The sequence below is a fragment of the Canis aureus genome, chromosome 34, assembly GCF_053574225.1.
Source record: "Canis aureus isolate CA01 chromosome 34, VMU_Caureus_v.1.0, whole genome shotgun sequence".
In the NCBI taxonomy this organism is placed as follows: domain Eukaryota; kingdom Metazoa; phylum Chordata; class Mammalia; order Carnivora; family Canidae; genus Canis; species Canis aureus.
The window spans coordinates 15,468,423-15,575,889 of NC_135644.1; the positions used below are offsets into that span (position 1 = coordinate 15,468,423).

Genomic DNA, 107,467 nt, shown 5'->3' on the forward strand with positions numbered 1-107,467 from the left:
AACATAGATGCAGAAATTGAGGTAAAAGCAATCATACAATGAGAGTATTGACCAAGACAAACATTTTCTGAACAGTTTAATGAAACTGACAAGCCTCTGCTGCGATTAATCAATAAAAAAAAAGAAAAGTGGTGCCTGACTGGTTCAGCTGGAAGAGCATGTGACTCTTGATCTTGGGGTTGTGAGTTCACGCCCCATGTTGAGTGCAAAGATTAGTTATAAAGAAAATCTTAAAAAAAAAAAGAAAAAGAAAGTGACAAAAATTGCCATTATAAGGGAAAAAGTGACTACTATAACTATGGATGCAACAGATATTTTTTAAAAAGGTTATTATGGACACCTTTGTGTTGATAAGTCTGAAAACTTAAAAATATGTATAAATTCCTGAAGAATGTACCTTGCAAAAACGGACTGAAAAAGACATGGAGGTCATTTTTGGTTGGTGCGAGACGGAGTGGCCAATGACCTACAGAGCAACATGTCTAAGTTTTAACGTAACTGCTGTGACACATTCGTCCCTCATGATTCTCCATCTGGGAGGAAGACACACTGCAGTGGTAGGAAACACAAAGCAAATGTGAAAGACTACTATCAGAAATGGACGGGAAAGCAGGCTCAGAGCCTTATCAACAGGACAATTGCTGCATTTCAACAAGGAAAGCCACCTCCTACTCCATTCGCTGCTTCTCCTCCTGTGGGGGCAGTGATCCCACCTGCCCACCAACCCCTGGGTCCTCCTTCCCCTGGTATGATGTCAGCATCCCATGTGGGGGACCTTCCCGTGATGCCAATGATGGGTCCTCCTCCTCCTCCTGGAATGATGCCAGTGGGACCTGCTCCTGAAATGAGGCTGCCTAAGGGAGGCCACATGCCAATGATGCCTGGACCCCCTATGATGAGACCTCCCACCCATACTGTGATAGTGCCCACTTGGCTGAGAATTACTCCACCAGACATATAAGGAGAGAGGGGAGCCTCTTTATTTCCATTTTTTATTACTTGTTCTACTTCACCAGGAGATCATGGTGCTGTGATTCTGGGTGTTTTCTCACAGCATGACAAGGAAGATTTGCTCCCCCTTCCTATCAAAGAGAGAATGGTTTTGGTAGGGGGGTAGTGGGACCAAAAAAAAAGCAATATTCATTTGTATTGTGAAATGTGGAAATAAAATCGTCAACTCTTTTAGTTAAAAAAAAAAAGATAAGTCATGGAAAACAAAATTTGTATGAGCAATATCACATTAATTAAACATTTATTAGCAAGATAGGAATAAAAAGAAATTTCTTTAACCCAATAAAGGGCATCTATGAAAAAGCCTAAAGGAAACATAAAACTAAATGATGACTCGTGAAAGCATTCCCTCTAGTATCAGGATTAAGGCAAGGGTGCCTGCTACCAACATTTCTTTTCTTCATTGTACCGCATATCCTGGCCAGTGCAGTGTATCAGGGAAAAGGGATGGGGGAAGGTATACAGATCAAAAGGGAATAAATAAAGCTGTCATTATCCATAGATGGTATATTTCCCTATTTGGAAAACACTAAAGAACCAAAATTACTTGACTTTTAGCAAGCTTTCTGGTACAAAATCATTACCCCAAAGACAATTACATTTGTATACATCAGCAACAATCAGTTAGAAAATGTAATTTTTAAAAAAGATTTATTTTTTTAGAGAGAAAGGGAGAGAGCATGCATGAGCAGGGGGAGGGGCAGAGAGAGGGGGAGAGAGAGAATCTTAAGCAGACTTGGCGCTGAGTGTGGAGCCCAACATGGGCTCAATCTTATAACCCTGAGGTCATTACCTGAGCTGAAACCAAGAGTTGGACACCCAACCAACTGAGGTGCCCCTAGGAAATGTAATTTTTAAAAGATGCCATTTTGAAGTGAAATAGATCAAGGGGGTTAAGAATACACTTAACATGATCACCACTGAGTAACATATAGAATTGTTGAATCATATATTGTACACCTGAAACTAATACATACCGTATGTTAATTATACTTCAATTTTTAAAAATGCCATTTAACAAAACAACAATATAAAGCACCTAGGAGGGGATCCCTGGGTGGCTCAGTGGTTTAGCGCCTGCCTTTGGCCCAGGGCGCGATCCTGGAGTCCTGGGATCGAGTCCTGCGTCAGGCTCCTGGCATGGAGCCTGCTTCTCCCTCCTCCTGTGTCTCTGCCTCTCTCTCTCTCTCTATGTCTATCATAAATAATAAATAAATATAAAAAAATAAATAAAGCACCTAGGAATAAATCTATCAAAAATTGTGCATGCCCGTTGTAAAGCTTTATTGAAAGACCTTGCAGATGACCTAGTTAAACGGAGATATGTACTATGACTATGGTTACTATATTCAATATTGAAAATATGCTGACGTTCTTCAAATTGATCCACAGATTCAATAAAATTCCGATAGGATTTTTTTGTGGAACTTGATAAATTGATTCTAAAATTATATGGAAATTTATATGGAAGAGTAAAGGGCTAATAATAGCTCTTGCTCTTGAAGAAGAACCAAATACAAAAAAAAAAATCAATTCAAGACAAATAGAGACTTAAATATGAAAGGAATAAAACCGTAAAGCTTAGAAGCCAATATATATATGAAAATATCTTTATGACTTTAGGATAGGGAAGAATTTCTTAAGACACAAAAAAGCAGAAGGTGTAAAGATAAATACTGATGAATTCTACTACATTAAATATAAGGACTTATGTTTTCAAAAAAGACCATTAATCAGATGTAAATTCAAGCTCCAAATTAGGAGAAGATATTTACCAAACATATCATCAAAAACAATTAGGACTTGGAATATATGAAGAACTTCTAAATATTATAAGAAAAAGACAAACAACTCAATTGAAAATTGGACAAAGGGCATGATTTAGGCATTTCATAGATAAGGGAACACAAATGATTCATAAAAACAAGAAAAGATGCCTCATTTTAAATCAGGCTAAGACAAATTAAAACCACAATGAGATACTATTTCATACCCACTAGACTGGCAAAATTATTAAGCCAAGTGATGGTGAGGTTAGGGAACAGTGTGCTGTTGGTTGATGTGCTACTTGGTATGACCACCCTGCTTTACTTAATAAAGTTCAACAATATGACCCAGTGATTTCACTTCTAGATATAAACCTTAGAAAAATAATTTTTACATGTGCACCAGCCAACAAGTATAAGACTGCCCATAGCAACACTGACCCTACAGGCAGGAAAATTCATATATCCACCCCCAATACAATGGATAAACCAATTGAAGTATATTCATGCAGTGAAATCACCATTCACATGAATGAATCCCAGCTGGAACTATCATCAAAGGTAAATCTCGGGATCCCTGGGTGGCGCAGTGGTTTAGTGCCTGTCTTTGGCCCAGGGTGCCATCCTGGAGACCCGGGATCGAATCCCATGTTGGGCTCCCGGTGCATGGAGCCTGCTTCTCCCTCTGCCTGTGTCTCTGCCTCTCTCTCTCTGTGTGTGACTATCATGAATAAATAAATAAAAATAAAATCTTAAAAAAAAAAAAGGTAAATCTCAGGAACATGAGGCTACCACGTATGACTGTGATTGCAGGCTGTGGCAATGGATTCAGTAGGCACTGAGATCTATTCTATGTTCCATGTGCCAAGCTGTGCACACTGGCACAGGGATGCCTGTCCCTGAAGGGAGGGGTGCTTTTTAAATTTTTAAAAACTGCACGAAGACCCTCTATAGGTTAGCTCTGGTCCTACAAAATCATAATGTTGAATAGAAAGATCACAGAAGTACATATATTCTGTATTACTGTATTTCTAGGAAGTGTGAAACCAGGTAAAGGGCAGCCCGGGTGGCTCAGCGGTTTAGCACCGCCTTCAGCCCAGGGCCTGATCCTGGAGACCCCGGATCGAGTCCCACTTCGGGCTCCCTACATGGAGCCTGCTTCTCCCTCTGCCTGTGTCTCTGCCGCTCTCTCTGTGTGTCTCTCATTAATAAATAAAGAAAATGTTTTTTTTTAAAAGAAGAAACTAGGTAAAACTAAACAATAATGACTCATATATATTTCGTAAAACTATATAGAAAAACAAGAGAATGATTAACACAAAATTCAGTAGAGTGATTATTTCTTGGGAAAGGGGAAGTGTCCAGTTAGGAAGGGCTCACGATGGGTTGGGCAGCTCTAAGGTACTGATAATATTCTATTTCTTTGGCTGAGTAGTGGGTACTCAAATACTATGTTGTCGGGATCCCTGGGTGGCGCAGCGGTTTAGCACCTGCCTTTAGCCCAGGGCTCAATCCTGGAGACCCGGGATTGAATCCCATGTCAGGCTCCCGGTGCATGGGGCCTGCTTCTCCCTCTGCCTATGTCTCTGCCTCTCTCTCTCTCTCTCTGTGTGCCTATCATAAATAAATAAAAATTAAAAAAAATACTATGTTGTCATGCTTCATCCTTTATATGCCTGTTTAAAAAAAAACAAACTCCTCCTTATATATTCCACATAATGATTTTAAATCAAAGGGACTCCACTCAAGGCTACTGACTGAAGACAAGGGCTTCCAACATAAGGTTTGGACAGGGTAGATTGCCAAGAGGCCCAGAGCTGAGGGTCTGAGGCCTAAGGGGTCACAGAAGAGACACTGCCTGCCTCATGTGCGATGAGGTGGGAGGACCTCAATGGGATAAGCCAAAGGTGCTTCATGAAAAAGCAAATTAAAGTTACAGTAAGATACCACTATTAGAATGAAAACATATGTTCATTTAAAAACTTGTACCCAAAAGCTCTTAGTAGTATTATTTGTAATAATAAAAAAATGGAAACAATGCCAATGTCCATTAACTGATGAATGGGTAAATAAAATATATCTCCAAATGGAATATTAGTCAGCAATAAAGGCAACAGAGTATCGATAAATGCTATAGCATAGATGAACTTTGAAAACTTGCTCAGTGAAAGAGGGCAGTCACAAAAGACCACATATTGTGTTATTTCATTTCTATGAAGTGTCTAGAAAAGGCAGATTTGTAAACAGAAAGATTAGTGGTTTCCAGGGGCTGGAGGGAGTGTTTGTGTGGGAATGAAGAGTGACTGCTAATGGGTATAAGGTTTCTTTTCAGGACGATGAAAATGTTCTAAAATTGATTGTGGTAATGGATATACAGCTCTGTGAATATACTACGAGCCAGGGAGTTGTACACCTTAAGTGGATGAATTATATGGCCATGTAAATTATATCTCAATTAAAGTATAACCAAAAAAAAAAAAAAAGAAAGCCTAAAAGTCTTTAAAAATTTTTTTAAATACCAACTATCAGTGAGAGTACAGAGCAACTGGAAAATTTGTACATTGTTGGTGAGAATGCAAAATGGTACGGCCACCTTGGAAAACAGTATAGGAGTTTCTTATAAAGTTAAAGACAATACCATATGATCTAGCAATCCTATACATAGGGGTTTACTTGGTTAAATGAAAGCCTATGTTCACATGCAAGTGAAAAAAAGAAAAAAAAAACATTTCCCCAAAATGCAAACAACCCAAATTTCCCTCTGTGGGGAAATGGATAAACACACTGGTACATCCATACAAATGGAACGCTATGCAGTAACAAAAGGAACTAACAACTGACGTAGACAACAGCAAGGATGAATTTCACATGCATTGCAATAAGTGAAACAAACCAGACTCGAAAGGTTGCATAGTATATGATTCCATTTACATGATGGCAAAGGCAAAATTCTAGGGACAGAAAACAAACCAGAAGTTGCCTGGAATTAGGGATTGGGAGAGGTGTTGCATATAAGGGGACACGGGGAAATGTATTGGTGTGATGGACTGTTCTAGATCTTGATTGACTCATGACTGAATGACTTCATCAGAACTCACAGAATACTATACACAGTATACTATAAAGAATGAATTTCATTGTATCTTAGACTTACCTTAATAAAAGAAAAATCCCCATCCCCCTTACCCCCAAATGGTCCCATTAGAAAAAAAAAATCTCATGGACTAGAGGCCCTGATGCTAGATGAGAATTTATCAGCTACCCAAATTGTCCCTTTCTTGCTTAAACCTCTCTGCCCCTCGGGGAAATGGAGTAGCTAGGGAACAGAGATGAGCTGAAAGAGTTAAAAAAGAAAAAAAAGAAAAAAAAAAAAAAAGAAGCTGACCTCGTCCTACTGCCAGCCTATCTCCCCCTACCACCGTAGGACTGCAGCCTCAAACAGTGCCCGAACCAGGGAGGGCAGAGACTCTCTGTTGTATAAAAACTTAGTCTTCCTTATTACACTGAGCTGGACATTTGACTGCTCAAATGAAACTGTTCAGAGAGACCAGAAAAGCTATGGGATTAACCTGAATTCAAACTGGGCATGGAAAGAATCAAACCACAGAGGGGACTGGAAGGGACAGTGGCAGAAAGAATAAAGTGACTTTATGATCATCTCCCTGTGGAACCTGCTCTGTATACTACAACAGCTATGTGTGCAATTAGCACACTTATTACAAAGGACTAATCCCTCCCACGTGCTGAATAGAGAGCTCCTTGTATTCCAAATGAGTGAAATAATATTATTATAACTTAATAGAATGTTTTCAAGACATACGTCCTGAAAAAGTGAATCGGGCCCCCTGTGCAAGCATGAGCAGCAGCAGCAGGGCACGATTCCATGATCTTAGAGGTATTCAGACACCACCGAGGCCAAATGCTGCAAGATCCCCATTAGAAGGAAAATTTGTCTGCCATGCACATCGCTGTAACCCCAGGGCCCAGGACAGTGCCTGCGACAGAGGAAGAAGACAGGTTTTGAATGGCTGCATGAATGGAACTCCACGATGCAAATAGGAAATTATAAACAAGGATGGTTCCCCACCGTCCCCCACCCCCCGGCTTGAATTGCAAATTTTATTTAATTGCAATTATAATGATTTTACAGGTCAGGGGTTTGGGCACCTGTGACAGTGGGGTAAGTCCCAGCTTAAGAAGGGTAGTTCCCATCACCTAAAGGCAGCCGGTAGAAAGGGGAGTCTGTAACCATCCCTGGAAGGCTCTGTGTCTGAAACACAAACTAGAAGAAAAGTTTGTTCAAATTCTCCATGGAGAATATTTATTTATTTATTTGTTTATTTATATTCTTCTTGCATACTCTAAAACGCACAGTGTGAATTTCCTTTCCTCAGAAACAGTTGTGAGCCTGGTCAATTTATCGGAGCTCTTCAGAAGGTCTTCGGAAACGGTGCCTTAGGTTTGAGCTAAGCGAGTCACAGAGATTGGTCATGAACTACTACAAAATTACAGGAGATCTAGTTATTATCCAACAGTTACTAGAAAAGCATTGAGAACACCAGACATACAGCCAGACAGAGAGGGTAATAGAAGAGCAGATGCTATTTAAGTCAGGGATTTCCATATAGATGACTCTATGTACAGTATCAGAATTCTCTTACAGACAGTAAACTGATGCTTCGATCATTATTTTAAGGGTACTCTAATATAAATACAAGTCTCACTAATTTTAATCTTTTTTTCTTTGGCTCACAAATGCACGAAAATACCATAAACAGTTTTCTGAACTTACTGCATTAATATATATAAATAAGATACATTACAAATGGGAAGAAAATACAAGACGCCTCTTTAACATGGTAAATCTCTGAATATAAATAAGGAATTATTTCATTTACCTACAATTTAAACAGTCCTTGAAATCATTACATGAGTTCTTCCCCTACCCCCAAAAGGTCAGACAACAGAAATATACACAATTCTGCACAAATCAGTCTCTAAAAATACAACAACAGTATACCTGTAGCAATGACTCTGCTAGGATTTTCCCTTAACAGGGTACTAATGGAGAGGGTGTGACTCTTGTCAGCTAGTGGTACTTTGTCTCATCTGTCATCACCTCAGGCAGGAGAAACACTGACAACAAGGTCAACTCTCGCCAACAGTATGTTCCTTGGTCCCTGTGACAATGTCTTAAAAAACATCTTTCCTGGGATTGTTGGGCAAGCTGGTTTGCAGCATGTTTGGCCCTCAGAAACTGCTGAAGGTAAAGTTAATTTTCTTGGAGTGGGAGACATGCTGTGATCTATCACCAAGCCACACTCACTATACATACATATACATAGAGAGAGAGAGGTATATATAACTGTACATATATACTGTGTTCCTAATGTGCAACTTTTTAAAAAGAACGTTATTTCCTACTAACTATAACAAGCTTAAGTAAGGTTTAAACAGTATTCTTCAAGATATTATATTTTCCCTCAGTGAGATAGCCTATGTGTTTCAGCAATTTATGGAGGTTGTCCTAGAGTGCCGGAAGGAAAGGGGACTCCCATAAATTTGTGTTCTGTAGAGGCCAATTACAGATCCTGGCCCAGTCTTTCTATCTCCTCAATGAGGAAGTCAATATCAGACTGTGTAGCAGCTGGGTTCGAGATGACCATCCGGAAAAAGTTGGCCTTGTCCCCCTGAGGCTGGTAGCCAACCATCGTTGTGCCAGACTCCATCATCAGGGCTTTGATTTTGGGAGCCACCTTGTGATGGAAAGCATAAAACAAAACTCAAGACCAGTATTAACACCACTCTCTTTTCAACAATGCAACCCATTTCTTAGTTGAAAGAAAGAGCAATTGGCTTCACTCTCTGAATTTATACTGGCATAAAGGCAAATATTTTATACAAGTTTCTTTTGTGGTTAATATCCAATGACTGAGTCTATCTACCCAATCATAAATTCCCTCAGAAACTACTGTGTGACTGAATTTTGAAAGCCAGTCATAGAACAATGATAAAATGAAAAACAAAAACAAAACATTCTTATGGGCTACAACACAAATTAAGTCTTCTGAATAATCCAGAGCCCAGGATACTGCCTGGCACACAGACTATGCTCAGTGAATATTTTGTTAGATGAATGAGATATTATATAAATTAAATACTAATACCAACATCTACAAATAATAAACTGGATATAGAAATCAATGGCTAGAATGAATCAGCATTAGAGTGGACTTGACCTTAGTAAAAGACATTTTAATAGATAAACTTAATTTGGAAGTTCCTAGGAATAGGTATATCATTCAATTGCCCCACATACAGCCCCATCAACTTAAGGCAGGGATGCGTCCTTTAGAGGTTCCCCCTATGTCTGAATCTCAGTAAAGGGATAATCCAGATTCAGAGAGAATATAACAAGATGGCTCCCTACCACCCCAAGTCTTTATTTTGTTATTTCTCCTCCATAAGAAGGACACATTAAAGTATGGATGTTCTGACCAGTCAGAAATTGTAGAGGGTTAGATGAGACAAGGAGAGATTCCATACCCTGTGTAGTTTTTCCCGTCGTTCAGGGCTATCTGGAATGCCCCTGAGGCTTTGTGGAATATACCAGAAACAGACGTTTGTATGCTCAGGCTGCAGAGATTTTCAGAAACAAACCAGAAAATTATGAGAACTTGAAAGAAATCTGTTCCCAAACCCTTATGTACCTTTGGTGGGAGGCTCTCAGATCAAAAATATATATGTGTTTTAAAAAGGGCTTCAAGGGGCGCCTGGGAGGCTTAGATGGCTAACTATCTGCCTTCAGCTCAGGTCATGATCTCATGGTCCTGGGATCGAGTCCCACGTCATCTTCCCTGCTCAGCAGGGAGTCTGCTTCTCCCTCTGCCCCTACCCTGATCATGTTTGCTCTCTAATAAATAAATAAAATCTTTAAAAAGGGGGGAAGGCTTCAAGTTCATCTTGAAGGCAACGTTACTTCTATACTAGGGAGAAAAATGCCTAGTTACCCTGTCATATCTGACAAGAGAGCTGTTTCCTATAGCCAATTTTCTAGATGACCAAAGACCACATTTTTTTAAAAAAGATTTCATTTATCTACTTTAGAGAAAGAAAGAAAGTATGAGCAAGTGGGGATAGGGGCAGGGGGGCAGAGAGGGGAGGGGCAGTGGGGGAGGAAGGGGGACAAGCCCACTGGGCTGAGCACAGAGCCAGATGCAGAGCTCACTCTCACACTCCAAGACTATGACCTGGATCTCAGGACCACAAGACATGACCAGAGCCAAAACCAAGAGACAGCTGCTCAACTGACTGAGCCACCCAGACACCCCATTCAGGGTCTCAAAGTTATCACCTTTAAACACTGAAGTGTTAAAAAACTATTACATTTGGGTAGTTTTTTAAAAAAGAGTGTCATTCATCTTGCCATTTTGTAGTGCCTCTTATATGGACGATGCTCGGCTGAGCACACTAAATATTTTATGAGAGTATTATTTTGATATTGAGTCTTCTCTTGATGACTCGGGATTACTATAATGAACTTTAATATGACATCTAAACCGTAAGACAGTCTCACTGAGATGCCTAGAACTGTTTAGTGTCCTTGCTCTAAAAACTCCTATCCTTTTCGAGTTCTTCTGTATTCTTGCCATAATTTTTCAATTTCCTTCCTAGCTGCTGTTTGCCTCACTCTGCCTGCCTCTAACTGGCTGGAGATATCACATTTGTCTCTAATCTGCTAGAATGTTTAAAATAGTGTAAATGATCCAAGTTTGGTCCCATAGGTGAAAGGCATGACCACCGTATCATTAAGTTGAACTGCTCAGGGCTTTTTCTTCCTCATTTTGTAACTCTCTAGTGTGTTCCTGATAGTTCAGGTTGCCTGATGAATAGACCAAACTGAATGTAGGTGGTGTTATATTATACTGGTTTATGAATAGATTATCTTTTATTGAACCCTGGCTCCTATTCCAACTTTCTTTGTCCAACTGTGAGCTCTATTAGGGCAGAGACAGTGTCAGTTTTGGTCACTACTATATAACCCAGTTTATGGCCTGGAATCTGGCACACGGCAAGCATTCAGTCAATAGTATTAAGACAAGCTTCTTATTGTGTGCAATGTGGATATGAACTCAGGGCTGAAACAACAAAAAAATTTTTTGAGGTGAGGGGAGGAGGAGAGGGGCAGAGGGAGAGGGAGAGGCAGAGAGATCTTAAACAGGCTTCACGCCCACTAGGTGAGCCAGATGCGGGGCTTGAACTCACAGCCCTGAGATCATGACCTGAACTGATATTAAGAGTAGGATGCTTAACCAGCTGAGCCACCCAGGTGCCCCAGGGCAGAAACAATTTTATCTTGCTCTCCTCATCATGAATTTATGTAAAGTAGAACTTCATTTTAGATCCAGTCTTGGGAGACAAAGATACATATATCTTATGAACTTCCTGGAACTGAGAAATAATTTATCATGCAGGTTCAACACAATAATAAGACATACCCAGGAAAAATAAAGGATTCAAATACGCCAAGCAAAGGCCTCTTGTCTGCAAAGGGCTGGTCAAGAGCTGTACCATTTTAGAAAAGACCAAGGGCAAATGTCATCCCAATGCTATCAAAAGAGAAGCTCATAGACACAGAGGGAATTAAATGAAGAGTACATAAAAAAATAAAAATTCAGAAGCAGCTTCTGGCAATGTGGGTAAATATGGCTTCGGGAGCATCCCTCACGAGATTTTCTGGAAATGCTGTGCTTCTAGTCTATGATGACAACTTACCTCACCGTCGAAAACCATCTCAAATTCTTCTCTGTTTTTAATCTTGGCATAGAGGTATTCGGCCAATTCCAAGCATTTGTTGATCTGATTTTCAAATCCCACTGTGCCCTGGTTTAGGAAAAGAAAAGTCATGTGTGTTGGTAATGGGTTGCATTTTCCTGTGATGAGCATTTGAGAAAGCTACGCTGACCCTGTCTACTGGAAATACCTACCAGAGTAACCTTGAAGATGGTTAGAAGAGCTACCTAATTCAATGAGTGCAGTTTCTTCAGGCCTTGCAAACGAGAAGATGAAGTACGTCTATTCTCTTTTGAAGGTGCTCTAGTCTCTGGGCAGTAAGTCTCAATAGGGCTTGTAGCTCCCCTCTACTTACCCACAGCATGGGCCTGAAGCCTATTGTTAGTTTGCTTTAGGATAGTGCTGCTCAAAGTGTGACCTATGGAATGAGGCCAGTCCATAAACTACGACTGGTCCATGATAATTTGAGAACAGGAATTGAGATTAAGCAGTAAAAATCTTTAACAGCATTTGACAGTAATTTTATGTCTACAGACTCTAGTTTAAAAAATTAATGTTTAAGCTTTAATGTTTCTGGTAATTCCTCATCATCTATTGTATTGGTCCATGATAGGTTAAAAAAAAACAACTGGTTCTTCACCATGGAGTTTGTGAAATACTGCTTTAGCACCCACCTTCCCCAGCAGTAAGTCCTAGCCGAGCATGTCCCCATCCTCCCTGGGAGGCTACCTTCCACATAATACAGTATTATCCCTTTCTGGTGTCAAGCAGGCAGGCAGGTGGGGAAGCCACCAGTCTCGGGACATGCCCTAAGATTGCAATAGCTCCAGCTATTGACAAACTGGTTGAGCGTGAGTTTCAAAAGCCAGCACGGCTGATTAATAACAACAGCATGGGGTTGTTGAATGGGTTGGTGTTAACAAGGCGAGCAGATGCGCAAGGCTGGTTTGTAGGTTGTTAATGGGCCAGGGCAGGGTCCAACATAGGCAAAGCATGAGCCTCCCCAAGTAGTCATTGCTGAGTGTGATTTCCTTGGCTAGTCCACTTTCCACTTGAGAAAGAAGCCAGCACCAGGGCCCCACCTCAGCCATCAATTCACTATGAGCCAAACTCCTTGCAGATGGTTCAAGAGGTTATTTTGGGCAAAATGAATTCATGGCTATTTATATGTGTAAAATACCCACGATTGCTTTGTGGTAGAAATCAGGCTATATCTATATTAAGACAAAATGACTTAATGAGGAAAAAAAATAATAATCCATCAAATCCTTCCTACAGAAAAAACATTTGACTAGATATATTGCTGGAAAACCTTGTTGTTTTGGTATTAGTAGATACAATCTTAAATGTGGAAATTATTAAAATTTACAGGAGGTGAATCAAAACAATGGTTGCAATATAAAGCCGTGAAATCAAAATTGCCTTAATTGATTGCATACAAATACTTTTAAAACAATAGTCAAAATCCTCTTCCCTACCCATATTTAGAGGGAAATTTCAATCATCTGCTTTTTTTTTCTAGATACAGAAATGCACCCCAAAAGATTGATAAATATAGACGTGGCATGCCTTAGTCTAGCAGTAGGATTTCTCAGAATAAAGCATGCGATTTTCCAAAATAGCATATAAAGTACAAATAATCTTACATTCTCTATATCTGCACTATATAATTTCAGCATCCCTAAGGATTACAGAGGAAGTCTCTATCTTGGCAAAAGTTTTAGTTGTTATAAGAGAAAGTTACAAGAAAACTTCATGTTAATTCAAATTGAGGAGACTGAATGGAAGGAGGGAGATTTTGACATAAAGGATAAAGTGATCTCATTTGCAAACAAAGAAAATATAGTTAACTCAATTATCTAGATATTGATTGCACACATATTAAACTATCTGTGATATATCTTTGCCTCTCTTTTGCCAGGCAGCCTATGCAGATTGCATTTCTGCTCTATTTCCTGAATTCTCTCCTTCATACCTTTGCTTTCCACATCAGCCAGAACTTGAAAATGTCCACGTGGCGACCACACTGGATTGCCTTGTCCCCAGTGTCATAAGAGACGTCGTACTGCTTGTCTGGCTGGAAAAGGTATCCTGCACACATCTGGTTGCATCCTTGGAGTATACCCTATTGTGAAAATCAAGATGAGTTTGCGTCTGTATTCATAGCAGAGTTGTAAATGACTTTGAAACAGGGCTGGTGGAAGGAGGGACTTGGGATCACATGTGACCTTACTTCTCATGTCTTTAGGGGCCTTCCATTTGTTCTGATGTCTTTCTTGAAAACCACCCCTGGAAAACACCTTTGCCCCTTTCTCTCGGTTACTCTGATTAGAAAATGATTTTTTGTCTCAGGTGCTTACAACAAGGGATCCACTGTCCCTCTAGGGGGCATTTAGAAATGTGTGTGGGAGTGTTGGGTTGTTTCCAAGACCAGGAAGTGCTATGGCATTCAGTGGACAGGGGCTGGGAATATAAAATTCCTGCAGTGGCTGGAGATAGTCTCACACTGTGAAAAATTTTCCTCCCTCCAAGCACTGCCCCACCACCCCACCCAAAGTCTTCTAGTCTTTTCCAGGATCTCCTGTACTGTTAACAGACACTCTATTAGGAAAGTAGTAAAGAGTTTGGGCAGGCTCCGGCTCCTACAAGCTGGAGACAGATTTTTGGAATAGCCTCAGTGCGCAAACATTTTACTGGAGCAACAGTGCTTTTGAGAGCAGGGTCCCATTACTAGATGCTTAAAGAACTAACTCATTTACAGAAGCTTTTTAGCCAACATTCCTTGTTGCTCTAAGTTGACATTTGCAGTTATTCCCAACTGACCTCAGCTCTTCAGACCACAAATTCATGCTAAAGACCTATAGAATGTTCCAGGGAGAGCTCTTTGTATTCACTGAGATGAGAGTTGCTGGCTCACCCAATGGCTTTCACTTTTGCCTGTCCAAACACGAAGGAATGAGCAATGAAATGATGCCCTTATAGTTTTGGTCACAGGCAGGGCCCTGAGACTGAACAGTAGTAGGAAGGGCAGTGGAGGGCGAGAGCCCAGAGGAGGCAGGAGCTGGCTGGAGGCTGAGAGGCAAGGGCAGGAAGGACAGCAATGGTAGTCTCAGTGGGGCTGTCAACCTCGGTGTCTGGCAAGTATAGTAAGAAAGCAAAAACCACCACCCCCAAACCCTATGCTCTTCTCTTCTCGTGCCTCGTAAAGGACATTCAGGCTGCCAGCTCATCTTTGGAGGGAGCACAGACCTTTTCCTTGACAAGAATGGCAGAGCACTGCAACAGCACGCCCATCATCTTGTGAGGGTTCCAGGTGACTGAGTTGGCCCTGAAAGAAGCACATGATATGCTCTGAGGAGAAGGCGCAGGAGTCAGCAAGACGCAACTGTCCTCTTGAGGAAAATGCAACCCGTTGCAACTGGGGCCAGTGTACGTTTTCGATGCCTTGCCCCCCAGATTGGCTAGTCAAGTAGCCAATCTCAGGGTCCTGGGTTGCACACTGCCTCTTCTAAATAATGGCTATTAATAACAGCTAACATTTATGAAGAGTGTTTATGACGTGTCCTGTTGTCCTGAGAGCTTCGCAGGCATGACCTCAGTGGTTAGGAACTCAGGCTTTGGAGCCAGACTGTCCAAGTCTGAATGCTGGCTCTGCCATTTGCTAGTTTGGGCAAGTAACATAATTTCTCTGTGCCTCGGTTTTCCCATCTGTAAAATGGGGAGAATAGCGTCTGCCTCACAGAAGTTGATAAAGGATAAATACAAAATGCTAATAACCATTCTTGGAATATCTAATTCTCACAACAACCCTGCGAGGCAGGGACTATCATTACCTCTATTTTACGTGGAGAAACAGAAGCACGAAAGGGTTAAATACCCAAAGTCAAACAGCTGGGAAGTGCCAGAGCCAAGATTCAAGTCTAAGGAGTCTGACGACAGGGCCAGTGCTCACAACTCTTCGCTAGCCTGCCTCCCTCTAGGAGCCAGACCCTGGCTTCTTTCTACCTTCCTGTTCTCATTTATAAAATGGGCTGGCAATGCTGACCTACCTGCTTAGGAGGTGGTATGAAGAGTGACACCTAAAAGCAAGGATCATTTAGGTAATTCAAGGTTTTGACTACTTAGCAGCATTGTTTAAGTGCCAAATGAACCTGATATTGCCAGTGTAGGCTGCAGTGGTAGCTGAACAAACACGGTTTCCTAGCAACCACAGCAGTCGTTCAGACACAATAAAAGGGTTAAGGAGCAGGCTAGCTAAGCCATCACAGGGACAAGTCGGTACAGTCTATGATGACAGGAACGGGGGTAACTTGCTCCAGTGGTTTCCAGACTCCTCCCAATATGGGCCGGCCCACAGCTGGCCTCTGCACCTTAATACCTGTGAAGGATGTTTTCCCCAGGCACAGCAATTGGCTCTGAACTATACTGCCTCTGTCCTCCCTAGAGCTAAATCCTTGCTGTGAATTTTTAACCTCTTCATTCTGCTGAGGTCCTTTAGGCGGAAAATAATTTAGTGTCTATGTGACTCTAGGGTGTGTACTGTGTTTCGAGGAGAAGTAAGACCTGAAGTACTTTCGCCCCTTTGCACATAGTAGAATAACCTTTGTGAAAGAGCCCTGTGAAGAATTCTTTGAAAAGGTGACTAAATGTTTATCTCAGTAAAAATCATCAGTGTCAAGCCATATTTAAAAGGCAGGGCATTTAATCAATTTTCTCATAGCTATCATTCACTGACTCTTTAAAAACATGTATTTAGGTCTCAAAAAATGTCTTAAATGGTTTTTTGAATGTCCTAGAGGACTGAAGCAAATGACTCTTGGCTGTTACAAATGTAAAATCATAAAGACATGATACGGATTCAATTTCTTCCAGAAGACATATGTGCTTCAAGATGTTTGAAAAAGCTAAACCTTTCAGGTTTTCCTAGACTCAAAAGATGGAAAATGAAAATGGCCTGAAAAATCTAAAGTACAGTTGGATTGGCTCATCTCCATTTCCTATATTATCCGATGATTATGCTTCAGAGAGTCAGCTCCACTCACCTTGACACTGGCCTTTCAAGACCGAGCCAGAAGGAAAGAGGCAGAGTAGAGGCACCTAAGACTCAAGCCAGAGTCCTGGCTGTGAGAGAAGCCACTGGTGCACTTTCCCTGCCCCCCCCACCCCCCCCACCCCCCCGTCCACCTCTTCCCTCCGTCTGCTCTCACCTCTCTCTACTTTGCTTCAGCCACACCGGTCTCTTTGATGGTCCTCCAACTTGCCAAGAACAACCCTACTTCAGGGCCTTTGCACTTGCCCTTTTACCATCTGGAATGCTCTTTTATGTATCCTTGCTTCCTGTCCCCCTTTATCCCAGGATCTGCTAAAATGTCACATCCTCAGGAAGGTCTCTGACTACCCCGTCTCAGATAGCATGCCTTTGTCCTCACTGTTACCCTAATTCTGCTTTGTTTTTCTTTACTATGAGACAGACTAAATATCTGTTTATGGATAAACACTGATGTGTAACTTTAAACAAGTTACCCCCGTTTCTGTCATCATCCTTCTACTGGACAGGAAGCTTCAGGAAGGTAAATCCCTTCGTTGATAATGCTTTTTAGAAACTGCCTTATTTTTCCTACATGTACCAGATACATATTTTTTCATAGAAAAGTGCCACAGGTGGCTGGACTGAAGGCAGGTAACTGAGTATTCACATTCATGGCTGCCTGGCTCGTGATAGGTGCTCAGGAAATATTTGCTGAATGAATGAATGAATCAAGGTGAGTTCATTCTGGATCAATATTTTGGAGCCAGGTTAAAGTCATATTTGGCTTATGACTGCATTCTCTCTAATCAGAAGCTTCTGTTCCTGATATGAAATGTGCCAGGTTAGCAAGTGAACACAAGAAATGATCCTTCTTCTAGCTGGCGGGGTAGGGGCCTGGTTCTTCTGGGTGGAGGTGGGTTTTGATGTCTCGGTGCTCCTCTGGGTAACCTTCTTTGCCTCCTCAGCCACTGTAGGTGACAGCAGAGGGGACTGCCATTTGCAATGGGTGCAAGATCCAAACATGCCAGAGGATTTGACCACCCACCAAGTAAACTCAGTAATTGAGGACAGGAAACAAAGGGGTGGGGGTGAGGGTTTCATGTTGGGAGCTTGTGCAGAAATGGCTCAGGTACTGGGCCAGGAAAAATAAAAAGTAGAACTAGAAAAAACAATCATATTTGGCTTAGAACCACCTGCTAAACTTAAACAGTGAGCAAAGAAAATAAATTAGTTAGATCAACTGAGTGTTCTATCGTGTTCTCAGCAGTAAATTAAATGAGAAAGAAGAGTGGACTGAACCAGTGCCCATTTCTGTGCCCTTGGCTAACTCTCATTTAGCCCCTAGGTCCCCGCCTACCTTCTCTTCTCTACCACCCGGCCTCCCAGCAATCACACCTGTCGTTGTGCTTATCACGTTGTGTTGTAACTGTTTTTCCTATATTGTGAGCTCACTGAAGACTCCTTTGACTGGGAATCATGTTTGGTTCCCCAGTGCCTCGAATACAGTAATTGCTCAATAAATGCCTACTGAACTAAAGTGGACTTAGATTGAAATAAGACGTTGGGAATCAGGGTAGAGAACATCAGTGGACTGGACTGCGCAGCATGTTTGATGGCCTGAATGGAAGGCGGCCCTGAGCTCAGGCCCTTACCTTTCTATGCCGCTGAGTTTGTGGCGGTGCTTCCGGGACATGAGCAGCCCACCGCCCCAGGCAGCCTGTGGGGGCAGAGACAGGAGGGGAGGGGGAGCAGTGACATTTTAGAATCCCCAAACAATCACTCCACACCCCTAGTGAAATGTGAGAGAGAAGGGAAATGGTGAAAAACGTTGAGTTTGTTTGACAAAAGACACCCACACTGATGGTTCAACCAGGGGCAGTTCTAACTATTTATCATCTGTCACTTCTTCTCCAAAAGTTCCTCCAGGTTAACCTCAGAGCGGTGGTGTGACTGATGCAGGTAAATCGGGCCTGAGCCTATGGTACCAAGACCCAAAGGCCCAGAGTACTGCGGAAAGCCAGGGGCACTCAGTGAGCCCCAGCATGGCTCTGGAAGTGACACAAAGGACAGGGTGCGCCATCTGATTCTCCCTGGGGTAGAATTCTAAGGGCTCCTGATAAAACTCAGAAGGCAGCAGCTATGCCAGGCTTGGGGGTCTCTCCACAAGAGTTAGACATTTTTGTGGGTGCCCTGATGCAAGTTGACTGAATAGCTTGGGATGCCACATGACACAAGAGCAGCCTTTGGTGGTCATGTGCTCAACAGTTGGGCAGATTACCCAACTGTCCAGTTATGAGAAGTTATAGCCATAAGATCATGGAGAGGGAAAAAGGAAAAAATACACCCAGTCTCTATGTTCCTGGGAAAATTTGGGACTAAATCTCTTGGTTGATAACACCTTCCTCATAGGACTTTTTTTTTTTTTTTTACATGTACCAGATACATGTTTTTTGCTTTGTTTTGTTTTTGAGAAGTATCATAGATGACTGGATTGAAGGCAGGTAGATGAGTTTCTGGATTCATGGCTACTTTGTCTACATCGTATCTTAGACATTTTTCGCTCTGAAACCAGCTAAATTCCACTTTGCACCTATTTTCTAGACAAAAGCTTCCTGGAAAGGTGGTGGGGACTGTATTATCACAAGAACCACAGAAGATGGTGGTGGGCCAGTGAGCAGCTAGGTGAGTCCTAGAAGATGTACAGGCCCATAGTATGTACTTATCATGAATGGCCAGCTAGAGGCCAGAAGGGCTGAGCTAACGTGATGTGTAGAGAGCACCGGCTGGGGCACTGGGAGAAGCTTGTGGCAAATCATAAAGCAGAGCTGTTGCCACCCCCAAATGGACTGGCCACTCTGAGTTCCAGCACTTACATCGACATGCAGCCATAGGTTATATTTCTCACATATATCTGCAATCTCCTGTATCGGATCAAAAGCCCCATACACAGTCGTGCCAGCAGTTGCATTGACGTAAAGAGGAACATATCCCTGTAAGGGAAGAGAGACAGGCTGATTAGTCTTTCCAACCCTCTCCTTTCCACATGAAGTATAAGAACTGCCGTGGCATTTCTTTCTGACAGAGATCAGCTAAGCTGACGTGATGTCAGACACTGTCTCTGGGAAAATGCTTTGTTGGTCCATTTACTCATTCATTCAACAAACAGATTTTGAGGGACATTTATGTGCCAGGCCCTGTTGTGGAGCTGCAAGGGAATACAGCCGTCAGCACTACAGAAGGAGATTTCTGTCCTGTGGAGTTAACATCTAGTCAGTGTGTGTGTGTGTGTGTGTGTGTGTGTGTGTGTGACAAACAAACAAAATTAAATAAGCAAAATACACAGCATGTTCAATAGTGATAAGTTCCATGGCAAACAGTAAAGCAGGAAAGAGTAATAATAAATGTTTGGGGGCAGCCCAGGTGGCCCAGCGGTTTAGCGCCACCTTCGGCCCAGGGCATGATCCTGGAGACCCGGGATCGAGTCCCACTTCGGGCTCCCAGTGCATGGAGCCTGCTTCTCCCTCTGCCTGTGTCTCTGCCTCTCTCTGTGTGTCTCTCATGAATAAATAAATTAAATCTTTAAAGAAAAATAAATGTTTGGAGTGATGGGCAGGTAGCTCTGAACATCATCCGGGTATTACAAAGCTCTGTTGCTCTAAGTGTACTGGCGTAATCATTATACTGAAGCATTATTTATTTTTTATTTTTTACAAGATTTTATTTATTTATTTGACAGAGAGAGTGAGAGAACACAAGCAGGAGGAGCTGCAGAGGGAGAGGGAGAAGCCGACTCCCCACTGAGCAGGGAAGCAAGGAGCCGGATGCTGGACTGAATCCCAGGACCCTGGATCATAACCTGAGCCAAAGGCAGAAGCTTATGTGACTGAGCCACCCAGGTGTCCCTAGCATTGTTCGTTTATTTAAAACATGGTAGAAGCAGAAACATTCACAAATAATGGACACAGTAAAATTTTGATGTGAACAAGAAATACATAAGTAAGTGGAGTAACAGGGCTAATACAAGCTTAAGGGACTCTAGCAGTCCTGAGTTTTTTCAAGCTCAGCTTCACCCATGCCCCTTGCTCCATCCTAGCGGAATTTCCATCCATCTCCTCTACCGACCAGCAAAAAAGCTATAGCTAGAGAATGAGGTACAAGGATTTAACCAAAACAAGGAGTTGGGAAATGCCTGACAGCTACCTGGCAGCATCTTGTGGATACATCTGTTCTGTGAGATTTTTTTTGTTTAATAGAATTTATTGAGGCTGGATTCACCAAGTACCATGGGCCATCTGCCAGGGCATGGAAGCATTTTGCCAAACAGAAGCCTAAGCTAAAATGGTATTTGTTAAAATGAGATTATACCTAACAAGTAGCAAGTAAAAAGCTCAATTAGGCTGTATCTTCATGATGCTTGGGTAGTGGATTTATTGAAGTACATCAAACTAATCACTTGGCATAATAAAGATAGGACAAGTGGCTTAATTAAGACTGAATTTCTCATTTTTCTAAAAAAAATGACATTGTATAGACAGAGCTTTAAAGTGCAATCATCTCATAAGTTGGAAATAAGCAAATACCTGAGAATATAATTTTAGAAACATAATAAAATTACCTCTTATATTATCAAAGACTTTTATTGGCAGAAAGAAGATATTTGTAAAAATTTGTATTCACTAGAGTTTAGGTGCACCACAGAGTACATACATACCTTTTGCTTGGCTTCAAGAATTTTTGCTTCTAAGTCAGCTGGAATTATCTTCCCCCTGTAATTATTATAAAGGAAGAGAAATTAAAATGAAGAATCAATGAGATTGCACATGAAAAAAACTTCAGCAGCAGCAAAAAGTAATTTAATCGGATATTTTCAACAGACCATTAGCAGCTTGGCACCCTGTACTGAGTCAGTGCTTAAGCACAATAAAACAAATTTAACAGATGAACACATTTAATATATCAAGAACCTAATATTCACTTTCCTCTGCCTACCTTTCGTTGCACTTTATCAAAATCACATTGTCAGTTCCAAAGCCAAGTGCAGCTCCAGCCTTCTTTATGGAATAGTGACTCTGCAACAAACAGAGGATGGAGGTTAGAAATCAGTCCCTTGTAAAACACCATAAACATGCGAGAGCACCCAACTCACGTGTTCTGAGGTGAAGAGGACCAGTTTGGGAACGGCCGCCATGCCCTTTGTCTTAACTTCCGGGAAGAACTTGTAGCGAGCAGCCATGATGCTGTACATGTTGGAGATGGCTCCCCCTATGAGCAAGCAGATACACTGGGAGGTGTGAAGCTCCATCATGATTGTTTCTAATAACAAAGGCTGAGCTGGTGTCTTAAAAGACAAGGGATGCAGAAAGAGGAGGGACCATATCCTGATAGATCTTGCTGGCTTCTCTATTGCCAGGGCTTCCCTCTGGCCCCTTTGCCTTGAGAATACTAGTAGTCACACTCATTAGCAAAGCCATCTAGGCAATCTGGCTAGAGGTGATTCATGTACTCCAACAGCCATGCCACCTGGAGCCTAGACAGAAATATAAGCGGTGGCAATGGCAGTGGCTGCAAAGAGACAGGTGAGTTACAACTTTCCTGCTTTCACTTTCTGCTCCATCTATTTACTGAACAAAGATGAATCTATTCTCTGAATCAGAAAGACAGAAAAAGAGAGAGTAATGGAGCCTACAGAAGGAAACAGTGACATTGCCTGGATACTTTCCTCAAAGAATAGGTCAACTGAGTTATTGATTCATTTAAGGGAGCTCTAAGTTTATTAAAATAAAACCAAACTCGTGTTTACTTAAATAAAGGTCAGAGGTAGAACAGAGGTAACTAAGTAGGTATGTCTGGCCAACACAAACTAATCACTTTTGCATCAACTCCTTAACAATTAAACAGGCAAGTTCATGGTCAACTTGGGGATGCCTGGGTGGCTCAGGGGTTGAGCACATGCCCTTGGCTCAGACTGTTATCCTGGGGTCCTGGGGTAGAGCTCCTCATCAGGCCCCCTGCAGAGAACCTGCTTCTTCCTCTGCCTATATCTCTGCCTCTCTCTCTAGGTCTCTCATGAATAAATAAATAAAAATTAAAAAAAAAACAAAAAAACAAAAACAAAGACAAAAAACATGGTCAACTTGAATTGCCTGGACAATTGTAATTCATATTTCTTCTCTTCCCCTTGTATACAATCGTGCTCTCTCTGACACCATCCCACAGTGCTTCTTACTTCCAAGAATATCTGTCCTTGTTTTAAAGATTCTTATTGTATCCACATCAAACTGGAGATTCAAAGTAGATGCACTATTTTGGCTGAAATCAATTAGTCAATTGATAATGCTGATTCACTGATCCCCAGACTAAGCCAATTGTTGTTGACAGACTAGAGTTGTTTAGCATGATTTGAACACAACCTTTGTCCGTTTTTACAGGTGAGGCACAGGCTCTGTTAGATACTACACATAGAATGCAGCATTCTTGCTAGCCTTCACCTTGACAAAGATAGGGCAGGAGTATTGAAAAAAAATATTTTTTAAGGTCATTATTCTTCCACAAACTCACTTCATGTTTAGGATAAGGAGCTCAAGGATCTATACCACAAATCTGGAGGACAGTCAGGGAAAGAGAAGAGAAACATACCAGGAGAAAATATCCCATCACCATCTTTACTTGACCATCCAACTATCTCTCTCATCTTCTTAAGTGTTATTTGCTCCATGAGGACAAATACTGGTGCAATTTCATATGTAAACCTGAAAAGGTGATGAGAAAAAAAAATGAACGTAAAGAAGTCAAACCATTTGTCCAGGGAACACAGATGATTGGTTTAGTATTTGTACTTGGGTTCTAAAAAAACGTATTCAAAACCACTAAAACATTTATTGGAAATGCATTAAGTCACCAACCATAAAATATCAGAAACCAGCCTGGGTTACCTAGAGAGGTGGTGGAAGTGTCTGCTCTGTGCTTTCTCACCAACAAAATAGATTTTTATCTGAATGGAATGTCTTAGATGTGGTCCACACAGAAAAATAGAAGGAGAAAAAATGACTTTCCTGGGTCTCCTTCACCTCTAAGATCTAAGATGATGCAAATGTTAATTGAAAAAAAGTATTCTAAGTTCTACATAAAATTGGTTTGCAACTGACTGAAACTGCCAGTTTCATACTCGCAGAATCTAAAACTCAGAGCCAAACTCTGTCTTTTAAAAACAATGTAAACATCTGAAAGCTAACTGTGAATCTAATTGGAAATATTGAGCCACGTTTTAAAGATCTCAATATAATTATCTACATGGTTTTTCTACTGATAATCCTCAAGGACAGCTATGTTTCTATAATTCTCTGAAGTCAATATCTGTCAAGAATAATTATAAGTGATGATTTTCTAATTACCAATTATAAATAATAAGAAGATAGTCAACTGGCATCCACAGCTAACTGCAGGCACCAGATATCCTGATAGGCTAGCTTTGTCTTCTGATTTAGAAGTAGCAAGCCATACTTCTCTCAAAGCAATTGAGAACAGAAGCACAGTCAAGTAGACCAGTCACTGAAACAAGATTGTGGTACCAAGGATAGGGCTTAAGAGAACTCAAAGAAGGTCCATCCATAGAAAATTAGTCCAGAAAACCAAAAGATATTTACTGACTCTGAGGATCTCTGTCTTTCTTCTTTTTGCTTGGTCTTCTTAAGCACTAGAGCCTGTGGGCTCAGCTCCGACCATGCTTGCTGAAGAGAGATTCCTAGATTGACTCAGCCAAGTGATATGGGGGGACTTTAACATTGATTAGGGTGTTTGGGCTGAATGCCAATGCTGAGGACTAATGGGAATTCTTGCTGGCTTAATGATTTAGAAAAGCTATTTGCAAGGATGAGATAACAATTGTACAATAAGACACAGGTGAAGCTACTAAGTTTTAATCATGGGGTGGGGGGAGCAATTAAATTAATCACTTGTGGTAAAAGAGGACAAAGAGATCCTGGAGGATCTCCAGGATATATCTGTTGGTAGAAGAATTTTGTTTCCAAAAAGAATATGTCCATTTTCCTTGGGAGGACCCTTGAAATTTAGGAAGAAGACCCTTGGAAATCATGTGTTCAGTTACCATCACCTCTGGAGGTCACAATCATGCTTTGGTTCTGCTCTGAGCCCCATCACCGTAGCAACCAACACTCCCTCATGTCTGATGGCCTGATAAAGGAAGAAGAAGAGAAGGATTCCTGGTTTAGCCTGTGCTGCTAAGTGTACCAAGAGGCAAACTCATGATGTGCTTCCAACCATTCTTGAACAAATGTGGTATCAATAGTGTCACTGAGTTTTGGAAATGTTGGAATGGCAAAAATGTCTGCATGGTGGAGGGGTATTGGTGGCAGTGTATGTGCTGGAGTTTCATGATACCAAGTGAGAAGTTTCTCTGGGAAAAGGCAAGGAACAAATGGAATCACACATCATAATATCAGAACCTTATCAAGGATTAGATGATGAGTTGGAGTCAAGTCAGTGTTAGATGGCCAGGCCAGGAACCACATGGGAAAGGGAGAAGGGATGGCACTGAAGGACAAAGGGTTGGTCCACTTCATGATTCAAATCAATTTAGGTCCCAGGTTTGTATGAACTAGTGATTCTTCTTAAGGACCAGGAACATGGCCATTACTCTCAGGACTATGAGGAAGAGTCTAGAGAGTTTGATCATCTAGAGACTATTCGATCTCATCTGTTTCAGTTTCCTTATCTGTACCAGGTGCCCAGTTCCTAAAATCGTCTTTCAGTTTCGTTCAATGAATACATATTGAAAGGCTATTCTCTGCCAGGTGGCATCTTATGTCCTGAGGAGACAAAGATGTTATCAGACACCATTCCCAACTTGAGGAGGAAGCTTACTAGGATGAACCCAGCATCTGTTTCTTGGCTTTGCTGCATCCTGTTTGACAGTCCCTGCTGGGGTCTGAAGGACCAGTTTTCCCACAGCTAACACCAAACTTATCCTGATTCATGACTTTAGTCCTGACATCCTCTGCTGGAAGCTGATGCATTGGTCCATGGCTGCAGATCCTCAGCCAAGCCTGACAAATGGGCTAACGTAGCGTTCCCTGTTTCTGACACTTCTCTGATCCTGCCTTCTCATCCTGGACCGTGTTAACAACTAGGAGTCTGCCTAGACACAAAGCCTTATAGAAGGCCTAAAAGTTAACCCTGGAGCAGTTGTTCTTAACTGGGGTCATGGAATCCTCTGGGAATCCTAGCAAGCTATGGTCCCTCTCTCCAGGAAGAAAATGAGGATATGAACATCATTTTTGTATACAATTATAGGAGATTCTCCTCTTGTAACCTGGACTCCAAGTTAAGTGCTCCTTCCCTAAATGACAGATAAAAGTAAATAAAGCCAAGAGATCAAAGGTCAAATATGGATTTAAAAGACCTGGTTAGATGTTAAAGTCAGAGTACAAGATGACATTTCCGAACCGGAGAACAAGAAGCTGAGACTGCAAAAGGCTCTGGGGTGAAGAACAGGGGATAGGAGGTAAGGGTTCAAAACATGACGGTGATGATCACAGTGACACTAGTTCAGAGCCGTTGTGTGTTCTGAGTAGGGTAGTGAGTCAGCCCCTTTTTAGTGGTTCAACCCAACTTCCTAGTGGGATTCACTCCAAATCAAGGCAAATTGGTTGTTAAGAGGCTCTATTTCTCTTGTGGCAGAGTCTGCTGGTTGTTAACCAGTATTGATTTTCCCCTGCTTCATTCAGTTTTATTCAGGGTTGCAATTCACCTAGATCAAAGTCTACACTTTCTAGCCTCCCTAGGTATGGCCATGGGACTAAGTTCCGGCTAAAGAGATGCTATGGCAACTGCTGCTTGGTGCTTCTGAAAAGGTTTCTTAGAAGGAAAGAACATGTCCCCCTTTTGACTGCTTACCCTCCCTCTCTCCCCTCCTTTCTTTCCTCCACCTACCTACCTTCCTTCCTTCCTTCCTCCCTCATTCCTAATTCTGGAACACATAAGTGATGGCTGGAACTCCAGCAGCCAGCCTGCACTGTGAGGTGACTCTGGGTATGAGAGTCACGTGCTACAATATGGATTGGAAAGTCACAAAGAACCTGGATCCTTGGTGACTGTCAGTCAAACTGGGAACTTATTTAATGAGAGAAATAAATAATTTTCTATGGTGACCCTCTCACTTTACAGTCCTCTTAGAGTTCTCCTCCTCACAGTGGCTGGTGGCCCATCTTCACTTTAAAAGAGAACATGTCAAAGGGAAAGCTTAGTGAGCCCCTCTGGTGACCAGAGATGATGAGATACAGAAACCAAAGAGCTGGGAGGCATCTCAAATGGTGATAGTGACCTATGTCATGGCTGCCTCTGCTAGTGTGTTCGCTGCAGGTGCACACACTGGGCACTAACCCCTGGCACCTTCTCCAGTTTTCAGAGCCACTCTGTAGGATGGATATTATTATCTCCCATTTTCTGAAGAAGTAAATGAGGCTCAGAGAAATTCAGTGATTGCTTTAAGATCTCAGTGTGTTTCAGAGGCAGAGTTCTCAGGCTTTTTTACCTCACAGCTGCTTTTCTATGACAAATGAGAACTGCTCACTGCAAGTTCTCTAACAACCTGCCTAGCAGTATAAAATGACTGATAACTCCCACTGAAAATGTCTCCTGTGTAATTTCTATGAAAATAAAGCCCCGGATACTTGAAACCATCACCTCATAACAAAGGGCTGTGATAGATCTTTGCCATTAAGATTATGAATTGTCATCAGGTGCTTGAGGCAAGGCTGTTGTGTGCGCTTGGGCACTGCTCAGCCTGCAGAGTTGGGTGTGGGAGCCCTGTTTTGGAAGAAAAGAGCTGGACATGCCATGGACAACTACATATTTGTGAAGTCTCATTTGGGTCTTCATTGGGTCCTTGCTTGGAAGAATATATCTCAAAGCTACATGCACAGGCAGGTGTAAAAGCATGACCATTAGCGTTCTTTCTTTTCTTTCTATTATCTGTTAGCACCAGATACCTTATACTTTGCCACTTGAATTAGGAGACCGAAGAGTTCTTTTTGAAAGACTACACTGAGGAATACAGTTATTATTCTCTATCACCAGTTCCACCGAAATGCAATGATAGGGCAGGTCATCAAAATGAGTATATCACTAATTAAGTCCTACTTTGCCAAAGAACAATCCTTTTGTCATTCTTTCCCATGGTTATTTTGAACACTGTCCCCGGTTGGAGAAGCAAGTGTCCCAAGGGAACACATTTCTACATAAGCCTCTGACAGTGCTGCCACATTTCATGATCTCGGGGAAACTGACTTAGAACAATTTCCAGATAATAGTTATTGCTTCTTCAGACAATGCCTTGTCTCTAGAACTGACAGAAATTATTTCGCTGTTTTAAATAACCTTCTCTATTGATCTGTTGGAATCGGGTCATATTTTATAAATATCCACTGTGTTCAGTACAGCTGCAATTACTGTGTGCCATTTAGGTGGACTGGCCTTGACCTCAGATGGCTGGGACATATTTTAGTGTTTCATGGCTGAGCTGAGGTAAGGAAAGAGTAAGGGACTTGATTTTATGAACACACACAAAAAGGAGAATTTTTGAGATCTCTCTGATGGAAGAAAAGCCTCTTAGGAGAATATCTGGTCATGAACGGCTCAAAAGAGTGAGTTCCTTTTATCCTTTTATTTACCTTGAGATTGGGCTATATATATATATAGCCCAATCTTCTCTATTGGGCTTTCTATATATATATATATGGAAACTGCAGCTGAGAATCCTATGGAATACACACTTAGAGACACTGGGTGAATTCAGTGCCTATGTCAATATGAGTGCCTATGTTAATATTGATTAATACGGGCCTTAATGGATATATACCTCTTGCTCTATTTTTCTCATTATTTTCCAAAAAGTTTTTTTAAAAGCTGTACTACCTAACTTAAAATCATTCCTTAGCATGAGATGCTCCAATTAAGCATTAGTGTCTTCTTTCGAGTTATAATTAGCACATTATGATGTCTGGGTTTGCTGATATATTTTTATCTCACAAATCATACCACAGCAAAGATTGCAAAGGCAAGGTTTTTGTTAGAGGAGGCCATATAAGCAATTGTATCTTTGACCCCAATTCCTCTGGGCTCTTCATAGCTTCGATGTTCCAATACAGACACCCCGTGAAGCTAATCATGACTTGCAAACAGGGAGCGTGGAAATCATTTTTGTTTTCAATCAATTTAATCTTTTGTGCCTTTTAGCACTAAAGGCTTCGCTTGTCACATTTGCTTTTAAAAATTTGCCACTGTTGTTTTAAATTAACAAAGCAGGAATCCTTAATTAATAGAAACTTTTCTGAATGTAGTTAGATATTTTGAGTTAGAGCATTAAATAGCCTTGGAACATACATGTATCAATGTATAATTTTTAAAAAGATTTATTTGAGAGAGAGAGAGGATGCATGTGAGGGGAGGGGGAGAGGGAAAGACAGTCTTAAGCAGACTCTGCACTGAGCATGGAGTCTAACTTAGGGCTTGACCTCATGACCCTGGGATCATGACCTGAACCAAAACCAAGAGTCGGATGCTCAACCAACCGGATCACTCAGGCACCCTACTATATAATTTTATAGTGCCTTTTCAGGTTTTGTGGCTGGTAGTAGTTTGTTTAAGAAAAATAGAGTACCTTGATCCTTAACACCTTACATTCTATCTTGATGTAAAGTGGAATTTCTCATTTTAAACAACACCCCACTTTCACCTAAATTCACTTTTCAAATCTACTTTACCATGAACTTTAAAAGTGGATGGTTATTTTCTAAGTATTTCTACAGCAGCTAAAACCCATATCATTCTTATATAGTTATTTAAAAAATTATTGTTAGAAACTTGTGTTATTATTTTCCCCTGGAAACTTTAATAGAATGTGATGCCATGGACTGGGTGTATAGATAGAGCTAAAACATTATCACAGTGTTGAGAAAAAAGACAGTACACTATAGTGACCCTCCATCAACTTGTAACCTGTCCTTGTCTCCAAAGAGGGCATGTGTATATAGAGTAAAATGTGGGGTGACTACAAGACTACCCAAGGAGAACTTGCATCCCAGAACCTTAGAGTCAGTTTCATATAAATTTATAAGAAATTGGAAACAAACGAAGGCTTTGCTGACTCAAACAAGTATGGGGAAAAATGTCAAATTCAGAAAAACAAGGAGTTATTTTGAAAGGACTATATATCACTACCAGATCAATTTTGTTTTAGAATTTTTAGGTAAGCAATAGGTTGATCAGACTGGCCTGTGGCTTTCTGGCAGCTTTAACTGTAAAGGAAATATGCCCTAAATGATGAGGACCAGTGGGCTTAGATGGGAAAATGGACCAAGATCATATTTCAAAATGTGACCTCTTTAGATACATCATTAGGAGACACTGAGTTTTTTAATATGAAATTTCATACTTAAAATCAAGAAATTTCATACTTAATTCTGAAAGCTAGAATTATTCTTTCTCTTGACCATGCTCTCATTAAATTGCATTATTCATTAAAATTAGGTTGAGTATCTACTATTAAATAAGAACTGTGATAAACCTAAAAGATTTTAAGAGAAAAGATGATTAGGACAACTGAAATAAGGTTAATATAGGACCATTGGAAGTGGACTTTTAAAGCAACAAGCCATAATCATACATTATGGTTGCTCGTATGAAAATAATATATGGAACTTACATATTGGTATTGGCAGTTGATGTCAGCCATTCGCCAGCTAAACCAATGATATCCAATCCAGTGGAGAGCTGGTTGAAAAATCGAGGATGACCTGGAGAGATAAGTAACAAGCAGGCATCAAAGCAAACCCAAATTTTTCAAGCTGTCTTCAAAGCAAAAGGCTGGCCATATTGATGGTGCCTCCATCCCAGTAGTCTAACAGGACTGCCCAAGGATATTAGGGAAGGAATGGCAGGTTGACCCACACTATACTAACCTTTAGCATTAATGATGTTCCTCAAACTTATGCTTCTGAAGAATGCTCTTAAAGTTAAAAAAAATCTTATGTCATGAAACTAATAATCTTCCCAGTGTCTAGTGTCTAATCTATTAATTTTCAGATGAACTTCTCTGTCACAATAATTTTTTATTTTTATTTATTTATTTATTTATTTTTATTTTTTTACAATTTTTATTTATTTATGATAAAAATAAGTCACAGAGAGAGAGAGAGAGAGAGAGGCAGAGACAGGCAGAGGGAGAAGCAGGCTCCAAGCACCGGGAGCCCGACGTGGGATTCGATCCCGGGTCTCCAGGATCGCGCCCTGGGCCAAAGGCAGGCGCCAAACCGCTGCGCCACCCAGGGATCCCTTTTTATTTTTATTTTTTTATAATTTTTATTTACACAATAATTTTTTAAATTACAAATCAAGATGTGGTGGTCCTAGTTTTATCTATAAATGTTTCAGTGTTTAACATCTCAAGGATTCAAGATCAAGTAAATCAACATTTATTGATGGAGGAGAGCTTGCAGCCCTCAGAGAGGGTGCGTGGCTCTGTGGACCAAACCAAGCTCAGGGAAAGTGCCAACTCCGATGCTGATGCTGATGGCATACCATCTCTGGATCCCTGTGTCACTTGAATATGATGTCAAGCATTGGTATGTTTTGTCCATATATAGTCAGGAGACCATTAAATCAAATTTATTGCTTAGATGACCTCGCATCTCCTCTGTGAAAGAGGCAAATACAGCCTCCTTCCACTCATGAAATTGTTGGTAAAATAATTGTTGTTACTATATAACTAAAACCCCTTGCAACACACAGTATGCTTTAACAGGCTTTGTTCTCAGCAAATTCAGGATTGTTGCCAAGTTTTGGCCAACTTGGCGTTCACAGGAAAACTCAATCCCACATCAGCAGGCTTGGCTAGGCTGTCATGAAGGTGTCAATGCAATAGATCATCTAAGGGTGTGTGACAGAGAACTGGTGTTAGAGAGATATGCTGACTGTTGTGTTTCCAGTAGAAATTGCTTTTGCCTCTGAAATAATTGTCAGAGAGCTAGTGTTTGAATGTTCCTGGTCTGAGCCCCCTCTCTGAAAATGTCTATTCTTTCTTGGGTGTGATGGAGACTCATTTAGAACATCCACACTATGACTTCTTATATCAGAATATACCAATCACTGTATCTAAAGAGTCCTCAAAAAATAATACTGATCTTCAGGGGAAAAAATGAAAATGCATAAACAGTAAACTTAGTGTATTTATGGGACCAGATTCCAGACATTCATGTAGATTACTCTAAATAGCTTAAACTAGCTCACTTTATTCTATTTTGCTCAGTGCCAACAGAATCTACGCAATCTCCTGCAATGTAACAAATTTTGTTGATATCCATTAAAAATATGCAATATCCATTTGAAAGCTTTTAAAAATAACCATTTCAAGACAAGACTGAATATATATATTTTTTCATAAATAAACGGAACCACACGTTGATAATATATCAAAACCACCCAATATGGTGGAGACAAAAGGTGGACAAAGATAGGTAGACTGACAGAAATGCCCTCAAGTAAATGTGAGATAGTATCTCTTTGTCCAGTGAGTATATAAAAGAAACAAAGTTGTCTAAAACCTTACTTTTATCTTATGACTACAGCCTTATGCCTCCAAAATCTTATACCAGAATTTCTACCAAGTAACAAAAAGACCTATTTTAAATTTCAGTTTCAACTCTCTATATTCAATGAAATAACAGATGAGAGAGGTAGTACTAAGCAGCACATGGCCTAAAGTCACATAGGGAGAAAAAGAGTTGTTTTTCAATAAATAAACTGGAAGGAAAAAAAATGGAGGGGGAAATGTATTAAGAGACATACCAAGCAATTACAATGTTGGAGACTTGCTTGGATCCTGACTCAAATGAATTATAACATTCATGAAACCATTGGGAATTTGAACACTGACTATTTTATATTAAGGAAGTGTAAATTTCAGATTTTTTTGATTTAATAATATTGTGGTTATTTATTTTTTTTAAGATTTATTTTTTATTTTAGAGAGAGCACTTGCACAAGCAGGGGAGGTGGGGCAGAGGCAGAGGGAGAGAGAATCTCAAGCAGACTCTCCATTGATCATGGAGCCTACCTCATGCTAGATCTCAAAACCCTGAGATCACAATTTGAGCTGAAATCAAGAGTCGGAGGCTTAACTGAGCTACCCAGGTGACCCGAGTGCTTACTTATTTTTAAAAGAGTTCTTGAGGCAGTAACTGGGTGGCTCAGTTAGTTAAGCCTCTGACTCTTGATTTCAACTCAGATGGTGATCTCAGGGTTGTGAGATTGAGCCCATGGTGGGCTCCGTGCTCAGCCGGAGTCTGCTTGAGATTCTCTCTCTCTCTTCCTCTGTCCCTGCCCCACTCCTCTAAAAAAAAAAAGTTCTTGAGAATGAAGAATATTTGTGGATGACATAATATGTCTGAGATCTCCTTCTATACAATTGAGAAGAGGCGAGAGGGGGAGGGGTCTAAGTGAAACAAAGTTGTTAGCAGTTGATAAAAGTTGATGCTGAGTGTCTGTTATATAGAGTTCATTATACTATTTACTTTTGTTTAAGTTTAAACTTTTCCATAATAAAAAGTTAAAAAAAGAAAGACAAAAGATGTTGGTATATCTACTGTGACTGAGGGCTGACCAGTCTCTCTCTCAGTTCATGAAGAATCTATATATACTGGTTCCTTTTTCAGAAATATTTAATTAATTTGTATAAAGATTTCCAAATACCATCATCATCTCTTCAAAATTGCACCAAGTTCAGTATGTTTTCACTATTAAAACCTAATTCATTGGGCACCTAAGTGACCCAGTATTTGAGTGTATACTTTGGCTCAAGGCATGATCCCGGGGTCTTGGGATCAAGTCTCGCATCAGGCTCACCACAAGGAGCCTGCTTCTCCCTCTACCTATGTCTCTGCCTCTGTGTGTTTCTCATGATTAAATAAATAAAATCTTCAAAAAACAAAAACAAAAACAAAAAAACCCAGGGCAACCTGGGTGGCTCAGCGGTTTAGTGCTGCTTCAGCCCAGGGAGTGATCCTGGGGACCTGGGATTGAGTCCCACGTTGGTCTCCCTGCGTGGAGCCTGCTTCTCCCTCGGCCTGTGTCTCTGTCTCTCATGAATAAATAAATAAAATCTTTTAAAAACATTTTTTAAATAAAATAAAAAAAACTAATCAGGATGCCTGGGTGGCTCAGCGGTTGAGTATCTGACTTTGGCTCAGGGCATGATCCCAGGGTCCTAGGATCAAGTCCCACATCAGGCTTCCTGCATGAAGCCTGCTTCTCCCTCTGCATATGTCTCTGCCTCTCTTTCTGTGTCTCTCATGAATAAATAAATAAAATCTTTTTTTTTTAAACTTTTTTTTTAATTTAATTTTATTTATGATAAGCACACAGTGAGAGAGAGAGAGAGGCAGAGACACAGACAGAGGGAGAAGCAGGCTCCATACACCGGGAGCCCGATGTGGGATTCGATCCCGGGTCTCCAGGATCGCGCCCTGGGCCAAAGGCAGGCGCCAAACCGCTGCGCCACCCAGGGATCCCTAAATAAATAAAATCTTAAAAAAAAAAACCTTAATCATTATTTTGGGTGAGTATTCATATCAAAAAAACAAAAAACAAAAACAAAACAAAACCTCACAACCTTCCAATGTTTGTAGCTACCTGTGGGATTTACCCTTTGCTCTGATCCACATCTAAATGATAGCTCAGCAACCAGGAGCTGTGTTTTCATAGGGCAGCAACAATATATTTTCCCAGGGTCAACACCCTGAGATGCAGCAGAAGGTTTCACATGGCCTGAGAGACTATGAACTCTGTAAATGTAAATATCTGCTCCCAGAAGCTGCTCTGAAGAACAGGGATGGATGGCTACAGGCTAACTATCAAAGTGGAATCATACTCTAGACTAGTAAGAGTCCACGCTCCTACGACAATGTGATGCTTCAGTTTTTGTTTTTTGTTTTTTTAAAGATTTTATTTATTTATTCATGAGAGACACAGAGAGAGAGGCAGGCAGACATAGGCAGAGGGAGAAGCAGGCTCCATGCAGGGAGCCCAATGTGGGACTTGATCCTGAGACTGTGGGATCACGCCCTGAGCCGAAGACAGACACTCAACCGCTGAGCCACCCAGGCGTCCTGATGCTTCAGTTTTGTAGGCAATATGATCTGCTATTTATGGCAAACCCACGCAGTTTTCTTTGAGGGACAACACTATTCTGAGCTTGATAAAAGTACATGGTCTCATCTCTCTGAGAAAGTGTATACAGAGTGACCCGACAAAATAAAAAAAACTGGACTAAAGCAAGTCCAGCTAACACATATAAGGAGAATTCGGACTCTTTTTTTTAAATCCAGCTATATAACACTACTTGATCTCCATCAGGAATAGGTTAGCCATCAGACCAAGGTGAGCTGCAAGTAAATTGATGAGCATGCTTCTCTTTAAAAATCAAACACAGACCTTATGATATAATTAAGTCTTGTCCATCCCACAGTTATTCAAGGAAGCTACACTTATTTCAGTGGCATTGGCAGACCTTAAAAGCTGTTTGGGATCCCTTATTTAAAAATGCCTCTTTGGCTGGCCTCATTATTTCATTATAACACTTCATTTTTGACACCCAATAGTTCTTATTCAGCTCTATCACCACCAAGCTCCCTAATCTCGGTCTTAAATCTATCTTCAAGTGACTGGGAAGAGTGAGAGGGATAACAAAAGAGAGGGAGAGAGAAAGAAGAAAAAAGAACACGGGGCCACCAGGGGCTCCCCTGTGGTGGCATTGGTGGCTCCCCAATGCCATGGATGGTCTGTTCCTAGAGAACTGTGTGCCCAAGAGCTCAGGAAAGCCAGGCTGCTGTGGGGAAAGATAGCAGGGAGAAGAAGCCATTGCTTTACTCCTAGGCTTAGAAACAGCCAGAAGAGATCCAAGAAGTCCTTGAACTTGAAGCACCTGAGAAGTAATCACTTTGGCCAGGATCACTGATTAGAAAGGGTGCCTGTAACATGAAAAGGGCCCCCGGTTAGAGATAGGAGTTAGTGACTCAGAGTGTCTATACTCCAGACGTTGGAATAGGATGCAAATGGTCTGTATGTATGTGACGTTTTTGCCAAGCCAACAGAAGGTGTTGTGGTTGAGTCGTATCCCTCAAAAAGATATGATCAAGTCCTAACCCCTGACTTCTATGAGTTTGGAAAGAGGGTCTTTGCAGACCCTTAATCAAGTTAAGATGAGGCCATAATGGATTGGAATAGGCTTAATTCAAAGATTGGTGTCCTTATAAGAAAACTTTGGACACATCCATAGGGAGAAGGCCATGTGAAGGTGAAGGCAGAGATGAGAGTGATGCATACCAACCAAGGAATGTCTTTGACCACTAGAAGCTGGAAGAGGCAAGGACAGACCCTCCCCAAGAGTCTTCAGAGACACCATGGCCCTGCACACCTAAATCTCAAACTTCTAGCCTCCAGAACTGTGAGAGAATAAATTTCTGTTGTTTTGAGTGACCCCGTTTGTGGTAACTTGCTATGGCAGCCCTAGAAAACTAACACAGAGACAGAGGGAAATGAGCCCAATTCTCCCCAGTTTTAGGGAGAGGCCAGTGTAGGATTTATCAGAATGAAATAGGCATGAAATGGAGGAGAGAAAAAAAGTAGGGGGCAGGTCATTCTTTGGATTCATACAGTCTAAAAGGAGTGTAAATAAACCCAAAGGATGAAAAACTTTTTATACAGAACTTGACATAGCACCATGTGTCTGTATCTTTAAATTTATCTTTATAATATAAATGTTTGTAACAATAAATAATGATGAGCTTTTGCCAGGGTTGGGCCTTCTACCCACTGCCACTGCGTCAGGTTGTCCTGTGGCCACTGAGCACAATGCCGCCTTCCCTCACCACAGTTTGCTATCATCAGCTGGCAAGGGTGTGATGGAGGGCAAGGTTCCTGCCTCACGCCCTTACCTGTACGGACCCCATACTTCAGGGTGTCTCTGCAGTCAACCAAGATCTGCTCCAGGGACTCGGGGTGGTCAGACAGCTCCAAGTTGAAGCCCTCCATGCCTTCCAGCAGCTGGTGCGGGTGATGGAAGTCCAGTACCTTGGTGGAGCGATCAAATGTCTTGCGGACATAGTTGAGGAGTATGTCTACCACTTCCAGGAGGAACTGCACGGTTTGCTCCTCCCCATTCTTAGCTGGAAGCAGATCTGAGGGAGGAAAGTCCCCAAGAAGTTACCGCCTGGCTCATGTCTAGATTTCCTCAGCCCAGAAATCCCTAATATCAGCCACAATATCTTTCAGACCTCATTTGTTCCAGGTTATGTATATACATTGAGAATCTGATGTACCGTCTCCCCAGAAAAATACACATATGCCTATACACAGAAGTTCTGCATATACTTTCTGAAGTTTTACAGACTTTCTGATAGTTAGGCTGCTCCTAAATGGAGCATTTTGAGAAGCTGTGAGCAGCCTGTCACAGCTATTGTCCATGTGCAGGCTGACCGGGCACCTGTCATGAATGTGATGGAGGAGGCCTCTGTCTTGCTCCTTGGGACCATGAGTCTCTCTCTCCATCTGGTTCAGACACTGGCTTTTTGGTTGGCATTATGATATGCTTGATCTTTGAAGGCAGAGAGTGAGAGCTCTGTGGGTAGAGGCTGAGGTCCCCTCTTCAGGGGACCCCTGAAGTGTGGTCCTCCGTAGTGTCCTTAGAAAACAAGAGCTAGAAGATGGGGCTCAGAAAGGTGGGAGAGAGAACTCCCATATCCCTCCCTCATCCTTTGGGCTTGGACTTTGGGATGCCTGGGGGTGATTTTGGGTTCCAGCCCTCTGGTAGGCAGAGTCAGGCTGGGTCAGCCAGGGAGGAAAACTGTAGGGGGTCCCAACTGAAGTTGTCAGCCAGAGCTCAAGAGCAGATTGACTGTGTAGATTCCTTGGATTTACCTCTGAGGTTTAGTGAAGTCTTATTGACTGTTTGGGTCTGGCCTCTATGGCCCGTGGAGAGTTGATGGAAGGGAGTAGTGGGAGGTTTACCTTCAAGCTGTTCAGGAGAGACAGTACCTCGTGAGACCAGAGTTGTGGGGACAGCAATAATAGTGAAAGATCTCCAAAACGAAAATGAGTTTTAGAACAGTGCTTGATCACTAGGCCCAGCCACACAGTTTCCCAGAGTGATTTTGTCATTGTTGATGACCTTGGAGGATAAATGCTATTACGGGACTCACTGGATTGTCTTACGTGTAAAGATTCCCTCAGATTCTGAGAGTCTATGCAGCCATATATGTCCCTGCAAGTGTCTTTAGAATTGACTGTTTTTATTGACTGCTTTCATCTAGCTTCCAAAACGAAGTCCTGGGCAGTAGGGAAGGAGGGGGTATATTATATTTAAATCCTGGACACACAGTTTCATGACAGTTCAGAAAGTAATGATAGTTTTGATAAAAGAAGTAAAGTTTCAGGAAGAAATCAAGACACTCAAATGAGGAACCTACTGGATAGTACTAGCTGCGACAGGGGAGGGTAGGGAGGTGTGGGGAGGATAGGGAGCTGGGGAGGGGGCGTGGGGAGGGGAGGGGGGTGTGGGGACAGGAGTGGGGTGGCAAAGGTAGGCTGGCGGGGACTACCTCGAGCAAAGAGGTTGGAGAAATCAGTCTCTGTGCGCCGGAAACGGCCATCCCTGTCACTGTTTTCACAGGAAAGCAGGTTCTTGGAGGACTGCCTCTCCTTGAAGGCGCTCACAAGCCGGCTCTTCTCTTCCAGGCTGTTGGTCCTTTGCAAGAAGCCTGTAGCACAAGATGCTGGGTCAGAGGGGACGCACTGAATTCCTAGCCTCACAGGGTCAGCTGCCAGGCCAGGTCCACTCTCCCAGCAGGGCTCTTGCTTCTCCTGAGAAGCTGAGTCTCTGCATTTTATATATAAAGGCTTTGGCACTTCTGGCCTTCGGGCGGGGAAGGGGCAGTGCCAAGTGTCATCAGTGGCACAGACCCAGTCGTGCAAGAGAGGGAAACAGTAAGCAAAGCCCATTCTCCTCTCTGAACGTGACACTGAACTCAGAATTAAGTCAATTGGACAGCTTCCACTCCAGTAATCAGCCCCAGGATGGGGTTCTAAGGGGAAGGACACAATCCGAGAGGCTGCTGCTGGCACTGGGTATATGGGCTGTGCAACCAGAGGAGGGAGGGGGTGAGGACTGGCTGAGGGAGGGGGAGGCAGGGAGGACCAGCACTGAGGGCTAGGGAAGATGCTTTCCTCGGGCACCAGGTAATGCTAACGGGGTTGAATGTGTCATTTTTCTGACTCAAACCTGAAGAGCAGCTCTCTCCATACCACCTGCTGTCCTTGATAAAGGTATTGGGGAAAGAGCCAAGGAAGCCTAAAACCTTATGTGTGGCGACACTCACTTCTGTAAATACTTACTGAGCACCTATTGTGGAAAAGCACTTTGCCAAACATCGAGGACAGGGGACAGATAAAGGCAAATGAGACAGATCTCCTACCCTCCAGGAACTTAGAGTTTGGCAGATGAGGTGGTGACCAATGTTGTAATAAAGCTAGAAAGCCATCCCAGAGCTCCACAGAGCTGAACCCCGAGCCCAGGGCGGGATACAAGGCACCTCGCCTCTGCCCCTCAGGGGGAGTAGGAATCTCTCCTACCCGAGGTGAGCAGCGCCAACACCGCCAGTGGCAAACAGAGAAGCAGGTTGAGGCAAAAGGGCTAGAGACACCGCCACCTAGGAGCATACTCCTTAGTATCCACACCCCTCCCCTCCGGGGCTCAGGGCCTGCTGACCCCCTCCTTCCCTCAACCTCTCCTCCAGTTCTGCCTCAATCTTAGCCCAACAAGCCACACACTGAAAAGAAAAAGTCTGAAGCTTCTTAGTGACCCCACAGCTGTCTTTGTAGATACCAGAATCCTTGGGGGGTCATGCACATCACAAGACAGGAGGGGAGGAAGGTCCTGGGAGGTTGGAGGAGAGGCAAGTTGACCTGGGGGAAATTCAGCTTTGCTTCCCCAGGACTGCAATTCAGTGGCAAGGGGTGGAGGAAGGAGGGATGCAGGGGGAAGGCTGCAGTGATTGGAATCCTCCCACACGCAGGCACAGGGTCTATTTTTGGAGGGAAGAATAGCAAGGTAGAGTCACCAGGCCTTTTATTGTTGCCAGCATCTTACAAACTTATCCCTAAAGCCCCAAGGACATCAGGACGGGGGTAAGACACTATACCAGAGCTCCACACTGGATGGAAAGGTAGGGGTTGTATCCCTTCCCTCACCTCTCCCTCTACTTTCTGAATTTCCCATACAAACACCACGATTTGAAACCAGGAGCCAGAAGGATGTAGGAGCACCTGCCTCCTGAATTCCAAGACTGCTCCCCTGCTCCTGGAACAGTGAGCTATAGAATTTGCCAGGCTGAACAGACCAAATCCATGTGGCCTAATGGAGATGAGGTCCTGCCAGCTGAACTCCTACTCTCTCCGTCTCTCACCTCTGGTTGCTCGGACTCACTCCTTTGGGAAAGCCTTAAGTCTCTACCTTGAAAGCCCTCAGGGATGCCTTTCCTCTGGGCAGCGGCAGGACCTATGACCTGGATTTAGGCTTTGGAAACCATCTCCAAATCTGATATGGGCATTCCCAGAGGTGTCCTGATAGGATTGAGGGATGGTAATTAAGACACAACTTTAATTCTGCATCTCATCCCTGGACCGCACTTCCTGGAGCACACTAGGAATCAGTATTTGCGATAAATCCTATATTTATCTCTCGAATAGCATACTTACATCATACTATTGTGTTTAAAAGCATTAATTTGCTAATATAAACACCTAACGCATATTGTTATCAGAATAACAATTTCTTGGAAGATATTTGTTTTCTAAAATATTGGCAGTCTCAAAAAAGGTTAAAATGACTGAGGCCTTTCATGGCTCTGAGAGGCTCTGGGAAGAAATGTATGCTTCCCCAAGGATGACCAGGTGGTGGATGACATTGAAGTCAGTGCTTTGACAACTCCCCTGGCTAGCAAGGGGTCCTGGAAGCAGGGGTCCCCAAGACTGAAGCAGACCGTATTCCCTCTCGCTCTGCATACCACCAGTGAGGACCTAGCTTAAGCAGGAAGTGACCACCGAGCTCAACATTCCCAAGTGGCAAAAAGAAAAGCAGAAGTAAGCCGAAGCTGCACTTGACTTTGGTCAGCTTGTAGCACCCCCTGCTAGCTTTAGGGGCAGAACAGGAGGCAGACCGTGTCATGACTCCTCTGGGCAGTGGGGAGTTCCTGAGGCGGGTTCTTCACTCCTGCCCCTAAACTCAAAGGCCTAGGAGACCCATTGAGTGGGGAGGAGTGTAGAGAACTAGGGAGCACTTGGCCTGAGTGAGTTGCTACCAAATGTGCCTGTGAGCTGTGCATCACAGAAGGGCACACGGGGGGGGGGGGGGGGGTGGGGGGGGGGGGAGGTGGGGGGGTGGAGGCTGAAGCCCATTCCCCCTGGCTCTTGTTCAGCAAGCTGTAGAATGGAATTGCATCAACCTAGAGGAAGGAAGGAGCTTTCTCCCCTGATTTTTATGGGCTGAAAGTACTTTGCCAAATGTCCACCCCCCAACTTCTTTTTATTTCAAGAGAAGCTAGAAATTCAGAATATTTGAAGTCTTTGTTTAAAAGTTGTATGGCAGCTGGCACAAAATTGAACACACACACACACTGCGTGGGCTAAATAAAACTGCTCTCAGGCTGTGTAGCTGGCAGCCAGTTTGGGACCTCTGCACCTCTAAGTGATGGAGGGCCAAGGACACACTGGGAAGTTAGCAGAACTCAGAGCTCCTGCGTCTCCTTCTACTTAAGTCATGCCCCCATGCTTGTAGCTATTCCCACTGGCGGGAATCTAGAACCTTCTCTGCAGCTTTATTTCTTCCCGGCTTCTGGGGAAGGGAGGTAGGAGAGGGGGTGGGAGCTGAATCTTGGCAAGGCACCGAAGATGTTTTGGGGGGTCACCCAGGGCAGTGGATTCGGAGATGGGAAGAGGACAATTAATTCCTCTGCTGCCTTAATGTGAAAGATCAAACCAACCTGGATAGTGTGTCAACAAGGCACCCTCCAGGCTCATGAATGTCAGGGATGAAGGGAGTTGGGGTGTCTGGGAGCAGAGGTGGGGGCGGCGGCTCTGGATTCAGGTTCAAACCAAAGACTGCACTTCGGAAAGCCAGAGTTGGCCCAAAGTATGGAAAATAAATCCGCCTGGTATTCTGTTTCCTTTCAGAATGAAGCCTAATTGTGAGGCCTCCTAACCCGTGGCCTCCAGAGCGTGCATTTTAGCAGAAGGCACTTTCCCCTCAACAGCTTACCAGCCCTTTGCTCCTGTCAAACGGGTGGCGACTTTCCTGAAATTACTGTTGGGGTGTCTGTGTGTGTATAGAAACAGGGAAGAAACTCTCTGAGGATGGTAGCCCCCAAACGTTCAAGAAGTTGACGCATCCTCCGGGATCCCTCTTCGCGGACCCAACGAAGCTCAACTCTCCTGCCCCCTTACCCTTTAGGGACACACCTGGGACGCGTCTGCGGAAGGGAAGGGGCAGTGAGGTCTCTCCTTCCCCTGACTCGGAGAGGGGGCCGCCAGGGGACCCGGCCTGCGGCGCGAGGGATGCGGGGACGAAGGTCGCGGGCCGGGCGCGCGGGGGGGGGGGGGGTCCAGGGCCTCGGGGAAGGCAGCCCTCGGCCCAGGTCTCCCTCACCCTGCACCCTGCGGGCGACCGCGGCGGGGGCCCGGGCGCGCTCCGTTCCGCCCGCCCGGCCGCAGGACAATGCCGGCTGCAGAAGCTGAGCGCGGTGGCCGCCGAAGGGACCCGGCGAGACGGGCCATTAAGCCGGGGCTGGCGGCGGGGGGAGCGGGCTATTCATAGAACAAAGCTCGGCGGCCGCAGCTGCCCCCGCCCGCCGACGCCGCCGCGACCCCGGCCTGGTCCCCGCGTGCTGGGGCGAGGGCCAGAGCCGGGGCCGCCCCCGGCAGGGCTGGGCTTCCCCGGGAGCCTGCGGGGCCCAGGACTGGAGCAACGCTCCGCGCCGTGAATGCCGCCTCCCGGGTCAAGGGGACGGAGCCCCAGAAACGCAGGGAGGGCGCCTCGCGGCCAAGCGGGGAAGGGCCGATGGCTCCCGGCAGCCGCTAATACCCGCGGTCTGCTCCTGCCCCAGCTGCCGCCGGCCTCGGGCCCCGCACGCACAGGAGCGCGGAGCGCAGGCCCAGGGGACGCGCGGGGGCCGGGAGGGCGCGGGGGCCGGGAGGGCGCGCGGGGGCCGGGAGGGCGCGCGGGGGCCTGGGGAAGGCGCGCGGGGGCCTGGGGAAGGCGCGCGGGGACCCGGGGAGGGCGCGCGGGGGCCTGGGGAAGGCGCGCGGGGACCCGGGGAGGGCGCGCGGGGGCCTGGGGAAGGCGCGCGGGGACCCGGGGAGGGCGCGCGGGGACCCGGGGAGGGCGTGCCCCGCGGCCGCCCCGCCGCTATCTCCCGCGCGCAGCCGCTGACGGATGGCTCTTTAATAAGCCCCTCGTTAATCTTCCCCCGCCCCTGCACCCCCTGCCCGGGGACGACCGTATTTTCTGGTCCGATAAGACTAGAGATTTTAGACGGTGAAATGTAGCAAGGAAAGCAGGTCCTCATTGTTCAGCCGGAGCCACTCAGCTGTGTCCCTTCGAACAAATCTCCTTTTTTCCTTAGAAAAAATGACATCCCTTGGGCGTTTTCATTTCAGACCCTCATGTCTCCGGAGAACGGTTCATTCTCCTCTCCAGCTCCCGGATCTATTTTTCTTCCTCACTGGCAAATCGTGCCCGACACCCCCTTTCTGCTCCTGCGGCCCCACGCCTCCGCCCGCCCCCTCATCCTTCCCTCTCTTTCAAGGGCAAGCTCGGCAATCGCCCCGGCCTGCGCCGCCCGCACCTCCCCCAGGCAGGCCACCGAGGGCTCCGGGCAAAGCCTGAACAACGACATCGGAATCCGTTGTGACGCCTCGGGGGCAAATTCTCCCGCTGGGGCGGCCACTTTCAATGTACGCCGGCGGGGGGTAAGGGGGACGGCGACGTGCCAGCCTCCGCCTCAGGCGCAAACCGTGCCTAAGGCCTGCTCTCCAGGAAAACCAGACCCGCTCCCCTTTGGTACCAGACCTTCCCCCACGCAGGTGGAGCGCTCGCTTAGGATCCCCCGGCCCACGCGGGGCGGGAAGAGCGAGGCTGCCGCGAGGGGGCGCTGTGCTTGCGCTCTCGCACCTGGAGCGGGGAGGCTCCGCGGTCTCTGGGTGGTACCCCGACTCCAGCAGAAAAGGTGCCCCCCCACCCCGGCCGGGTCAAGGGGAGGCAGAGGAGGGTTAAGACTTGTAGAAGGACGTCTCGCCAGGCGGCGGGGCTGTAGGGAATGTAGAAAACCAAACCCAAGAGCCGGGATCTCCTTCCGCGCACCCCACTCTCCTGCGCCCCCAAAGCCCTGGAGCGCTGCGCCGCCCTGCTGGGCCCCAGCGGGCCTTTCCACTCACCGCAGATCTTGAGACCCAGTTTTCTCGTGCATCCATGGGCCACGCCGCACCAGGTGTCATACGCTAAAAAGCAAAAGAGGTGCGATCAGTGAGCTGCGGAGCCTGGTGGGACCAGGGGGAGGGAGGGCAAAGGTATTCTGGGGAGGAGGAGGCAGGTGTTTCGCCAGAGCGCCTCAATAAAGACTCCTTCCTGGAGGCACCTGGGTGGCTCAGGGGTTGAGCCTCTGCCTTTGGCTTAGGTCATGATCCCAGGGTCCTGGGATCGAGTCCCGCATCAGGCTCCCCACGAGGAGCCTGCTTCTCCCTCTACGTCTCTGTGTCGCTCGTGAATAAGTAAATAAAATCTTAAAAAAAAAAAAAAACCTCTCCTTCCTGAAAGGAGCAAGAAGCTAGATCCGTTGCCCAATGGGCAGACAGACTCGTGCCCTTCGAGTGCCCGTGACACTCCCTTCCTGCTCCCGCTTTCAGGTGCAGAATGGTGTCACTGGAAGCCGGAGCACCCCCGCGGCCCGCCAGCCTTGCAAGCAGCCGGCGCGGAGCGGCGGAGCCGGGGAGGCGACATCCGAGTGGGGCAGGGCCCACCCCACGTGCAAAAGACCGGGCCAGAGCTCTCGAGTTACCCCGCACCCACCCGCCAGGCCCTGTCGCGCGGTCTCCGCCCTGCAGACTCGAAGGGCGACCACGGCAGCCCGGAAAGGGAACACAGAGGCATCTGGGACCAATACGTCTCATCATTTCTTGGCGGGTCTCCAGCCGAGTGGCAGCTTAAAATAAACTGGCATGAAATGGGGTCGCGGAAGAGTTCAGGAATTAATTGGGTGAAAAATAGTATTTGACTAGATGATCCGGCTCGCATGGCTGCTCTTCAGGCGGACCCAGAGTCGGGGAAACAATGGTACGCCTCGCGTCCTCATCCCGGACCCCTCTTCGCAGCGCCCCTCATTAACCCTTCCCTCGGGGGTCCGGGGTCTGGAGCAGGCGAAGGCAATCAGGCGCCCTTCCTGGGCCCCAGTGGCAGACCCGGGCGCTGCGTTGTGCTTTCCTGGCCGCCACGCCAGGCTGATCTCAAAGTCCTCAGGGCCTCTCCTGCCCTCGGGTCCGGCCTCGGGTCCAGGAGGAGCGCGGGCGGGGCGGGGCGGGGCGGGCCCCGCGAGCAATTCCCTTCGCATCTCCCGAAGCGAGGCGCTCCCAATCCCTCCCATCCCCCGCCGCGCCCCGTCCGAGCTTTCCGCCGCGCGCGAATGTTGGCGGCGATAAGGAGAGTGACACCCGTTAAACCCGAGGCACAACGGAGCCCCAGCGGGGAGACGACACAGACCGACGTCAGGGAGACAGCAGGTCACAGATGGAGTTCCTGCCACCGACAGGAAATCGGTGCGAAAGCAAATCCCTTAGACTAATACCTGGCGGGTAAAGAGCTATTTCCACTCCATAAAGTGCTTTCGCTTTAAACGCCATCCTCGGAGCCACCCTCTGAAACAAGAAGGGTGTTAACCTACGCCTCGTTGTACAAATAGAAACCTTGAGGCTCAGGGAGGTTAAGCGAATCTTCCAAGGCTACGCAGCTGGGGCTTTGGCCTTCAGACCCAAGGCACCGCCTTCCAGAGTTGGGGGTTGCGGGAATAGCCCGACGGAGAGATGGGGAGAAGCGAGGGATCCCCTTTGGGGTAGCCAAGGTCCAGAAGGCCGAGGGGCGAAGGGCAGGGAGCAGGGGTCGCGGGAACAAGGGGAGGAGCAAGGCGGTGCGGACGGAGCAGGGCCGCGTCCCGGGAGACCCGGGCGGGCCAGGGTGCGTCTGCAAGGGCGGGCGAGCGGGTGGAGGGCCCGGCGGGCGCCTGCAGCCTCCATGCCCAGGCCGCAGCTGGGCTGCCGGGGGCGGCCGAGGGCGTCCTCAGCGCGGGTGCCGCGCGCTCTTCCCAGGCAGGGCCCTCGACCGTCGTCCCTCGGCCTCGGGGGCGCGCCAGGCCATGTGCTCGGCCCCGAGGTTGGGCAGATGCGCTCCACTGCGGGCTGCCCACGGCAGGTAAGGTTAACCCCGGTGGGGTGGGGTGGGGTGGGGTGGGGTGGGGGTGGGAAGGGGGCAGGACTCTGGGGTGGGGGAACACAGTGGCCGCCTGGCCCTGTCCGGCAGCAAAAAAAGGGGGCAGAGAATGTGGAGAGGTCTGGGGAGGAAATCCATCAAGGCCAGAGCAACAGACAAAGGCTCCGGGCCTCGGCCTCCCGGCCTGATCGGGCCGCTCGGCCGCCCGTGCCCGGCTCACGTGCCACCGGGGCTGGCGGCTCTCCCGAGCCCCTTTGTTGTGTGGGTTATCGCAGCTCGCCTGGGGGGCAGGGAGCCCGAGCGGGGAAGGCAACCGCGTCGCACCCTCAGGACTTCAGCCAAGGCCTCCGCCCCGGGAGCCGGCGGTAGCCCGAGGGTTTGGACAGGGGGCTTGCCGGATAACATTCCCGTTTCCGTGGATGGGAACAATTGCCATTTTTTTTTTCAAGCTTATGGAAAGTGCCATAAAATCATAGCGAGGAGGCTTCCTAACCACACTGCCATTCCTAAGCCCTTCTTATGTGGAAATCCTGGGGCTGTCACCACTGGAGCTGATAGACTGGGGGAGGGGGCGCTCATTTCAATCCAAATTGGAAAAAAAAGAATAGCAATTCCCTCATCGCCAGTCTTCTACGGAAAGGTAGGAAATAAATCTGAATTAAAGACAGATTCCGGAAACGGGCTGAGGAACACACTGAGCCAGAGATGGGGAAGCATAAAGCCCTCTTCCCCCCTTTTATTTGGTTCCCCTTTTCTTCTCTTCTGCTGACCTGTCAATTGCTGACAGATCTCCTGCCCTGGAGAAAAGAGAAGGGTGCCCTCTCTTCTCGCCCTGGCAAAGCTTCTGGCCCTTCCTGGTTCCCCACTTCTCTCCACTCAGGTTGCTGCCCGCTCCCGTTTCTCTTTTTCTTTTTTCCCCCCTTTTTTCTTTCTTTCTTTTTTTGTGTGTCTGAGATGTAATTGTCTAAAATGTCGAGGCTCAGCCTCAAACCATTTTATGCACCTTTCACGCCCCTGGCTTCTCCCTCACTCGTCAATAGCTCGACGCAAATTTGGAGCAATTAGGGACCTCGAGTTTTCTAAAAGCTGCAATTAACGTCGAAATTTCCGCTGATTATAGACTTGGAGCACAGCGCAGGGGGAGAGGAGGAGGAGGGGGGGGTCGGGTCTCGGCTCACCGAGAGCTGGAGACAGAAAACTCTCCATTCCCGCCGAGACCACAGTCCCCCCACACCGTCCTCTGCCCTGACCCCCGTCGTCCCACAAAGCAGAGAAACCACACACAGCAAAACAACACTCGCCGCCCGTCCCTCCCCCGAAGCGAAGCCCCCAGCGGTCGCGGCTGCTGGAACCTTGCGCGGTTCCCATCTCCTGCGCCCCAGAATCGCCCGGCGTTCCCGGCAGCCAAACGACCTCTGGCCGCGACCCAGGTCAGGGCCCCACTGCTTTCCAGCCTCCATCGTCTGCGCGCTCCCCCTTCCCTTGCCGCCGGCGCAGCCTCCTCACGTCCCAGCGCCCCCATCTTCCCCGCAGTCCATCTGCTAGGAAACTGGGGCAGAACCTACTTGTGGGGCGCAGGTTGGCAGTATTGGGGTCCGCTCCCGCATTCGAGGAGGTTGCGGACGAAGAAGGGGTCGAAGACGCCATCAGCTCGGTCGTCCCGGGGCCTCTGCTGTCCGGGGTCCTCGGCCAGTCGGGCGCAGGGACGCGCTGCAAAGAGAAGCGAGAGCAGTGCGGGGAGGGCTTCCGGGGTCCGGGCGGCCGGGGGGCGCGGACGCTCCCCTAGAAGTCTGGGCTCGGGACAGGGAGGCGGGAGGAAGGGCACCTAACGGGCCGAGTCGGGGTGCGCCGAGGGGAGGAGGGGACGTGCGCGCAAGCTCTGGGACTCCGGCGCGGGCAACGTCGCCCCGGGCTGCTCTCCAGTGTGGCGGCGGAGCGGGGTGACCTGGAGCGCAGCGCAGAGACGAGGGGAGCCCAAGGCCAGTCCGGGCCGCGGGGGCGCGGGGGGACAGGGCCAGGAGGGCCGGCGAGGCTCGGCGCGCGATTTCCCGGCCGAGCCACGACAAGCCCCATTGGGCTCCGGCAGCGGGAGGGCGGGCAGGCGGGGGGAGCGCGCACGGGGCGGGCACGTCTGGTTCGGTGTCTGGTTCCGGTTGTTGTGTCTGGCTAATTCCCTGGAAAGAAGGAGGCTAACTGCTCCGAGGACGGGGGACTTTGGCGAGACAAGGGGAGAGGAAAAGAGGGTCTGTATCTTTGCGTGCTCTCTCGGACTTGGTCGGGGAAGAAGTACAGTCACCTTGCACTCCAGACAGCCGGAAAGCAGCGGGTCGGAGCCACGTCTCCCCCTTGTCCCACCCCGCTTTGCGCCATCTGGAAGCCCAAGGACGAGGCTCGGTCCGGCTTTCCGTGCGCCCTCTCCACCCAACTGTCTGAGGTCCCCGGATTTTTCGCTGTACGAAGCCGAAGAGGTGGAGCGAGGCGAGCAAGGGGAACGTGCCCGGGGAGACGACCTCGCCCTCTGCGCGCGGGAGGCGGCCGACTGGGACCCGTGCGCGACCGCCCCGTACTGCGCTCGGCGCTGGCGCGGTGCTGCCCGAGGCCCCGGGACGGAGCCCGGGCCAGGCTGGGGAGACCCGAGACCCCGCAGAGTAACAGCCGCTCGCCCCCGCCTGCACGCGCACCCCGGCGTCCCCCGCCGGCCCCGGGCGCGCACTCTAACGGCCACGCAGGTTGCAACCGGGGACCGCAGCTTCGGGGGGAAGTAACAGGTTACCGCTCGCAGCGCGCCTCTGGCTGCTGCCGCCCAGGAGCCCTTTGGGGAGATGGGCGCTCAGAGCCGGGAAGCGATGAGGAAAATCCTCTCTCCTCTTGGGCGCGGGCGTCAGCCCCGGAGCATCCGCGGGCGTGAATGTCGCTGGTGGGGACGGGATGAGCGCGAGGGCGGGGGGCGCCGCGCCGCGGGACGCGTTCTGCCGGGGAGGGTCGGTGGCGGTCGCGGGGCGTGGGGGGTTGGCCTAGAGACCGGGAGAAGAGGCCGCGCTGGACCGCTGAAGCCGGCGCCGGGGAGTCGGGGCGGCCGCGCTTACCCACCTGGGCTGGGCGACCGCCGCCGGGCGCTCCCGCCGCTCCTCCGCGCAGCGCGCCGCGATCCGCTCCCCGGGCCCGCCGCCGGCGTGCTGCCCCGGCGTCGCCTCCAGCTGCCGCCCCGCTCCCGCCAGCACCGTCCCGCACGCGAGCGCCGGGAGCAGAAGAGCTGTCGGGAGAGGCAGCTGGTAGGCTTCGGGGGAGGCGGGGGCGGAGTGGGGAGGCGGGGACGGCTCGGCGGGGGGATCACGCGGCCGCCGCTCGCGGGGGCAGCTCGTCGGCGGGGCGCGGGGCCCCTTTGCAGGTGCCTGCTGGCCTCGGGGGCTCGGAAGGCCGATTATAGATCCCGATCACGGTTTGGGGCCCGGAAAGAACAGGCCCTGTGAGTAATCCAGAACGTACCCGGCTGGCTCTGTTTTCTCAAAGAGGGTGTCTGTCGGGTGAGACCAGGGGAAAGAGTTGTGCTTCCTATTCCTCCCTCTCCACCTTCCCCTGCCCCTCCCGTATCTTCGAGAAGACTAGAGCAGCGGCTTTGGCTCGATTTCTTTCCTCGAGGTTCCCCTAGATCTGCGACCCCACGACTCTTTGATGAGTGAAAGCGAGCTCTGGCGTTGGGTCCTCGCTGGCTCTCTCTACTGAGCCGGGACGGCCGTCAGAGCAAAGGGAGCAGAGATGGGGGGGGGGGGCACACTCAGACCCCGCAGGAGACCTCCTCTCCCTTCATTTCAGTTTCTTCCTCCAGCTGGGAGCCTCCCCCAAAGTACTTTCCCCGGGTCCCGCTACCCGGTGCCACCCGCAGAGCAGAGGTCCCGGCTCCCGCCCTCTGTGCACTCACTCCCTGCCGGCCTGCCAGCTCTGGCCTCCGTGGTAATGGGGGAAGAAGCCCTCCTGATGGATCACAGCTGAAGGTTAATGACACGCACGAGCGCTGCTCCACACAAACCGGGAAACCCGAGCGCAGAGGTGGCCCCAGAGGGCGGGGGTGGGGGCGGGGGTACGGGTGGGGGGGATGGGCCGCGGACCGTCCCTCCCTGCCCTGCCCACTCTCCCCCACCCCCTACAATTTTGCGCTTTTAAAGGATTCTCCCTTTGCATTATTTAAGCATATTTAATGAATTGCCACTTTCGGAAAAGCCCCTCACAATAGGAAGGCGTCCACGGAGATTTCCACCAGGGGGCGCCAGGCGCCCAGAGACCGCGAGGCCCTGCGCGAGCCGGGTCCCTGCTCCCCGCGGGATCGAACACCTGGAAGGGCTCTCCGAGCTGTTACTCTCCTGCCTGTTCAAGCCTTCCCTCAGCCACCCCCGTCGCTCCTGTATCTTCTTCGCTTTCCTCTACCCCAGTTTCTTTTTCTTTAGGGCAAAAAAAGTTGATCTGTGTGTGTGTGTGTGTGTGTGTGTCTGGGTGACACCGTGTGACCAGTGATTCCTGTATTCATTTCACAGGGATTTTCCCCCCTGTTGCGGTGCAGCAGGCAGGGGTTATTTATGGACACGTCTGCGGCCTTGCTGGTCCAACGAAGCCCGTACCTTCTCTCTGAGTGTCTTATCTCCTTTCACCACGACCCTGTGGGGATGCAGAAAATCTTACCAATCACCGAAAATTCCATAATAACATCGAACATTCCACCCTGAGAAGATGTGGCCCCATCAGTAAGAGGGATCGCACTCTGAGGTTTGAAATAACCGCGTTGCCCTTGATACCAAAGAAAATACTGTCGTCCTCTCTCCACCTTACGATAAAAGCTCGGGCACTTTGTTAAGGACACAAAAGCACCCTGAACGGCAGCTCTGGGCGCCAGAGCTCCAGGCTGGGCAAGGTGGGCGTGCCCACTCCGCGAAGGAAACATCCCTTCAAAAACCTGGCTTCGCAACGCTTGAAATGTGCAGTTTACTCTGGAATGAGGCTCGGAATTCCACCCACACCCCCCCTCGAGCTTCCCTTAAAGAGATGGTTGCACCAATCAGAGAGCCCAGTGCGGATGCTAAATCATGGAAGACGGGAGGAGCAAGGAGACTGGCGGGAGGAGGCAGCAAATCCCCGATGCCCCTCAGGGTCGTCGTCCCCGAAAGATGCCCGCTCGCCCTGAACCCTCGACCCTCTCCCGAGCCCTGAGATTCTTCGGAAAGGAAGACTCGTTTTACTTTCACCTGTGGCTCAAGACTGATAAATTTCCAGCCACTCCCTCTTCTGACCCCAGTGTCCCAAAACGTTCACCTCTGACATTTTTGGCCAAGAAAATGATCCCGTTGGAAAAAGATATCTCCAAAAAGCAGGTATCACAAATTAAAGTTGAGTCCGTCCAACTGCAAGGACATTTCCGCCCCCCCCCCCCAACCCTTTCTCCTTTATGGAAGGGGAGGGAATGAAGTCTTGTCCTTAATTTAAAAATGTTTAAATATTAGTAATTAGGTGATTAAATGAATATTTATTAACCACTTACTATGTGACAGGCGCTGTTCTCAGGGAGTTTTACACTGTCCCAGCCTCTTATATTATCCCTGCACTCGCGGAGTTGACATTCCAGACAGGCAGGGACTTGGGGACTTATGGTTTTGGTTTAATTTCCACTTATCTCCCATTCTAAGCCAGACTCTTGGGCTCAGCGAGATGTTAAGGAGCTAAGGGCCTGGAATTACAGCCAGTTCCCACGCACGAAGTTGGGAGACGCGGCACAGCTCCTTCAGGACCAAGGACAGCGCCCGACCTTCGGTCCCTTAGGCCTCCCTGTAGCGCGCTTCAGTCCCCAGTTCCCGGCCACCCCGCCCGCCCCACGCACCCTGCCCGCCTCCCTCCCTGCTGTGACTGCTGTGTTTTTCCCCCGTGAGAGTGGGGTTGGGGGAATAGAGTATTTCGTTCTCTCCCTCTCAGTAAGGATTTGTCGTGAGGGTGGTTGTGGTTGTCTTTTGGCTCTTTAGAACATTTGGAATCCATATTTTTGTGTGTTTTTCGCTATTCTTTTTATCTTTTATTACTCCCGGGGTGGTGGTGTGGGAGCTGCTTTGGACAATGGGGGCGGAAAATGGATATCCTCTACGGGGACTCGAACCGGTGGTCAGGGGTGGTCCGGAAGGGAGTGGCGTCCGCCCAGCTGTTTCGTTTGCATTTGATGTAAGGTTTAGGGCTTTGAAGAAATGGGAACCCGGCGCCCAGAGGCGGAAGGAGTGGGCGAGCGCGAGCCCTCCGGGCTCCCCCGGGTGTTAGGGGTTTCCGAGCCTGCAGCCCCCGCTACTCGATCCTGTCCACCCAGGACAACCTTCCTTTAGGTCAGCGACGGCTGGGACTTGGGAACACGACCCTCCGCCCACAATGCCCTTTCCCAGGGATGTTTAAAGATATTCCAATCGGATTTCGAGCCGAGCCTTTCAGCAAAAGAAAAAAGGGAACGGGTGGGAGGAGACTAAGGCGTGGAAGGGGCCCCAAAACAGGCTGCGGGGGAGATTTTTTATGCGTAAAATATGGTCCACGTCAAGGTGAGTAAATAAGAAATGTCAATCTTTTTTTCTCTCTCTCTCTTCTTTTGACGCATTTAGCATTTTTAGCTTCCAGGAAAGGTAATTTGGAGCCACTGTGTTGGTTCATGTCAGCTGGCTCTTTAAGGTCTATTTTAAGTATCTAATTTATGACCAAAAAAGAGGGGGGGGAATGGCAGGGCTCACCGTTTAAACGTCTGTCTCCTGAGACAGGGCTGTGGGAAGCGTTGTTAACCTTACGCTCGGCTTTTCTTAAGTAGAAGCTCAAGCCTATTCGGTGTGTTTGTGTACTTTAAAGATAGTTCCTAAATCATTCTGGACTTTCTTTGGGGACCATCGCTTAGAGGACCCCTACCTCAGCAGACCCCACCTCTCACTCCTGAGAGGCAGGAAAGGGTTAAAAGGGTGGCGAGGAAGGCAGAATTTCAGCCAGAACCCTGGAAGGGACTCCGGAAATTAGAATCTCTCCTCCTAACGAAGAGAGCTGAGTTCCTCAGATAATCATCAAATGGTCCCTTCCTGCTTGGTATTCGAAAGATGAAAATATTCTAATATTAAAGAAATTAATCAAGGAGGACAGAGTGATTTGTATCTGGGCAAATCTTGTGTTAATCTTAAACTCCATTCCGGCTATTCCAAACCCGGGGACAGAGGGACCAGCAGGTGGCGATAGATTACAATATCTGAGAGGAAACAACAACCCTCTCCACAGGAGAGCAGTTCTTCAAGGAAAACTGCAGGCCCTTCCCCGTTCACAGTCATACCCTGCCATATTTCACAAAGCAGGGCTGCTTAAAATGCTGAGAGATGCTGCTGGAAGTGGCCTGAGACACCCAGGGTCTCTGTCCCTTTGGTGAAAGAGGAGGGGATGTGAATAGCCATTGCTTTCCCACAGAGCTTTACCCCCAAGGTAGCCTTAGGAAAGGAACTCTGATATTAGGCAAGGTATTTCCCTGCAAAAGTGGAGACCAAGGAAATAACAGATCTGAATAGAAATTCTGACGGAGAGCTTTTAAGCTATATCTATGTTTTCTGGTCTTCTCTTAACAAAAACTAAGGCAAAATCAGCCTTTTCCCAAAAGAGTGGGATGCAAGAAAGTTGGTTTCCCCACATGAGATGCTTTGGTGAACTGTTATGGAATGGGAGAGTGGCAAGAATAATATTTTAACCATTTCTTTCAGTGTAAAAGCCTTTAACTGTTTAAAATAACAGGTAGTTAGCCTTTGTTTTTAGATGTAGGTGACTATTGCTTATGAGAAGGTTCTAGAAGGTTCTGACTCCGTGATGAATCTGAGGACTTAAACTTCTGTTTAAGATTGAGTTCCTTCCCAGTTACTCAGGGAAGAAAACTGGAAATTTAATGGAATTCATCTGACCTGCTGTAGCTCAATCCCTTTTATGTCAAAAACTTACATGTAAGAAACACAGCCAATGTACTTACAGAATGTGAGCCAAGGTTCTCGCCTGTAACATCTGCAAATCAGTACCATGCGTTTCTCCAAGAAGTTAGTCACCTGGAGCTCATTCTTTCTATCTTACTCTCAGTTCCAAGCCTGAGGTCCTGTTTTCTTTGCCTTTGGGTAAGTCAAGGACCCTTTAGATATGCACAACCTGAAATCTCAAACAATCCCTAAATATGTAAGTTAAATGATAATATCTTCTCACTGGGGCTATTATCTCAACTTCAAAGTCAGGGAAAGCCACAGAGAAGCACTGAAGCAGCTGAATAGACAATATAGTCCTAAAATCTTCAGGTGGCCATCTGAAAGGTGCCTAGCAACTGAAGAAGAAGTGTGTGGAGTCATTTTTTTTTTTTCTTGTTATATCTGGATTCAGATGAATTGAAAAGAAAATGTAGAGAAGGAAGAAATAAGTCTCATAAAGTCAGAGCCATCTACAGGATCTCAACTAGCCTATGAACGAACAGCCAGTTACACTAGTATTTAAGCCATTGCTTTAACAAGTTGTAAAAAGTCTCAATTTGGCAAGTTTTACTTTGAGACAACTTTCTCAAAGTATTCTTGTAATTCTGTTTAGTACATGATTTTTAACACTTTTCTTCTTATTTCATTGGTGGGTTACAAACTAAGAGAAGGTGATTTTAGGATAATGATGCTGCCTATTGATTTGTGTATTCTGACCCAACTTTGGTTGAGTTCTTCTGATGCCAATAGGAAGAAACTGAATTTGGTGCCTGTTATGACGAGGAAGAGATTTTCCTCCTAACACACTATCTAGTGGTAGACAGGAAACTGTGGAATCTATCATCTTTACAGAGTGATCATTTTCAAATAATCTTTTTTTATGGAAAGACATTTAAAATAACTTATTAGAGATGAAGATACAGTTTAGGGACCTGAGAGCATGAAACACACCAAAAACCTTCATTCCAGAGTAGAAGAGGAGGCAAGTTAAAGTATTAAAAAAGTAGGAAAGGAGCTCATGAAAGTTAACGAACTATTTGTTGGGGAGAAATAATTTACTGTGCTCTTCAAGATCCTTCTAGCTGAAGAAAGAATCAAATTGACATTAGACAGATTAACAGGAAAAATTAAATTTCATTTTGTGGATTTCAGGAAATCCACACAGACATGAAATTCCAAAGATAGGCAGGCCAAATCAGGAAAATATATCATACTGAATTAAGGAGAAGAGATTAGGAGTCTGGGACCTCAAAGGGAAGGAATGCAATTTACAGGAAGATGAACAATGTTTACCAGCAAATGTTTGCTGAGCCACTCAGGAACAACAGGACATAGAGGATTTGATCAAATAGGCTTTGTTAGGTTTCTCCTTGTCTACCACACCTAGTTCATATTATACTGTAGTTATGTATGGTGATAGCTCTCTTCTTGGAGTGGGTCCTTTATCTAAATTCTTTTTAGGCAGTTGATAAGGAGGTAAAGAGCTTTTTCTGAATCTGCTGGGGGGGGTGGGGGTTTATTGCCTTTTATAACTCAAAAGAATCTTTCTGCCAAAGTGGCCCATCTTTGAGTGGCCTGCTCTTGGCCCCTATAATTAAAAATATATTTGTACAGTTATTCAGCAATAGGAGCTACACAATAAATTCTAAGAAAATAGGGACTGGGCCGGTGGCTATTGGTGATAGATTACAATTATTGCTACTTAAATGGTCCAATTAAGTATAAGGGTAAGCAAGTTTGTGAATATACTAACTGTTCTATGAAGATCAGCAAGTTTCTATATTAGATGACTTTTATTTTCTGAACATAATGATCTATTTACTTATCAGTATTTATCCTCATTAGAAGCTTCTAGCATACTAAGATACTAAGGCCTGCTAAAATGATTCATTCACATACATAGGGACTCCACAAATATTGATCTCCTTGTTTCTTTTTTGCCCTGTGTTAACTTTTCTGTATCTCAGAAAGTATATGACTCTATAATGAAAAGAAATGAAATAACCTCATCACCCAATACAACCATGGTCAAACTTTTTACTTTATTTTTTTTCAGATTTCCACTCCCCACTCATGTATAGACTCAATTAAAAAGTTTTTAGTATTGGACAGATACTTGATACAGTTTTTAGTATTGGACAGACACAGTTCATAGCAACATTATTCACAATAGCCAAAAAATGGACCCAACCCTAGTGTCTATCAATGGATGAATGGATAAACAAAATGTGATATATATATATATATATATATATATATATATATATATATATACATTGGAATATTATTTAGCTATAACAAGGCATGAAGCACTGATACATACTATGATGCTAATGAATACTGAAGACATTATGCTAAGTGAAATAAGTCAGTCACAAACAGATAAATATTGTAAGATTCCACTTACATATGATACCTAGAATAGTTAAATCCTATTTATAGAAAGTGGAACCAATGGTTTCCAGGGGCTGAAGAAAGGGGGATTAGAAGTTATTGTTTATTGCATATAGAATTTCAGTCTGAGAAAATGAAAAAGTTCTTGAGAGGGGTCGTGGTGATGTTATCGCAACAATATGCAAATACTAAATGCTATTGAACTATACACTTAACAATGGTTCAAATGGTTAAATGTATGTTATGAATATTTTACCACAATAAAAAAGTGATGCATGCCCACACCAAAAAAAGAGGATAAATAAAAAGTATAAATTAAAAAAAAATAAACTCTTCTCACCTACCTCCCCACCTCAGTTGCACAATCCAGGGATAACTATAAAAAATCAGTTTCATGCAGGCATACCTTGGAGATAATGAGGGTTCTGTTCCAGACCATTGAAATACAGCAAATATCACAATAAAGCAAGTCAAATGAAGTTTTTGGCTCCCAAGTACATATAAAAGTTATGATAGTGTAGTCTATTAAGTGTTGGCATTATGTCTAAAAAATCTAAGGTACATACCTTAAAAATACTTTGTTAAAAAATACTAACCATCATCTGAGCTTTCAGTGAATTACAATCTTTTTACTGGTGGAGGTTCCTGCCTAGATATTGATCCCTGGTAACTAATCAGGTTGTGGTTGGTGAAAGTTGAAGTGACTGGCAATTTCTTAAAATAAAACAATGAGCTTTGCCGCCTTGATTCACTTTCCTTTCATGAATGACTTAATCCCCATCATGAATGACTTCTCTGTAGCGTGCAGTGCTATTCAATAGCATTTTACCCAAAGTAGAACTTCTTTCAAAATTGGAGTCAATCTCCCAAGCCCTGCCACTGCTTTATCAACTAAGTTTATGTAATATTCTAGATCTTTGTCATTTCAACAATCTTTATAGCATCTTCACCAGAAATAGATTCCATCTCAACAGATCCCTTTCTTTGTTCATAAATAAGAAGCAACGCTTCAGAGGTGCCTGGGTGCCTCAGTTGGTTAAGCATCTGGCTTCAGCTCAGGCAGGGTCCTGGGATTGAGCCCTGTGTCAGGCTCTCTGCTCAATGGGGAGTCTGCTTCTCCCTCTCCTTCTAGCCCTCCTCTCTGCTTCTGCTCTCAATCTCTCTCTCTCAAATAAAGAAGTAAATAAATAATCTTTAGGAAAAAAAAGAAGCAGCAACCCCTCATTTGTTCAAGTTTTATCATGAAATTGCAGCAATACAGTCATATTTTCAGGCTTCACTTCTAGTTCTTTTGCTATTTCCACCACATACGCAATTACTTTCTCTACTGAGTTGTTGGGTTGGAATGAGGGTTGAATGAGGGTTGGAATCTACTCCTTCCAAACTGTTGTTAATGTTGATATTTTTACTTCTTCTCATGAATCGCACATGTTCTTAATGACATCTACAATGGTGGATCCTTTCCAGAAGGTTTTCAATTTACTTTGTCCAGATCCATCAGAGAAATCACTATCAATGACAACTGTAGTCTTACAAAATGTATTTCTTATACAATAAGATTTGAAAGTTAAAGTTCCTTTGATCCTTAGGCTGCAAAATGTATGTGTTAGTAGGCAGGAAAACAACATTAATCTCATTATACATCTCCGTCAGAGCTCTTGGGTAACCAGGTACATTGTCACTGAGCAGTAATATTTTGAAAGAATTTTTTTTCTGAGCAGTAGGTTCAACAGTGGGCTTAAAATATTCAGTAAACCATATTGTAAGCAGATGTGCAGTCATTCAGGATTTGTTTTTCCATTTATAGAGCATAGGCAGAGTGGATTTGGTATAATTTTTGAAGACCCTTATTTTTTTCAAGATTTAATTTAAATTTCTGTTAGTTAACATACAGTGTAATATTAGTTTCAGGTGTAGAATTTAGTGATTCAACACTTACATACATCACCCAGTGCTCTTCACAAGTGTATTCCTTAATCCTCATCATCTATTTAACCCACCCACCCCACCTACCTCCCCTTTGGTAATCATCAGGGTTTTTCCTATCATTAAGAGTCTGTTCTTGGTTCTCCTCTCCCCCCACCTCGTGTTCACTTGTTTTGTTTCTTAAGTTCCACATATGAATGAAATCATATGGTGTTTGTCTTTCTCTGACTTATTTCACTTAGCATAATATTCTCTAGCTCCACCCACACCATTGCAAATGGGAAAAATTTCATTCTTTTTGGCGGCTGAGTAATATTCTAGTGTGTGTGTGTATGTGTGTGTGTATGTGTGTGTGTATACACATCTTTATCCACCCATCAGTAGACATTTGGGCTTTTTCTATAATTTGACTATTGCTGATAATGCAGCTATAAACATAGGTGTGCATGTATCCCTTTGAATTATTGCTTTTGTATCCTTCGGGTAAATACTTAGTAGTGTAATTCCTGGGTGGTAGGGTAGTTCTATTTTTAACTTTCTGTGGCAACTCCATACTGTTTTCCAGAATGGCTACATCAGTTTGCATTCCCACCAACAGTGTAAGACGGTTACCCTTTCTCGGCATCCTTGTCAACTAAAGTTCCGTTAGGATTTCAGAATGAGCATTGGCTTCAATTTCAAGTCACCAACTTCATTAGCCCTTGACAAGTGAGTCAGCCTCTTCTTTGAAGCCAGGCATTGACTTCTCTCTAGCTATGAAAGTCTTAGATGGCAGCATCTTCCTAAAGAAGGCTGTTTTGTCTACATTGAAAATCTATTGTTTAGGGTAGCCATATTCATTATCTTAGCCAGATCTTCTGGATAATTTGCTTCAGCTTTTACATCAGTACATGCTGCTTTATTTTGCATTTTTATGCTGTGGAGATGTTTTCTTTCCTTAAAACCTCATGAACCAACCTCTTAGCTTCCAACTTTTCTTTTGCAGCCTCCTCACCTCTCTCAGCCTTCAGGAAATTAAACAGAGTTAGGGCCTTGGTCTGGATTAGGCTTTGGCTTATGGGAATGTGGTGGTTAGTTTGATCTTCTATGCAGACCACCAAAACCTTCTCCATATCAGCAATAAAGCTGTTGTGCTTTGTTGTCATTTGTATGTTCACCGGAGTTGCACTTCCAACTTTAAGAACTTCTCCTTTGCATTCACAACTGGGCCTAGCTGGTGCAAGACGCTTGGCTTTCACCATGCCTTCCTCAGTAAGCTTAATCATTTCTAGCTTTTGACTTAAAGTGAGAGATATGTGACTCTTCTTTTCACTTGAACACTTAGAGGCCACTGTAGGGTTATTAACTGGTTTAGTTTCAATATTATAGTGTGTCAGGGAATAGGGAAGCCTGAGGACAAGGAAGGGAGAGAGAGAGAGAGAGAGAGGTCAGTAGAACAATCAGAACATACACATTTATCAATTAAGTTTGCTGTCTTATATGGGCATACTGCGTGGCACCCCAAAGTAATTACAATAGTGACACTGAATCATAGATCACAATAATAAATATAATAATAATGAAAAAGTTTTAAATATTGTGAGTATTACCAAAATGGCACCAGTCCACTTGTTCAATGCAGGGTTGCCTCAAACCTACAATTTGTAAAAAATCCAATATCTGCAAAGTGCAATAAAGCAAAGCACAATAAAATGAGATATGCCTGTATTTCTGTTTTACACAGAAATGTAACCGGCATTACATTGTGAACCGGCACAAGGATCCACCAATTCCCCTTCTTCGGCTAAGATGATAGATCATAAATTCAATCTCCTCAATATACACACATCATTGGTAATTATGTAGAGATGATGGATATGTTAATAAGCTTGATTGTGGTGATCATTTCACAATGTGTATCAAATCATCAAGTTGTATGCCTTAAGTATATATAAAAATAAAAATAAAATTTTTATATGTCAATGATATCTCAATAAAGCTGTTCTTAAAAATCCAATAGCAAGGAGGATGGGAATACCATGATCAGCTTAGAGTTATCACCTAGGTTGGAATGGATGTAGGAAATCAATCACAATATCTGCATAGGCTGTCTCTTGCTTCAAAGGTACCTTTTGAACAAGGCTGTGCAAGCCAATCTCACCTCCCAGTGCTTCAAGTCTCTCCAACTTCTGCTCAGTCCCCATACCCCATTATAACTCATATCCCATAGCAGCTGGGGAGTTCATTAGGAAATCAGAGAGACCTTTCCCTCCTTAATCTGGCCTTGGCAGTCTCATCCTACTTGCCTCTGTGAACTCTTAGTACCTCATGATATAGGACACTTGCCCAGAACCCCAAAACATTTCCAATATATCTAGGCTTTCCTTCACTTCTGGCATTATGAGTTATGTTCAAGCATTCACTGTTGTCAAACATCAGTATTTTAGGCAAATACCAAAATTACATATATCTTACATAGCAACCACGGTAAAGTAAAAAAAAAAATCACATTTCAATGAATGGAAATGCAAGTTTTCACCTTGTTTAATATGTAAAGAACTGTAGGATAATTGAAGGCTTTATAAGGACCAATATTGGAAAACAAAGGAGAGACAACTCTGATCCCACATTTGGACTACTGGAGCAGCCATCCAAACAGAACCAACTACCACAAACTAAGGTTATGTTATATGCATTTTCTGAGGCACTAGATAGGCTTTACTTCACAAATTATCTCCCTTTCTCCAATCTGTTTCCTTCTATTGACCTTTCAGGGAGGAAAGCACAGGGGTGAAGGGTAGGTCAGCATTTGACTAAAATAACCTGGATTTGGAATACCTTGCACTCTCCCTTTCCAATCTGGGTCCAGCAGAATGGCGCTCTCACAAAGAAGAGCAGTGAGAAGGCCCACTCTGTCAGGGAGCTAGTGACCAGAGAACACACCATCAACATTCACAAGTGCATCATCCATGGAATAGGCTTCAAGAGGTATGCTCCTCGGGCACTCAGAGATCTGGAAATTTGCCATGAAGGAGATAGGAACTTCACATGTGTTCATTGACTCCACAAAGAGTTTGGTGTCCGTCTGAACCAAAGAAAATAGGGAATGCCTCATAAAGGAATACACTGTATCAGCGTGCAGTTGTCCAGAATAAAGGTTTGCCAAATAAACTCTATATACATTAGATACTTAAGTACCACCACTTTCAAAAACCTACAGTTGGTCAGTGTGGATAAGAAATGACCAGATGGGGATCCCTGGGTGGCGCAGCGGTTTGGCGCCTGCCTTTGGCCCAGGGCGCGATCCTGGAGACCCGGGATCGAATCCCACATCGGGCTCCCGGTGCATGGAGCCTGCTTCTCCCTCTGCCTGTGTCTCTGCGCCTCTCTCTCTCTCTGTGACTATCATAAATAAATAAAAAATTAAAAAAAAAAAAAAAGAAATGACCAGATGGTCAAATAGTTATGAAACCACCACACACATACCCCAAAAGACCTAGATTTGAATCTTCCAATTTCCCAGTTATGTGATCTTTAGAAAGTTGCTCTCAATTTCTCTAGGCCTCAATTACTTCAAATGTAAATGGGACATAATGCCAGTCTGTACAGGTGTTATAAAGAGTAAAAATATTAACATATGGAATGCTTAGACAGTATCTAATGCATAATAGCTTATTAGTATAAATAATCATCATTCCTACTAAACCTCATCTTAAACATTTAAAAAATCACATCCCCTTTCCCTTATGTCTTCCAACAATACATCTTTTCCTTCATAATCAAACTCCTTTTCTTTTCTTCAACTCGAGTGCACTCGAACTCATTGAAATATGGTTGTCCCCCACCCAACTGACACTGCTCTCCCTAATGCCACCAAACACCTCTGTTACAATCCAACACCTTTTTTAAAAAAGATTTTATTTTTGAGAGAGAGAGAAAGAGCACATGTATGAATGGGGTGGAGGGACAGAGGGAGAAGCAGAGCAAGGAGTCCAAAGTGGGGCTTGGTCCCAGGACCCCTAAATCATGACCTGAGCTGAAGGCTTGGGCCACCCAGGCACCCTCCAACACCCTTTTTAGTTCTTATCTAACTTGTCCTTTTTACAATGTTTGGCCAGATCTTTCTGGACCTAGAAGCTCTCCTGCCATTTCTGTGGTACTACCCATTATCAGTTAGGATGTTTTTGGCAGCAATTAAAAAATACCTCAATCCCAATCGGTTTAAATAAGAAAGCTATCTCAAATAACAGGAGCGCTAACAAGGGCTGGCTTCCAGACCAGTTAATTCCATGGCGGAACATCACCAGAAATCTAGGTTCTACCATCCACAGCATCAGCTTCATCCTAAGATTCAATTCCCTCATCATCATAAAATGGCTGCCAGCAGTAAGGAGGGCAACATGCTTCCTGCTTCTTAATCAGAGGGATGGAGTAATCTCTTCCCAATCAGGAAATAAAGTCCTTGATCTGGTTGGGCCAATGTAGGTCACATTTCCCCCTTTGGAACAGTAACAGTCACCAAAGAAATGCCACGTACTGATTGGCTGAGGGTCTTTCCTGAATCCCATGGCTATGTGTGTGGGGGGAGTGAACATCCTAACAGAATCAGGGCTTTCTTAGCAAAGAGGCAGGGAGGGATAGATGCTGAGTGGGTAACCGATAGTATCCACTATATTCACTTTCTTGATTTTCCTGCTGGCTGCTCTTTTGTCTCCATTGTGCACTTCTCTCTCTGGGACTACTGCTTAAAATGTTATCATTTAATTTTAGTTTTAGTCCTCTTCTACTCAGACTACACTCTATGTGCCATCACTTCCTTATCTTTGACTACTATCTCTAATCAAAGATACCTGTTATGTGTTATCTAATTGAGTCTAAACTGATGACTCCTAATTAAGGCATCTATTTCCATCAAAGTGTTTCTTCCAAGCTCCATACCATGAATTCCAAAAAATAAATACGTACTCAGTACTTCCTATGGTAGGCAGAATAATGTCACCCCACTCTCAAAGATGTGTATGTCCTAATCCCCAGAACCTATACGTTTGTGAGGTTACATGGCGAAAGGCAATTAAGATTACAGATTGAATTAAAGTTCCTAACCAGCAGACTCGAACATAGGGAAGATTATAGATTATCCTGCAATATCCAGAGGTGCTCAATGTAATTATAAATGTCTTTAAAAATGGAAGATGGGATGCTTGGGTAGCTCAATCGGTTGAGCACCTGGCTCTTGATTTTGGCTCAAGTGATGATCTCAGGGTGATGATCTCAGAGTCATGAGATCAAGCCCCGAGTGAACCCCTAGTCTGGCTCCCCCTCAGCAGGTAGTCTGTTTTTCTTCCTTTCTCTGGCTCACATGCATGCACGCTCCCTCTCTCAAATAAACACATCTTTTTTTTTTTTTTTTTTTTTTTTAGATTTTATTTATTTGAGAGAGCAAACATGGGAGAAGGGAAGGGGCAGAGGAGAAGTATAAGCACACACCCAACTGAGTGTGGAGCCAGACATGGGGCTCAATCCCAGGACCCTAAGACCATGACCTGAGGTGAAGGTAGACACTTGACTGACTGAGCCACCCAGGTGCCCCCCAAATAGATCTTTCAAAGTGGAAGGAGGCAGGGTGTTGAGAGTTTCACTAAACTACTCCATATAATTGCTGCCTTGGCATCCATTTTGTGTGGTTGAGCACACTAGCCTGTCTCTCAAGTGCATGAGGTGATAATCTATGCACTAAATAGCCTGCAGAATCACAAGTGTAGACTCCTGATGTAACTTCCCCAATGTCCCCCATGATAAACAATCTCTCCTACCTTCCAACTGCTTCCCCTGTGCACCCCTTAGATAAGACTCCTCACTAAGCTTACCAAAACCCTGATCTTCTTGGTTTGAGTTGGCTAATCTAGTCTGCCTGGGAACCCCAAAAGCATGGCCCTAATAAAGGCATGCCCCAGGTCCTTCTGTCCACTATCTGTCTGCACCTTGACCTTCCTATGTGCCCCTCTGATGTATGCCATGTGCCTCCTCCAGGACCACTCCCCCAGAGTGAACTTCTCTAGTTCACTCTCCCTTGTGGTTTTTGGGGAAGAATCACTTACCATCTGACATACACCAGGGCTCTACTTAACAAATGTGAATTTAACAAAAATTACAACGCAGGGAGGGAGAGATAGAGAGAGAGAGAGAGAGATGACAATGTGAGAAGGTCTCAGCCAGATGTCACAGGTTTTGTAAATGCAGGAAGGGGCCATGAGCCAAGGACTATGTATAAGCTCTAGAAGCTGGAAAAAGCAAGGAAAGAGATTTTCTCTTAGAGCCTCCAGAAAGAGTGCTGCCTTGCTGACATCCTGATTTTGGCTGAGTGAGTCTCATTTTGGATTTCTGATCTCTGGAACTGTAAGATAATTTATTTGTGTTGTTTTAAGCCAAACCTCATGGGTTTGGATTAAATGATGTGTGCAGAACAGTACCTGGCACACAGTTAATGCTATGTATATAATTTTGTATTATTAATTTCCTGTCAGTAATTCAAATAAAGGTAAGACCTAAATATTAAGAAGGAGCTCAAACCAATATGGGTAAACTATAAGAACTCTAACAAATAAAAAACAATCAGACTAAAATTCAGCTTTGTCCTTTATATTTCCATGGTATACAATAATGAAAATACATGAAGATTGAACCACAGCAGCAACTTTCATCACTCGTCTTCACATTCATCAGAACTTTCTTCACTTAACTCCTCACTGCTTTCTCCTTCACTCTCACCGCTACTGTCTTCTTCACTATCTTCATCATCTTCCTCAAGATTTTGAGATTTCTCTGCCACAGAAAGGAAGAGAATTGCTTAAAATGTTCTTGATATTTGTACTCTTTGAAAAATAATTCTCCTTGCTTCTCTCTCCACTAAGAAATATCTATCTTTGGAACATGAGGACTGAGTCAAACTTTGCTAACTTGTATGCAGGCCCAAAGTAGTAGTACAAAGGGTATATTCTTACTGGTATAAAGATGTTTACAGATTTAGAGTAAATTCAAAACACAGATCTATGCAAGTATTTATTTTACTACCGTTACCATAATTCTTAATGAAATAGAAGTAAGTAAGATGTATGGTAATTTAGAGGGTACTGGTTTTCCTTGGAATTGTGGGCTAGCTAGTCTAACGTGTGGCAATTAGCACATTTTGTTCCCTGTGAAGACTGTCATTGCTGATGCCTGGTGTCCAGTGAGCCTGCTTTACAGGCAGTTCCACCCCACAGAGAAAAGGGAGACACCTTAACCACCCACCCACAAAGGACAATCTGGCTTCATGAAACCATCCAAAGATAACCAGTTAGCCTTTTCTTTTTTTTTTTCCCCCCAGGGAGTCTTTTCTTAACCACTTCCTGAGAGTGTACTTCACTAGTCTCCTGGGATAATAAGTTTTGAAATAGTGACTGCTCATAGTTCTACGAGAAAGAAGAAATTTCCATTTTTAAATTTACCCATCAGCAACATTTCTTCAATAAGGGAGAAAAACTCCTTGGCCTCAGGATTTTCTGGTTCATAGATTAGGACTGAAAATAGACAACAGAATGTTTGTTATTGTTTTTTTTAAGATTTTATTCATTCATTCATCCATTCATTCATTCATTCATGAGAGACACAGAGAGAGAGAGGCAGAGACACAGACAGAGGGAGAAGCAGGATGTGGGACTCGATCCCAGGGCCCATGATTACACCCTGAGCCAAAGGCAGACGCTCAACCACTGAGCCACCCAGGTGCCCCCAGAATGTTTGTTATTAGTCTTCAAAGTGTTTCGGCAAACAGGCTCCTCAGAATGAGACTGGAGCTGTCAATCAGAATCAGTGAATATGCACAAAGCCATAAATACCAACAATTATACCATAGGAATACCTAAGTGCAAACAGAAAAAATGCTCTAGTTATTGTGGTGTGTTGTAAGAGAAATAACACTCATTAGTTTCTACCACCTGTCTAAAGAATGCCATCTCTATCACTATGAAGCTTTCCTCACAGATCTTGTAGCCAAGTATTTCTTGACTGTAACCATTCCCCAAACAAGGGACATATCCTGCAAAATGTGGAGGCTTCACTAATGAGAAGACTGTGTGCCTTGAAGAGTATTCATAATTCTGTTTTATCCATTTAGTGTTGTGACTCCCATGTAATATCTTGATGGCCCCCAGGGGGCACTGAAACATCAAGAGTGCCATTCACTTGGCTAAGAGTAAGACAAATAATTGTGGATGGTTCAACTTGGCTCCAGTGCTCTTAGGACATCCTCCCACGTGGCTTTCACCCTGACACAGCAAACTAGTGTCTCTCTTTCCTAATCTACCTAATAAACAATTTACCATCGATCTGGGTTAGCATGACTGTGCACCTACTCAGAAGCTGCTTTTAAGGATCCTACAGGTAGGTATTTAGACACCTTCTAAGGGTTTTTTTTTTTCCCCCTTTTAAGGTTTCTAATAAAAGGATCTTTTAATTCATTTTAAGTTGGACTAAAATATGCTTATCATTAGCAGTCTAAATCTTTCTCCGAGCCTCTTTCTAGAGCAGTTTCTCCAACTTGCCCCTTGAGATACTAGGTTCTTAAGATGTTAATACATATTTGGGAAACTAGGTCAAGTGAGGTTAGTCAGGTACGGTATACACTAGGAGCAACTGCGGGATTTTACAGAACCATTAATATTCTTATAACTATTATGAATTTTATAGAGTAGAGAATGTGGTTTCCCCAACTTATTATTCCCACATAATCCTTTTTGATGGAACACTTAATAAGAAATCTTGAACACAGTTTAGAAAATTTCATGTTGGACTTAGGGTTATTCCATGGGACTGGGGTATGGAATCAGCTACTCTTAATAATTTAACAAAAACCATTGACAAATGTTAATTTTCAAAGTGAGGGAAAGATATCTGCTTTCAAACTTAGCCCAGAAATATGCATTCTAGGCGATGAATCAAAAATTCTCCTTACTGATTCACAGGCTAAGTAGGGTTTGTAAAAGGATAAGAAAACCTCTAGCACATTCAGTTAGTGTCCTGGGAGTTGTTTCTGACTTGAGCCCATGAGCAGATCCAGTGTGGACTCCGAAGAAAGACTGTCAGATGTGAGTCCTGGTTCTGCCACTGCCTAGTTGGGTCTCCTTGGGGAAAATATTTAATATATCTGTACGACTCCGAAGAAAGACTGTCAGATGTGAGTCCTGGTTCTGCCACTGCCTAGTTGGGTCTCCTTGGGGAAAATATTTAATATATCTGTACCTCAGTTTCCCTATCTGTAATAACACTACTGGGCCACATTAAGCTGTTCTGATGAATCAATGAGATAATGTAGATAAAGCACTTAGTTCAGTCCTTGGTGCACGGTAAGTGCCAAATAACGGCTGATTATCATTAGTTTTCCAGAAATGGCTTTGGACCTTGAGAAAAGCTCAGCTACTTCCTAAACATTCAGTGGATGTTTCCTTCTGGCTAAAGAGCTGGGGCAGGAGCTGGGGGATTCTGCTGCTCATAGGGCTCTGAATCCCTCAGACTGGAGCCTATTCTAGGGTAGAGAGAACATTGGTCTTGTTCACTGCTGCGTGCCTAGAAGAGTGCCTGACACAACCAGAGCCCTCAAAACATTAAAAAATGGAATAAGTGAATAGGAAGCAGTCAGTTTATGCCTAGATAAAATTATACTCTAATAGTAAAAAGTGATTTATTTCACTCAAAAGAAAGAAAGAAAACTGTATTGTAACTATCCTTTCTGAAGATACATGTATCTGCATTTGTGTTATACAAACTGATGAGAAACATTTAGGTTCTCAGGTCACTATTTTTTTTAAAAGATTTTATTTATTTATCCATGAGAGACACAGAGAGAGTCAGAGACAAAGGCAGAGGGAGAAGCAGGCTCCACGCAGGGAGCCCGATGTGGGACTTGATCCCGGGACTCCAGGATCATGCCCTGAGCAGATGTTCAACCACTGAGCCACCCAGGCGTCCCTCAGGCCATTATTTTTAAACACTTATAATTGATGAAGTAGGTCTCCCAGGCCTAACTATTTTTCTGTGTAACATCTTGGGCTGCCTGTGAGCAGCACTGTTGTGCCCTGAGAAGATGAGCTGCAGGTTCCTTTCTTACAGGTAAAGGGACCAATAAATAGAAAGACTGACTAGCACAAAATCTCACAGTCAATCATGATATGAACTAAGAAAAGTACTTGGGACTCTTGAATTTCAGTCTCATTTAAAAACCATTTTTCCAGGATGCCTCCAATGCCTGGCAAGAAAGGGCATATAGCTGAGATAGCAGTTCTGCATGACATGGCAGGAAAATGGCTGAGGAAATCTTAGGCACATAGAAAAACTGTGTGTGAAAGACGCATAAATTCAAGCTTTCACTGACAAATAAAATTTCTTGGGGGAACCCAATACCAATTTCTTTTCAAAGTCAGGACAAAGAAAAGAAACCACAGGCACCTGGAACACCAGGTGGGAAGCCCTGAAGCCCAATGGAGATATAAATGAGTATACTGTGATCGGACAGCAAGGAAACATACTAGCAACTAGTGGCTTTATTTGGAAAATGAATTCATAAAGCATTTCAGAAAGGACATGGATGTATTATTTTATATAAATTAATTGCCTTAGATACAAAGAAAATAAATATATTAGTTGACCATAGGAGCCATTTCAAGGCTGACTGACCCATTAAAAATCCCCTTTCTAAGGTCTCTGCCTCCTTGACCAGAGATATGAGTTTATTGATCAAATGAGGAACTTAAAGTATAGTAGGATAACAGAGGCATTCAAGTCAGACCTAGGATCTAATCCTAACTTTTCCTCCTAGTGGCTGTGTGACTTTGGTGAATCAGTATTCCTTGCTAAGACTCCGTTTCCTCATCTGTAAAGTGGGGTTTGTAGTATATGCCTCATTGAATTAAGAATGAAACAAGGTATTCAAGAATGCTCCATTATCAGGTGCTTGATATATGCATATATAAATACATAAATATGCAAACAATCTGTTTACATACATAAATATACAAATATAGACAGAAAAGGTGAGTGTTCTGTAGAAGATGCTACAAGAGATAGTAAAAAAGACAATACAATGTAAGCATTTATATATAAAAATTTTGGGGTCCATCCTAGATGAAAGAAATTCATTTTGTCTATTTTCTCAATATAGAGAGGGATTCTGGGCCATTCTCAGCCAAGTGCTTCCTATGAGCATCAAACTAGTACTGTACTTCTCCCTGAGACAGAGCATCTCCAACTCTGTTCTTTATTGAACCCGTTTAACATTGCAAATCATGGGTCTTCCTAATTTCATACCATTGGCTGGAATCTAATCTAATCCTATTTGGCATGCACCCAGCCCCAACTCATTCTCCAACCTCTCCAACCAAGTTTCCAGTCACCTCCCTTCCTCTTGGGAGCAGCCTTCTTCCCCAGCTGGCTCCCTGGATCATGGTGCTTGTCTTAGGGTCCTCTACAGCTCCTTTTCCTAGAGCCTAATACTTAGTTTGAGGTGCTATTTGACATAGACAGAAAAGAGTGACTAATATTTCTACAAGAGTCAGTAGGGGTGAAAACCAAACCAAACCATGGTTAATGTCAACCTGCAAATGGTTTAGAGCATGTGTGCTATGATTCCTGCTGTCTCTCCAGCTCCCAGCATAATGTCTGGTACAGAGCTGGTACTTAATATGTAGTTGTTGGAAGAAAGGGAGAGAGGAAGAGAGGCATTTTACAGGGACCACACCCCATTAGGATAGAGCAGCTTGAACTTTTTCTTCCTTACTGACCTGGCACTTAATGTGTGTTTACTGGTTTGAGTCAGGTCAATAAGCATTTTATTAAGCACCTACTGTTTATGAAGCATATGCAGGGCTAACAGCCCAAACTGTCTGATAGATGTGGTGATATCAGTGTATATATTGTGTGAGCTTCAGCCAGATGCTTTCTAAAATGATTGATAGATATGGAAATACAATATATAAATTTTCCCATAACTAGGCTCCACAAGAAACTCAGAGAACTGAGGGTGAAACCTACAGACTTATTCACTTCTACACCAGTCCTCACAGAAGAAAGGTACTGCAGGAGGCGGCAGCTTGAGTTCCAGTTCTGGCTGTGCCACAAGCTCCCTGAATAGGGCTGAGCAAGCTGCTTATTCTCTCTCTGCTTTTGCTTCATTATATTTATAAAAAAAATAGATGACTACACATGATTCTCCTGAAGGGTTCCTTCTGCTCAGAAATTCTGTTTGTGTACCACCCAAAATATTTTATTTGGTGGCTCTAAAGGCCAAAGTGCTTGAAAGGATTATGCAAGGCAAATTATTTTGGATATAAAATAAGTAGTGTTAAAGCATTCAAGAAACTCATTTTAAAAACTAGCTAATGACTTAAGAAGTACTGTATCTGTGTTGAGAGTCTGTGTGAGGTAAGCGAGAGAAAATCCTCACAATCCCTATACTACATTTTCACTCCAGGACTTTTATTGTAAGACTTGGGTCTAACACTAGTTAATATTTTGAGTCCCATTGTCAATAAAGTTTAATTGCAGAGTTGCCGTTTTCTCTTTCAAAACAATTATGACTAATGTATTCTAGAATAATAGTTGAAAAGACTGGATTTCAAAAGACAGTTGAGCTGGAATCTTCAAAATCATTAAGTGGACTTTTGAAAATTAGAAAGTAAAACCTTTGAAATTAAGAACTCACTGGATAGGGACACTTGGGTGGCTCAGCAGTTGGGTGCCTGCTTTCGGCCCAGGGTGTGATCCTGGAGTCCTGGGATCGAGTCCCACATAGGGCTCTCTTCATGGAGCCTGCCTCTTTCTCTGCCTGTGTCTCTGCCTCTCTTTCTGTGTGTCACTCATAAATAAATAAATAAAATCTTAAAAAAAAAAAACTCACTGAATAGCTTAAACAGCATTTCAGAGAGGAAGATAGGATAACTCAAAAACAGGTAGGTCAATAGAAAAATTCCAAAATGAAGTATAGAAATAAAAAAAAAAGTAGAAAAACAGGAGCTGAGTATACATCAGCCAAACCACTAAAAACCAAAGAAAGAAAAATAACAATAGATCATTTCATTTCTCTACTTAAAAGTATCCAATGATTTCCCACCTTGCTCACAGAAAAAGCCAAATCCTCAAATTGTGAAAAGGTACTATGCAATCTAGAGAACCCCCAAACCATAATTTCTCTGACCTCATCTCCTGTCACACCTCCCTTTTCATATTCTATTCTGGTTACACTGTCCTCCTTGCTGTTCCTCCTTCCTCCTTGCTGTTCCTCATCAGGCACACTCACGTCTTGGCACATTTGCTATGAGTCCTGCCTTCCTGGACCATCCTATTCAAAACTGCTTTGCCTCTTCTTTCTAGTATTTTCTATTCCTTCTTCTCTATTTTTTCCCAATAGCACTTATCGTTTACAACATGCTAATTATATACGAATGTGTTACCTGTTGGATGCTAGATACAAACATGGGATTATCTGTCTTATTGATGGCTAATACAGCCATCAATAAGTCAATGTCTAAAACAGTGCCTGGCACATGTAGACTCAAATATTTGTGAACTAAATGCATGTTTAAGTAAGGTTTGCTGCACTACCTGACACTTCTTTGAAACTAAAGGCACAGTTACTAACCCTTTATCATGAAGGTAAAGATCTTGACTTATTCCAGTGATGATTAGTTTTTGTTTGTCCCATTCAAAGTTATTTTTAGAAGTTTGTTTATATAAAAGATTTTATTTATTTATTCATGAGAGACACAGAAAGAGGCAGAGACACAGGCAGAGGGAGAAGCAGGCTCCATGCAGAGAACCTGATGTGGGAGTTGATCCCGGGTCTCCAGGATCACATCCTGGGCTGAAGGCAGTGCTAAACCACTGAGCCACTCAGGCTGCCCTATTTTAGAAGTTTAAATTAGTCCTTATACCAATCAATTTATTAATAAGGAATAACTGAGACACTATCAGGGAATTCATGAGGCCATAATAATCAGACCATCTCAATTATGGAATGCATTTAGAAACAAAAAAATTAGAAAACAGACAAGTATTTTGTACTTACTCATCTGACATAATTTTTTTGCCAAATGGTAGTCTTGACCCATTTCTGCTCGTAGGAACTGGAAAACATTAAGAAATTCTTCAGATAAGTATTTTCAGAGAGAATTTAAATGTTAATTTTAAACTCCCTAAAAAATATTCCATTAATGATTAACTAGTTGGCTTTTAACATTTACACATTTTTCCAGGAGTGAGTCTGTAATCAATCAATTAATTAAGAATATGTAAGGATTTCCCATGGCAAGACAACACAGAATAAGTACAATACCTCCATATTGCTGAAGCCATACAATATATGTACTACTTAACAATTTGAGAATACATAAGTTGATTCAACTGGCAGAGACAGTAAAGACATTAATTGCTTTAATATCTCTTTGGTTCAGATATAACGTTTATTTGTAAACCTCATCCATGATTATATGACAATATTAAAAAAAGATTTACAATTATGTATATTTAATATTTTCTAGCTCTTATACCATCCAGTTTCTGTTTTACTATTTTAATATTTTTATTGTTACATAGTAATACATATTTTTTGTATGTAGGAAATTTAAAAGCTAAATAAACACATTTTGTCCTCAGTTAAAAAGCATTTATATTTCTACCATCCAGAGATTTTTTTAGCATCTTCATATATATCATTTTAGTATTTTTCCATAAATGAACACATATGTACAAAAACTAGGATTATTCAGTAACCTTTTAAAAATAAACCACATATCATGATAATTTTCTCCCCATAAAACTAGTCTTAAATTTTTTTACTTAGGCTACAATTTACTAAACTAATCCCCTATTCTAACTTATTTAGACTGCTTCCATTAAAAAATAACCCTATACTTAGATGATTGTTCTTGCTTGTGTGAGATATATTCCGAAAACAGTCAGGTATACTAGGCTTACTTGGCAAAAGACAGGGGCATGGAGTATTAGAAGAGATACTTCCCACACATTTCCAGACATGTGATACATACCCAGGCACCATTTTTTTTTAAGATTTTATTTTTTAATTCATGAGAGACACAGAGAGAAGCAGAGACATAGGCAGAGGGAGAAGCAGGCTCCCTATGAGAACCCCAATGCCAAACTCAATCTCAGGACTCCGGGATCACAACCCGAGCCAAAGGCAGATGCTCAACCACTCAGCCACCCAGGTGTCCCAGAATTCTCTTATATTCTTAAAATCTATATTTGTCTAAGGTTAAGATCTGTCTACTCCTATTTGTAGTTTCCTTCCATTTTAATTATGGTATCTTGTGGTTTATCTATGTCATTCTTTTTTCAAATATCCTGCTCTGGGATCCCTGGGTGGCGCAGCGGTTTAGCGCCTGCCTTTGGCCCAGGGCGCGATCCTGGAGACCCGGGATCGAATCCCATGTCAGGCTCCCGGTGCATGGAGCCTGCTTCTCCCTCTGCCTGTGTCTCTGCCTCTCTCTCTCTCTCTGTGTGACTATCATAAATAAATAAATAAATAAATAAATAAATAAATAAAAAACAAAACAAAAAAAAAAAACAAATATCCTGCTCTTAAATAGATACATTAATTTGGTTTTTACTTTGAATTTTATGTAATTCTTTTTCTTATTTACCTTATATTTATTTTGTTCTTTTTCTAAACTCCGTCATTAATATTTAGTTCATTTGTTGTCATTCCTCCTTTAATCATCATCGTCATCATCAAAGCATTTGAAACTTTGTGCTCTTTTCACAAGTTTTAAAATTTAATGTTGTAGTTATTATTTTCTAAATAGTTTGTGAGTTTAGTTTTGATTTTGATTTTTAATTCAAGTGTCATCTAGAAGAATATCTTTTAGTTTTAAGTAGTTTTAATTTGTGGGGTCCCTGGGTGGCTCAGTTGGCTGGGCATCTGCCTTTGGCTTAAGTCAAGATCCTGGAGCCCTGGAATCGAGACCTGCATGGGGCTCCCTGCTCAGCAGGGAGTCTGTTTCTCCCTCTGACCTTCTCCCTTCTTATGTGCTCTCTCTCAAATAAGTAAATAAAATCTTTTTTTTAAAAGTAGTTTTATTATTGTAGTCATTTTTATTTTCAATGTGTAGTTTAATTGATCATAGAGAATGTGATCAATATAATATACAGTTACTATTTATGTTTTTAATATCTTTATGGGAAATTTAAATATCCACAGAAGTAGAAAAAATAGTAAAAGAAGTACATGTCCCCAATTCTCACCTCCAAAAATTAAATTATTTTATTTATTACTTATTATTATTATTTTGCCTGCCTAGATTATTTTAAAGCCTTTTACAGATATCATCTCATTTCACTTTAAAAACCCAATGACACTATGGTTATTACATCTAACAAAATTAACAAGAATTTCTCAATATCAACTAAGATCTACTCTAATGAAGCATTATGCTATTAATACTAGCCTCAGAAAATGACAAGAACATGGAATCAATTTCAAAGTGTCCTTTGTATTGACCTATATTTTTTTGTTGTGTTAACACAAATATACTGTTAAAGGATTTCCTTTTAATAGTTCAAAATACAGTGAAATTTGGCTAAAGACTTTGATGAGAATTGCCTAAAAGTTCAAAGTCAAGCTAAAGTTTAGTGAGAAAACGTTTTTTAAAACTGGTTTTAAATTATTTGTGACATTCAAAATAAGGAGTTAGGACTTCCGGGAAGATGGCAGAGTAGGAGGACCCTAAGCTCACTTCATCCGATAGATACAATTAGATAACACTCATCCCTGCAAACAACACAGATGATGAACCAAAGAGAAGCCAAACAAACTCCACAACTGTATCTAGAGAAGAGGCCACATTGAAGAGGATAGAAAGGGTGAGGACTCTTTGGGAACTTAAAGTCAATGGAACTGAACACTGGGGGAGGGAGCCATGGGCATGAAGAGGTATGAGACACAGACTATCACATGGGGGAGCTTCCAAGGGGAAGAAGAATCCCCATAACATCTGACTTTGAAAATCAGAGGAGGTGAATTCTGTGAGTGCTTAGGGACTTAAAGGGACTTAAACCATAGGGACTTAAAGCCTAGAACTTTAAAAATCAGCAGGCTTGGCTCTGGAAGAGCCCAAAGGGCAATAGGAAGTTGAGGCCCAACCATTTAAAGAGACAGCACAGCAAACAGCCTGTGGAGATCCAGCTTTGAAACAGCTTAAAAGGGCCTGGAGCCTATGGGAGCAAGAGTTAGTTACAGAGCTCAGAGTTTGCTGAGGAACTTCTCCAGGAACAAATCCGCTGGAAGACTCCATTTCCCTCCCTTGCCCCTCATCATAAACACACAACCCACCCATGGGAACCAGCACAGCATTGGCATTCACTATCTAGCTTGTTTACACCGCACCCCACCCCTCCAGCCAGGCCTGACTTGGTTCTGGTGTTGCACATCAGCTCCCCCAGAAAACCCCCACAAACTTTGCCAACACTGCCTCTCCTGACCTTTCATGGAGGACATGTGCACCTTGTTAAAAGAGCACCTCCTGCCCACATGTGCTTTGCCAAGCAGTCAACGAGCTCTATATCTGTGGTGGCTATGCATCCCCTGTGGAGGACCAGTGCCACCTAGTTAAAAGTGCACATCCTGCCCAGTACTTTCAAGAGCAAGAGACTGTAGCTAACTTTCTTTTTTTTTTTTTTAAGTTTTTTTATTTATTCATGAGACACACACACACACACAGAGAGAGAGAGAGAGAGAGAGAGAGAGAGCCAGAGACACAGGCAGAGGGAGGAGTAGGCTCCATGCAGGGAGCCCGACATGGGACTCGATCCTGGGTCTCCAGGATCATGCCCTGGGCCAAAGGCGGTGTAAACCACTGAGCCACCTGGGCTGCCCTGTAGCTAACTTTCTTAACACAAAAAAACAGACACAGAGAGTCAGGCAAAATGAGGAGACAGAGGAATATGTCACAAATGAAAGAACAGGACAAAATCACCCCAAGAGACCTAAGCAAAACAGATATAAGTAATATGTCTGATAGAGAATTTAAAGTTATGATCATAAAGATATTCACTGGACTTGAGAAAAGAGTAGAAGATATCAGTGAGATCCTTAACACAGGAAAAAGAAACGATCAGAAATAACACAATAAATGAAATTAAAAATATACTTGATGGAATAAATAGCAGGCTGGACTAAGCAGAGGAACAAATTAATAAACCAAAAGTCAAAGTAATGGAAAATAATCAGACTGAACAAATGAGAGAAAAAAGAATTATATAAAATGAGAATAGACATGGAAATCAGTGACTCCATCACGTATAATAACATTCAAATTATAGGGATCCCAGAAGAAGAACAGAGAGAAAAGGAGACAGAAAATTTACCTGAAAAAGAATAATAACAGCTGAAAACGTCCTTAATATGGGGATGAAAACAAATATCTAGACCCAGGAGGCACAGAGATCCCACAACAAAATCAACCAAAGGTGATCCACACCAAGACACAGTAATCAAAATGGCAAAAAGTATGACAAAAAAATTTTTTTAAGCAGCAAGAGAAAAAACAGTTACATAGAAGGGAAACCCCATGAGGCTAGCAGTAGATTTGTCAGCTGAAACTTGCAGCCAAAAATACTTTATCCAGTAAGGCTATCATTTAGAATAGAATGACAGATAAAGAATTTCTCAAACAAAAACTAAAGGATTTCATGAACACTAAATCAGCCCTACAAGAAATATTAAAACTTTTTGAGTGGAAAAGACAGACCATAGTGAAAGTATAAAAAGTAGGAGACAGAGGGATCCCTGGGTGGCGCAGCGGTTTAGCGCCTGCCTTTGGCCCAGGGCGTGATCCTGGAGACCTGGGATCGAGTCCCACGTCGGGCTCCCGGTGCATGAAGCCTACTTCTCCCTCTGCCTGTGTCTCTGCCTCTCTCTCTCTCTCTCTGACTATCATAAATAAATAAAAATTTTAAAAAAATACTAAAAAAAAAAAAGGAGACAGAGAAACAGTAAAACTAAGTACTTCTGTAAAAAATCATTCAAGGGATTCACAAAATGAAAGGAGATAAGATATGACACCAGATACCTAAAGCATGATGAGGAGAGAAGTAATTAATGGGTTCAAACTTAAGTGATCATCAACTTAATATAGACTGCTATACATAGAAGATATTATATATAAACAAAGGGTTGTGGAAGGGGAGTTGGGTGGGGGGAGGGGGTAACTGGGTGACGGGCACTAAGGAGGGCACTCGATGGGATGAGCACTGGGCGTTATACCATATGTTGGCAAATTGAATTTAAATTTAAAAAAAAATTTAAAAAATTAAAAAAATTTTTTAAAAATTAAAAAAATAAACCCAATGGTTACCACAAATCAAGAATCACTAATAGATATGCAAAGAATAAAGAAAAAGGAACCCAAGTGTATCACTAAAGAAAACCAACAAAGAGAGCAAGAGAAGTATCAGGGAAAAAAAAACATAAAAACAACTATAAGTAACAAAATGGCAAAAAATACATATCTAACGATAATTACTATGAATATAAATGGACTAGACACTCCAATCAAAAGATATAGAGTGACAAAGTGAATAAAAAAAACTCATCTATATGCTGCTTACAAGAGACTCATTTCAGACCTAAGCACACCTGCAGATTGAAAGTGAGGAGATGAAGAAACATTTATCAAGCAAATGGATGTCAAAAGAAAGCCAAGGTAGCAATACTTTATTGGACAAACTAGACTTTATTTTTTATTATTATTTTGTTAATCTTTAAAATTTTTTTTATTGGAGTTCAATTTGCCAACATATAGCATAACACCCAGTGCTCATCCCGTCAAGTGCCCCCCTCAGTGCCCATCACCCAGTCACTCCAACCCCCCGCCCACCTCCCTTTCCACTACCCCTTGTTCGTTTCCCAGAGTTAGATGTCTCTCATGTTTTGTCATCCTCACTGATATTTTCACTCATTTTCTCTCCTTTCCCTTTTTTCCCTTTCATTAATTTGTATATTCCCCAAATGAATGAGACCATATAAAGGTTGTCCTTCTCCAATTGACTTATTTCACTCAGCATAATACCCTCCAGTTCCATCCATGTCAAAGCAAATGGTGGGTATTTGTCGTTTCTAATGGCCGAGTAATATTCCATTGTATACATAGACCACAGCTTCTTTATCCTTTCATCTTTCGATGGACACCGAGGCTCCTTCCACAATTTGGCTATTGTGGACATTGCTGCTAGAAACATTGGGGTGCAGGTGTTTTGGCGTTTCACTGCATCTGTATCTTTGGGGTAAATCTCCAGCAGTGCAATTGCTGGGTCCTAGGGAAGATCTATTTTTAATTCTTTGAGGAACCTCCACACAGTTTTGCAGAGTGGCTGTACCAGCTTGCATTCCCACCTACAATGCAAGAGGGTTCCCCTTTCTACACATCCTCTCCAGCATTTGTGGTTTCCTGTCTTGTTAATTTTCACCATTCTCACTGGTGTGAGGTGGTATCTCATTGTGGTTTTGATTTGTATTTCCCTGATGGCCAACAAACTAGACTTTAAAACAAAGACTAGGGATTCCTGGGTGGCTCAGTGGTTTAGAGCCTGCCTTTGGCCCAGGGCGTGATCCTGGAGTCCCGGGATCGAGTCCCACGTCAGGCTCCCTGCATGGAGCCTGCTTCTCTCTCTGCCTCTCTCTCAGTGTCTCTCATGAATAAATAAATAGTCGTTAAAAAAAAAAAAAAAGACTATAACAAGAGACAAAAAAGGACATTACATAATAATAAAGGGGACAATCCAACAAGAAGATGTAACAATTATAAATGTTTATATACCTAACATGGGAATACCCAAATATATAAAACAGTTAGTAACAAATAAACTAATCAATAGTAACACATTAATAGTAGAGGACTTTACCACCCCACTTACATCAATGAACAGATCATCTAGACAGAAAACCAACAAGGAAAGAGTGGCTTTGAACACACTGGGCCAGATGGATTTAATAGATAATATTCAGAATATTCCATCCTAAAACAGCAGAATACACATACTTTTCAAGTACACATGGAACATTCTCCAGAATTGATCACATATCATGCCCAAAACAAGCTTCAACAAATTCAAAAAGATCAAAGTCATACCTAATGCATCTTTTCTGACCACAACACTATGTAACTAGAAATCAACCATAAGAAAAAAATCTCGAAAATCCACAAATACAAGGAGGTTAAACAACATGCTACTAAATAATGAATGGGTCAACCAAGAAATCAAAAAGTACATGGAAACAAACAAGAATGAAAACACAACAATCCAAAACCTTTGGGATGCAGCAAAAGCAGTTCTAAGAGGCAAGTTTATAGCAATACAGGCTTATGTCCTCAAGAAGCAAGAAAAATCTCAAATACACAACCTAACCTTACACTTAAAGCAGCTAGAAAAAGAACAAAACCCAAAACCAGCAGAAAGAAGGAAATAATAAAGATTAGGGCACACATAAATGATATAGATACTAAACAACAGAACAGATCAGTGAAACCAGGAGTTGGTTCTTTGAAAAGATTAACAAAATTGATAAACCTCCAGCCAGACTAATAAAGAGAGAGAAAGAGAAAAAGAGAGAGAGAGGACTCAAATAAATCAGAAATGAAAGAAGAGAAATAACAACCAACACCAGAGAAATACAAAGTATTGTAAGAGAATGTTATGAAACATTTTATGTCAACAAATCAATCAAGAAGAAATGGATAAATTCCTGTAAACAGATAACCAAAACTGAAGCAGGAATAAGTAGAAAATCTGAACAGATGGATTTCCAGCAATGAAACTGAATTAGTAACAAAATACTCCCCCAAAACAAAAAGTCCAGGATGAGAGGCTTCAGAGGCTAATTCTATCAAACATATAAAGAAGCGTTAACACCCATTCTTCTCAAACTATTCTAAAAAGTACAAGAGGAAGGAAAACTTCCAAATTCATTCTATGAAGCCAGCATTACTCTGATACCAGAACCAGATAAAAATATCACCAAAGAGAGAGAGAGAGATTGAAAGAGAGAGAACTACAGGCCAATGTCTCTGATGAACATAGATGCAAAAATATTTTTTTGGATGTAAAAATCCTTAATAAAATAATAGCAAACAAAATCCAACAATACATTAAAAAATCATTCACCACTATCAAGTGGGATTTATTCCCAGGATGCAAGAATGGTCCAGTATGTATAAATCAATCAACATGATACATCACATCAAAAAGAGAAAGTATAAAAAAATCACATGACCATTTCAATACAAGCAGGAAAAGCATTTGACAAAGTATAATATCCATTCATAATAAAAGCCCCCAAACAAAGTAGGTTTAGAGAGAACATACCTCAACATAATAAAGGCCATATATGAAAAACACACAACAAACATTATCCTCAATGAGGAAAAACTGAGAGCTTTCCTTTAAGGACGGACAGGAACAAGTCCAAAATGTCCACTCCTACCACTTTTATTCAACACAGTACTGGAAGTCCCAGACAGAAGTCAGACAACAAAAAGAAATAAAAGGCACCTAAATCAGTAAGGAAGAAGTAAAACTTTCACTACTTGCAGATGCAACAATACTATATATACAGAAAATCCAACTGACAAATGAATTTAGTAAAGTCCCAGAATACAAAGCCAATGTGCAGAAATCTGTTGCACTTCTATACAGTAACAATGAGGCAGCAGAAAGAAAAATAAAGAAAATAATCCCATCAATAATTGCACTAAAAATAATAAGATATCTAGGAATAAACCTAACCAAAGAGATGAAAGACCTGTATTCTGAAAACTATAAAACATTGATGAAAGAATTTGAAGACAACACAAATAAGTGGAAAGACATTCCATGCTCATGGATTGGAAGAACAAATACTGTTAAAATGCCTATACTACCGAAAGCAATCTACATATTTAATGCAATCCCTATCAACATATGAACAACATTTTCCACAGAACTAGAAAAAACAATCCTAAAATTTGTATGGAACCACAAAAGACCCTGAATAGCCAAAGCAATTTTGAAAAAGAAAAGCAAAACGGGAGGTATCATAATTCCAAACTTCAAATTATGTTACAAAGCTATAGTAATCAAAACGATATGGTACTAGCACAAAAACTGACCTATAGATTAACAGAACAGAAAAGAAAATCAGGAACTAAACCTACAATTATATGGTCAATTAATCTTCAACAAAGCAGAAAAGAATATCCAATGGTAAAAAGACAGTCTCTTCAACAAATAGTGTTGGGAAAACTGGTCAGATACATGCAAAAGAATGAAACCGGGCCACTTTCTTACACCATACACAAAAATAAACTCAAAATGGACTAAAGACCTAAATATAAGACCTGAAGCCATAAAAATTCTAGAAGAGAACACAGGCAATAATGTCTCTGACATCAACCATATCAACATTTTTCTAGATATGTCTCCTCAAGCCAGGAAAACAAAAGCAAAAATAAACTACTGGGACTACATCAAAATAAAAAGCTTCTGTGCAGCAAAGAAGGCAATCAACACAACTAAAAGATAACCTACTAAATGGAAGAAGATATCAGCAAATGACATATCTGATAAAGGGTTAGTATCCAAAACCTATAAAGAAATTATACAACTCAACACCTCAAAACCAAATAATCTTATTAAAAATGGGCAGGATATGAATAGACATTTCTCTCAAAAAAATGTTAAGATGACCAAGAGACACATGAAAAGATGCTCAGTATCACTCATCATCCTTTGATGATGCAAACTGTAAATCAAAACTACAATGAGATACCACCTCATGCCTGTCTGAATGATAAAATAAAAAACACAAGAAACAGCAAGTGTACAGAGAAACAGGAATCCTTCTGCACTGCTTGTGGGAACGCAAACTGGTGCTGTCACTGTGGAAAACAGTATAGAGTTTCCTCAAAAAGTTAAAAATAGAAATGCCATATGATCCAGCATTTACACTCCTGGGTATTTGCTCCTGAAATACAAAAATACTAATTCAGAAAGATACGTGCACCCTATGTTTATTGCAGCATTATTTATAATAGCCAAATTATGGATGTAGCTCAAGTTCACTGATAGATAAATGGATAAAGATGTGGTATATATACAATGGAATATTATGGATTAAAGAGTACACTTATCATGATAAAAAAATTGACTAACAGTGAACACATACACATTTTATCTAGATTCAATATTTCTTAACATTGTGCTACATTTGCTTTATCTCTCTTTTGATAGATAATGTATAGATATAACCTACATATATAATTTTCACAGAAACATTTCAAAATAAGTTTCAGACATTGTAAAACTTCACACTGAACTATTAGAGCATAGGTCTCCTAAGAATAAGTTAATGCTTCAATGTAACATCATATCCTTAACTCATCTAAGAAAGTTAACAATAATTCTACAATAAAATATTACATTTAAATTGAGACTTACCAATTTGTTTTTAAAATGCTTTTATAGCTGGATTTTTTTCCAGTAAGGATTTCATGATAATTCATGTTTTGATTTTAGTTGTTAACCACCTTTATTTTGTTGTTGTTTTAATTCCAGTACAATTAACATACAGTGTTATATTAGTTTCAGGTATATAATATAGTGATTTGAAAATTCTATATATCACCCAGTCTCATCACAAGTACACTCTTTAATCCCCATTACCTTTCACTCATACTTCCACCCATGACCCCTCTGGTAACCCATCAGTTTGTCCTCTATAGTTAAGAGTCTGTTCCTTGGTTTGTGTCTAATCTTTCAAGTTTTCTATAGGTTTGAAAAATTTCAAAATAAAAAGTTGAGGGGTGCCTGGGTGGCTCAGCCAATTAAGTGTCTGTCTCTTGATTTCAGCTCAGGTCATGATCTTATGGGTCATGACATAAAGCCCTTCATCGGGCTCCATGCTCAGCAGGGAGTCTGCTTGAGATTCTCTTTCTCTCTCTCTCTCCTTCTCCCCACCTCCACCCCTGTACTCTCTCACTCTTGAATAAATAAATCTTAAAAAAAATTAAAAGTTGAAAAAATTAAAAAGGGATGAATTCTGAAAACAAAAGAGCTTATGCATAGGTATAGCCTAAGATATGAAAATAAACAATCTCATATTGTCTGAATATTTATCTGAAAATGAAGTCATGGATTACTTTTATAATTAAATGTCAAAAAATAAATAGAAATAAAATGAGCAACTCTAAAGAGTTTGGTTACAGCAAATAGGGCCTTTGAATGCTCTATGATTCATGAATAATTTAGATGTTCAATCAAAGAAATATAGTTAAGTAAAATCTTTCCAATATTTGGCATCAATTTTTTTTTCTTCCTTGTTGGAAGCACCTTATAATATTGTTTCAAAACTCTCTATATATGCTTTATTTGAGGAGGAAAATATAATAAATGTATCTGATTTTTTTTTTTTTTTTTGTATCTGATTTTTTTTAAAGATTTTATTTATTCGTGAGAGACAGAGAGAGAGAGAGGCAGAGGCACAGGCAGAGGGAGAAGCAGGCTCCATGCAGGGAGCCCAATGTGGGACTGGATCCCGGGTCTCCAGGATCATGCCTGGGGCTGAAGGCGGCACTAAACTGCTGAGCCACCAGGGCTGCCCTGATTTCTTTATATAATTCCATGGCTAGCATTTGGGTTAATTATATTAAAAGGCAAGCACATTAGTATTATCTTTATGCTAAAAATCTAATTGAGGCTTCTAGCCATGATGGAGTTAACAGAGACCAGGTTTACTCTCCTTCCTGAAACAACCAGAAAATTGAACAAAATATATGAAACAAGAGTTTTCAGTAATTGACATCAAATGTCATAGGAGAATGATCTGAGAGAAGGGAAACAGATGGATCCTTTGATTGCCTCAGTTTACAGCTGTGGGCTGTTTCTGGGTACCAGCATAGGCAGGGAGCATCCAGAGACCAGTGGTCTGAGTTGAAATAAAACAGGTTGAAGTTCAGAGAGGCCAATGTTATATTTTCAGGAGAGCTCCAGCAATCTGCAGGTGTCTTTCTGAGTCTTTGCCTGGAATTCATCTGCGTATGTGTATTCAGAAACTACCTGAGGCTAGAGAAAGAATTGCTGGAATGAACAGGGATCTCACACTGGGCTGAAGAGAGCTCATGTTTTCTCTAGCTAGAGTGGAATGTCCTCTTAATACCCAGAGCACTGAGAAGAGTCCTCATTAGGGCATTGCCTTAGTAGTCTACCTACAATATAGGTAGACTCTGGACCCTCCCAACAAAGCTTAAAAAGCAATACTTGAAAAGAGAAACCTGCTTCCCAGAAACTCAACTATGTTCCAGATCAAAGTCCAAAAATATTTAAAGAAAAATGATAAAACTTGTATCAAAGAACATAAAATTTATAATGTCTAGGATTCAGTAAAAAATGCTCCCTGCCTATGCTGGTACCAGGCATGCAAAGATGCATAAAAATATGACCCATACACTGGGGAAAACTTAATCAAGGGTAGCCCAGGTGGCTTAGCAGTTTAGCGCGACCTTCAGTCCAGGGCATGATCCTGGAGACCAGGGATTGAGTCCCACGTCGGGCTCCCTGCATGGAGCCTGTTTCTCCCTCTGCCTGTTTCTCCCTCTGCCTGTGTCTCTGCCTCTCTTTCTCTCTCATGAGAAAATAAATAAAATCTTAAAACAAAAAAAAAGAAAAAAAAGAAACCTTAATCAATAGAAATCAACCCAGAATTACAAAAATGATAGCATAGCTGACAAGCATGTTGAAATAGCTATTATGTCATATGCTCAAAAGTAAAATATGAACATGATGAAAGAATTTAATATAAAAATATTTACATAAAACATGTAGAGATGATAAATATCTGAAATTTTATAGACACACATGGAGAAAAAGGGAGAGAGGAAGGGAGGATGGGATTAACTGCAGATTATAACTACAAAGAAAAGATCATGAACTTGAAGACAGAGCAATAGAAATTTCTAAAATGAAATATATAGAGAAAACAAAACAAAAAAATGAACATCAGTAACCTTTGGGACAATACTGGGTGGTCTAACATACACGTTAACTTGTAGCCCAGAAGAAGAGAGGGAGAGCAGAGGTAAAAAAAAAAAAAATTATTTGAAGATTTAATAACAAAAATTTCCAAATCTGGTGTAAACTATAAACTCATAGTTCTAAGAAGCAAGATGATACGCCATCAAGGCATATCATCATCAAATTGCCAAAAAATAACAATACAAAAGAAAAAAAACTTTATTTTATTTTTATTATTTTTTAAAGATTTTATTTATTTATTCATGAGAGACACAGAGAGAGAGAGAGAGATGCAGAGACACAGGCAGAGGGAGAAGCAGGCTCCCTGCGGGGAGCCCGACATGGGCCTCGATCCCGGGTCTCCAGGATCACACCCCGGACCCAAGGCGGCGCTAAACTGCTGAGCCACCCCAGCTGCTTAAAAAAAAAACTTTAAAGTCTGAGAAGAAGATATATATAGATGGACAAAAGTAATAATAGTAGACATCTGTCTGAAACTATGTAAACTATTTAACAATGAAGCACCTTTTCAAAGTACAGATCTTCCTCAACTTATGATGGGGTTATATCCCAATAAATGCATCATAAGTTAAAATAAGTTGAAAATGCATTTAATACATCTAACCTACCAAATATCACAGTTTAGTCTAGCCTAACTTAAGCATGCTCAGAACACTTACATTAGCCTACAGTAGGGCAAAATCATCTAACAAAACCTATTTTATAACAAAGTATTGAATATCTCATATAACTTATTGAATACTGTACTACAAGAGAAAAACATAATGGTTGTAAGTGTATCAGTTGTTTATACTCATGATGGCATGGCTGGCAGGAAGTTGCAGCTGCCTGGCATCAGGAGAGAGTAATCATAACACATATCACTAGCCAAGGAAGAAATAAAAATTCAAAGTTTCTACTGAATGTGAATCATTTTCACACAACTGTAAAGTTGAAAATTCCAAGTTGAACCACTATGTTAGGGACCATCTGTACCGAAAAAAAAAAGAAACAAAAACCTGGCAACCTACAAATCTCTCGCTCACACATTCTTTAAAAATGAAGATAAAATTAAGACTTTTTCAGACAAATGCAAGCCAAGAGTATTCACTGCTGGCAGAACTGCATTATAAAAAAAAATACTATAGCAAGTTTTTCAGTAAAAGGAAAGTCATATCAGGTAGAAATTCAGATCTACACAAAGCTATGAAGAACACCAGAAATGTGTTCCAAAAAAGATATTTTCCAATTAAAAAAACGTTTTAAAAGATTGACCATTGGGCAGCCCGGGTGGCTCAGCAGTTGAGCATCTGCCTTCAGCCCAGGGTGTGATCCTGGAGACCTGGGATCAAGTCCCACGTCAGGCTCCCTGCATGGAGCCTGCTTCTCCCTCTGCCTGTGTCTCTGTCTCTGTCTCTCTCTCTCTCATGAATAAATAAATAAAATCTTTAAAAAAAAAAGATTGACCATTAAAAATAAAAATAATAACAATGTATTATAGGGTTTATAGTATATGTGGAAGTAAAATGTAAAATGTATCCTTTGCATTAACAAAGGATAAGAAAGGGGAAGTTAAAATGTACTGTTATAAAGTTCTTACAATATACATGAAATTGTATAATATTAATTAGGCTGTGATACCAAAATTGAGATAAAACTGTTTTACTCTCCATAGAATTATCAGTAAATGTTCATGTACAATGTTTGCATGTCATGTTTCAGGCTTCAGTGCTTTTGCACATACTCTTCCCTATACCAGAAATGCCTTCTCCACTTGTTTACCACACGAATTCCTAAGCTTCCCTCTTCCTTCAAGATTCTAACTCTGTGTCTCTTCTAAAAATCCTTTATCCCTTTTCACCTATTTCTATTCTCTGTTAGTCACTTAATCCTCCCTATTCCCAGAGAATCTCATAACTACGTCTGGTAGCACACATATTTATTATAAATTGTACTATATACATAATATGTACTTGTTAGTTCTCAAGGGTAAGGGTCTTTCTTATTTGTCTCTAAATATCCCCAATAACTAATTAGCACAGTACCCAGTTACGTAGAAAGCACTCTTTGAAGCAGTCCTTGCAGAGTTTCATGCCAGAACTTTTTATTCCTGCTTCTGCCTTTACCAGAATACAGTAAGTCATTTCTAGAATCTTTTCTCACCTCTATTCTCATGAAGTAGAGTAAGAGAGATGAGTAACTAGGTAAACATCTGTATATGGGCAAGGATTTCTTTACTATTTTTTAAATCTTCAAGGCCATACACTAGTAATTTTAATATTAAGTTTCCTAAATTACAATGCACAAGTTAAACTTACTTCTGCCATTAACTCTAATGGGGCATGAGTATCCTTATTAGGGTTACTGTCTTCATCATCTTCATCATTGGTATCATCTTCACCATCATCATCTGTTGATTCAGATAACTTATCATCAATATCTTGGAAGGAGTGTTCATTATTTTTCTCCTGCTCTGCAGGGACTGTGTTTTTACCCACTTGACCTAAAACATATACAATCAAATCAATAAATATTGAAAAGTTCAAATATTAAAAATGGTTACTCCTAAATTAAAATGTAACAAGTATACATGTTTATTATATGGTTTCCTGTTCTGGAGGTTTTTAAAAAATTTTTTTTCATGACTAATAGCACCACAATGAACTTATGTAATTTCCATTTCCAAAAAAAGTAATAAAACTGCCAAGAGGAAAAAACTCAAACCAATAACACTGAATTAATGTTAGTGTTAATTGTTTGGTGCTTAAAATTTTAATAAATAGGAAACAGTTTTGCTTAGAAAAATATAATGATTTCTAGAAAAAAAAGAAATTAATGCTATTCTATCTCCAGAAATACATTTCCTAAGTGGTTCTTATAGAAGGGTAAATATGAAATGAAGAACTTGGGAGAGTAAAAATAAGACTAGAGAGGATTAACAGTAAGTAATTCTTCTTGGGCAGGTCAGGTTACTGTTTGGATACCTGAGAATAAAGTTCTTTTTCAACACACACACTTACCCACCCACCCACCCACCCACACACATACACAAAACTTAGGAAGAGAGACATGTGAAGTATTCTAGATATATAACCAGAGGTTACAGAACATTAGTAATGATTTTTTTTTATTTTTTTTCTTAATGTCAAGACACAGTAGCTATGACCAAACATAAATAACTGAAAAATCAAAATAGGCACTAATAGTCATTAGTCTATTAGTCTATGAATAGTCATTCATTCAGTGCCCAGTACTATGTGGTGTCACAGGAACACAAAAATGAATAATTCTTGACTGCAGGTACTCATTCACACTCTAACTGGGGAGTCAGAAACAATAGCTATAAAACAGTATGGAAGTTTGGTGATAGATGTGTGCTAGTTAAATGAGAGAACAAAGGAGGGCCCCAAGTTGATCTGGAGACTGGTCAGGAATTGTCCAGTCTGAATGGATCAGTTTTTCTAAGGAGAGGGGACAGCATAAGCCAATGCAGTAACAAGAATGTGTGTCATGCAAAAAAGCATTTTGACACTGCTTAGAGGTCAAGGTTGAGACTGCAATGGTGACAGATATAGCTGGAAGGGCAGGTAGATAATGGGGTCTTGTGGGCCAGAAGCCTTGGAGTTAGGACTACATCCTAAGAATAAATGGGCTATAATAAAGGATTTTGAGTAGGAAAACAAATATGATCAATTCTGCATTTCTGAAGGAACTCCTGGCTAGCAGGGTAGAAAGTATATTTGAGGGGAGGTTTAAAAAAAAAAAAAAGGAGCAAGGAGAGAGGTTAGAAGTCTCTTTAAAAAAGTCCAGGTGAGAGAGATGATTAATGATAGGGCACTAGTAAAACAGGGATGGAGAGAAGGGATAGATTAGAGAAACATTTAAAAAGTAAAATCTCCATGATACAATCTATTGGGACATTTTCCAATAGTATAATTCCTACACTAACTTCATCCATTTTGCTATATAGGAGTATCACCTATACTATTTCCTCAATATTTTTCCTTGAATCTACTTTTTAAACATAGAAATTTTATCAGATAATATTACCATCTATGAAACTGATAAATGAATAAAAGTAACATACAATAATCCTAACAAACATTATATACCATTATTCTTCTGAACATTACATATATTAACTATTTAGTTCTCTTAACAGGTCAATGAGATGTATACTACTGTTCATAGATGAAACTGAAGGAGAAGTTAAATCATGTACCCAATTTCATAGCACTAATTAATTGGCAGATCTGGGAGTCAGTTTGGCTCAAGTTCATATTCATAACCATTTTCTACTTTTATCTGACACATATTGAAATATAGTACCATTAAATCTATTTTTAATCTATTTTTAAAAATTTATTGTGTGTCTCCTAAAATTATCTCTTTGGGAAATATTACTGAGTGAACTTGTCAACTGCTCAGGCTCTACTGATGTCTTTCCCAGTTTCAAAACTGAATTTATGTGATACCTCGCTTTCTTATTAGATTTTGAGTGTCTGGAAGTCTTGTGACATGCCTTTCTTGATCAGAGTTTGGCCATTAGCTACTCCAAATCATGTAGAAACACTTGTTAGAAAGAAAACCAGGAAATCCAGGAGAGCTCAAGAGAGGACAACGTTAAGAAAACACAAGCCAAAAAAAGAAAAAGCTGATAAAACTCCTGACTCTAATTCAAGCTCCCGACTAAACAAAAAAACTACTACTCCGGAAGGAGATCTGGTCCTTTATAGAATGGCTAGGGTCTTCAGGCCATCTACCTGCTTCTGTCTTATTTACAGTTTCCATCAGCTCAGTCACCCTGATCTTCCAGTGGGTACCCAGCTTGCTCACAGACTCATCACACTGATGTCATTAAGGGAAAGTCATAATAGGGAATTAAGGACTTCATGTGATGTCACAGGAACTCTCTCCTTGAATTTACAAACACTGAACATCAAGAGAAATGTCCTGATCCCAAGAGCTAAGATAGTCCTCCTCTAGGTGCCATTTATCTATATTACAGCACCCACCACAGTGTGTTATTGTCTTAATTTTTATAGTTGACTATCTCCCACTAAAAAAGTGAACTTCATAAAGGCAAAATAACCTTGTCTATTTGTTAACTATTGTATCCACAGCTTCTAAAAAGTCCTGGCACTTAATAGACCACTGACTAATGAATGGAACTTAACGCTTTCATATTTTGATTCATTTTAAAATTTAATACATCATTATAATTTTATATAATGTATACCATGGATGCCATACCTGACTGCATATCAGAATCATCTGGTACATGAATTTCAAAAATTAGTTTCCTACAACCCACTCCGGACCTACAGAGTTGTCAACATCCCAAAGGTCATTGGAGGAGGTTCAATTAGAAGCTACATTTACTCACATAAAACAAATGTTATTACCTGTGCTTTCTTTTAAGAAGGACGATGACCACTGCTTAGATTGTAGGTTCATTTCTGTATCTTTATTTTCAATATTTGAAGATATTCTATCTTCAGTATTCTTAGAAGTAGTAGTTTTTTCAACAATTCTTGAAGAGATTTCCTTCCTAAATGTTAAAGTAAATAATGAAAAAATACTTTCCGTATTCACGGTTCTGTTTAAAGCTTCATATGCATTCAAACCCATATGTGCACACATGCACATGCACACACAGACACACAATAAAAACAAAATATATCAACAACTAGCTAAAATATAATATCTTCTCTGTGGAAAAGCATTAAAAATAATTTTTATTGATGATTAAAATTCTATTTCTACTTGGTATTTATCATTGTGTAATGATCCTTAAAATCTTTTCAGGGTACTTTAACATAGAGCATATAAACAATTATATGAATGTCTTTGGCACATCATTGTAATATGTTGGAATAAAACTAGGAATACTAGCCTTGAGGGTTTTTTTTTTAGGTTTAGGAACCAGTTCTTACCATTGCTAAATGCTACACTTATGGAAAGAGTCCAACAGTCATATTAACCCTTGTTCATAACAAAATAGCCTGTTTTTTCATTAAGTAGCTGAAATAAATATGGGTTAATTTTCTCTTTTAGCCTTTAAGCCTGAAACCTCATACCAGTAATAATGCATTAAGACAGAGGATTCTTGTGTGGTGCACTCTGTTTACAAAGAGAGGTAAGTACTCATGCTGGTGGAAAAATAACTCTGTCTCTTTTCTGTGGTCTTAAGATTCTTTTAATATGCCTCCTTTACCGAATTAAAAAAATTCTACTTTGCATGTCAAGATATAAAAAGGTGTGAAGTATTTTTTCCCAGTTATGGTGGCTCTTTTTCCCATTGAAATATGAATCCAGAACATGAGTATAGTTAAGTCAGTGACCTTGTACAGTGATTTAGCAAACAGGCTGAACAGCTTGTTATAGTCCTAATATTATGAGAGGGAATGGAATCTTCACTTGCTTAATATATGCTGCTAAAGCAAAACTCCTCTCTAGTAATGAAAAAATGCAAAATTGATTTACATTTGTTCTGCCTCTGCCCTCAATTTTCTAATTGTGAAAAAAAAAAAAAAAACATCCAAGATGAAACTCTACATCTAAGAAGTTGAGAAGTCAGATAAGTTTTTAGTTTCAAGTGAGATCCTGTTCTGCCAAAGCTTGCCACAAGTGATTATTAGAATTTATATGCTCTAATATTTAATTTAAATCTGGTCACTTTCTATAGTCTTTCTCATATATAGTTTCAAAGAATCACAGGTCCCAAGTCCAACCTCCTCTTCAACAATAATCTTTTGACTTCCATTTGAGAAAGTGACATTATTTATGGTAATAATACCTCTGACCATTTAAGAAAAATAGATAGTGTACTCTAAAAGACTTAATTCGAATAGTTACAGTTGAGGAAAGATTCAAATTTTTACTTTAGGTAATATCCTTTGGAAATGGAAATCAGCTTCTACTTACAGAGTCTGTCAAGGTAGATATCCTACTGAAACATATTTATGCCAGAGCATAAATAACCTAGATTTTTAGGACCATTCCTTAGTATATTAAGAGCGTTAGGTATATTTATGAAATGGCCTCAAATTTCTATTGGAATTAATAATTTTTTCAAAAAAATAAAAAAAATAAAAATAAAAATAAATAATTTTTTCAGTAAGTTTAGATTTTAAACTTTGTTTTAAAAATTATTTAAACTTGTCAAACATGGGCTTAAAAATCAAAATCAATTAAAACTTACTTTTCTGAGAATGTCCTAGATACATTTAGAGAGACTTGTGTTGGTAAGGAACAAAGTTTGCTTGCCAATCTTGGTCTGCATCCAAAGAGGCATTTACTTAAAGTATAAAAATGGAAATTAAAAAAAAAAAAAACCTTGTCACTTTAGAAGAGATAAAACATATGATTATGGAAAACCCATAAACACAATTTTTTCAGTTGAATGCTGTGGACTTACTTCAGCCATTTCCCTCCCCACATCTTCAAGTATGCTTGAAAGCTTGGCCCAAAACCCAAGAGATCAAAGGTCCAAGATCTATCAAATTTCATCTAGCATTAACGATATATTTTACTTCTATTGCTGAACATTGTTAATTAAGTGCAACTTGTTGGGTAGACAAAATCTTTCACACAGGAGATCCATGGGGAAAAGAGGAAATAATAAATGTGGGCTTTACAAGCACAGATATTTGAAACTCCTGGTTTATAAGTCCATATACTCCTTATGTGCCTCAGACTAGAATAAAGAAGCAGAGAAGATTAAGGCAAATCCACTCCCACTGCTTCACTTGACAGGAAACAACACAGGGAGGACAGAGGAGGAGGTACCGCCAGTAGTGGGTAGAGAGTGCAATGAAAAACTACCCTGAAAAAATTCATCAACTTTCCAGGTCACAGGGCTCCTTAAGCACAGGTCCTCCATGATTTTCTACTTTCCTACTTGATCATTTTTTTCCAGGATTGGCCCTGTGTACCTTGAACTCTGGGTAAAGTACCTAGATTGAAGCCACATACCTGTGAGACTTATGGGCTACACTAACCATTCCTCCTCCTCCCTCACTCCAAACAACCAAACCAAACCAAGCCCAAACTCTTCTCTACAAGTGAACTGAAGGGAAACTGATCTTTTTTGTCCTTGCAAAAATTAGTTTGAGAAGAAGATGCAATTATTAATTAGACCAAGAGAACAAATTATCACTCTGCTTTCCTATTTTGGCCCAGGCTGCATTTGATTTAACCTTGGGGTTTAACTCAGGATGTAGATTACCCCTTCTTTCAGTTCCAACACTGCTTATCACAATCTATGAACATAGATGTTCACAGACACAATAGTAATTTATTTCCATTAATGACTTATTTTTTTAAAGATTTATTTATTTAATTATTATTTATGATAGACACACAGAGAGAGAGAGGGAGAGAGAGGCAGAGACACAGGAGGAGGGAGAAGCAGGCTCCATGCCAGGAGCCCGATGTGGGACTCGATGTGGGACTCGATTGATCCCAGGACTCCAGGATCGCGCCCTGGGCCAAAGGCAGGCACCAAACCGCGGAGCCACCCAGGGATCCCCTAATGATGTATTATTATTATTGAAAGTAACATCATACTTCCTTCAAAGACAACTAAAATTTTCTTACATTTTTAAAATTTAAATGTTTCAACCATGTAATTGGATATAGATACATATTTACAGATTAATATATTTAATGGGGCATTTGTTTTTTCTGATTATCTAGAACACTTAACCTGAAATAAACAGATTTCTTGTCTTTGATCAGTTACACATTCTCTTTAATATAAAAATATGTATTTAATACATAATTTACAACAAAAGGCAAGTTAATTTTATTTTTTAGTTTTAGGGTTTTTTTTTTTTAAAGATTTTATTTTATTTACTCATGAGAGACACAAAGAGAGAGGCAGAGACATAGGTAGAGGGAGAAGCAGACTCCTCGCAGGGAGCCCGATGCAGGACTGGATCCCAGGACCCTGGGAGCATGCCCTGAGCCGAAGGCAGAGGCTCAACCGTTGAGCCACTCAGGCATCCCACAAATCTGTACCTTTAATGTGTTGGCTTGATTGTTCTCTCAGTTTCATTAATTCCAGGTATAATTCATTATTTTCCTTGATCAGTCTTGCATTTTCAAGTTTATAAGGTCCCAAAACAAAATCAAAATTGGCACTTTTTCAGCTTTCACAGTAGATAATTTTGATTTCTGAAGACTTTGTTGTATGAACTAGGTCACTGAAAAGTTTTTCTACCAATGGTAAACACGCCACTGTCAGAGTCTGGCGGTATCCCAACTGATCCAATCTTTTTCTAATATTAATATATTTTCTTTCTGCAGCTGTAGTCATCTCGTCTTCCAAAACTAGTTCTTTTTTTTTTTTTTTAAAGATTTTATTTATTGATTTATGATAGTCACAGAGAGAGAGAGAGGCAGAGACACAGGCAGAGGGAGAAGCAGGCTCCATGCACCGGGAGCCCGACGTGGGATTCGATCCCGGGTCTCCAGGATCGCGCCCTGGGCCAAAGGCAGGTGCCAAACCACTGCGCCACCCAGGGATCCCCAAAACTAGTTCTATTCACTCCCTGAAATTAAAGTCCCACAGCTCCCGCCGCCGCTCTTTGCGCCTGTGGCCACATCGCCCCTCAGACCTCACCTCCGCCCTGGCTGGTCTAATTTTTAGCTTTGACAGTATGACAATTCAAAGATAAATTGCATAAGGTAAAAAATGTCCAAGCCAATTTTATCCAGAATAAACCAAAATAATATGTTTGGCACCATTCTACCAATCTATCAATATTCATCTCTATGAATGTGTTTTATGATCAATTCTCAAAGTGTAATTTTTCATGGAATTAATAATTTTTTTTCCTCAGGAGGTAGGAGATGATAATATTAGGAAAGGTTTTGATGAATTATCAGAATCAGAGCCTTGAATAAATCAAGTACTTAGTATTTAGCTACCATACTAAAACTGGACCATGATTCTTTTTAACACAAGTCCCCTTCAACTAATTGGGGTGATTAGTTTCCTTTACTTAGTAGTAATGATTCATTTCATAATAAATAAAGAACCTTTAATTTTCAAGTAAATATTCATTTAAAGGGATATTCTGAAAGAAACAAGAAGTATCAAAAGGAAATAGGAATGAGCAATGAAAGTTATATAAGTAAAATACAGACTACTTGGTATTTAAGCATTTAAAAAGTAGAAGTGGCTATTATCTATACCTTTATATTTTTATCAAAATTCATTTTTCATTTTAAATGTTCTTTTATCTAAGTAACAATTGCTTTGATTGAAGCAAAAGCTAAAGTGCTAATCCATGCGTTTCTGGCCTTTCAAATTTAATTGGGTGACAAATGATTGCATTATGTAGTTCTAATTGCTTAAGAGGCATGTGATAGATCAGCTGCACAACCAGAGACATCTTCTTACTCTGACATTGCTTCATTTGGTTCAACCATCACTTTTTCTGAAAGAGAAGAAAAAAACCCAACTCAGTATTTTATCTGTAGTGATGTTGTTAACAGAAATTTCTGATCAGCAAATACACTTAAGCATTTTTTGAATGACAAGTAATATAACAAAGGTTTTAACTGCTAAGACCTCACATTCAGTCACTCCAGTAGACTATCTTCTTAATATTTAGGACAAAATGATGATGAAACATTCTTTTTAAGTAATGAATCATTTACCCTTTGGGTCAAACACTAGCAATCTGCATTTGGTACCTAAAATAAAAGCAAAAATAAAAACTATATTTTGGTACCTAAAATAAAAGCAAAAAGAAAAACTAGCATTATCATTATTTTAGTTTGAGGTATTTGAAATAATTTATGCATAGCCTTTATATAAACATTTCTATTATCTAGGCTGAAATGGTAATTTTATACTAAAGCCAATTATTTGAAAACTATGTAAATTGATGGTAAAAGAGATCTAAAGCATCCTATCCTATCCTTTACATAGTCTTATCTTTACAATATGTCTTGTCTAGATAATTCTTGGAAAAAAACAAAATATTAACTTCCTAAGTCTTTAAACACTGTATAAATTTAGACTATAAATAAAATAATGCAGAATTCTGTCAGAAAGATATCAAATATTTTGGTTTTTTTATTTAGTAGTGTGGCTTCCATCCTAACTGAAAAATCTCCTTCTTTTGGATTATGAAATTGTTTTTAAAAAGGTCTAGAGAAATTAACCCTTCCTCTTCTTCCCATTTTTACCTTGGAGCTTATGTAAAAAGAGCTATAGGAATAATTTTGCATGTTAGAAAAGTGATATATTAAGTTAGCCTCTAATTCTCTGTTTCTGTGTGGTTTTACATAACTTGGACTCTAGATTCAGATCCAAATACAATCAACAGTAGGTTCAGGACTCCCCTTTCTTACTGAGCTGACCCTAGAAATCATAAATTCAGCTTGGCTCATGTATACAGCACCACTTTTCTTCCCTACTTTAACAAAATAAAACGATATCAACAAAACTATCTGCCACATTCCAGTTCATCAGTGTTGTGAAAAACAGTGTACTTGAGCCTGAACAAGAAATTTTTCCATGGTATTTCAAGATAAGAGTATTTTAAATAAAATGTTATTCCAATAAATACACTTAAAAATTAACCTTTGATTTTCTTCAAAAATAACATTTTAAAATACAATTCTTACAAGTTCCCCTATGTACTTATTAATACTTACAAATTATAATGTTTTCTTTGTGAATGTTTACCTTTCTTACTTAGATTACCCTATATAGATTTTCTGGTAACTTAGCCCTTTACATATTTGGGTAAATTTAATTTTAATTGTAAAGAGAAAAATCAACTTTTAAGGGTTTTTAAGTATGATAGAGACTACAATTACATTTTTCATAAATAACAATTCACTTGCCCTCTCCTCCCTCAACACTTGCTGTCTCCATATCCCAAACAAGACTTTAAAAATTAGTAGTAGTACATACTAGGGATTTCTGGAATACTAAATTTAGGGCCAGAACTGTGGACAATAAAAGAGAAGCTTCTATTTTGTTTAAGTTTTTCTCTTTTTAAATCTCCCTTGTACTGATTTGCACTCTGGAATAAAGCACTTGGTATGTAAACATTTGCCTCAGGCTTTGTTTTCTGGGGAATCCTCATCAAACCAGATATTATATATGTTATTAACCTGATTATCCCTCTGAGAAATTCAGAGAGAGCTAAAAGTCCATCAAAAAAGCAAGGCATCTCTTTTGGGAAAATCAGTTACAGAAGGCCAGGAGTGCCTGGGTGACTCAGTTGGTTAAGCATCTGTCTCTTGATTTCAGGTCAGGAGATGGAGCCTAGTAGTGTCCGCTGGGCACTCAGAACGGAGTCTATTTGAGATTCTCTCTCCCTCTCTTCTGCTCTCCCCAATCCCCACCCACCCCACCCCTGCCATGAGCACTCTTTCCCTCTAAATAAATAAATATAAATAAAATCTTAAAAACAACAGTTTCAGAAGACCAAACTCTAGGATAAATGCCGTACTTCTCTAGGCAGTAGAGTGCAAAAGTGGAAACAATGCAATAATGAACCAAATAGGGCTCTAACAAAAGAAATCCAAGATGACCTGTCCTGAGAGGTACTTTTCACAGATTTCCACAATCCTGTGGATACCCATATGTCTGAGTAGACATCCCCCTTACATGTATATTCTCCCTTTTCTAGCTCTAGGATCTTTACGAATTGCTACATTCTACCCTTTACCTGGATGAAACATCAGTACATAAAATTCTCCCATTTTCTTCTGGCAAAAGAAAAACCTAGAATGGGCAGATCCCAGCCTTTGATGGAAACACAGGCTCTGCTAGGTCTGGATTTATCACTACCTAGAAAATGTCCATTTAATATCCTTTCATAAAATTGAATTCTGTGGGGCAGGGGCAGTACAGAGTTATACTCAAGAGTCAGGGCTCTTTAGTGAAAGAGACTGGATTCATGTGGCTCAGCCCTACCACTTCCCATGTAAGCTTCAGTAGGTCACTTAACTTCTTCCAAGTTTGCTATATTCCCCTAGGTATGATTTCTACAAGTACCCCTATAATATGATATCATTCTACCTGCTATGAGAAGCAAGAGTCAAGCTTCACGATGACGGTGACATTCATTTAGCCAGGTAGGCACCCAACAGATGGGGACAAACATTATCATTTTCTAAGATAATGTTCTGCCTCTTTGTGTGTGTGTCTCTCATGAATAAATAAAATCTTAAAAAAAAGAAATTTTTTAATATTTTAAGATTTTTATTTATTTATTCATGAGAGAGACAGAGAGAGAGAAAGAGAGAGAGGCAGAGACACAGGCAGAGGGAGAAGCAGGCTCTATGCAAGGGAGCCCGACGTGGGACTCGATCCCGGGTCTCCAGGATCAGGCCCTGGGCTGAAGGTGGCACTAAACCGCTAAGTCACCCCGGCTGCCCCAAAAGAAAGTATTAAACTAGATCTTTGCTATCCAATATGGTAGCCACTAGACACATGTAGCTGTTGAACACCTGAAATGTGACTGGTTCCATTTAAGACATGCACACCAGATTATAAGGACTTAGTACTAAAAAAAGAACATAAAACATCCATTCCCTTATTCTTCTAGGTAAATATTCACTAACCAGCCAATAGGGCCAGATAGTTTTTATTTGGATTCTATAGGTCTTAAAAAACCTTCCATAAAATGAGTTACCAGCATTCAAAATTCAGATTTCACAAAATTCTCATTTTGGGTTTCTCTTGTAATATTGGAAGATGTATACATTTTCTACCACCCCATCTGTGCAATTATTTTATCCTTTCGGGCTGTCTTTATAAGCCACCTAGTATTTTAATAGGCAAAGAATGAATTAGTTACATGCTCAAGCCCTGCAACAGTGATGAGAAGACAGAGCTAATTAAGCACCATCCTCCATCCCAGGGGAGCCTGGTGTGGGCACAAGAGGATTTGGGGGCAATCTTCATTGCATAGTCTCAAATGTGTATAAAAATGGTTTCAATGATCATCTATCATTTACATTCATATTTTAAAAAGACCACATATAGGGGTGCCTGGGTGGCTCAGATGGTTAGGTGACTGCCTTCAGCTCAGGTGGTGATCTACAAGTCCTGGGATAGAGCCCTGTGCTGGGCTCCCAGCTCAGCGGGGGAGTCTGCCGCTCCCTCTGCCTCTCCCCCTGCCTGTGCTTTCTCTCTCTCTCTCTCTTTCTCTCTCTCTCATGAATAAAATATCTTTTAAAAAAAGTGACTACATACAAATTTTATATATTTCCTTACAGCATAATGTCGAGCTAGGAGCCCGGACTGCTGAATCAGATTGTCTATGTTCAAATCTCAGCAAATTGTTAGTGAATTCAAGCCAGGTACCTTAACCTCTGATTCAATTTCTTCAACTATAAAATGAGGACAAAAATACGACCTACCTCATAGAGTTATTGTGAAGATTAATATAAATAGCCAATAATAAATAATAGCACCTATCTCCTACTACAATTATAATTGCTACAACTCCTCCTCCTCCTATTACCTACCACCAAGCAAGAACACTGCTGAAGGTGAACTCTAAGAAAAGCCAGTTCTGAGTGCACACCTGAGATTGAATGGAGCCATGAAGGGGGGGGTGGGGGACACTGAACATTTAGCTCACCTGAGATTGGATGGAGCTGGGGCGGGGGACACACTGAACATTTAGCTCAAATGGTGGTGGTGAGAGGTGGTCACAGGAAGCTCTAGAATTCTGGAGTAGTGCAATGGGATCCCTAAAGGTGTTGGAATTCACCTCTGGAAAAAATCTTAACTTTGTTTTCCTGAGATTAAAAATAAATAAATTAGGTGGATTTGGGGATCACTGCATTTGGTTTTTAGGAGAATGAAACAAAAGACATTTTCAATGTCTTTTTCAGATTTATTTTTAAAAAGCCACATCCAGCGGATCCCTGGGTGGCTCAGTGGTTTAGCGCCTGCCTTCTGCCTGGGATGTGATCCCAGAGTCCCAGGACTGAATCCCACACTGGGCTCCCTGCATGGAGCCTGCTTCTTCCTCCTCCTCTCTCTGTCTCTGTGTCTCTCATGAATAAATAAATAAAATCTTAAAAAAAAAAAAAGCCACACCCAGGGGGTCTCTTGGGGGTAAGCACATATCAGTCCAATTCACCTAATGCCCTCTGGAAAATCAAATGATAAATTTATAATCATGCCCTGTGTTAATTTAAGTGCCACAGCTGCGCAGTGCAGAATAGTTTGAGTAATCAAAGGCCATATATCTTGATTTTGGAAATCTCAAGTCAATTTTGTCACCTCACACAAGGCTGAAGACTGGACCTTAGAAGTGATCCACTGTTGGCCCCTGGTTTTACATAAGATGAAAAGGAGGCCAGGGGAGGCTCAATGATTTGTCCCAATTCCACAAGAATTCTTTATGGTCAAGTTATGTCTAGCAAGTAATGACAATATTAAGTACAGTCAGTGAACGCTGGCTCCTACTGGTCATTAAGCTGTTTCCCAAAAAAGAAGAAAAAAAAACAGATAAAAGAAAAAAAAGTTTGCGTGCGTGTGTGTGTGTGTGTGTTAAAGGAGGTAGGTGTAGGAGGCAAGGATGGAGAGAAGTAGCTGGAAGCTCTGAGATGCAACAAAGCTAATTTCACTGTTTTGGGGGGGGAGCGTGAGGCACTTGGCGCAGGCGAAAGGGCAAGCCAGAGAATGTGGTGTAGACCGGCTGTCAACTGCCCAGCCGGGGCGCCCGGGCGGCTCAGTGGCTGAGCGTCTGCCTTCCGCTCAGGTCGTGATCCCGGGGTCACGGGATCGAGTCCCGCATCGGGCTCCCCGCAGGGAGCCTGCTTCTCCCTCAGCCTGGGTCTCTCAAGAATAAATAAAATCTTAAAAAAAAACAAAAGAAAAGAAAACAAAGCCACCCCAGAACTGCTCAGTTACCACACCCCCGCGTAGACACAGACGCTATATCCCCTCCCGAGGGCCCGCCCACAGCCAGAGGAGGCAGCCACGCTGGAGGCGCACCCCCGCCGCGCGGGTCCTACCTTTCCGCGCGCCGCTCGGGCAGCCGCGGAGCTCCGGGGCCCGCACCTGGAGGGCGCGGACAGGTGTGCGAGTTCACGGCGCGGGGCCGGGTCTGCACGCGAGGGTGGGGAGAGGCGACCCGCAGCCGCCGCGGGGCCTCTCAGACCGCTGGGCCGCAGGGCGCACACTCGCGCGGGGTTCCGGGAGGGGCGCCCTGGACGCAGCGTCGCCACGGAGACGGGCCGGCGGGCGGCGGGCGGCGGGAGCCGGGGCAGCAGCGGGGGGCCGAGGCGGAGCGCGGAGGGCGGAGGCGGGGCGAGCTGCGAGAGCCGCTGAGGGGCGGGGAGGAGGCGGGACGCGCCGGGGCAGCGGGGGCGGGCGCCGGGCGCGGGGAAGCGGCCGCGCGGAGCCTCCCGCGGGCGGTGAGGAAAGCCTGAGGAGGCGGGGCAAGTTCCGGGCCCGGCGGAGGGGGCGGGGCCGGGGGCGGGGCCGGGGGCGGGGCAGGCCTGGGGAGCCCGGGGGCGGGGCGGGGTGGTGGGCGTGGCGGGGGCGTGGCGGGGCGTGGCAGGCCCGGCGAGCCCTGGAGGGGGCGGGGCGAGAGGCCGGGGCTCTGGGGCGCGGGCAGTTCCGCGGCGCCGCACGTCGGGGGCGCGCGCGCGCGTTCCTCGGCGAAGGGAAGGCAGGAGGGCGCCCGGGACGCCGTCGTCCGTTCCGGATCCTGCTCTGGGGGGCACCGGGGACAGGGCGGGGTGGCCTCGCTCCTGTTTTAAGCTTGTGGAGTGAAAGGAGTCTCGAGTTGGGAGACAGAAGCTTATCTCTGGATGCGGATAAACAAACGTCGCCTGCGGCACTTGATCCCCAACTTGAGGTCGCCCCGAGAAAATCACGATTTCCCCAGAAATCGAGTTTAATATCCCAAGTCCTGGGATATGAAACGGACCTCGGCCAGTGGGAGGTTTTGGTCACAAAAGGGGGTGAGGGAACGCTTCTCTTAGAAAATTCTAATTGTACCGCAAGCTTGGCTTCCAGGAAGGAATTTGTTGCTTTTCTCCGCTTGGGATCAGGAAGTGTCCGATGGGCTTGTTGCTAGGCAACAGGTCCTGAAGGATGCCCGTTTGTGGGAATCCAATCTGGAATCGAATTTCACTAAGTAGCCACATGATATGAGGTATAATCGCTGTATAACCTCTGGGGTTAGGTACCTTCTTGGGAATATGTACTTTGGTAGATGATTGCTTCAAACAACAACATATAAAACAAAACATCTGGCGTTTAAAAGATGTTTCAGGGCAGCCCGGGTGGCCCAGCGGTTAGCGCCGCCTTCAGCCCAGGGCGTGACCTTGGAGACCGAGGATTGAGCCCCACGTCGGGCTCCCTGTGTGGAGCCTGCTTCTCCCTCTGTATCTCAGCCTCTCTCTCTCTCTCTCTGCGTCTCTCATGAATAAATAAGTTAAATCTTTAAAAAATAAAATAAAATAAAATAAAATAAAATAAAATAAAATAAAATAATAAGATAGATGGGTAATGTCTGTAAATATTTTCTCCCCACGGACGGTGAGTTAGACAGATCTGGCTTCCATCTTGGGCCTCAGGGTCTTCATTTTCAAAATGGGAATAATAACCCTACTTGCCCTGGTAGCTTAGAATATGAAATGAGAGAAAATAAGCCTCTGATAGAGTATGGCACATGACAATTGATTAATAAATCTTAGCTATTTTTCTTCTACTGTGGTGGTATGATATGAATAAAAGTACCTATTTCCAGGATAGCTGTAAGGATTAAAGGTCATTCAAGTAAAGCGTCTATTTGAACCCATGATGGTTATTTTATTTCTCTCTGATGAAAAATATCATATCTCATCCTTGCAAAACTTCAGAAATAATTCACCTCCCTCTATAACCTTTGTGTAGATGTTATCATTGGTGTAATACTCAAAAGTAGAGCATAGTTTAGTTCTGGCTCCTGCATTCAGGCCACTGAATAAGTTATCCAAAGGATCTGTGCAGTGAGGATTTGTTCTAACAAAGTGAAGGGACAAAGTCAAACACCCATACAAATACTGAACCATCCCATAACAACTATCTCTTATTATACTCCATGTTTTTAATTTTTTTTACACTCCATGTAAATCTCTCCATCTCTTATTAATAGATACATTTTTATTACAGATCAGAATGTTAGCAGAACATCATAAAAATGTTTGACATTTGTTTTTCTGATTACAAAAGTAATACACGTTCATGATTGAAAATTTGCAACATACAGAGAGGCACAAAGAAAAAAACAAAAACCACTTCAATCATTTCTTCTCTCCTTCTAGCCTTTTTGTGTGCATATATTTATAAAGTTTGTATTTATGTACATATTGTTAGCATCTCTCTTTGCTTAACATTCTTTCCAAGTCTTAACATTTCCCTGATGACTTTAAAGAATCTTCAAAACATTTTTAATGGCCATATAATGTTATACAATATGTATAAGCCACAATTCATAATTTATTCAATCAGTTCCCCAATGCAGAAATTTCCAACTTTTCTCCTGTAATTCTTTCTTTCAAGAACATTTATTGAGTGCTTGCTATATTTTAGGCACTATGCTAGGCATAAAAAGTAAAGTAGTGGACAGTGACTACAAAAATAAGGTTTTGATGAACATCTTTGTAAATAAATCTTTGATAGCATCTTTCATTCTTTGACTAAATTCCTAGGACGATGAAAACAGAACTTCAAAAAGCATTTTCCCAGCTTCAAAGGCAGACTTAAGAAATAAAATTCTGAACTGTAAAATATTAACTTTTTGGAAAATTACCAACAACTGAATTAATATTTATTTTGTGCCAAGTGTGAACTTACTCAGAAGATGCTTTCTTGTTAGTGACTATGAAACATCAAGGGTATTTGAAGTGTATTGACTTTGGCTTTTACCTCTAATTCTTTCCAGGATTTGCAGGTTTTCACAATAGTGTGAGATTGTTTGAAGTATATGCAAATTGCCCTACTTCCTCCTTTCACAGTTAAAATGTTAACTATTTTATTTCCAGCTTTCCTCTTGTAAACAGAAGGCTTTTCTACATCTCTTTCATTTACTTTCCCGTGTGAAACATTTTGTATCTTCACACTTTTTAACTTGAAGGCAGATTTCTTTCTTCCAATCCAAGTCATAGGATATACTATATTGTATGTAAGACACTAGAGTTGACATATCCTGTAGTTAATTTTGGTCAAGAAGCATAATGTAAATTAACCAATCTATTTAGGGAATTTCATAATAGAGATTAAAAGCAATAACCACTCCCTGACACACACACACACACACACACACACACACTCCATACTAATCTTTGACAATTAAATGGTCATATATAAGGTTGACCTTATAAGATGACCATTTGTGTATTAAAAACAGTCAAATAATGACAACTTTATATGGTTCCATCTATGTAAATATTTCATTAGTTTATAATTTTTCAACTTTTTCCAAATATTGAACTTCCTGATTATCATACTGAGGCTGTCCTTTATCATTGCACAAGAATCGTGTTTATTCGACTTTCCCAAAATGAGAATCTAGTCAGGAGAGTGCCATAAAATGTTTGTCTATCATTGCAGAGACAGTAGAGGGAGCCTGGAGTCAAAACATCATTTTAGGCCTCATATTAATGATAATTGTCTTCCAATTCTTGATGTGTGGATGAATTTAAATACTAGTGTATGGTTGAAATACTAATCTTTAAAAAAAAAAAAGTTAGCTGTACTTAACCAATCACTTTAAAAGATGGGCAGGATAAGATTGGTTGCCAGTTCAGGCCAGGTCAGGGTTCATATTGGGACCAACATGAATCCCATTGCTTTCTGCTCTTCTCTGAGTGATGCTGCAGCCTGCACACTGCCACAATGACATATCTGTGCTCCACAATTTTCCTCTTTCAGTCCATAATTAGAACACCCATTTCTGTGAGGATTATGTCATGATTATTTCATCGGAAACTCAAAATATGTTACCATCTCCAGTTGTATGTCTTTATTTAAAGTAATTGTAGTTTAGTGATCACTTCCTCCAGACATGTGAGGAGGCACTTTGATCTTGTCCTCAATCATATCCTTATAGAAAAGTTTTTTTTTTTTGTAGAAAAGTTTCTAATAAATTACCAATCCCTTCACAGAGCAAGAAATTTCATTAACATTAATTAAGATGTTGTCTCTTGCTGACCTCTCCTCAAACATCTTTATCCTCTGTCCAACCTTTTTTCAGGTTTTATTTGTTTATTTTAGAGACAGAGAAAGGAGGAGAGAGAGAATGTATGTAGGCGTGAGGGGTGGTGCAAGAAGAGAGACATGGACAAGCAGACTCTGCACCAAGCACAGAGCCCCATGTGGGGTTCAGTCCCATGAGCCTGAGATCATGACCTGAGCCGACATCAAGAATCAGATGCCCAAACCATTGAGCCACCCAGGTGCCCCTTCTCTGTCCAATCTTTTGTTAAATCCCTTCACCATGGTGTTATCAAGGAGTCCCCAAGGTAATTGGTGGTGGTACCACTATTCTTCACTGTAGAAAGTCTAGGGAAGGCTCCAAGTCCCTGAGGTGAAGTGAATCCCTAAATATAAAGATAAGATGGAAAAGAACTTCTGTATTGTAAAACCTAACAGTAATCCACAGAACACAGTAAATCAATGTGCTAAGGCAGGGTTTCCTAAACTGGTGTTAAGGGGAAATTTTTCTGCCATCCTAATAACACACAGAATAAAAAGCATTTCCCTGGGAGAAATTGATTTGTTAAACTGTTAAATAGGTTCTTTTGTTTGTTTTTGCTTAACATAGGATGTCTCAAGTTTTAATACGCTAATGTCTTTGTCAGTCTCTCAGAAGGAGATGTTAAATATATAACCTTTCTCAGATTTATTTGACCAGGGAATTTCACTTCTTTTCTTAGCATCATTTGGGAACTCTTGGAGGAACACTAGACAGTTCCTCTGTGATATGAAGATAGCTCCAAGTGAGAAAAATCCCTGTCCCTCCCCAACTTTTTTAAGCAAACTCTATGCCAAACATGAGGCTTGAACTCAAAACCCTGAGATGGAGAGTCACAAGCTCTACTGACTGAGCCAGCCAGGCACCCCTTATCCCTCTGCAATTTAATCAGGAATCAGCTAACCTAAAAATTGGGATGGAAAAAGCAAACAAATCTGGGAATTTTAACAAACTATATATTGAAATGAAGAGTGATATTGTAAAAACTAAATACAAATACGATTTTTCATGAAAGCTAGAAAAGCAAACGTCGGAAAAAATCCAAAGTATAACCTTCCATTGTTTTTTTTTGTTGTTGTTGTTGTTAAATTACGTTCCCCTATCCCACCCACTCCCAAGTTAATAAACAGGTTTAAGTCAAATCACCTAAAACAAAGGAGTCAAAACCCAAAACACTTGGCACTTAAAAGTATCCTCTTTGTGTCTCTGCTTGGATTCTCTTTACACATCAGTCTTTGCTCAGCATGCTGCCGGCCACAGCGTGCTGCTGAAACTGCTCTGGCAAATGGTGTCAGATTCAATGGGGGTGCTTCCTGGTTCTTGTCTTACTAGAGCTCCCTGCTGCATCTGACATAGCTACATCTCACCCCTTTTTGAAATACTATTATTCTAGCTTTCACACACCTCTTTCTCCCAGTTCTCCTAACTCATGGGCTTCTGTGTGATGATTTCTGCCTGGGTGTAACACCCACAGTCTTGGTGTGCCTCCAAGACCCCTTCCCCATGCCAGGCTGCCTGGGCCCCCTGAGGATCTCATCCACACTAATTGCTTTATCGTCTGCATGCTGACTAGCCAGAAACTTTCCACTGAGCCCCAAGCTCATATAATCTAAGTATGTACTTAGACATCTCTTAGGCACCTCAAACTCTGCCTGTCTAAA

The 107,467-nt window shown here is 42.3% G+C and overlaps 2 protein-coding genes, 2 long non-coding RNA genes and 1 pseudogene across 10 annotated transcripts; 2 read left to right on the forward strand and 3 right to left on the reverse strand.

Annotated features, from left to right (window-relative positions):
* The first annotated feature begins 478 nt into the window (after positions 1-478).
* On the forward strand, positions 479-961 carry LOC144304571 (U1 small nuclear ribonucleoprotein C pseudogene; annotated as a pseudogene).
* A 6,110-nt stretch (positions 962-7,071) lies between these two features.
* GAD1 (glutamate decarboxylase 1) lies at positions 7,072-49,438 on the reverse strand. The gene is made up of 17 exons (XM_077883469.1): positions 49,286-49,438; positions 47,761-47,905; positions 44,155-44,217; positions 38,268-38,426; positions 36,606-36,848; positions 30,320-30,410; positions 23,236-23,348; positions 21,746-21,861; positions 21,589-21,668; positions 21,311-21,365; positions 19,473-19,589; positions 18,252-18,316; positions 14,820-14,898; positions 13,546-13,695; positions 11,553-11,660; positions 9,324-9,413; positions 7,072-8,533 (listed from the first exon to the last, which is right to left on the reverse strand). Exons 2-17 carry the CDS (start codon positions 47,840-47,842, stop codon positions 8,360-8,362), a joined length of 1,785 nt encoding a protein of 594 aa, XP_077739595.1. The 5' UTR covers positions 47,843-47,905; positions 49,286-49,438; the 3' UTR covers positions 7,072-8,359.
* On the forward strand, positions 45,418-51,718 carry LOC144304878 (uncharacterized). The gene is made up of 2 exons (XR_013371868.1): positions 45,418-45,528; positions 50,725-51,718. It is a non-coding gene; the product is annotated as an uncharacterized LOC144304878 (long non-coding RNA).
* On the reverse strand, positions 50,368-51,168 carry LOC144304877 (uncharacterized). Of its 2 annotated transcripts, none has more exons than XR_013371867.1 (2): positions 50,983-51,168; positions 50,368-50,845 (listed from the first exon to the last, which is right to left on the reverse strand). It is a non-coding gene; the product is annotated as an uncharacterized LOC144304877 (long non-coding RNA). The 2 variants fall into 2 exon arrangements; XR_013371866.1 differs by having other exon boundaries at positions 50,948-51,168.
* A 13,381-nt stretch (positions 51,719-65,099) lies between the features above and the next one.
* ERICH2 (glutamate rich 2) lies at positions 65,100-102,603 on the reverse strand. Of its 6 annotated transcripts, none has more exons than XM_077883623.1 (8): positions 101,575-101,735; positions 95,975-96,011; positions 92,768-92,842; positions 90,969-91,114; positions 87,882-88,066; positions 72,572-72,629; positions 65,964-66,035; positions 65,100-65,298 (listed from the first exon to the last, which is right to left on the reverse strand). In XM_077883623.1, the coding sequence occupies exons 2-8, from the start codon at positions 96,001-96,003 to the stop codon at positions 65,177-65,179; spliced, it is 687 nt and encodes a 228-aa protein (XP_077739749.1). In that variant the 5' UTR covers positions 96,004-96,011; positions 101,575-101,735; the 3' UTR covers positions 65,100-65,176. The 6 variants fall into 6 exon arrangements, with proteins under 6 accessions (XP_077739749.1, XP_077739748.1, XP_077739751.1 ...); XM_077883622.1 differs by having other exon boundaries at positions 92,768-92,863; XM_077883625.1 differs by lacking the exons at positions 92,768-92,842; positions 101,575-101,735 and adding an exon at positions 102,566-102,603.
* Between the last annotated feature and the right edge of the window lie 4,864 nt (positions 102,604-107,467).

Bases quoted from the DNA above. Each gene is read 5' to 3' on its own strand.
- GAD1 (XM_077883469.1), bottom strand. From the start codon at position 47,842: ATGGCGTCTTCGACCCCTTCTTCGTCCGCAACCTCCTCGAATGCGGGA. The intron at 18,317-19,472 runs GTAAGTGCTGGA...CTGCCCCCACAG, and splicing joins ACCTATGGCTGCATGTCGAT to GCTGCCTGGGGCGGTGGGCT. The intron at 8,534-9,323 runs GTATGGAATCTC...TTCCATCACAAG, and splicing joins GACGGGAAAAACTACACAGG to GTGGCTCCCAAAATCAAAGC.
- ERICH2 (XM_077883622.1), bottom strand. From the start codon at position 96,003: ATGGTTGAACCAAATGAAGCAATGTCAGA. The intron at 92,864-95,974 runs GTAAGAAGATGT...TTATACTTTAAG, and splicing joins CCAAATGAAGCAATGTCAGA to TAAATGCCTCTTTGGATGCA. The intron at 66,036-72,571 runs GTAAGTACAAAA...GTCTATTTTCAG, and splicing joins AAAAAAATTATGTCAGATGA to TCCTAATCTATGAACCAGAA.